Source organism: Cololabis saira, chromosome 12 (assembly GCF_033807715.1).
Source record: "Cololabis saira isolate AMF1-May2022 chromosome 12, fColSai1.1, whole genome shotgun sequence".
Classification (NCBI taxonomy): Eukaryota; Metazoa; Chordata; class Actinopteri; order Beloniformes; family Belonidae; genus Cololabis; species Cololabis saira.
Window position 1 is genome coordinate 26,454,972 of NC_084598.1, and position 132,232 is coordinate 26,587,203.

Genomic DNA, 132,232 nt, shown 5'->3' on the forward strand with positions numbered 1-132,232 from the left:
CTAATAGATGGTGTTTGGTAATATTTAAAGTCTACATATAAGATAAGATATAATATTTTTAATGTAAATTAGACCTAAATCTGAAATCAAATACAGACAACACACTGTAAGGCACATTCCTTAGCCACCTGTAGTTACTTCAAATTAACCATATAAAACATTAAAAAGGTGCTTTTGTTTTAGCGATAAGAATGTAATTAAATTAAATTCAAAAATACTTTAGTTATCCTTGAAGGGAAATTAATGGTTGCAGTGGTCATTATAATACTGTACCTAAAAATTACATTAAACTACAGTATTAATTTGAGTTTTTGCACTACTGAAATTGACTACATAGTGTCAATAGCTAATACCTTCTGTTTTTGATGTTTAGAAATGGGTCTTCCTATTTTATTTTGCTTTCATAGTTCAAAGAGTGTATTTCCATGTGAATACTGTCAGTTGTTGAAGCCAGGACCCTCCCTCTCTTCCAGTAACCCTAAATGTCCAGCAGGTGTCAGTGGCAGCAGGCTGCCTAAAGCCCTGTGTCTGCCTGGCAGCAGCAACACAGCTTTGTGCGTGTCTGCCTGTCACCCAGGGGGCCCGTGTCAACAGCAGAGGGAAGAAGAAGACAGAAGAGGAGGAAATCAGAAAATAACGTTGCTGCAGACATGGACCTACGGTCTGAGTTGCTCAAGTCGATCTGGTACGGATTCACAGCCCTGGATCTGGAGAAAAGTGGGAAAGTTTCCAAGTCTCAGTTGAAGGTGAGTGGCGATTTCTCTACCTGGAAGATGAGACTATCAGGGATTTTTTTTTTGTCTGGCCTGAAGTCAAACTTTGTTGAATTGTGCTGCCTCATTTCCTACCTCAGTTTGTCTCCTGTCACATGGGCTCACTCTGAAGAAGATGGGGTAATCAGCAAACTAATTATGACCAAAGCTTTGTAGTCAAATGTACACTGAGTGTACATTTGACTACAGGAAATAAAGGTGTACACAGTCTGAGGTTCACCCTCAGTATTTCCTGTGCCAAGCTCTGTTTTTTAACTACCTTTGCTGTGACGAGGAACAAATTTGTTCCTTATATTTGGCAAAACGCTTACACAGCTGAAAGAAAGCACAATATCCACCTCTGTCTGGCACAAGCATGAGAGTAACAGTTTGCTCTCAGTCTGTATATGAATGGGAGCCCTCATCTCCAGGCTGTGCTCATACTCGGCCTCGATGTGCCATCTTGTAGTGCAAAGGGACCTCTGGCACTGGAGAGCAGCCTGTTGAATAGAGTATACTTGCAACATGTACGTCAAAAGAACATTGTTGCAGTGAGGGCAAGGACAAAGTGGAAACATGCTGGTGATGGTTGTCTCTTGCCTCTGGACCTCAACGAAGCCACTGTACTTTTTGTTGATCTCACTGTTATGTCACTTGGTCTTGGTGTGGCTCACACTGCATTTCCAGCCACCTCCACGTTCCTACAATGTGTTGGCTGGCAGGCCTGGCTCACAGCGAGTCAGCCTCATGACTGGGCTTATCCTCCTTGAGCTTGCAGCCTGTAGTAGGCAAGCAGTTTGCATGTTGTGGCCTCAAATCTGACAGATGTTGTAGAGCACTGAAGAGAAGAGGCAGGATGTGGTTATGGCTCAACACTTAAAGACGACTACATGCAGTTTCTACAGTTTTGGAATTAAAAAAAAAAAAAAACACCAAAAGAGCACTGTGTAAAAGTTTGAACAAAGAGATTTTGGACATTCAGAACACTTTGTCCAGACCTTTATTAATTTGGTAGAAATCTTTTGAAAACGGAGGGTGTATAATTTCTTGAAGTAAATATAAAGCAAAGTAAAAAAGTTAAAAAAAAAGAAAAAGGTTAAGTTGTCTGTGACATTGTAATTATCATAAAAACATGAAACATTAACAAACTATTTCAAGAAAACTTTGTAGTTTAGCCAAAAGAAACATCGATGTACGGGGTAGAAAATCACAATGCATTCAAGACACCTCAAGAATGTCACAGACATAGAAGCCATTTGCAGGAAGAATGCATGAAAATGTCCTAAACAACTGCTGCGGCACCAACCACAAAAGAATTTACAAGCTGTGATGCTATCAGAGTGGTCGTTTGTAAGTAAATTTAACTTGTACAATCCTTGGCCTTTTAATTAGACAAAAAATTAATAAATAATTTTGAAAGATGGAAGCAAAATGTTAATCTTTAACTTCATTTTCTTTTGGAATCTTTTACTCACTTAGACAATTACAATAAATGTCAATTACAGAAATATTGTCCATGTGAGTTCAGACGTTTGACGTGTCGTGGTATAAAACCAACAATAAGTCCCAACAGCACAACCTGTCCTCTGTGGCACACAATTAGATGATGTGACACCAACTGTCCACTGTCGTGAGCTTCTTATCTGTGATTAACACCAGATATGAACATTTGTACATACATTTGAAGAAAATGTGAAATTTTACTCCCTGAGCCAGTACTACCTATTTTTAAGTAAAGAAATGTAATTGAAGTAGACTTAACAAAAGTTAAAATTACATTTTATATATTGTAAAACACTTGCAGTTTCCATGTAGACCTGCAGTTTCTTGGTGACTGTGGTGACTTCACTTCTTTTGTATTTTTTCACACCAAGTGTGTGTCCCAAAAAGTTATTTTTAGAGAAACACACATTGGAAAATCAAAATATTAGTTCCTTAAACATCTAAATGCACTTCCTTCCTTCTAATTATTTTAGCCAACGTTTTCTGAGTGAAAAGTCACAATGGATTTAAGCCCAATAGGCTAACTAAACTGCTCTCACTTTAAATATTTTTGCTCTGTTCATGATGATTTATTTTCTTTTAGGTTTTGTCCCACAACCTTTGTACCGTCCTGAGTATCCCACATGACCCAGTGGCTTTAGAGGAGCATTTCAGAGATGACGATGATGGCCCAGTTTCAAGTCAGGGTTACATGCCTTACCTCAACAAATACATCCTGGATAAGGTGGATTAAATCACACCCCTATGCTCTCATCATTTCTACAGTTCAAAAACGTAAATTAGTGGTTTTTGCATCACTGTATTTGTGCTATTGTAGGTTGTGGAGGGGTCTTTCATTAAGGAAAACGTGGATGAGCTCTGCTGGACTCTTACGGCAAAGAAAAACTACCAGCCAGACAGAAGCAGCAGCTCTGTTCTGCCAGACAAGGATTCTTTTCGACTGTGGTGCCTTTTTAATTTTCTCTCTGAGGACAAGTACCCTTTGGTCATGGTTCCTGATGAGGTGGGTGCAACCTGAATATGCCACATATGTTTAAGTATCCTCCTGTTCAAACTGCCATGATAAAATACACATATACACACATTGTTGTTTTCAGAAATATGAGCTATTTCTTTTTGCCTCTAATGATTGGAGAATTATTCTCTCTGTACTTAATTCTGTCTCTTGTCTATAACTGGTAAAATCTAAACATTTCTATGCATTGTGGTGCAATTCTAAAGTTGTACTTGGTAATCCGTGACCTTAAAATGGAGTTGGATCTCGAGCAATCACAGAGTAAACTGGCTTGAACCATGCTTCTTGCCACCATGGAACATGCTGCTCTTTTCATGTAACCGTGTGGGCTTGTTTCTAACTTGCAAAGTCTCATTATGGTTTCCTGTCGCATATTATTCACTGCTGCTGTCAAGAAAAAAGCCTCACATTTCGGTGTCAGGCTTTTAAGACAATCCTTCATCTTTTTGTTTATTTTGGTTCTTTTCCTCACGCCAACAGCTACAAAAAAAAAATAGTGTCGTAGTATTAAAGCAGGATTCATGATGAAAGACCTCAAATTTAAAAAAAGGTAGTTTCTGGTTTTGTGGGTATGTATGACTCACAAAGGAGGTCTCTTTAGAAGAAAAATTTCAACAAACAAAATAAAATTATCTAGCCTTTTCCAGCCATTATTTTGAAAACCCCTTTTTTGAAATGAAGAGTCTTTCAAAAGTTAGGAATGCTGCAATCTGGTACACAGAAAGGCGCTTGAAGTGGACGTTACTTCCTCTCTTGAGTATTCTGCAGCAAACACAGACAATTGGAAGGAAAACTACATTTTCACCCCTTCCCTCTGCAGGTGGAATACCTCCTCAAGAAGATATGCATGGGCATGAGCATAGAGTTCAACTGTGTTGAATTAGAGGACTTCTTCTCCCAGGACTCAGTCCAGCAGACCGGCATCACTGTCTGGGTTTTTCTAGGGATGATGAACTCTGGAAAGATGACCCGAGGAATGGATAAGAGCATTATAAGCATGGCCATAGAGGAAGTATACAGGGAGATAGTTGGTGATGTTCTCAAAGAGGTAGGACACCAATCAGAGAGTTTTATTTTTCAAGAGTTTTATCTGGTGGAAGAAAAAACTGCGTTTCGGTTCCCAGCATGCTTCACTTTGTGTTGGTGACAGTATGTGTGGGTGTTGTTTTGGGTGTTTATACAGGGTTATCTGTGGAAAAAAGGCCAGCTGAGGAGAAACTGGAAAGAACGCTGGTTCACCTTGAGGCCCAGCAACTTGTCCTACTACACAGGAGAGGACCGCAAGGATTGCCAAGGCAACATAGTCCTTGATGGGAACTGCTGCGTGGAGGTAAGCAGGTCACAATAATTAACATTCAGTGGTAAAAACCTAAATGCTAATAGTTTTTTCTGTCATAATGGTGGGGATTTTCCCCAAAATTTCAAAAGATGAAAGTGAGATGATGTCTTAAGTTAGAGGTGGGTGTAACAAAGCATACATTTGTGGGTGGTGGTGAGCTGCTGGATTTTAGTTGTATTTTATTATTTTAGTCTATAATCTATAGTATCTTACCGAGACATATATTCATAAATAACATTGTAATGTTCTCAGACAAAATAAGGAGGGCCCAGAAGGGTTGTTGAACATTTTGTTAGGGAATCCCTCTTGGTTTCTCAAGAGTTTGAGAGGTTAAAATGTCTGGGCTGCAGATAGATCACTTTTACACCTGTACTCTTTTACTGTTGCAGTAGGTGCAAATTCTCGCTCAGCATGACTTTGCTGAAATAAGCAAAGCCTTTCATGTCAGTGCAGACCATGCAGGCTACAGTCAGTGCAGTTACATGCACATCTAAATCAAGCTATTGGCAACAATGTAGCCAAGGATTAAACTGGAGTTTCAGACAAATCCGAGTTACATGCAGGGGACGACATTTGAATTACTGAGTGAGGTGCACTCGGCTCTGTGATGCCAGGCAGTTTCTGTTCAACTCAGTTCCTGTCACACCGTTGCCCATAAAGTTGGAATGAAACATTTCTTACATCTTCTCATGAAATTATTGTAAATAAAAAGAGGAATTAAAAAGAGGGTTGTTTTTGAAAGCGATGTTAGTGCAACTTCATGGGTAGTAGTGTAAATTAAATTAGTAGAAGAGAAGCTGGCAGCCCATTCTAGGTATTTACTATTTGTCTTTTTTATTTTTGTCTGTAGTCACTTGCATTTGTGGAAGCAGTGACGGAGTGATCTTACTGACAATAGTTCTCAGACATGTTCCTTTGTCTTTGTGTTGAATGCTGTACCATCTGAATGTTGCAGTTTTTAAGTGTTGAAATAGTTTCTCACACAAATAACATGATGTCAACTGACCCAACTAGTTACGAGATGTGCCGGCTTTTCTTTGTCTACTTTTTTGCGAGTTTCAACATTTGATCTGTTCTTCTTTGACAGTTTTTCAACTAACCACGTTTTTTAAATCATTTGCAAATCATTGCTTTCTGTTTTTAATAGCAGAAAGACTGATAATACGCACTTTGAATCACCTTCTTGTTAAATTGTTTTATACAAATAAAATGTAATATTAAAAATTAAGTATTCAATTCATACAGTGTACCAGTTATTTTCTGTATCAGGTGAGAGTCAACTTTAAACAAGAAAATACATGTCTTTTTTTCTACTCTTTTTTTTAAAACAAAAATCATCTTTCTATCTGTTAATGTTAATTAATCTTTTGCCACAACCTTTACTGTGAAGATACAAAACAGCTGAAGCAGTAGAATACAGTAAAATTATATTCCAAATATCCTTTCTGTGAAATATCCAAACTATCCTCTTCCAAGAAATATAAAAATCAAACTACTCCTGTCTTTTCCTCGCCATCACCTTCCCTCAGTTTTTCCATCCAGTCCTACAGCACAGTTCTTCTTTAGGTGTCTTTAGGATGGAGTGAGTAAAAGCACAACAGCACTTGAAACTGAATGTTGCTAAGTTTCACATTTAGGCAAAGATTTCCTCTGAAATCACACTGACCTCAAGAGAACAGAACAAATTTGTCACTCATTAATGACCCATTCTGAATGTGAAGCCAATCAAAATAAGGCTTTGGAGGCTTTTGATGTGAAGTTATGGCAAACATCTGGTCAGACAAAACAAGGGTAAAACTAGCCTAATGGTCTAATCCCACCTTGTACACACACCGCCAAACCCAGTTCTCACCTTCAGCAAACCACCCAAAATACAAACAAAACACATAGTGACTGTTAAATTATGGTTATTGGGAAGGAAGTAGATTAAATTGTGTGTGATTGCTCAAAATGGCTCAAAAACATCTGCTTTTTTTCTCAACACTGGAGTTGGAACGAACAAAAACAAGAGAAAAAAAGTTTGAATTTTTTTCCCCTTAATTAATCGAACAATGTCCTTGATTGATCAGGTGCTGCCAGATCGAGATGGGAAGAGGTGTATGTTTTGTCTGAAAACCCTCTCCAAGACTTATGAGATGAGCGCCTCAGACACCAAACAGAGACAGGAGTGGACCGCAGGTCAGACTGGACAAATGTTTTTTGAGTAATAACTCTATATGGTTTCACCTTTCTCTGACGACAGTACACAACATCTCCTTTACAGCCATTCAAACTGCCATCAGGCTGCATGTGGAAGGGAAAACATCTCTGCACAAAGATCTCAAGTATAAACGACGGGAACAGCGTGAGCAGCGGGAAAAAAGGCAACAGGCCAAAGAGGAGGAGCTGCAGAGGCTTCGAGCCTTGCAGGAAGAGCGGGAGCGCAAGTTAGCGGAGCTGGAGCTTCTGAAGGAGGCACAGAAACAGGCTCAGGTGCTCCTGGAACAGGACGAGCAGCGGAGGCGCCAGCAGCACGAACAGCTTCAGCGCGCCCTTGAAGTTCAGCTTCGTGAGGCTGAGGAAGTGAGCATTGAAACGTAGAAAGAGCAATTCGAAAAGCAGAATGAAAAGCACAGTTAATTCATTCGTTGCTTCTGTCTTTGCATCTGCAGGCCCGGGTCAGCATGCAGGCTGAGATGGCTCTCAAGGAGGAAGAAGCAGAGAAGCAGAGGAAGAGGATCCAAGAGTTGGAGGAGATGCAGAAGCGTTTGGAGGAGGCGCTGCAGCAAGAGATTAAAGCCAGATTGGATGAGGAAGCGTTCCGCTACGCTCAAGCAGGGTAAATGTTGCGTAGGATACTCAGCCACCCAAACGCGCAGCATCACAGTGTGTTAATCATTTGATCATGGGTGAAGTGCCGTGTGCAGCCAACAGATATCAACTGATATTTTACTTGATGTTGCGTTATGTTCCTGAGGAAGTTGAGCTGACCGAGGAAATTGTTAAACACTGCTGTCACAGTGTGTCGCTGTTTTCTTGCAGCTGTCAGTTTAAAATGATGCTCTGATCGTACAAGATGACTCTTGGTAGATACTCTGTGTCACCTACATGTGATCAACTTTAGAAAGTGTCATATCTGTACTATCATGTTGGTGTTAGGTTACTGGCCGAGGAGGAGGAGAAAATGAAGGCCCTGATGAGCCTGCAAGAGGAGCAAGAGGAGTATATCTTGAAAACGCAAAGGGAGAAGCAGGAGCTGAAGCAAGAAATGGAGCTCAAGTCTCGGTCTCTGGATGAGGCACAGAGGCAATTGGAGGAGGTCCGGGCCAACCGGCACAGGGTCGACCAGGATGTGGTGGTAGGTAGAAACACAGTTTCCTGATGTGACCACACACTTGGAACTTATCAGATGATTAGATGATAACCTCAATTCTGATTAACCACATCAACTGGGGAACAACATTTGTTAGATGTCACAAAGACCTTATAGAAAAGCGAGAAAAAGTGAGAGCCATCGACAGTCTGAAACCAAATCTTAACAACACATGGAGGTTATGACCAAGAAGGTTTTACATGACATTAACTTAACATCCATTAATCCAAAGTAACCTACACATGAGGAACACATTGGAGTTCTTTGTGAGGTTCAGGATTTTTCCCAGAGACATTTCAGCATGTGACTTGGGGAAGTTGGAGCTCAAACCAGCGACCGTATAACTGAAAGACAATTATTCCTACTGAGACACAGCTGTCCCATCTGGAATATGACCATGTAGTCATGTCACATAAATAATAAGCAATGATGACACATTAGGTTCTAATCAGACTCCATTGATTACCTTTATTTTTCACTGTGAAATTAGAAACATGAATTGGAACTAGTTCTTAAGACTTATTTTGATTTAAATCTTTATGTGGCAAAAGACAAAATTAGAACATTTATATAATCCTTCTGACAATAGTTTAAGTTTTTTTTTTTTTTAAACTCAAGTCTTTTTAAATTTAGCTCTTTGTGTTTTTTAAATTGTGGAGCTAACACTTAAAGTGAGGTACTGTTTTACTTCCTCAACCTGGCCTTAAGAGGAGCCACACTGTTAACCATCGTGTTTTCTTTGATATTGCTAAACTTTTTATTGGTTTTGAATTGTGCTTTTCAATCAGTTTTAGCTGCTGGTAATGCTGACTTTGTTTGTGTGTCCCAGAGACAAACTCATGAAATAAACATAGCAAATCAAACGCAGCAAAAGAAGCTCCAGCGTTTATCTTCTACGATGAGGATTTTTGTGGCTAAAAGATGTTTTAAAGTAATCTTTTCTTCAAACAGGCTGCTCAAAGGAAGCTTCGCCAGGCGAGTACCAACGTCAAACACTGGAACGTCCAGATGAACAGACTGATGCGACCAATCGGACCGGGCGGTGAGTGTCCTGACCATATACTGTAGGAATGCTGCAGTCACACATGACAAACGTGGGCTGTTGGAAATAATTGTTTTACAACTGCAACTCAGCTTGCATTACCAGCAGATACTTCAAACACTTTCACAGTAGCATTCTGACAGTAAAATAATAACATTGTTTTTGGATGGAATTGCATTCAGTTCTGTTATAAGCTACTGTCGTCATTAACTCTGAAGGCCAGCATTAAAAGAGAGAAGTAAAGACTAAAGTTATATACTTTTAATGTAGAGCAGATTTTCTTTTGCAAGCGAGACAAAATAGACAATAGTTATATTTCGTATTCCACAATCTGTATTGTTAAATTACATTACATATTTTCTTATGTGTAAATTTCTTCATTTCAACATCCTCCTGCGCAGGATTTTTTTTAAATTATAGACTTTGATGAGATTTTGTTATTTCTTTACTTATTTCTGTTAGAGAAAAGACCTTCTCTGGGAAGCTCTTTCGGAAGTTTCCAGATCCCGACACAGAGAGACCCGGGGCTCCGTCTCAGAAGGAGATCGGGATCCGAAAATCAGGATGAGGAGAGCAAAGAAAATGTGGACAACAGAGCTGGGGGCGACATGGAGAAACGGCACTCAAATGCCACTAACGGAGACATGGACATCCCTTAAAAGATTGATTTTCCCCCTGGTGAAGGTTTCTGGCAGGAAAGCCAAGAGACAGTTGTCTAATATGGGAACATTATTAAAGCAGTGGTGTGTCTGCCCTTTTAACTGAATTTACAGAACTACAGTTTCTATTAAATATTGAATTTACTGACTTTATATCGACAACGAAGACGGTTTGACATTTTATTGAACCCTTGCAGTTTTCGCTGCTCAACTAATGCTTTGACTGCATCCTTTGTGAGCCCTTTTGCTAACAGAAACGATACCTCAGTGCAACGAGAAGAACAAGAAAGTGCCATGAATACAAGGATAGCCGTGACGTTGAAAATGTAATATATAGAATCCATAAAGGAAGCTCATTGATTAGCTGTGTAATATTGAAAGATACTCATATTTTTATGCACGCTGTTTCTGGATTTGTTGCAGGTGACTTTTTGATTCAGAGAGTTTATGCAGTATTAGTTATTAGCACCAACGTCTTTTCATGTCTTTGATCAACAGGAAAGAGTGAGAGAGAGAGTGGGGAGGGGAGAGAACTTCCTGTTCCTGATGTCATATAACATGATTGTAAATAAAAAGTGAATATATGCTTTAACTATATATTTTTTGTGTGTTTTTGTTGAATTAAATTATGTGCAACATGGAATTAAGAGTTTTCACTTTCATAAAAATTTTAATGAATACTCTTAACAGTGAAATCATAAATGATTATTAAATATGCTCGAACTACAAGAGGAGAAAGAAAACGCGAAGACATAATAGTGAAAGAAGTCATGTACATGAGTCAGACGAAACTGAGTTTGCTTTAGTTTGAAATTGAGTCTGCTTCATTTGCAAGAATAGAATGTGTCATCAATGACTAATTTGATGCCACTCACTGATAAACCTGAGCAAACAGAGACATCACTTGACAAACTGTGCAAACTACATGCTGGCTGATTTTTTTTATTTTTTTTATCCATAAAACATTTTGCTGTTTCTCTCTGTTTTGTTTGGTCTATTTTTTTTATTCTTCAATCAATCATGTTAAGCACATTCTTGGATTAAAGCAAAACATTTTCAAATCAAGAATGAACACAGAAAAAGTACTTTTAAGTCAAAATAGAGGAGACCATACAATATTCTTACTCACACATGATTGACTCAACAAAAACCCAACCTCAAATGATTTAACTTTCTAGAGGGAATTACATTTATTATTAGCAATATTAAATCCAAGATAATATATTATATGGTTGCTGTCTCATAGCTGACATGTTTGTGGGGCCAAACAGAAAAATGAGGAGTTGAGTAAAGTGATATTACACAGTGCTTGGTTTTTAACATAGTTACACACAACAAAAGTTATTTCTTTTTAACGGTTTTTATACTGTAACAAGAGATAATGAAAATCCTACTTTTTTTAACTAATTTTAATTAGAAGTGTTCTTTTAATCACATATTGATGTTGAAAATGCCACCAATTTTGTCTTTAACAGTTTTAAAATAAAATGTTTTATTATGAATACATCGTCATTTTGTTTATTTTTTGTATGATAATACTGATACTAATATTAATGACAATTTCCAATTGATAATTTAAAAAAAAATTCTTCTTTTATTGAAACTGCATCAATTTACATACAATATATATATATATATATATATATATATATATATATATATATATATATATATATATATATATATATATACATACAAAAACAGAATCAGATTTATTGGCCAAGTCAGGTCAAACAAAACTTATTTTTGCTCACTGTACAAATAGATAGATAGATAGATAGATAGATAGATAGATAGATAGATAGATAGATAGATAGATAGATAGATAGATAGATAGATAGATAGATAGATAGATAGATAGATAGATAGATAGATAGATAGATAGATAGATAGATAGATAGATAGATAGATAGATAGAAATAGGTAAAGGTAAAAAAGGTTTGATAACTTTCCATGTGCATTTGAAATATGATTGGATCTGCTGAATGGCTGTGAAAATCTGATGCAGAAATGCAAAAAAAAAGTAGTGAGGGGTCCGAGGCTGTTTGCATGGTCCAGTGGTGTGTAGGGCTGTTCGATTAATCGATTTTAAATCGTAATCGCGATTATGTAATTAGAACGATGTTAAAACGTGAAACTCGTAAAATCAATTTTTCACTTTTTTTTTTTTTTTAACCTTGTCTGCACACATATTAATGATTGATACCATATTAATGATTGATGGAAATACCTCTCAATACCTGCGACAAGTGCCCCATCGGAGAGGCTCTTTAGTGTAGGAGGGGGCGTTGTAACATGCCACCGGGCATCCCTCAAGCCAGATGCGGTAGACCGGCTCGTGTTCCTTGCAAAAAACCTGCAAATGTGAATAGCAAATGTAATGACTGACATTACACACCTCTACCTCCTTCATGGGTTGCATTATTACTTAGCATGCAAAGACCCAGTTTAGTTTAATTAGAAAATGTCTTGTTTTATTTAATTGGAAATATAACTTACTGTATGTTTGCAAGTGCTGATTTGCAGAGATAAAACTTTATATTTTATTATATTTTTTAAAACTTTTTTTCAACTTATTTTACAGAGTTTTGCACTTTATTCATTCATTTTTGGTTTAATAAGAGCAAAGTTTGCACTTAGGGCCTGATTTACTAAAGGTTTGCGTGTGTTAAAACATGTGCAAACTTGACAGCACCCGCAAACCAAAGTGCCAGCTGATCTACTAACAGCGTGCAAAGAGGACTGCGCCTCTCAAATGCGCAAAATAGCACACGCAATTTATTTAGTACTTTTGCCCTGATGAATAATCAATATGGGGCGTACCCGCCAGAAATCGCTAAATACTGGGAGGGGAAGATGCAAATTGGTCCATTTACCACGCGCAATGAGATTTACCAAGCCTGAAAGTAATTGCGGGGATTGTGATTGCGCCTGTATTTAATACGTTCGAAAGGAAGGTGCTAATCTCCACATGCAAAAGGAGAAATATTTTATTTGAATGTTAAATCGAGTATTATTCAGCAAAAGGTTGCCACAGGAGGCACATTCATTTTTTTATTTGTGATAATAAATAAATCACGTGTTTTCATGGAGAAAAAAGTGTTTCTTTTTGTGCGCCTATACTTGTTCTGCAGTTGTCATATTTGGTGTTGTGCCGTATTCAGCACCCCTGCCGTGAAAAGCACCCCCTCGTCTGACAAAAATGATATTCTCATTCCGTGTCATGTTCTGTTTAGCGTCCAGTTTTGTGTTAATGATTCATGTTTAAATGCGCTCATGGATTCCACAATAGTCATACTTTCCCACAATCACAGTCACAGATAACAAAAATCGGGTAAATGGTTATTGATGTCATTAATTAATAGCCTGCTTACTGTGTTGTTTTCCATAATATTTGTAAATATATGTAATATAAACTCCTAAGTATGTGTTTGTGGGAGTGTGTATATATAAATATAATGAAGTGTCAGTGTGTTGTTTTTTTTCTTGGTCTACTTATCATTGAATATACGAGGGGGTGCTATTCACGGCAGGGGTGCTGAATACGGCACAACAATTTGCCTCTTCCACTAATATCTCTAACTCCAACTCGTCAAATTTCATTTTGCGCTTGCGACTATATCCTGCTTTCCATCCAGACTCTCCATGGCGCAAAGTTTGCGCCGCCAACCGTAAGACGCGCAACACCTCATTTAAATACTGCTGTTTGCACCTGTTATCAATTGCGCACGCAATCTTAGTTGATCACCCGCAAAACACACAACAACAGCACGCGCAAACTTTTTCAGTGCACACGCAATTTAGTACTCTTTATTTAGGATCTTAGTAAATCGGGCCCTTAAAGCCCAATGGGGCAAATGTTCAATAAAAAAACTGCATATTTGGAATCATTTCTTTGCCTTTTGTCAATTCACAAAATAATCGTAATCGAAAATCGGATTTTGAGAGAAAAAAATCGAGATTTTATTTTTTGGGCAAAATCGAACAGCCCTAGTGGTGTGTTTTAGTTGTTTTTGTTGTGAGTGTGTGTGTGTTGGGGGGTTGCTGTGTCCTGACATGTGACAACAAGGAAGGAGGAGGAGGAGGAGGAGAGGAGAGGGGGAGTCAGTGGAGCAGCAGAGGAAAAGCTGAGTGAATCAAAGCAGCAGTAGACCTGTGGGGAGAGACGGGGAGATACTAGCAGTAACTTTTACTGGTTTTAATGTGTCAACAGTGTTGTTTTCTACCTCCCCCGCCCCTGCTCTTCAGCTCAGCGGTTCATAAACCCAACATGGAGGCCTGAGTGTGTTTACAAGTTTAAAGTCTGGACGGTGGCCGCGTTAGCCGCTCCTGCTGGGACTCACAACAACTTACTGTCAGCGATCACAGCAGCCTGGACCCCGCCTGAAGCCAGCTGACCCCCCGGAGACGAGGTAAGGGAGGCTCGTCCACCGAGCCGGTTGTTAAAAGCAAAGCCACGCTCACAGCCAAGGTTAGGAAGCTAACTAGCCGAGACGGCTAAAGCCTGATTTATGGTCCCGCGTTAAATCGACGCAGAGCCTACGCCGTAGGCTCTGCGTCGATTTAACGCGGAACCATAAATCAGCCGACGCGCTTCAACTCTCGGACCAGAGAAAAGCAGCTCTTTCACTGCTATTGTACGGCTTTCAGTGCCTGTTTCACAAAGTTCAACTGTAGTCTGGTGTATAAACTTCGCCGTCGTGTCATTTTCTCAAAACGCTCGTATCCAGTTACGGTCTTAAAGTAAAGAGACTCTCACGATCCCGAGTAAGTTTAGCCTTCGACGCAGAGCCTTCGCCGTATGCTCTGCGTCGGTGTAACGCGGAACCATAAATCAGCCTTTAGTACGTAGCGTGACAGGTTGTCTGCTCGTCCAGTCACAACAATCAAACATGTGTTTTATTCATTCAGGTCTTATTTATGTTGCATCCCATCGCATAATTGCGGGATTCGTGTTGAAACCTTCATCTCATAAGCAGTGTTTGTGTTTGTGAAGGGCTCAGAGCCATATAATGAAGGATTAATCCACTAGGGGGGCCCAAGGGGTAAAAAAATATTACCCCCCCCCCCCCTAGAGGGAATTACATTTCTTATTATTAGCAGTAATAATCCAAGAGAATATGGTTGCTGTCTCATGGCTGAGAGACATATTTGTGGGGCCAAACAGAAAAATGAGCAGTTGAGTAAAGTGATATTACACAGTGCTTGGTCATTTGATTTAGCTAAATAAATGAATAATAGAATCATCCCAGGTACTGTCATTTTTAACATAGTTACACACAACAAAAGTTATTTATTTTTAATAATTGTTATACTGTAACAAGAGATAATGAAAATCCTGCTTTTTTTAGTTAGAAGTGTTCTTTCAATCACATATTGATGTTGAAAACGCCACCAATTTTGTCTTTAACAGTTTTAAAATAAAATGTTTTATTATGAATACGTTGTGTAATTTTTTGTATAATAATACTAATATTAATTATAATGTCCAAAAAGTTTGTAAAAAAAAATTGTAAAAAAAAGTTTTCTTAACTTTTTATTATGAATACATCGTAATTTTGTTTATTTTTTGTATGATAATACTGATACTAATATTAATGACAATGTCCAATTGATAATACATTTTTTTTCTTCTTTTATTGAAACTGCATCAATTTACATACAATATATATATATATATATATATATATATATATATATATATATATATATATATATATATATATATATATATATATATATATATATATATATATATATTTATCTTAAAATGGTCTTTTATTAAAACTGCATCAATTTATATACAATTCCCCACAACTTCGCCGTCGTGTCATTTTCTCAAACGCTCGCATCCAGTTACGGTCCTAATGTAAGAAACTCGTACGATCCCGAGTAAGTTAGTACGTAGTTCCCAGAACCAGCGTGACAGGTTGTCTGCTCGTCCAGTCACAACAATCATACATGTGTTTTATCCATTCAGGTCTTATTTATGTTGCATTCCATCGCATAATTGCGTTATTTGTGTTGAACTTGCATCTCATAAGCAGATATTGAGTGTTTGTGAAGGGCTCAGAGTCATTTAATGAAGGATTAATCCACGAGGGGGGCCCAAGGGGTAAAGCCCTCCACCCCACCGCCTCTACCTGCGATAAGTGCTGCACAGTGTGTACATAGTGCAGGCGCCCTTTCCCCTTTAAGTAGCCGTGGAGTACACAGGGCACCCTGCCATGTTTTTGAGGTAAACAATAATACAGATGTCTCCAAGCTGCAGCAGAAAATATGCTTTGAAACAGAGCAAAAACATAGCAAATGTTCGCGATACAGAAATGTCAGACAGAAAAGTGGTCGCCTAGAGAGTCTGTTATTATTCATATAGATTTTTAAGTGAGAGTTAACTCTCAAGCAGTTATTATGACAAGAAAGTGAAAGCAAATATAGATTGTTTTGGGCAAAACAGTAATCAGAAACGCTTCTTTGTTTTACTGCATGGTTTTTGCACGTCTTTTAACAGCTGAATATATCAATTTAGCTTGATCAGACAGACTTAGAGGGCTGTTTTTTGATATGTGTAAAATCACAACCGATTTGAAAGCATAAATCTCGCAATAGAGGATTTCATTCATTTTCAACTACCCTGTTAATAATAATAAAGGGTTGTCCTCTCTCATAATTGGGGCTTCATGGTGTGGGGCACTTGTCGGTTCCAGTTGCGCTGTGAGTAATCCAGTCATGACTGCACAGCATGTGTATATCATGTTGTAAGCCTATTACTATCAAGGACATTCACTGGCTGCTCAAACAAAACCAGTATTTATTGACTGGCTGAGGGTCACACAAACACACAGTCAGATGTTCCTGAGTGCTCTCTTTTCACTTATTAGCCAATAAGCCAATGCTAAATAAAATGCTTTCATACATATCTTTATAAACATGCTTATTTGATAAACTGGCAGCAAGGCTTTCTTTTTTTTGGCTCTGCTGTATGTTTTGACAAGCTGTTATTGAATTGTTAACCACTGATATGCTAGATGTTATTGCATTCTTGATGATATCTAGGTCTTTTGAGACATCCTAAGTCTTACCAGATGTCTAGCTCTGAATACAAACCACTTTTTAAGTGGAAATGATTTTTTTTATTATTGTTTATTTGACTAAACCCTTTTTTTTTTGTTCTTAGAAAGTGGAGCTATGATGACAACGTGACAGGAGATGAGATGCTGAGTCAGCTTCAATAGGAACCATGGAAGGGTTTGAGCAAACTGCCAAAGAGCAGCTTGACAAGGTGAATGGCTACTGCAAGCCCAAGTCCCCCCAGGACGCAGCTGAAGTTAGGTGGAAGCCACCGGAGGGAGAGTCTGGAGGCTCTGACAGCTGTGGAGGGACAAGTGTGTCAGAGTCAACGGACCTGCAAGAGTTTAAGACTCGGGAAAGTGAGGATGAAGAGGAGAAGGAGGAAATGATTATTTCAAAGGGCGTGAAAGGGGACCAGAAGAAAAGACAGAAAGCCGATCAAGATCAGGAGAACGACCACAACAAGCAAAATAATAGTGCATCATCTAGCTACACTGGTAAAATCTCTAGATTTCTAGAAACACTAAAATGGCAAATTTAGACAAATACCTTATTCGTGCACACTAACATTCTGTCTTTTTTTTTTTTTAATGCAGACCTTTCCCAAACATCATCGCCTTCGTTATCAGAACAGCTGCGTCTTGGCAAAGAAGACAGTGCAGGGTCGAGCATCAGTGTGGAGTGTAAGGTCTGCGGGGACAAGGCTTCTGGCTTCCACTATGGCGTACATGCCTGTGAAGGCTGCAAGGTTAGATGATTTGTTTGTTACAGCAGAACATCTCAGTAAGACGAGAAAGCTTGGAAGCACTAGTTGTAGTATTAAATATTAGTTGTTCAGCCAGTTCCACTGTGTCTGATCCAGGGTTTTTTCCGGCGGACCGTGCGGATGAAACTGGAATATGAGCGCTGTGAGCGTTCCTGCAAGATTCAGAAGAAGAACCGCAACAAGTGCCAATATTGTCGCTTCCAGAAGTGCCTGTCTTTGGGAATGTCCCATGATGGTGAGTTAAAATGTTTCTGCTAACGGATTAAGTCATTTTTATTTAAAGCACCAACATCAACAATTTATAAAAATCCAAGACGTAAAAAAAAGAAATATGATAAGAGTTTAGATTAGAGGAGATTCATTGAACATGAGATTATTTAAACCCCTTTCTAAACTTGTGTCTGACTTTTTAGTTTGACTTAGTTAAAAAAGTTCTTCTTAGTTAAAAAACAAGAAAAAAAAATCATGAGCATGGTGTAAGTGTGTGTGCGTGTGTATGTGTTTGTTTGCACAGCGATCCGATACGGGCGTATGCCTGAGGCCGAGAGGAAAAAACTGGTGGCAGGCTTGCTTGAAGAGGAACTGAATCTCAGCAAACCGGGCGGCTCCGACCTGAAGACATTGGCCAAACAAGTCAACACAGCCTACCTGAAGAACCTCAGTATGACCAAGAAGAGGGCCCGCAGCATTTTAACAGGCAAAACCAGCAGCACCTCAGTATGTGTCCTCGACTTAGGAGTTTTATGAAACATGAAACTCAGTAATGGCAATATTATGCTTTGATGTCTTTCTCTTAGTTTTCTTTGCTTTTAATTTAACTGAATACAAAATTATTCAGGGGTGGATGTTGCTTCATCTGTTTTCTTGGGGGCTGTGCCTCTGCTTACGTTTGACTATTAACAGTTGCTTCAAATATGGCTCTGTCTTAAATTAAATAACACACAGTAAACAGCATAAGTAAGTGCATAATGATGCAATTTAATTCAAATGTTAAGTAGTTCAAAATCACCTGCAATAATTACTTCTACAGCCAGTTACACACAAGATAATCGTTTTTTTGGTTCAAACTGTCCCCTTCTGACAATCCTGATCTTGATCTTTTTACCAATTATTTGATCATATTTTCCTGTGGTGTTTGGTGTCTTTAGTGATTGCATCAGCTCTGATGAGTGTTTAAAATGCACCGTTCTCAAATTGTAAATGTTTGAATATCCATGTTGGATATCAGAAATCCTTATGTGTGGGCTGAGCCCTGATGGTAAACGTTCACACACTCTGGATTAATGTGTGGAATAAAACGATTCACAGTTGAACAGTGGAAAAGACTTTAAATGACCTGTGACATAGTAAAAGTTGCAAAGCAAATCTAAAATTTATTACAAATTTTGTCATCTCTGACTTGCAATGTAACACATACAGTCCCTGGTCACTCCATCTCACAGACTTCATCAAAAGATTTGGTGATAAAAGCAGTCCAAACACGATTGAGGCTATGTCCTCTTTCCTGTTGTCTGCATAAGATGTTGTGTGATTTCTTGTATTAACTACAGGGACTTGTTTTTATGAATGGACTGCTTTAATGTGTCTGGGTCATATTTGGACATACCACGCAGTTTTGTAAACAAAACAGTTAATTCTTTGACTTTTTATTATTTTGCTTTCATTTTGAAAATTTGTTAGAATTCTTAAAATCTTTTAGTGTTGGCCAGCCTCAAGTTGACCAGCAGCATATTTGCTCTTGCAGTAACTAAGAAACTATTAATCAAAAAAATTATTTTTTTAATAATATAGACCAAATAGTAGGAACATATGACAATTAATTTGATTCCGTTTCACATCTTTTATTTGTCAATTTTTTTTTCTCCATCTTTTAATTTTGAAGAAGAATTCTGTCCTCCTAGTGTGAGATCGGTAGATGGATTCTCTTTCCATATGATGTCTAACAATCAAATTTTATCTTGTAGTTTTTTTTGAAGCCTTAGACAAAAATACGGATCCTGAGTTCAAAACAAAAGTAACATTTTAAATTATAATGATACTTATTGGAAATTGCAGGTGTATTCAGTTTTATTTTGGAGATCATATGTTTTTTCCTAATTTGACAGGCAGCCATCACATGTCTGTTATTCTGTTATCACTAAAGTGCACTTTGGTTCCACTCTGAAACCTGTAATTTCACATTCTTTTCAAAGTATTTGTCTGTGATGATAAGAAGAAATACTCTACTTGTCAACATAAAATTAATGCATTTGAGAGATTATATACTAAATGCCTTTGATGGTTAAAACTTTTTCCTTCCTTGTGTTGTAGATTGAATTATTGGATGATCATTATAATTAGTTGTCAAGTCAGTCAAACTTCTTGTTCAGTTAAGGTGTATCTAAAATTCAAGAAGAGAAAAAGAAAGTATATTGTTTTAATGTAATGGACATATCCGATGTGTTTGTATCCCTAAGTGTTACATCAGTGATACTCTTGTTCTAAGTATTTGCAATTACATCTAATTATTCAAAATAACTTGCTCTGCTTTTTTTCCTCAGCCATTTGTGATCTATGACGTGGATTCGCTCTGGAAAGCAGAAAGTGGTTTAGTATGGAGCCAGCTTACGACAGGTGCACCACTGACCAAGGAGATTGGTGTTCACGTGTTTTACCGCTGTCAGTGTACTACAGTGGAGACGGTGCGAGAGCTTACCGAGTTTGCCAAGTGCATTCCAGGGTTTGTGGACCTCTACCTTAATGACCAGGTGAGTCACTGTTGATGAAGATGTTGGCATGTAAGCTGCTGTTTAGAAAAGCGTGAATGGATACCAGCCTCTGTGTTCTCTGCAGGTAACGTTGCTTAAGTATGGTGTTCACGAGGCTATATTTGCCATGCTGCCATCTCTAATGAACAAAGATGGACTGTTGGTAGCCAATGGCAAAGGCTTCGTCACGAGAGAGTTCCTGCGCAGCTTAAGGAAGCCCTTCAACGAGATCATGGAGCCCAAGTTTGAGTTTGCTGTTAAGTTCAATGCTCTGGAGTTGGATGACAGTGACCTGGCCTTGTTTGTGGCTGCCATTATTCTCTGTGGAGGTGAGAGTGATGGTTTACATCTGTGTATGAGGAATTGCTTTCTGTTTTGCCTCTGGATAGTCTTTAAAGGCATTATAGCAATTTTTCTGAAAACATCAAGGGATATTTTGGCCCATGTCTGTCTTAAACCCTTCATAGATAAGTCTTGGCTCATTTAGGGAGTATATAATCATCAGAATCAGAATCATCTTTATTGGCCAAGTTTGAAAATTGTCCAACAGGGAATTTGACTCTGGTTATTTCGCTCGCTGTACCCAGATTTAAAAATAGCAAACAGTAAAGTAAATAAATGTAGTAAATAAACAAATGTAGGCACTTATTAACATATATACAATTAAAGAACTGAAAGGTGCAGCAGTATGAGGTAGAAAAATGACGGCTGTAAATAAAATAACATGTACAATTTTTTTTTTAAAGTGAAAGGTGCAGCCGAATGAGGCAGACATGATTGTTGCTGGAAGGTGCATTGTTACAGCATGTGATAGTTATTATAATTACTGCTATTATTGTTCTAAGAGACTATTAATTGTGAGAGTTCATCAGAGCAACAGCTTGGGAAGAAACTGTCCTTGTGTCTGGAGGTTTTAGCGTACTCATTTTAGCGTATGAGTGATTTATTGAAGAATTTTTAATCCAAGTGAATTTAAATGTCCAGTGAAATACCTTTTATTTCATGGGGTTAACTTACTAGAACTTTCATATTTCAAACACCATCAGCTGAGGAGCGTACTGATTCAGAGGGCTCACCATTTCCTGGTATTGATGTTGGTATTTTTATAAGTTTCAGAAAAGAAACGTAATCGTTTACTTTGTTGTCCTCTTTTGCTGTGCATCACTTTACCTCCCTTTGATGGTAAACTATCAGCCCTGTTCTCAGATTTGTGGTTATTGTATTGTAACCTGGTATTAACCATTAATATATATGCAGACAAAAAAAAGAAAGAAAAAAAATTGTTGAATGTGAAAAAATATTGTAGAATTAGATCATTTGTAAGTATTCATTTTGTTTCCTACTACACTGTAGAACCCAACCAACTTTGACCTATTTCCTCTTACGTGTTTTCACGTTGTGACTAGGATGACCTTGCTCGCTAGTGTCAGCTATTCTTCTAGCAAACAGCATTACCCAAGTTCACCAGTTCGTCAATTGGGTGGCCCATAGCTCATTGTAATGGTGCAGCAGCCTCTGCTGGATCACAAGGCGGACAGACTGTACATTTGGAAGGATAAACGAATCAATTATAGTTCCCATTGTCAAATGGATGTTAATATATATTTATAATTAGCTCTTGTCACTGTCCAGTTTGCATCCATACAATTATTTAGGGGCTGACGGGATTTTTTGAGAAACTCGATTTAACTTGAGTACAAAATTAATCTAAGTCATTTTTTTTCTTTCTATCAAACCTTGTTTAATAACTTTTTTTTTTTTTTACTGTTGCACCATGCTCTGTTATGGTGCAGTCTGCAACATTTATTTCATGAGATTACTAAGCAAAAAACAGATTGCATATACCCATCAGTGTGGTGGCTGTAGCATGATGTTTCTGAATACCCATGGGCATTTATTTTGTCGATACTTTTCTTTTTATTTAAAGTAAACACTGCGGACAGACTGCAGGGTAGGTTGACCCACATTTTGGGTTTTTCATGTTTTAGTGGTGGTTTATTATCAGATGGGGAAAAAATAGATAATGACATTATGTATTTGCGATCCTGCAGCCTAATTAGTATATATCTGTTTCGTTTGGTAACTGAAATGGTTTTAAAAGTCTTGCCTGGTTTTGAAGTTATGTTCTGTTGTCTTCTTGTTCACCCAGATCGTCCGGGGCTTATAAATGTGAAGCAGGTGGAACAGAGTCAGGACAACATCCTCCAGGCCCTGGACCTCCACTTTCAAGCAAACCATTCTGACTCTGTCTACCTCTTCCCCAAGCTGCTTCAAAAGATGGCTGACCTCCGTCAGCTGGTTACTGAAAACGTTCAACTTGTCCAAAAGATTAAAAAAACTGAGTCCGAGACCTCGCTCCACCCTCTACTGCAGGAGATCTACAAAGACATGTATTAGAAACCTCCAGCACAGACTGATTCGAGCAATACTGTTACAAACTGAATATACGGTTATAATAATACACTGCATTCAGTTTAAGCACTGTTCCACTTTTGGACATGACTTTTAACTAGGTGAGGTAAATTCATTTGGTAGGGCTAACAATCACAATGTCAGCATTACTCTCAGCACAGTAGTAAGCATGTGTGTGCGCGTGTGTGGGGAGCATCTGGAATCATTTGCTGCAAGCCTTAGTTTCCCACGAAGGTCACCTAGCAGGAAGACTGATATGTTTTCTTTCTGGGGTTGTTCCTTTTTCATCCTCATAGAAAAGCTGCCCCCAGAGCAGTCTTTATAGAGCTTCTCCTCATTCACCTTAGCTCTGTTTTGCTTTAAAGGGAAAGCGTTTTATGTTCACAAACCAATGGCATAGTTAAAATGAATGAGAGAAATTTTATTTCCATGTAAACGTGATTGTAATTTTTTTTTTTTTTTGCGGAATTTTAGTGAAGCTTATGATGCACAGCTTATCTGTTTACATCATTATCAACATCTTTACCACCATAATCATCATCATCGTCATCATCATCATCATCATCAGTGACCAGAACTTTGCCATTTGGTTGAAAGAACACAAACTGGACTGATTCCAGCACTGTAGAGCTTGTCTGTGGAATAACGTTTTCCATTTTTAAATAAATGTGAGATCCAATTTATATAGATTTTGTCTTCAAGCCATCTACGCAAATGGTAACTGTAGAATTGTGCTGCAGACTGTACCCTCTGATGCTGACATTATAAACACATGACTCGTTCAAGTACAAGGGAGAACACATTATTTTTCTGTTTCTCTTTTGACATGCAGAACACATCGAAGTTTCCATTCTCTGACTTTTTATTTTATTTGTAATTGTACTAATTATTTGTAATTGATCTTATTTGTTAGGGTAAAACATGAATGATTACATTTCATGCATGTGTGTTTTATATTACATCATGCCTTCCTGTTTAAACTAGGTCTTACCAATTATACTGTATAATCAAGCAAAAAACAACAAACAAACAAAAAAAACTTAATTAGGAATTTGGATTGAACCTGGATTGACCTTAAACCATCACACTAAACCATATATGAGAAATGTAATGATGGACAGTATCCAGTATCTACTTTCATATGACATTTTTGTAATCATGATGCACTGGTATGCAGTCCTAGTTTACTTAGTTTGTGTCTGATTTTTGTAAGCATTATTGTTGCTCAAGTTATGCATCCTCTGTTTCTGATGCACTTATCCTAACTGGACTTCACTGTACCAGGTCTAGTGCACACATTTCTCCATAGTATTTCTCCTTGGGTGCTCTTATTCCCCATCTACATCTCAAATATGTAACTGTCATATTTCTAACATATATTTTTGCCTTTTAACACTTGCACATTAGTCCACTTTGCAAAATTGATATCACTGGTTGACATGGAGTGTATCATGCTGGGTTGTGGTTGGACAAAGCAAGAAATTGCACCAAAGTGTATGTAAGCTACCTCTGCACAAGTAATGGGTTCACATATTTATATAAAAATACATGTTAAGACTTGAAATAATTTTTTGTCACATGTAAACTACCAGTTCTATTTTAGCAATTTATCGCTCATAAAGTTGTTTAGAAATATTGGCACTGATTTTTTTCCTTTAAAAAAAAATAATAAAAAAATCAGGCAGCTAATGCAGTTTGCATGACTACCGCAGTTAACCGCTACATGGAGTGATTGACAGGCGTGTGGACCAATGGGATCCGTGCTCTGTGACGTAGCAACATGTACACGTGTTCCTATTGGTTGTCCGCTGCGTTAATTAGTAAAAGGAAGCAGCTGTTTGTTATTTAGTTATCTGAAGGAGGGGATTCCAGTTGGCGGCTTACGCAAAACAAGAGGATGAACTCAGCTCGTAATAGGGCCATCTGTAGGTAAGCAAGCAAAAAAAAAACATAGCAAATGTAGGGCTGCTACTTAAAGATAAGTTATGTTTTTTTCGCGCACAGCCGTTATGGAGAAAATGCGTAATTTGCTACAGGAGCGCTCGACTTGAAACAAATGCAGTGGGTTTTGTTTTCGAATATGATTTTAGGTACAGCTGAATTTTTATGTTATTGCTAAATCCATCTGAATAGGAATCGTTGTCTATGAAACGCAAAGAGACTTGAACTGAGTATTATTTAAGCGGAAGTTGACTGGGCTCGCTAGTTTGTTCGTTGTTACCGGAACTTGATACTCGCACTTTTTTATTTTTTATTTGTGAAAACCGCCCCATGAGTGTTTCTTGCTTCTTGAGATTGTTTTTTTTTTTATTATAAATTTTTACATGACATACATTCATTATTTCCACTAGTTTCCACTATGGGTTGTGTTGCTGCGGTTTGAGTAAAGACCAGCTGTGTTTTGATTTGGATCCAACTGTTTACTTAGGAATTTAAAGTGGAAGGAGATTCGTTATTCAAATGTGCTTACACTGTGATACCTGCAGGAAGTTTTAAAGATTAAAAAGTAGCCCTACTATTCTCAACTCACTAAATGAGTTGTAGTACGGCCAGTACTCGAGTTGTAAAAAAAAAATCAGGGGGGATGGTGGATTTTATCATATGGGGACAGATAATTTGTGCTGATTACAAATAATATAATATATTACAAATAATAGCAGTGACCAAAACACCTGCAGAAATACTGCAGGAATGACATAGCAGCAGTTAAATGCAGCCTTCTGTAGCTTTAAATAGCCACTGGGCTTACATCAAAACACAACAATAAAAAAACAGTTTTCTGAACTTATCAATATGCCTCTGTCCTTCACAGGATAAGTAAAATGGATCACTGCAAAAACTCAAGATCTTAACAAGAATATTTGTCTTATTTCTAGTTAAAATGTCTAATTTTAGTAAAAAAAATCTCATTACACTTAAAACAAGACTCATCACTGGAAAAAAACTATATTTTTCACCTGATTCAAGTAGATTTTCACTTAAAATAAGTTGAAAAATCTGCATGTGGAACAAGATTTGTAATGAGGATAAATCTTGTCCCACTGGCAGATTTTTTTCTACTTATTTCAAGTGAAAATTTACTTGAAACAGGTGAAAATTGTCAAATAAGTTATTTTTCTGGTGTTATTTTTCTAGTGATGACTCTAAATGTTTAAATAGCAGTAAAACCACATTCATTGATGAAATGAAATAAGGGATGGAAAGGGGGGGATGATTTTGACCGTTTTTATTTCAGGGGGGGATGCCATCCCCCCTCAACTCGAGTACTGAGTATGACACCTATTTGAATTTTGGACTTGAAATTGGTGGTATAGAGAATCTTGGACAATGCTGCATCTGAAGTGTTGAATGTTTGTGATAACGATGAAATTGAGTTTAAAATGTCCCTTACTTAAATAATCTAAAGTAATTTCGACTTGATTTCCTTAATGATCAAAATTAAAATGGAGAAGATGAAAGGATACTGACAAAAGTGACAGGCAGTGCTTAAATAATATTTCACTTTTTTCATTACAGACATTTCACAAATGGGTATTGCAGATTTGGTCACAGGTGTCATTACCTACACGAATTGACAGTGACACCATCACCTCAAATATGCAGATATTTTCAGAAAGGTGCATGCTGGTACGGTGAACATTGCAGGTAAGCTTAAGCTCCCCCCTCTCTATGGGACAATTGAGGATTTTTCAGTTTATGCAGCGTTTTCCACCACTAGGTATCAACATGTTCTTCCACAAAGAACTGGCATGGCCTTTAGAGGTAGAAGAGGTTCAGTACCTTCCGTCTCCTCCTCAAGTGTGGCTCATACTCCATCCGGAAGAAGAGGGTCAGAGCCGTCTTTTCTGCTGGCTAATGTAAGGTCCAGGCAGGAATGCGGTGGAAGACCTTTGGCAGTTAATGCTTCAAATTCTCAACATGCCATTGGGCACCTGCCAGGCAATATTGCAGAGGAGCTGTCACAAGGTAAAAGTTGGCAAATGTTTGTGCAGTGGAAACTGTTGAGAATATACAGTGTTTTCAACACTGTACTTGATCTCATTTTCAGAAACCGACTTGGCTTCTGTTCAAAGGTCAGAAGGTGCTCAAGCAAGTGGATGCCATGGAGAATATAAGGTTTGTGTAATTTGCGCGATTACCCTTTACAGAACATTGTGAATTGAGCAGGGTTTGATCGCAGGGATATTTTGTTGACTGACGTTTTTTTGTTCAGGGAACCTCATCTGAGAAATGGGAGGGAGCGGCCGCTGCAGCCTGTAGTTGCAAAAGTGGGGCGGCTGCAGCAGCTGAAGAAACGGAGGCCTTCTTGCAAAGTAGAAATGTGACTTGCGGTATCTGCATGGAAAAAGTCTATGAAAAGGCAAATGCAAAAGACCATATGTTTGGGATCTTGCCAAACTGCAACCATCCCTTTTGTCTAGAATGCATTGCAACATGGAGGAAAACAAAAGACCTCGGGCCAGATGTCGTAAGGTGGGTGTCACTTTTAAACTCAAATTTCTTCTTTTAATTTGACAAACCACTGAGGATTTGACCCAATATTCCCTGTTTATGTTTCAGGACTTGCCCACAGTGCCGAGTGAAATCTGCCTTTTATGTCCCAAGCAAATACTGGGTTGAAGGGCAAGCAAAAGAACGTGTTATAGCTGCATTCAAGAAGAAATTTAGGTAAGAGTTGTGATGGCAGCAATACACTACACACATAAATGCTGTATTTACACCTGGATTGGCATGCTCACGCAAGTGTAACTCAAAATGTAGAAACTTAAGTCTGCTTAGTTTATACTGGCTAAGTTCTGGTAGCATCAGTTTGTTGTAGTTAGGTTGCTGGGAGCGAGACAGCGGTGCACACTTCCTACATGCTGCGGTCCAGATCAGCTGTGTGAGATCAGCTGATCATGCCCCCTTTGCTTTGGGCTTGTGTAAGTGATGTCCATAGCTTTCGTTATTGTATCCTAAGATTTGACCCACCAATTTTTCATAGTCTGTAACTTCAGGTGTGTTAAATGCATGTTGTCGCATGTGCTAAAACTCATCAGCAGTTGCATTTATAAATGTGCATTTAGATTCTGAAAAATTGTGTCCCAAAACTTAATTTCATTAGCAATACATATGTGGCTATAATTTAACAGAATGTGAAACGTTTACAAATGTAGAACTTTGTAGTTTTTAATTATGTTTAGACATTTTGATAGAACCAGTTACTGTGACCAGAGACTAATTTCTATAAGATCTCAGGTCAGCAGATCTTGTGCAAAAAATATCAACTCGTACTTGGCGACTCGCACATGCTTATCCATGGATAAGCCCTTAGGAAGAATGCCTAACAAACATTGTAAGTGCTTAGTTTTAACCTGATCACCTGGAATTTGAACATGGAGTTTGATAAATGACACTAAAGCCACTACATTATGACTAATTTAATCTATGAGCCTTTTATTTCTTAAGTTGGAATAGAGTTCGCAATTACTTTGAGGTGTACACAAGTTTTATGTTTTGTCTCTTTCCAGTAAGAAAAGATGCCTTTTCTTCGACCGATACGGATGCTGTCCCTTCAAAACGGATTGTCTTTATCAGCATGTTAAAAATTCAAATCACCTAGCTTTTTCGGTGAGTACAATATTCCTTAAGCAAGTTATTGCCATGGACATCATTTGATGATAATAGTGTTTTTACTTGCATCTTTTTGCAGTATTGGTCAGAAGATGAAGATGAGGACCTAGATCTGATTAACTTTTTCATAACCATGTCCCTCCTTGATGTTGAAGATGATACGGACGATGAGGACTTGGCCTTCTACCTAACAGAACAATAGTTATTGAGCTTTTCCAGTCGTCTGTCCCTGACGAGCCACAAAATGCTGTTCATGGGCCCAGAATGTAGAATTAACAGGATGCAGTCTGTTGTATCCTATTGAAATTTAAGCTAAACCATCCTTTCGAGTAGCCTTTTATCAAGATCAGGGAATTTGGCCGTGCCCACTGAGTTCCAAGTTTGTTTAGGTTTTTCAATTGGTCACACTAACATTCCTAAAATCTGAAACATAATTGAGAATTGTGCCTTTTTTGTGGTTATAAATGCATGTGTGTATTTGGTTCTTCACAGCAGATGGTTTGATTTGTTTGTTGTTGTTTTTTTTGATTAGGACTTCCCAGATTAGATGCAGCTTTATTTGTGTTCCTGGTCTTGACAACCAAAACACTGCAGGTCAAATTTTCACAACTTCCCTTCCCCAGTTTGAAGTTGTGTTCCATTAATTTGGGCAATTTTGATATTTTTAAAGTGGTAGATTGTTTTAATTGCCTAGAGGTGAAGGTGTATTGTGCCCCTTCTTGGTAATGTCAAAACTGATGATGCCTGCCTCAAAGAATTGTGGCTCCCTTTTTCTATCTTTTGTGGGCAAGAGTACAAAAAAGATTTTATTCATTTTTAAAAAAGAAAAAAAGATGTACACGTAAAATAAAATGGAGTTTCACTGTCTCACTTGGAAAATGTGTGTTGTCATTATTGGCACGTAAAATTAACACTGCAGAATATGTATCCATTTGTGGACATAAGATAAATGAAAGACGATAAAGTTTATTTTGTATACAATTTTGTGTAAACTCAAGGCAAACAGGAAAGTGAGCCTACGGACCAAAGCTGCCCTCACATCCACTGATATTCTCCGACACGATAGACGGCGCTGTGAAATAGTCTTAGTATGTCATCCGAGATAAAGTGCAAGGAAGTAGAGCAGAACTGGCGGACTACTGAGGATACAAGGAAAAGAGCGTACAGATAAAGTGGCAAAAACAGCATTAAGCACAAGACATATCACTGATATTCCATTTGGAAAAGGTGAAGCTAAAGCACTAATCAAAAAGAAGATATCTGAATTTTGGCAGAAGACGTGGGATGAGGACAGTAAGGGCAGAACTTATAGAATACAAAACAGTCAGAGCACAGAGTATCAAGGGAAGAAGTAGAAGAGAGGAGGTAGTGTTAACAAGACTAAAATTTGATCACACTGGACTAAAGACTATTTTTATTGGGAAAAGTAAATTCAGAGCTTTGTACTATATGTAAGAAACCCTGAACATGTAATTATGCAATATACTAAATATATCGAAGAAAGGACAAGGTTAAAAGACGGGGTGAGAGAGGCAGGGCATGAGTGGAATTTGACAGGGATAACTAAGGGTGATAAGGCTTGGGAGACAGAGAGGGGTCATAGAGTTTCTAAAACATTGGCTTGTTTTACAGGATATAGTGGGTATATAGCGGTCTTGTTTTGGTTTATTTGTTTTGTTTGTTTAGATGTTTTTCTCTTTTCATTATTATATTAATTTAATATAAAGCTATAGATCAGGGATTGTCAACCGGTGGTCCGCGGCCCTCTGGTGGTCCGTGAAATTGTAAATGGAAAACAATAATTTAAAAAATATATATTCTTTAGACTCAATTTATTTTCCATTTACTATTCATTTTTGTGAATAATATATCCATCCAAATTGTCAAATGAGTGAGTGAACTTTGTAATATAAGCCCTCTTGGCTTCCTATTAATTTTTCATTGACTTTTTTGTTGTTTTTTATAGCAAATGTGCAAATAAAGAGATACACTGATGCAAATAAATAGCCTATAGGCCCATACTCTTATTTAAAAGCAAGGTGCAAAATAAAACAAACATCCCCAAAAGCAGTGGTCCCCGAGTTGCTTCTAGGTTATAATGGTGGTCCCTGGGACAAAACTGGTTGAAAACCCCTGCTGTAAAGGATAAAACGGGTATAGAAAATGGATGGGTTATCACCAGGAGGTTTTCTATCACTGTGCCAAGCCAGTCCTTTCTATTTTGCTTTCCATTGACTGGCATGCATTTCATGGCCTTTGAAGAAAAGGCTTCTGGCCTTTTTGACATCCCCATGAAGATGAAGTAATTGGTATATACCAGAGGTGGGTAGTAACAAGTTACATTACTCCGTTACATTTACTTGAGGAAATTTTGGGACATTTTGTACTTTTAGGAGTAGTTTTGAATCACTATACTTTTTACTTTTACTTGAGTAGATTTGTGAAGAAGAAACTGCACTCTTACTCCACTACATTAGGCTATGTTGAGATCGTTACTTTTCTCTCTTTTATCCCCTCCACGTACGCGTCAATCTCATGACATCACTGGGTGATTCTTTGGGAAAAATGTTTGTTTTTGCATGTTTTGTCACATATACACCGACTCAAACACACACACACACACACACACACACACACACAGAGTTTATGAGTTCATGGGCTTGTTCTAGTTCTGCCTGTGGAGACTGGTTAAAAAAGAAAAGTACAAAGACTTGAAATTTTGTGCTACTTGTGCTTAATTTATTTTTTTACTCTGTTATTTTTTTATTTATTAAAGTACTTGAATTTACTTTAAGATTATTTTAACTTAAGCTATTTTTTATTTTTTATTCATTTTAATTTATTTGATTATTTTGTTGATTTAATTTGCCCGAAGATGATTATTTGGTACTTTTGTCTGTTTGAATGGTTGTGTTAAAAAAAATAAATCAGACGTTACTCAACAGTTACTCAGTACTTGAGAAGTTTTTTCACCAAGTACTTTTTTACTTTTACTCAAGTAATTATTTGGATGGCTACTTTTTACTTCTACTTGAGTCATATTATTCTGAAGTAACAGTACTTTTACTTGAGTACAAATTTTGGCTACTCTACCCACCTCTGGGTACAAAGCATGGATGTACAAAAGTACAAAGTCAAAAATGACTCACAACTAGATAACTAGACCCTGTCCTACATACTCCGGTTCAGTAGGTGGTGGTATGCACCATACAGTTGATATTGCAATCCGCCAAAAAACGCGAAGAAGAACAGAACTGGAGGATTTTCAGCCAAGCGTCTGATGGACAGACTGGCAGGGCAGAATAATGTAACCACGGGACACAACAGCGCTATGCTGTTGAGCCAGTTTGACGGGCCGGCGAGGCTACTGCTGCAGGCGCTGCTGGCGGGGCCGGCGGGGCTGCGCAGAGCCCTGGCCGTGTGGGGGAGGCAGCAGCGGGCACAGCCCGGGCTCTCGCTGGGAAACATCCTGCACACGCTGTGTCGGGACGAGATCAGCCCCCCACAGGCACAAACAAACACGCTTTCTGTGTAAGTCACCGCACGGGGATGGTTTAAGACCATATGTATCTGCGGAAAACATGTTTTAGTTATACGCTTAAAATATTTTTGTATTTGCTTATATAGTCAATGGGCCAGACCAGATGTCAGTACCACTCAAGGTGACAAAACTTGCTTATAATTTTTTATTTTTTTTCAAAGTTTTTTTATTAGAACCAGTTTCAGACATTACAGAAAACTTCAAGTAGGCTATACTGCTTATAGAAAAACAAGATAATAGCAATAGTAACAGTATTAATAAAAAAAACAATAATAGTACAATACAATCGTAAAAATATGTGCATAAGGTCTGAAAGTGCAACACTTGATACATTACTCCCCACCCCAGCTCACAACAAAACAACAATGAAAGTACCGCAAACAATGTATAATAGGATAACAAAAACTCACAAAAAAAATTGTATATATGTGTGTGTGTGTGTGTGTGTGTGTGTGTGTGTGTGTGTGTGTGTGTGTGTGTGTGTGTGTGTGTGTGTGTGTGTGTGTGTGTGTGTGTGTGTGTGTGTGTGTGTGTGTACACACACGTGTATGACAAGGCGCACTGTCATAGTTAGTTAGGTAGCATTTTTAACTTAGAAAAAACAGATAGAAAGCATTGTCATTTCTGATCAAACCTTTCTGTGCATCCTCTCAAAACTTGCTTATAATTTTTGAAAAGATCCATGTCTGTATATGACATTTTGCTATGATAACCTTCCTGAGTGGCAGCTGTATCATAGTTATCAGCTCATGAAGTTACCACCCCCTTCAGAAATTACATTTTAGATGCTGGTGCATATCCTGGTTTAGACTCATGTACAGGATATCTGTCAATGTTTCACAATATTGTCTTTGGTATCATTTTAAAGGGGACCTTTTAAGCATTCATTCAAGCTAAGATGTGAATCTTTCTGACCAACATAGAGGTCACTGCAGCTCTTTAAACTCTAAACAATGCACATTTTTACACAATTTTCGCCTAAATGATATACTACAGTATCTTTTAGCCCTGTGTCATCTAGGAACAACAGAGATACAAAATACAAAAACTGGAATACTCACAGGACCATAAGGATTCAGGAAATGTATCACATAGTTAACCAGGTCACTTTAAATGTATTATTTAATGTTTCAGAAATTAGTACCTACATACCTTCATAACTTTTGGCATTACATTTAATGTTGTTTCTCAGATAATGACTTTTATTCCACCAAAAATAATGAATCGCAATGTTACAATACATAGCTGTGTATGTCAACAGAATAATATTTATTTGTATTAGAGCACCCTTCTTCAGCGGCAACAGAACTGATTTGTTCAAATTTATTTTCAGACCTGATACCTGTATTCTCTAATATAGCCAGCTGCCTTGATTGTTTCATGTTTGGTTAAATAAGAGATGATTGAGCTTACGTTGCTGAATTTAGCTTCTGATTAATAAAAAGTCTAAAACCTGGTTTAAATTATCTTTCAAATAATAAAGAACATATAAAACACACTTTGTGATTTTTAGAAAACTCTGATTGTGAAAATTATTTTTTTAATATATCTGAGAGTTAAACTACCGTAGACCATCTCCCAATCAAAACTCCCAATATTTAGACTGCTCAGCCTTTGATCAAATAATCTCTTAGATAGAAAAGAATATATAAAACACAGTTTATTTGTGAATCCCTTATTCTGTTTGTGGAAATGCAAAAAAGGACCACTTCACTTCACTGCCTGCAAAGAAATGAAAGTCCAAATAAGTGTGACTATTGCTTTTTTATTTTTTTAACTCATCACATTGTCTTGTTTTTTTTCTGATGTAGGCTTGTATAACAAATAAGAGTAAATGTTTCCAAATGTCATGTCCCTTTATCTCTTTAAAAGGTTTTAATGTGTTTTGATAATGTTCGGTTCACAGATGTGACCCTTTACCGAGTTTATCCATGTACCATGAAGTGTTGTTATTTAGATATGCCCCATAAACATACCACACAGTCTATAACTGCTGATCTTAGATATACTTTTGACTTGTTCTACCAGAACATGCCTTCTTTTTTACAACTTCTTATGTCTGTTGTCTGTTTGTTTGATCTCTTCTAGTAAACCGCTCGTGTGCCTTTTCTCAGCATCATTTAAACAAAACCTGCTGTCGTTCATCTGTCTCATACACTCTGTTCTTCCTGAGACCACCGTCCTCCACCTCCTCAAATGTCTCAGCCAGGACCCTAACCCCAATCCCTGGGTTACTGCTCTGAGTAGACAGCTGGAGAGGAAGATGGCGACCCACCACGATCAACCTCTGTACACCACAGCATGCAGCCAGAGACTTCAGCAACTATCAGATCGTTTGGTTGGTTCTGGGGAGACTGAAGGTTGGGCCAAGTGCTTTGGTGATCGAACAGTGTGCTCTGGAACTCAGAAGAGGCCTGATTCATCTGAGCTTGGGACGCAAAGGAAAAGGAAAAGCAGTTTCCTCCACCTGGACGAAGACAATGAAGAAATGGGACAGCAGAGTAAACGGATAAAGACTGATATCTGTGATGACGAGTGCATTGATGTAGAAGGAGAGAGTGTAAAAAATGTGACACCTGGGGGATCTGAAAGTGCTGCTCCTGCAGAAATGCCGTCACTCGACAATCTGCATGACTCCCTGCCGGAACACATGAAGGTAAACGAACTGCAAGGATGTGCAGGCGTTGCCTTTCTCATACATCCTGAGTTATTTGAATTTTCTTCCTTTTCTTTCCACAAAAGGGCAGAATTTGTGAAATTATTTCCTTCTAAATGCAGTTATCCATCGTGATCAAATAAAGATTATTAATGAATTTACTTTTTTTGTGTGTGTCCATTTAGGCCGCCTTTCTTCAAATAAAAGAATTACTGGAAAGTCAAACAGATGTGAGACCAACCTTTTTTCCCCTCTAGCACAGACTATACTTGTGACATTTACCCCAACTCTAATGATTTACTTCTTTTTGTTACAGTTGGACCAAGACTTTACAAATCTGTTCAAAGTGCTGAATGAATGTGACCTCCACCAGGTATGTTCTACTTTATATATTTTTTGTTTTATCTTCTGTAAATATCCACTTGAGTTTACTTCTTTTGTAATGCTCAAGGTACATATCCTTCTACCTAGCAGGGTGCACTCCACATGATGATACTTGTCCTTTTTAGATGGAGGTATTTTGTCACATGCTGAGTTTGCCGGATTTACCAGAGCGCACGCTGCCTAAACTGTGCAATAGCATTTTGTCCCTCTCCCCTGACATGAGCTACAGTGCAGCCGCATCTCTCATCAAGAGCCTCCTCCTGGAGAGGGTACGTAACTGTATGTTTAAAGGATCCAAATACGGATGCAGTAAGTGCTGAAGGGGCATTATTTTACGATACCTCACAGGTGCTGTCTCTGTCAGAACCGGCCTCCAGGTGTCTGATAACGGCAGTGACGTCACTGGGTAGCCGCTACCCCAGACCAATGTGCCAAGCTGTGGTTGGACCTATAATGGAGGACAAGAATATAGGTACAGCAGGATCTATGGTTCTGCATTCACTCTTCTGGCTCAGGGAGTCACAGCTTGTGCACCATCTGCCACTGGCACCATTTTTGCTTTCACCTTCCACATTTTTTTGATTCCCTCCTTTAACTCTTGTTATTTTTCAAGCTTCTCGTGTTCCTTCGTCTTGATTGTGTGTGGGTTGTCTTTGCACGCTCTGCAGCTGAGGTCTTGTCCGGTGTGGTGGATCCTGGTCTCGACTGCTTTTGTAGTTGAGGTAGGGCTGGGAGATATGGACCAAAAGTCATATCTTGATATTTTCTAGCTGAATGGCGATACTCGATATATATCGATATTTTTTCTGTGCCATAATTGGGATTTCCCCCAAAGCATTATAGCATAGCATCTCTGTTAGCTTCATTTTTTTCTGAGGCAAACCCTTAAAAAAACAGTCAGTTTTAATACAAAGCCCCGTGCCAAATGTCACACAGGTTCCTTTATTAACAGAGGTCTGCACAATATCAAAATGTATAAAACAAATGAAATAAAAATAAACTGCCTGCATATATAGAATAAAATGCTTCTTGAATAAAATAAAACAAATATCCCTTTCCTGTATAACAATTAAATTAAAATACCCTGTGCAATTAATACAATGTAGACAGTAACACCACTTAGGTTGACATTTGTGCAAATCTCAAATAATTAATAATAATAATAATCTCAATTTGTCACAAAATAAGCTATATCAAAATCTTAATTTTTTTTTTTTTTTTAAATCGATATAAACGATATTGTCTCGTACCATATCGCGTTTGAAAATATATCGATATATATTAAAATCTCGATATATCGCCCAGCCCTAAGTTGAGGCCTAATGTGCTGCTATGATCAATGCGTCTGTGTTGTTCTTCAGAACAGCCTTTTCCAACCACTATTAGGTAAACTTCTTGATGTCAGCCGCTTCTTTACTCTACATATACAATACACACACTAATAAAAAATTGCTACAGTGTTAGATGGAACTCACAGAGAATGTGGCATTTTTGGCTTCCACGCATTTAATCAGGGGATGGCAGGAATAGTTTGAGGATCTTCTTAATCCAACAAACATGTCTTCCACGGAAGCTGAGTCTCAGGACTCTGGTGTGGGCTTGTTCGTGACTGAAGCTGATACACCAAGGTAGTTGAAAGGCACAGTCTGAGCGTGGATGAAATCTGCCCTGAGCTCCTCAAAGTTCTGGATGTTGTGGAGCTATCTTGGTTGACATGCCTCTGTAACATTGAGTGGGCATCTGGGGGAGTCTCCTCTAGACTGGGGGTTTCTCTTTTTGATAAGGAGGACGGAAGAGTTTGTCACAATTGTAAGGATATTGCACTCCTCAGCCTCCCTGCTAAGGCCGGGGCCCGAGTGCTGGGGAAGAGAATCCAGCCAATAGTCAACCTCAGGTCCAGGAGGAGCAATGTGGGAACCGTCCTGGCCGTGGAACCCTGAACCAAGACCAACATTGTCGTACCAAATGCATAAGGAAGTCAGGGCCCCCGACCTGACTTCCTCAGGGCCGTTTTACTCATTCTGAGGCCCCAGCCTGACCTGATCGTCCTGTTTGCTCTTTTGCTTTCAGGGCTCCCGCAGGCAGAGCTGCTGAACAGACTGATAGAAGGCAGTCTGGAGTCCCACTACAGACTGCTGGTGCTTCAGTAAGAATAATCATTTAAATACTGCATTTACTTAGAACTCCTGATACACAAAAACATCACTAAATCATTAATTTATTTTTCTATTTCAGAATGACATTAAAAATCGCATGGAATGAAGCTGTGCTCTCCATTATCCACAGCTTGTTAGACTCTAAGGTAACCTGTCTTTCATTGGAAAGGTGCTGGGTAACAACATATGAGTGATATAATTATTGAGTTCCCCTAACCTTTTTCTCCCCAGCCTTCTTTGAATGAAGACATTTTCACGCAGTTCACCGAACAGCTCGTCAGCCAGGGTGCTCAGTTCACCAAGTCAGTGAAGTTTGCAAAAATGATGCTAACCGTTCTCACCAAATACAGCAGCCATGTAAGTTTGTGAAGTTATTTCATGCAGAATGGCTTAACAATATATATATTTAAAGAAAAGGTTATTTCCTAATCTTTTTGCATATGATTACATATGTTTATCCAGGTGACTGATGCACATAAACACTCCCTGTCCAGCTGCCTGATGTCAAATGAGACGTTCCTGAAGAAGCCTCTTCAAGCTGCTTTGAAACGCATCGCACCAACATGATGCGTATTTCAATTTAATGCTGCTGAAAATGAAACAACTCAATTTACCAGTCAAACAGGAACTATGTTAGTTTTTGTAAGATGTAACACTAATTGTTATATTGAAAGTGTCAATAACCTGCAGGTTACAGATTCTTTTTATTTTTTTGCTGAAAATGAAGCAGATTTAATGAACCAGCAAAACCTGAGTTAGACATGAACTGCACTGTTGTATACACCTGATAAATGTTGGTGAGTCTCTGATGTGTCTTTTTCTGTTCTTAAATTTATTAACAACATATTTCTCAGTGCAGATGTTTGTTTAACATACAAACTACATTTGTGGAATGTGTACTCAAGTACTGGGGTTAAATATAACTTTGAGGAACTTTACTTGTGTGTTTTTGTTTAAAGTATTAAAGCTCTTCATAACTAAAAATAAAAAGGAAATCTTGTCATTTTTATTTAACTAATCATTTGACAGTTATTTGTCCATATACATTGTACAGCGATACCTGTTTAAAAATCAGAACGGGATAAACAATAAATCATAGGGGAAGAAAAAAAGTTTTTATTTCTTTTTTTCTGCCAGTCAGCTGGGATGGAGGGGGGTTGGTAATTGGGATCGGGCGACATTGTAGCCCGTTCGCTGCGGGGCGGGACCCGGGAGCCCTGGGACTGGGTGCCTGGGTTGTTGGGTTTGCATCCCTGCTGTTTGGGCCTGCTCCTGTGGTGGGGACGGGCTCATGGTTTATCTCAGCTGGTGCTGGTGCACAGGTTGGCCCTGGGGACCTTTGAGGTGGGGGGTGTTGACTAGTTGCTAGCTGGGGCATCCTCAGCACATAGAGGAGTGCTGTGCAGCGGCCTGCTCTGCCTTTAGGTATTAGTGCCCCGAGTGTGTGTGTATTTTACATTTAGCTATAAATATGATCATCCATACAAGTATGCTAACCATGAATTGTTATAAAGTACTCACGACACAATATATATTTTAATTAGGATGTGTATGTACTCATAAATAGGTGTTTACATTTTTGTCTTTATTGGGGACTGCACAATTTCTTACAATTCATGTATATGTCTAAACACAAATCGATGTAAGGTTATGTATGTATAGTTGACTGCATGCATGACATATTGGTGTATTTACATATGTGTGAGCACTGTAAGATATATGTATGTATATGTTTATACATAGATAGTATGTATGTTATTTTTTATGTAAACAATATGTCCCCTCAATTCAACAAGGCTTTATTCGCACCTGAAGGGAAATAATATGTCGCAGTAACTTTCATTGTTTAAGTTTCTTCAAAGAGTAGTTATAGATGGTTTATGCTGTAGGCAGAAAAGACCTTGTAGTGATCTGTATTACAGCCCGTCAAAATGAGCCTCTGACTGAAGACACTTGTTGAACCACTGTGTTATGAAGAGGATGCTCATGATTTATTTTGTGTCCGTGTGTGTGAGATATCGTTTGCACCTCTAGCTCTCAAGACTGTAAAACAGCCCTCTTAATCGGTTTTATTCAGTTTTTTTAATCTTAAATCTGCTACCCCAACAGATGGCTGCAGATGATGTTGCACTCTCCCCCACAGACTTTACAGTTTAGACGATATGCTAAATCTTGTTGCAAACAATGAAGGAGTTACGCTTCCTAAAGACATACCATCTGTTCTGACCCGTTTTGAAGTCACCATCCCTGTTGTGTTTCCAGTCCAGTCTGTTGTCCAGGTGAACATTGACATATCTATACTCCTCCACCACCTCCACTTCTCCCATAATTGAAATAGTGTTTTTCTGGTCCTGCTAAAATCTCTTTTGTCCTGTTCATGTTCATGATGGAATTGTTTCCAGAGTCTGGCACAAAGTGCTCCACCAGTTCTCTGTACTCATTCCCACCACTGATACACCCCACAACTAAAGAGTCACCCGAGTATGAATCATATTCAATGCCCTGGACGGTTGAAACACATGATCCTCACAGTGTTGCTGACAGCAGTAGGTTTATTGTATCAGGTAAATGATGGCATCTTTAACTCAAAACACACAATCAGGAAAAGGCAGTGAGTCCTGAAGGGTGCTGTTTTGAGGGATAGGGTCATCTGGGGTCTCTAATAAGGATGAGGAATTGTACTTTGTTTCACTGACAAAATAAATTAAACATTTTTAGTTTCAATGGCAAGCTCTCAGTTGTGAAGGTTTTTTTTTGAGGGAACCTGCCATGAATGATTGCCATAAACTGAAAAAATAGGTGTGTTATTATAGCAACCGTGTACTATATGTTTTAGAAAAAGTGGCTTACTTGTGTCGACTGATGAAAATATTACCCTATTTCCTACAAAATGTCTGCTTCGGATCGGCCACCAACTAGACAGACTGCAACGGACAATTAGGTCTGCAGAGAGGATAATTGGGACTAACCTCCCATCTATCCAGGACCTGTACCGGTCCAGGACCAGGAAACGGGCAGGTAACATCTCTGCAGACCCCTCACACTCAGGACACAGTCTGTCTGAACTCCTCCCCTCTGGACGGCGCTACAGAGCTCTGTACGCCAAAACCTCCAGACTCAGAGACAGTTTCTTCCCCCAAGCTGTTGCTCTGATGAACTCTCATCATTCATAGAGTAATCAATCATTGTGCAATAATAATAATAATAATAATAATAATAATGATAATAACCACAATCATATGCTGTAACAATGCACCTTTCAATAACCATGTCTGCCTCATACTGCTGCACCTTTCACTTTAACATTTTTTTAAATATATGTTAATAAGAGCCGTTTGTCTATTTACTGTTTGCAGCTATTTAAATCTGGGTTCAGTGAGCAAAACAACCAAAGTCAAATTTCCTGTATGGCAAGTATGAACTTGGCCAATTAAGCTTATTCTATTCTATTCTTTTTTTAATTTGATTTTTTTAAGATTTGTTGGGGCTCTAGTGCCCCTTCATTCAAGTTGCAGACAGGAAGGGTGTAGAGAGAGAGAATAGGGATGACATGCAGAAAAGGTGCGCAGAACCTGCGACTGTAGTCTCAGTATATGAGCCGCTTGCTTAACCCACTTATTCTATTCTATTCTATTCTATTCTATTCTATTCTATTCTATTCTATTCTACTCTATTCTACTCTATTCTACTCTATTCTATTCTTTTTTTTTTTTTTTACTTTTTATTTAATATTTTCAGCTTATACAACAAACAGACAAACAACAAAACAAAAACAGACAAAAACATGGGGGCTCCTATGTAGATGATGTTATGTCATGACATTGTCCAATCAGCTCAAGTGACCTGTTTAACTGAAAGCGTCCTCTATTCCTCCAATAAATGCTTCCCATTTCGCCCATTTCCTGTGGAAAGTCGCTCCTTTGGACCTCAAACAGAAAGTCATCCTCTCCATAGCATATATTTCTTTAACTCTGTCCATCCATTGATTAAGACCTGGGGTCTCAGGTTTATACCAGTTCTTGGTGATTGTCTTTTTACAGGCCATTAGCAATATTTTGCACAGATACCAGTCTTCCTTCCTAATCACATCATCTGCCAAATCACAGAAATACAAAACTTTAACATCATTAGGAACCTTATATCCCAAAATCTTTCCCACAGCGATACATATGTTTTCCCAGAAAATTTGGATTTTTGGACATAACCAGAAGATATGAGAGTGATCAGCGTTCAAGTTTCCACATTGCCTCCAGCACTCTTCCTGTGATTGAGAAAATTTGCTCTTAATATTTGGTGTGACAAAGTAGCGGATCAAATTTTTCCAACCAAATATTCTCCACTTCTTTAAACTTGTGGATGAATGCTGTGCACTCCACATTGAGCGCCAGTCCTCCTGCGACATTTCTATATACTCTATTCTATTCTATGTGTGTGAGATATTTCTGAAAATACTGCAATGGTACTGTCAGTTATTGTAAAACAGAGGTCGGCTCTTTCGTTTCTTTCCGTCCTCACACCAGAGGACCAACAGCCTTCTTTTTTTTGCCACTTTTCCTCTCTGTCATCTTAATGGTGAGATTTTGCCATGTATATTTATTTTGTACTGTACTATACTGTACCAAAGACTGTACCACAAAGATTGCAAGTAAGTTTTATAAATAAAGTTTAATGGGGGGGAAAAAACCCTTGGGGTCAGGATGACGTCATGACGTAAGGCACACGGAGCTTTATTATTGCGTAACTTCCGGCTGCACTTCCTTTTCAGCGTAGCTAACCGGGAGGAAGGAGCAGCGAAAATGAGGTTAGCCCAGATTTAGGCAGTACGCGTGTAAAAACATCGTTTTTTCTACGTTTAGTTACAAATGTATTATAGTAGATGAAGTTATAATATTGTGCGGATTTATAGGTATTTAGTTTAGTTTTTTGACGAGGGTTGAGGACTAAAAACGTGTTAGCGGCTTGTTAGCCGGTGTATTGGAGGACCTTTAGTCCCAATCCACGACCATCCACTGATATAAAGTATATTTAACTATAAAGCGATGCATTTTATGATAAAATCAACTCCCCTGTTTGTCATTGATTGAGTTATTATGGCGCTTTGTGGGTTTTAAAATGAATAATTTAGATGTTACACATGGACAGGTCCTTTGGGAGGGTTTTAATGACATTTCAATGGTTTCGATCAAATTTAAGTTTGTTTTAATGACATGCATGTATTTTCACTCTATTTTGCAGTAAGGTCTCGAGGGACACGTTGTATGAATGTGTGAAAGAGGTCCTGCAGGGCTCTCTCGCCAAGCCCAGGAAGTGAGTACCCGAGAGAGCAAATACACTAAATTAAAGTTAAATTTCTAATGAGTTTGATGAAATGTTAAATGTTGATAAATGTTCTGTCTGTTGCCAGGTTTACGGAGTCAGTGGAGCTGCAGATCAGCCTTAAAAACTATGATCCCCAGAAGGACAAGCGTTTTTCCGGCACCGTCAGGTTCGACCTTTTATTGTCTCACCCAACCTTTTCCCTGTTTGCTCCCAGCCCTGTCTGAATACCTGAACATCTTTTAATATATGTACCATGTAGAAAAGGGGGAAAAATACCCCAATCTTAACTGGACAGGATGGTAACAGACATGGTTAAGTTCTCTGGGTAGTCTGACTGAGCCCACACAGCTCTGGCTGTTGGAGGCGAAGCAGGCGGACCCCTACCCTGGGTCTTAAAACATGAGGGGAGGCTTTGAGTGTGTGAGCTGGTAAGTTCACGTCCTCATGCCGACCATATTTATTTATGACTCGAGAGGTCAGCCCAGCGCCGGCCACTGTGGTGGTATGGGTAAGAATTTTTTATTTTTCATTTACAAAGTAAAATCACAGAGGTGTCATTTCTACCTGAACATCACTTGTTGTTTTTTTTTTTTTATAAATTGTTTGATGCTTCATGTACTGACCATTTCTTGAAATTGTATTTTGTTACAAGTTTACTTGCTGTTTCGACTGCGAGAGTATTATTTCATATACTGAAAAGTAGGGTTGTCCCAATCAGGATTTTTTAGCTCCCGATCACCCGAGTTTGAGTATCTACCGATCCGATCACTTTTTTTGGCTCCCGATAGATTTCCGATACTTTTTTCCGATCAGATACATTTTGGCAATGAATTAAAAAAAAAGAAAGGATTAAAACTAAATTATCCCAAGTTTCCTTTATTGTCCATTGAAGAACAACATGGACATATTTCAACAAAGCCTAGTGCAGAAAAAGTGCAGAATAGTGCAATAACAAAAATAAATACATTTAATTTCAATCCATCCAGTCAAACTCACAAACACAAGAAAATTAAAAAACTTTTTGGCTTAACCTTAGTGCAACATTCTGAATAGCAGCAGCTTAATGCACAATGAACATATATAAAACTTCACAATTCAAACATGTAAACCATGTTAGTTTTCGCTTACTTCGGCCACTGGCCAGAAGTGACGTTAAATGCAACGATATATAACACGATTGAATATATATATTAACTAGGTATGTCCCGATACTTTTTTGGCCGATACAGATGTTTTGAAAATGCCGTGATCGGGGCCGATACTGATCGATCGGGACAGCACTAGTTACAAGTTTACTTGCTGTTTTGACTGTGAGAGTATTTCATAAACTGAAAAGTCATTTTATTGTCTCACATACTTTGTGCATTTGAAAGCTGATGTTTGACGAGTTGTGGTGGTCACTGTTGCTGTGCAGGCTGAAGACTCTTCCCAGGCCCAAGTTCTCCGTGTGTCTCCTGGGAGATCAGCAGCACTGCGATGAAGCCAAGGCTGCTGACATGCCCCACATGGACATTGAAGCTTTGAAGAAGCTAAACAAGAACAAGAAGCTGGTCAAGAAGCTTGGTAAGGAGTTTGTTTTTCACTAAAAGAAACTTGATGGGTAAAGATAAGTGCCATCTTAATTAAATATTTCCTTTTTCTTCCAGCCAAGAAGTATGACGCCTTCCTGGCCTCAGAGTCTCTGATTAAGCAGATCCCCCGTATCCTGGGTCCTGGACTCAACAAAGCCGGCAAGTTCCCCTCCCTGCTCACCCACAACGAGAACCTGCTCACAAAAGTGGATGAGGTCAAATCTACCATCAAATTCCAGATGAAGAAGGTTTGTATATCAGTTCAGACTTTTGAAACTGTTCCTCTTGTGGTTTTCGTCTATTTGAAATATGATGCAGGTCGTCTTACAGTAACATTGCTGTGTGTTGTAGGTGCTCTGTCTGGCTGTGGCCGTGGGACACGTGAAGATGACGGAGGATGAGCTCGTCTACAACATCCACTTGGCGACCAACTTCCTCGTGTCTCTGTTGAAGAAGAATTGGCAGAACGTACGCGCTCTCTACGTCAAGAGCACGATGGGCAAACCCCAACGCCTCTATTAAATACAGATTTTCTTAATAAATGTGGAGGTGCTCCGAAGTTGGTTGTTTGGGTCATCTTTTTTGCCTGTTAAACTGAATTATTCCTGTCAAATGTGTTAATGTAAGTAGATACAAAAGAATGCACCATAAAGCAGTGAAACGTATATTTGCTTACATTAGTGGAATTGCTGACAAATAAAAATAAAAACAGCTTTAAACTAGCTTATGGCCAGAGGTGTCAAAAGTATTCGCATTCATTACTTAGATAGAAGTATAGATAGAGTTTAAAAATACTCCTGTTGAAGTATCTACTCAAGTAAATGTATAAAAGTACTGGTTTCAAAACTACTTAAAGTGTAAAAGTAATGTAAGGGGGAAAAAAGCCATTGAAAATGAATGCATCTTAGTATAATGCAAATATATTAAAGAACCATATATGTGTACTATTGAGCATTAACATGTGTTTCAGAGAGCAGAATATATGATGACTAGTTGCCTATAAGTATTGTAATGGTGCAAGAAGTCAAACTTCAGAGGCATGTTATCATTTATCCTAACCTTAATTGGAATGTACATCCAAGTTTAGTTGCAGGAATCTGAGGGAACGGATGTAAGAAAAAAAACGACAAGATCATCTGAAACAACCACAACCAAATTCCCTCTATCCGGATGGAGCAATTTAACTGGATAGTTTTTTTTTAAAGGCCGAAATGAAATAGAGTAATGAGGCTGTTTTTAAAATGTGAGGAGTAAAAAGTACAGATAATTGTGTGAAAATGTAAGGAGTAAAAGTAAAAAGTCGTCTGAAAAATAATTACTCCAGTGAAGTAGATAACCAAAATTTCTACTTAAGTAACATAACGAAGTATTTGTACTTCGTTACTTGACACCTCTGCCTATGGCAATAATCAAGGTTTGAAGCTGAACTTAAAGGTGTAGGCATGCAGGGAGGTTTGGGAATAATTGCCCTGTATTTTAAGGAATTCTTTCTCAAAATGTTCAGAATATTCATTTATTGAAAATGTCACTGTTTATGCAGAGTAGCATTTTTAGGAATCCACAAAATTCTGGAGCTTATATGTGCAGGTGTTTCAGCTTTGACCTAAGATACAAGCCAGAGAGTCATAAATAACTTGTCTTGGTGTTTTAAACATGTAGTTTATTGAACAACTTGAAATAACACTGACATGGTGAAGATGGTAATTACATTGTGTTGAGTGGTTTTAGGAATGAAACCAAAATCTTCAGTGATCACTGCCTGGACTGGATTAAAATGTGTATTATGACAAATGCTTATTGAACTAAAAATAGGATCTCCAGGGAACCCCACTGTGGGTGTAGTCTTGGTAAAGTTTAGGATTGTTAACCTTTTTTAAATGAGTAACACGATTTAATAGTAATCTAATGTATTTCTGGGATGATACTAGTGTTTCCTTTAAACAGAGCTTCCCATGAGCCTCTGGGGTCAGTCCTGCTCTGGGTTGACTGTGGATCTCTTTATAGGATTATCTATTCTCAGGACAGGAGAAAGGCAGAGGGAGGGATGAACCAAAGTCGAACTTGTGGTATGACCTGTGTATTACAATTGCTATGAAAAACCCACTTCATGTGAAAGGGATTTGAATTTTATTCATCTAAGATAATTGAATTATCTGGTGTGCACAATGGATGAGGCATTGATGAACGCAGAGGTGAGTCAATAATCTACCAGCTACTGTACCTGCTCCTGTGTAGTCCTTGTCTTGAGGGCTTCCGTGTTGTCTCTCGAGGGTTTCCAGGCTGACGGAGAGATGAGCTGCCTCAACCTGTCCGTCAAACTGGACAGCGAGGACAGTGACGAAGGTAACAGTTAAAGAAAAGGAAAAATGATTAGCAGCTGCTGTTTTCCCTTTAAATGCAAACCTTTTTTTTTTTTAACCAATAGAAAGTAGTCTGGAGGAGCCACTGGTCACAAGCTGGACCGATCTGTCCATTGTAGAGCGTGTGGGCCTCAACAGGTGCAACACATGACCTATCCACCAGCATCACACTTATTTAAATCAACCAAGCCTATCTTATAAACTTTGATTATTTTTTTTTTGACAGTGTGGAAATGTCAGATAAGGATTTGGAGGTAAGCTCCCCTTCGTAAGACCCACTTTTTCTTTTAGATCTTTGCATTTCTAGGAACAGGAGATATTGCATTTTATGTGTATATTATCCAAGTTAAAATTGATTTGTATCATTTCAAAATAAAGTTATATACAGTCAAGGTGTTATATGCAGTCCCAAATTGTAAGCTTCTGTAAAGTTGCAATAAAAAAGTGATTGCAACGAATTGTTCTGTCTCCCAGACGGCCTTCTCTCAGATCACGCTGGCCTTCCGTTGTGATCAGTACACTCTGAAGCAGAGATTGCAGGCGGAGGAGCACGCCCGCAACCTGGCTGAGGAGAACATCCAGCTGGAGCTGAGCAGAGGCAGGGAGACGCTGGAGGTGCGGTATGAGCCTGCTGGTGTGAAGCATGCTGCTGCTGGTGCTGCTGGGGTGAAGCATGCTGCTGCTGGTGCTGCTGACCCTGTCCACATTCTCATAGCTAGATATATCACTGCATAAACTCATCATTGATCAATTCCATTTCCTCTTATAATCTGAACGCGCAATATTTCACAATAACTGCATATGTTTTTAAAAAAAGATTAGTAAAACACTCTAATATTCAATTGCAAATGTATTCTGAACTTTTGTGAAATATTTTGTGAAAGAACTTTAGGGAAATATGCAGCATCAAGTCTTCTTGGGAATGATCCTGCGAGTTTTGCACATGTTGGAAGGGGAGCGTCAGTCACATCCAGGCTCATTCTCTGCTGCTTTGTGACAGGATTCAGTTTTCCTTTAGCTGTTCCTGCTCCTGTGTCTTCTTGGAGTCCATGTATTGTCCTCACCATGACGTCATCTGACATCCTGAGCACCTTTAAGAAGGGTGTCGCCCAGGATTGCTCTATACTGAGCAATCCTGCTTGTGTAAATGGGACATCTCAGTCTTATAATCATAATACATTCCAAACAAACTCCAACAGGTTTTTTTCTTTTCTGTTATGAAGAACTGTGGATTTAACATATAAAAGTCATCTGTTGGATGCATTTGAAGCTATAAATCTTGCTGATGTAACTGATGCACACTGTTTATGATGTTTGTGTGTGTTTCCAGATGCTGAAGAGTCTGTGTTTGGACAGCAATCGCAGTCATATCCTGCAGAGGCTGGAGCTGTCTCTGGACATCCTTGGAGGAACAGTGGAGCGAGTCTCCAACACAGCGGAGGTGCTCGGTGCTGTGCACCAGGTACACCCGGGCACTCTGCTTTCATGCTGTTAGAAAGTAGAGTCTGAAAACGTCTTTTTCACTGAGCTACTCAGATTCACAGGGCACTGGAGAGTTATCTTGCTTCCTCTATTCATCTATCTTAATTCATCTATCCTAATTTCACATCTTGAAACATTCTCAGTACCTTTAAAGTGGATATAAAAACCTGGAGGACCAATTTCAAAAGTGGAGTGGAGTTGAGATGGTAACTACTTGAACAAAATTGTAAAGACATGAGTGATAATGCAGTTTTTGTACTGTACTCACATCACACTCATATTAATAATACCTCAGGAAGTTGTTTTAACTTTTGAAAAAAGAAATAAAAGGGCTGAACATGTATCCTTCAAGCAGCCTTTAGTAGAAAACAGAAGAGACACCGGAGAGTAGTTGCATATGTCATCTCAAATTATAGAGACTAACAGCTTTGATCTCTTGTTAGCATCTTTTATCATCAAACCGCTTGATTTTCTCTCCAGATACCGATAGCATAATACATTTTAATTGTCTGTTGGGACAGGAGGCTCGAGTGAGTCGGGCAGTGGAGCTCATGGTGGCTCACGTGGAGAGTCTGAAGAGGCGTTCTGACAAAAATGTAGTAGAGCTGGAAGAAACCAAGAAGATCATACAGCAGCAGAAGAACTCCAGAAACACCAATCCTAGATCTACTTCAGGTTCGCGACACTTCTGTTCGGTAGCATTTGTCCTCTTCATCTGTCATGTGCAAAATCTGACCAACACTTTGACCTCTTTCTCCAGATCCAGAGGATAGTGATAGTGGAGGGAAAAGCTCACAAAAAGTAGGGCGACTTCTGTTTCATCTAATAGCTTCTTTGTCTAAAAAGTTCCTTTTATTTGAGTTTGATCATCTATTTTTCTATCAGGCCACTTTACGCCGAAGGATCAGTGCATCTGTCATTACCAGCCAAACTCAGGTGAGGGAGCTTCTAGAGGAACTCTGCAGCTTTCTTTGCAGGGTTCATCAGCATAATGAGAATCCTGTTTTTTCCCACAGGAGAAGAAAAAACGTGAATCAAAGAAACGAGTCTCTTCCAGCAAGAAGCCGACCCCCTCGGGCCCATCTCCTCCGATGAACTCGGAGTCCAACGGCTCTGCTGCGGCTAAAGAGGGCCGCTGCCCAGTAACGGAGAGGTCTGGGAGACAAGCAGAGTTGATCTTTTAACAGCATGTGGTGGTATTAAGAATAAACATGTTTTGTTTCAGGGAGCTCAATCCAGTCCCAGCAGAAACTTCAGCCCCTGCAGCCCCAGAGCCCGCTCCTGCACCCAACCCAGAGAGCCCCCCGGCAGAGCAAGTGGCCCCCAAAATAACACAAAACAAAACGTACGAGTGTTTATGAACACAAGATGATAAACTGCAGTCATGTTAGATCTGTTAGTCAATTGTAGAAAAATGCTTTGAATACCAACACATTTATTGTCATAGCAAGAAAACCTGTAAAATGTTTATTTTTTTGTCAGTAACACCTTTATTTTTTTCTACTATGAGAAAATATCTCTAAAGCTAGAATGCCACTTAATGTGTTAAAGTTTGAAAGTTTTTCAAAAAAAAAAACAGATCTTTTCTGTAATTTTTTTGCCATAAATATGCAATTTTTTCAACAAGTGCAACGTTTCAGTAGAAGTCAGATCTAGTTCATTGTATTAATAACTCTGATTTAATTTATGCAACATTTTTATGTTTATGTCCTTTTAAATGGAAGTAAACATCCTATTAATGTAAAATAATAAATAAAACTCAACAAATACTATTAATCACATTGTTGTTTAATGTTTCTGGTACAGTGTGAATGTGCTGGCATATTTAATTGTGGGTGTTTGTGACGTCATTACAGCCCCCCGGATACTTTGCGACAAAGACACAAGGGCAAAGAGGCTTTATCAAACAAGGGGAAGGAAAAAAGAGCGGCAAACATCCAGAGACAAATATCCATGGGAATGTAAGTAAACATGTCTTTCAAGCTGCAATAATTGTGATAATTACGTATCTGCACAAAAACTGATTGACCTCTCCACTCAGGTGTGGATGCTGCACGCAGCAACCTCCGCCTCCCCGGGTGCATCGGGGGAGATGGATCCGTGTCTGCCTAAACTTGTTTGTGCTTTTCTGTGTCATCGTACTGACTTTCGTCTTGTGGAAGCTTTATGAGGGAGATCTCGAATACTAATCTGCTTTACTGGAAAATACTGTTTTGAATGCACCACCTGGATTGTGTCACTATTGTCAACGACAAGTGTGAGGAAAAAAACCAAAATGGTGATGCTTTGTATGTGCATATAAACATTTTGATCTAATACTTTTGATGCTGTGTGATTCTTTAATGTTTATCTTCAAAATAAGAATAAGACACATGTAACCTTTGGTAATAATATTTATTATAAATATCAAAAAAATCCAAAACTCATACAATCAAGTGGTTAGTAAGACAACAGCATACTGCAGTGAGAACATTCATCAAGCCACTGTTAAAGGCAGCTGGGATTAATCACTAAGAGTTATCATTACTTTACGTCAGATTTTAAAAAGACAAACTTAATTCTATAAAAATAGCACTGCTTGTTAAAAATGTGTATCAAAAATTATAGTTATATGTCTATGTTTCAAGGGGGAACTTTAAATAATAAATACAGAGAAAATTATATTAAGAACAGGGAACTTATATGACAACTACCGCACGTAACCTATTTGTGCAAAATGTGTGCCAGCCACAAAGAAACTAAGAAACAATAAGTTTATGGTCCATTTGAAATATTTAGCAGATTGCGTGAGCCTCAATCCACCTACAATCTACTACGAAACGGCCTTAAATAAATAAAACCGGTATTCCAGCTTACATTAAATTTTAAATTAGTTACCGACACCGGTACTGAAAGGTCAGCGGTTTTTTCTGCCATCATGTCAACAATCTCACAGAGAGTTCTTCAAAGTCTCAATAAATACAGAGATAAATAAAGAAAAGCCACACGGCATTACTGAAGAGGTGCAAGTTACACCTGGCTCACGATTTCAGCTTCTTCAGCCACGAACCACTGAAGTGGAGTCCCGTCGGACGCCCTCTGCAGGACCACGTTGCCTGAACCCTGTAAAAAAAATGTTATCACATCAGCCTCCATTAAGCACAGACAGAAACATGCAGCATGTGTGTTGTCGTTGGCTTTCTTTCAATTAAGTATCCAAAAAAGGGATGGATCCAGTTTCTCAGATATTACTAAGCATTTGATTTCTTAAAATGAGATTAAAGTGGATTTATGGACACAATACATGTGTTTTAGGAAACAAACTCTGGTGTAGAAGTTGCAACATTGAATACTGATGATGAGTGAGTGTTTAGTGTTTAGTGAGTGTTAAACTAATTTATTATGAAGGTAAAAGTAAATCAGTCTTCTTTGAAGGACTGAATTAACCCATTCTAACCCTAAATGGCATCCAAGTGTCACTACCAACCTGATTAAAAGTAGGCAGATGAGGTGAAGTGGGACTCATGATGCTCAGTGAGCCCTGCTTTTCCCTGCAGCCTGGCCGTGACTGATTCCTTTGATGCCAGGACTTCAGCTCCTCTGACACAATCTCTCGGGGCATGAGCCTGATGGCGTGGTTTGGGTACTCCTTCAGCGAGGGCGTCCGCACCAGCCTCGTGTAAGGTGGAGGGGGCTTAAGGATGCTCCTCATGGAGGATATTCCTCTTTGCTGGCTGTGAGCCACGGGAGAAGCGTCCTCTACCGTGGCCTTGACTTGGCCAGGACTAGCCGGAGTTTGGTTGGTGCTCTTGTGTTGACCAGATAGGCCGGAAACCACTTGCTTCTGTGCTCCAAAGTGGAATCCGTACGGCGGGGGAGACAACACGGGGATCTCAGTGGGCACATCTCTTCCAGGAGAGCTGATGTAAGAGGAGGAGGATTTCTCAGAGCTGCTATCCTCGGAGCTGGACTGGCAGGGAATCAGAGGGGAGTACTCTGTAGAGTGCACATTGAAGTCTGGCGTGCACCGTGACTGAGGCAGCTGGGCTCGTCCACGACTTTTCTCCGCAATGAAGCGCCCCACGTTGGCCGACTGCTTTTTCTTAGGAAGTCTGAGGAGATACATTCAATTAAACTTTCTGATCACACCAATGCATGCTCATCGACTGCTACATCTGAGATTATAAGGTGACTTAGCGCTGTACCTGAAGGACTGGGAGTACTGTCGGCGCACGAGCAGCTCTGGGGTGGAGGGGGCACTGGTGGAGTGGTTGTGACGCAGCGCGGAGTTCCTGACAAACTGAGTGAGGGGAATCCTGCAGTTTTCTGTAGAGACCTGTGTTCCCGCTGGACTACTGCACAGAACAAAACAAATGTAAGGATGTGAGAGAAGCAACGCATGCTGCAGGAGGAACCTTAAACATGTAGGAACCATGGTAACATGACTAGCTGTTATCTGTTAAACGCTAAACACAACAAAATGAACACAAACCAGGATGCTGACTTTAACTTTATTCTTGCCAACTATGTTTCACATTAATGTCTTTTGAAAGTAAGTACAATATTTTTTATCCAGCAGTTTTGTAGCTTCTAATGAAGCTTCAGTCTCGTACCTGGACCTGCTCCTGCTAGAAGACGGAGGTTTTGTGGCCTTATGGTAAGGCTGGTCCAAGCTGGACTCCCTCCAGGGAGAGTTCTGGATCGGGGAGCGCTCGTACTTCACACTGAACTGACTTGAGGACTGATGGGGCGACTGCAGCGTCTTCTCTGACAGCTGGATGGGCTCTGAAAAGGAAGTGCCCGACATCGGAGGTGACAGAGGGCTGAGCGAGTCTACATCTATGGAGGATGGGAGAGACAGTTGGAAAATAAGAATAAGAACCAGAAAGAAATGTACAAATAACTTACTTTGGTATTCATTTAAATTAAGCACTTTGGAATGATGTGGATGTCTTCATTGACTTAAATGATGCATTTATAGATGTCAGTCAAACTCACCATCATCCAGAGCCACCACATCAGAGAGAGAGCTGTCATCAGACATGCACAGATCTACGAAAAGACATAAAACTTTTTAAAGCTCTGAGTCAAACCCACTCTGCGTTACACAGTTTGGCCAGGAGGGGGCAGCAGTGCCACTCACCTTTGTTTTGGCTGCTTGACATGGTGACACAGGGCGAGTTGCACTCACTCTTGATCCTGTGCTGGAAAACAGCCTCTTGCAAATCCTTCACTTTCTTCTCCTCCCTCTTGCACTGCTGCTGCCTGCTCTTCTTCTGTGGTTTACTGAGGTTTTCCTCAAGAGACATCTTACGGACTGCCTCATAAATCTGCCGCTGGAGAGCCAAATCAGTTTCTAGTCCTTGCAACTCTGAATCCTATGATAAACACAAATTCTGTCTCTTAGTTGTAGTTGATGAATGGTAGTTTCTCCTGTTTATTCATGCACGGTAAAAAAAACATACCTGTTGATCCTTACGCATCAGACTTTCGTCCAGCTTGAATGAAGCTCCAATCCTCCTTCGCACTCGGGGGGGTTTTTCATCGGGCATCAGAGGGTAATCTGAGGGCAGTGTTCCTGTCAGCTCCTGTGAAGAAAATGCACCAAAAATAATGACACAGTGAGCAAAACTGTAACCGTTACAAAAACAATGCAATCTCAAATATTTGAATCAGAGCAGCTGTACTGTCCGTTGAGATCAGTTGAGAGAGAAAACAGTTCATCGGTGGTCCGTGAGCAACTTACTGCCTCCCTGATGCAGAGCTTTCGCAGCTCCAGCAGGCAGAGTTCCAGACGCTCCTCCAGACTCTGGTGCTTCATCTTCAGGGCTCTGGTGTGGGTGGTCAGGTCCTTCACCGGGGAGGTGGGGCTGTCTGGACCTGCATTAAAGACACACACCATTAAGCTTTCCTCAAAAGCATCTGAGCCAGCCAGTAGGAAAAAAAGAAGTATTTTCTACAATAAATCACACCCTTTAGACTGATACGTCTAACATTATTTTTTACACTGCTGTTAGAACACTATTTATGTTTTTATTGGAATCAGTTTTGAAAGATAAAATTCTTATTCAACCATGATCATCATTAAGCCAGGCAGAACATTTCAGAAATATTTTTGAAAGATAAAATAGTGTTATTTGTAGTAGAGCTGCTTAGGATTTATCAGTGAAGATCGTTATTGGGGTGTTTTAAATGTTGATCAATAAATAAATACAATTCAAACTCAGAAAAGTCAAATATATGCTTTCAGAGACTTCAGAAACAATATCTCTGATGTTTCCAGGAAGGAATAAAAAATTAAGATTTAACTACAGAACAACATTTCAGTAAGGAAAAATAATAAACAATACTAAAGTATTTGTAATGAAAATGTTTTGTACAAAATGACTGTTGAATTCATATATTGATGTTCAAATTTAACTTCAGACAGGAACGCGGTGCATGGAGTGCTGCTTGGATATTTGCAAAAATAGTATCCCTCAGGTGCTCTTCAGTCGGGGAGATCCATAAATTGTTGTAGACAGAGAACTGAGGCACTCATGAGGGTGAGATTAATAAAATGCCTTTATTATTGCATGGCTAATCCATTAAAAGCGTGTCTACGCGTTTCAGCCAAACTGGCCTTCGTCAGGACAAAAGTGAAAAAGAGTTCTAGTTCAACTAGTTCAAATTTAACTGTTGAATATTAATATAAGTATCTACCTCAAAATCCTTTGTATTTTTCACTATAATTATGTTGGGTTGTGTTTTTCTTCAGTGCTGTCCTTACCGGAGTGCAGGATAATCCCACTGTCGGAGTCGCTGATCTCCTCTTTACTCTCGATGGCCGTCATCTTGACTACCTGCTCTCAGGTTTTTGTAGTTACCTGTTTTGATAAGCAAAGTAAATTCAGATTAGCTGAATGTAATGGATCACTGCAAAGAATACGCACGTTCTCCCTCTGTTTCCCTACCACATGGCTTCATTTGCTCTCCCTCTGCTGCTTTACTTAACAAAAGTGAATGACTGGCGGGTGTTCTTTTTACACCCTCATCCATGCAGCTCCTGGTCTCCCTCCTCCTCCTCCTCTCTTTTCTCTCTCCCATGCTCAGTCACAAAAGAGGCAGACCCCCGCAGTTGACTCGGCACATGTGCGGGGGGTTAATCTGAATTGTGGTGCCATGGTGACGGGGCATGGGGCGGCTGGCTAGGGAAGCGTGTCACTGTGGGGCGTGTCAGAGGGCATTTAAAGAGCCCAAACTCTGAAAAAGAAAGCAGATGGCAGCGGGAATTACCCCGCTCATGGACTGCACCTGTTCTCCCATGGCTCCTATTCAACCAGTGTCCAGAAAACTCTCTGGGGGCTTTGAAGTAGAAGAATGTCTCAATGCTGCATCACATCACAAGGAGCCTGCAGGCAGGCTCTGACACACTGCTGCCCAGTTCACGTACACACCAAGCACAATTACTGCTCTGCTTTGCAGAGAAGAAAGGGCGACAGCAGGAGGAGGAAAACCATGATGACAACAAGTTAGATATCTTTTAGAGTTGAGATAAGGGAAGGAGCTTCTAGTTACTAGAAAATGCACTCTTTACCTTCCTGGTTTATTTATTTGTTTGGATCCCATTCACCAAAGTACTACCACCCTATTATTCTACTAAGGAGGTCCCAAGATCACACAAGGAAAAGTTACAAGAAATAACATGTTTAAACCAAGCTATAAGCTTGTTTTGCTTTCATGTAGGGCTGGGCGATATATCGAGATTTTAATATATATCGATATATTTTCAAACGCGATATGGTACGAGACAATATCGTTTATATCGATTTAAATTTTTTTTTTTTTTTTTAATTTTGATATAGATTATTTTGTGACAAATTGACTTGAATGTTTTATTTGAGATTTGCACAAATGTTTTGTTATTTGCACAACTGTCAACCTCAGTGGAAAAGTCTGCCTGTTACTGTCTACATTGTATTAATTGCACAGTGTATTTTAATTTAATTGTTATGCAGGAAAGGGATATTTGTTTTATTTTATTCAAGAAGCATTTTTATTCTATATATGCAGGCAGTTTATTTTTATTTCATTTGTTTTATACATTTTGATATTGTGCAGACCTCTGTTAATAAAGGAACCTGTGTGACATTTGGCACGAGGCTTTGTATTAAAACTGACTGTTTTTTTAACGGTTTGCCTCAGAAAAAATGAAGCTAACAGAGATGCTATGCTATAATGCTTTGGGGGAAACCCCAATTATGGCACAGAAAAAATATCGAGATATATATCGAGTATCGCCATTCAGCTAGAAAATATCGAGATATGACTTTTGGTCCATATCGCCCAGCCCTACTTTCATGCCATAAAAAAACAACAACATTTATTTGTGATCAATGCTTTGGAATAATGGGGAGGTCAAATGACATGAAGACACTGGATGAAGTAATGTGTTGCTACAGTTTCAGCTCCTAATCCCCAGCTCCTGTCTCAAATGCTGTGTTTGGAGATTGATATCAGTCCTTTCCTGCAGATACGAGGAACACTCGGAGCCCGTGCGAATGAGAACCTTCTAACAGGATATCGTTGTGTATCCCAAAGGTCCGACCCATTCATCACAGCAACTCATGTGAACTGGCAGAGCGACGGGCAGCCAGCGGCACAATGAAGCCCAGCTAGGCAGCTTGAGTCAGTAAAACAACACTGCAACAAAGGGCCCTGCATCCACCAACTGGCCCCTGTAATCTGCTGTGGGCTCAATATTTGCTGACAACTCAGGCTTGAGCAGCATTGTTAGGCCAGGTCACGCTGCAAAAAGCTGCAGGAAGAGGTGATGAAAGCAGTGATGTTGAGTTTTAAGTGTGCAATGTCGAGGCTGGCTGTGTTTTCAGACACATGGCACCATGTTGCAGCGATCTAAAACTTAAAGGCATGAACAGGAATCCAGCCCAGTAATAAGACACAGGCATAGTAGTGTGGGACTTACCCACTTGCACCCCATAACTTTCTGAAGACTTTCACAAGAGCCTGTGGTCGGAGGTCTAGGCTGAGTGAGTGGGTGGGTTTGGGTTAAACTCTCAGAGTTGCAGCTTTTTGCCAAAACACTGATGCTATTTGTCAGGGCTTTCGTAACAACCTGGAGTCGTGGGTGTGCTGAAATGCTTGTGTTATGACGAGCCAAAAAAACAGTGTTTGAGTGGGAAGGAGGAGTGGTCCATGTCCTGGGGGAACGACTGCTGATAGTGTTGTCTCCACTCGGCAGACCTGGCACGATGTAGTCACAAACATTTGGAATGAGGGGAGAGCATGATCACTGCTGATGATGTGTACCTAGAAATACGTCAAGGATGAAAGCTGACTGTACCACCCATCCTCACAAATCACCGGACCGTGACTGTGTAACATCAACGGAAGTCTGTGTTTATGGCAAGACATCACGATGAGGATTTACTGTCTCCCAGACTTCCCCCCCCACCCTTTCCCATGAGCCCGTGAAGCTGCGTTCTTCTGGATTGCGGCCACCACCGCTGTGCTCATTACCACTGTGGTCGGCGCTGGAATTACCAACGGGGACCAGCCTCTACGAGGAAACAGTGAGGGTTGCCTGAAACCAGACCGGGGCCTGTTTGAACCCTGTAATTAAGATTCTCCTGTGAATGCTGATACTATGGAAGAAACCAAACGACTTTACAGCATGCCTTATTTCAGAGTCTGGTGACAAGCCAAAATCCATTCAGCAAAAACGATCCACTCTGTATGCAGTACGGGCTGCAGGGGGAAAAGTGCATCAATGTGGAGGAGAAGCAGAAGAAGAAAAAAAAAGTGTTATATTACATTAACGTCACTGGTGGGAGATCTATGGAGGATTTATGAAGGAGTGCTGAGTTTAGAAAGTCCCACAGATAGAAGGAAAATGAAGGCAAGAGGGTGTAAAAACATAAATCACAAGGCTGTAAATGTGGGCAGCATCTCAGACACATCCAGCCTCTTCCCCCAATCAACACCTCACCTAGCTGTTCCACAGAGTAGAACTAAAAGATTTGGTGATGCTGCTTTTAGCCACTATGCTCCAAAACTGTGGAACAGCCTGCCGGAGGATCTGAGAGGAGCTGGAAATGTGGACATTTTTAAACGTAGACTAAAAACTCATCTCTTTGGTCTGGCTTTTATGTAGCATCACATTTTATAGTTTTATTCTGTTTAACATTTTTTTTAAAGGTATCTGTTTTATTTATTTATCTATCTCTTATAATGTTTTTTATTATTTTTTATTGTTGTGGACTGATTATTTTTTAGCCTTAATCCTTGAACTTTTATCTCCTTATACATTTCATATATTTTATATTGTATGTCAGGGTGCATTGGTCTCCCAGTTTTTATTTTTTGCTCTCCCAGTTTTTATTTATTTGTTTATTATGCTTATTTTTCAATCAAAATGTCAAAGCACCTTGTATTTCATGTACCTGAATGAAAGGTGCTATATAAATAAAATTTGCTTGATTGATTGATGAACACCAATCCAGGTGAAAACTAATAAAGTGTGATGGTCTTAGACTTGCAACAAAGACAATGGGGCAGTAACACCCAAAGATCACGTTGACCTGCTCCATGTCACTGGAGGCCATATGCTGACCACACACACCAGCTCTGTTGCAGTCCAATGACAAGAACCAAAAAGAGATGCTTCATTGCTCTCAAGAGGCTGAAGTAGGGCTGGGAGATTTTGGACAAAAATAAAATCCCGATTTTTTTTCCTGTAAACCCGATTTTCGATTTCGATTTTTTTGGTAAAACTACAAAAGACAATGGAATAAATTGTTTCAAATATTTTATCTTTATTTTGAAAGAAAAATAAACAAATTTCCCTATTGGGAATGAAGTGCAACTGAAAGATACTGTAAATCCTTCTTGAGTTTAGTAAAGTGACAACATTTACAATCTTCTTGACCAAACAAAGTAAAAAATCGATTTTCCGATTTTCCTTTTTTTAACATCGTCTTGATTAATAAATCCGATTTAGATTTAAAATCGATTAATCGCACAGCCCTAGGCTGAAGGGGTGATTGAGGATCTAGTCGCTTTTTCCCTCTAAATCTCCAGACTTAGCAGACAAACCCCAAAGGATGTGGATACAGCTTTGCACCCTGACGTGCTCGCAACAGGATGAGGGGACTGACTGCAGAGGTAATCGAGGCGTTGTCTTTGGCACCTCAGTGATGCTTCGTGTCTACCCACACGTGCACTGACGAGGATAATGTTTATTCTGGTGCAGACACTTCCAACTGCCACCAACCACCCTGCTGCTCCTCAAAAGGCCAACAACAGACGCAGCCTCAGAGAAAATGGTTAAACTAGTCAAAGGCAGGGTGTTACTGTTTTGTTTTCATTCCTTATAGACCTTTTATGTGACGGATGGAATTCAGGTGTACTAAAAATAAAAAGAAAAGTAAAAAGTCTCTAGTTCACAGCTCATTTGTCAAATGTTTCCCCTGTGCAGAATGGTCTCATTCAAACTAATGCACTCTCATAGTTATATCACTTTCAATATGTTCCTGCTTTAGGGCAAAATTTAATTACTTACTCTGCTGGCTCAAACTACACTCCTGCAACATTGTATTTATGTTTAATGTAATGGGATAGTATCAAGCAATAAAGTAAAAAAACTGTGGTGAATAAAAAGTAGAAAGGAGTACAGGTCAGGATGAGAAGGTAACATAGACCCTTCTAGATTTAGTTACTTTCCAGGAGAAAACACTCATATACCTGATCTGATCTCTGAGTTTATTTATATCCCATATAAGGATTTTCATCCACGTTTTCTTAGTTATTTTCTTTTTAAATCAATCATTACACGATGGTTCACTGGTTATTCTGGACACTTCCTTGAAGTTTATTGATATATAAAAGCAACCTACTTTGCAGATACCATTTCTGCTACTTTTTTCTCCGTTTTCTTCTAAATATTTTGTTCTGAAACTACGAAAAACACACACTTAACTCTGTTACCACATACCTCTCGGATGAAGGTGTCCTCTTTTACAGCATCCTTCCTGGAGTTGATTAAACTTTCTCCGCTCAGATGTGAGGGAAGAGCTTGGGACATCTGCTTCAGACTCCTCCACTTTGTCTTTGAAGGGGAGGAAGGTTATTAATTTCGTAAAGCTACCTAATAGAAATAAATAAATCATCATGTATTTACGCTAAAATATTTCAACTTCTAACCTTTTTGTATATTCAATCGAAACTTTATTTTGTTTTACATTAGTGAAAGGATAAAAATATTCACTGTTGGATGGCCCCCCTGGACTTTCTTAAGATGGTTCGGTCCGACGCGGATGACTTTTCAGACACGCTCTGCTTATTGACACAGCACGCGTTTCACTCAGAGGAGGGGCTTCATTTCATGAATTTAACAAAAGGAAAACTAGTGGATCTGAGACGGAGGCTCTTTTACTGACATTTTTTGAAAAAATATTACTAAATATTAAATACTGTTAAACATAGTTATTATATAGACAACCGGACAAAATTCACATGGGGTTTTTTTTTATCATAAAATTTAGTATTTTTGCATAAAGATATGTATGTTCTGTGTTATTACCTTTATTATTTTGAATTATCTCACTCACCTGGTCAGAAATAAAAATTAGATAAACTTATTCAAGTTTTTACATACCAATCCACTCCCCTTCATTAATTGGCCAGCTATACAGTAATAGTATACCATGCAAAAATATAAAATTTCAGCCCGTCTTGTAGTATATAAACTATCATACTTTCTGAAAAATATAGCAACAGCTTTCATTTTAGTCTTATCTTTATTAATACTCTAATGATGACATGAAACCACCATGCACAACACTATTTCTTTAAATTGTAATCTTGAAAGTTAAAAATAATGGCATCACACTGCGTTGTTCTTGCATTTCTGTTAAAGATACTACTAAAATAATATCAATGTAACACTAAAACAGTGGCTTTTGTGATTATTCCAAATGTCTGCACTGCCTTAACATTACCCCTGGGTATTCCTAGACTAGAGATCCTGAAAGGACTCCAGCAGATGGCCTGTCCTTTCTCCTCGCGACCCGTGATGGAATGAAAAGATTAGCTAATTAAAAAGAGTCCCATATCCCGGCCGTGTGACAAAAAAGCCATGAGAGTCCTGAGGGAGAGGATCTGCCTGCAAATCAGTCCCCTGGTGGTTTAAGTTGCATTCAGCACAACAGCACATCACTGCAAACCATAAAGCCTTTTATTTCCACACAGCACACACAAACACACTAAAAATCAAGTCATGAAGAAATAGGTAAACAAACTTGATTTTTTTAAATGTTAGGGGTGATTCTTACTGATGCAAAACAGTTCTGCCAAAAATGTTTCACACTGTGTTGAAGAGTCGAGTTTAGATGATACGGCCTTTTAATAAAATGAACATTCTTACACTCCTTTAACCCAGGAAGAAACATGGGAAAATGATCATTACTGGAAGAAAAAATAGATCAATGACCATAGAAAACATTAAAAAAAACTATTTACTGTCATGGCTGTCTTCATTAAGCCCTCATTAATCCATATGTTATTCTTAATAAAAAATGAGCACTTCACTCCTTCACCAGAAACAGGACTGTAGATGAGTTTTAAGGTATTTCTAAATAGGGATTAGATGTTTGCATACATACATAATTCCATTCACAATTTAAAATCCATCAGGACACTTGAGCATGCTTGTTTCTCTAGAGTTTTTTTTTCTTCTTTCTTCTTCTTCTTTTATGTGAAGCTCAGTAGGCAGTGAGCATAAAGATTTATGGCCACTGTGGTGAGAGGCCGCACTGGCTGATGGCAGCCCATCAGGGCTGCTCAAATGTCTGCGTGCGCCTCAGGTTGTCCCTGACACGGACAAACTCGGGGATCTTCTCCTGGTTCTCCCGCTGTCTTATCTCCTCCTGCTCATACTGGAAAAACACAGATCACACCAGTGTATCAGCTCACATACAAGGTCCTCCACAGAGCATCAGAACTTCTATGTCACCGAAATGTGTGAGTTTTAGTGCTACAATCTAAATTAAGTTTGGATTTCGTAATAGATCAAATATTGGGAGTGATCCGCTATTAAAAAACATAAAATGTTTCTGCCCCTAAAAGCTTTGATCTGTTTTATCCTTGTTGTGTGAAGTGGGTTTTAGTCGTCTATATGCCGCTGACCTCTTGCAGCTTCTGCTGCCTCTTGCGGAGCTCCATCTCCAGATCTGAGGGCCCCTGTCGTGCCATCTCCTCCTCCTTGTGCAGCTCCAATCTACGCTGCTCCAACACTCGTTTCAGCTCAGGTTTCTCCTCAAGCAGCAGGCCGCTGTGCAGTCAGAGCCACAGTTAGGTGATACATGTCAACATGGCTCAGGTTTTAGTACCTGTCAAACATTCGGGTATTGTCCCTTTTTGGCCTCCTGTACCGTTTATGGCTGAGCAACAGCTCCCGGTGCAGGTTCTGGTAGCTCGGTGCCTCAGCTGAGGAACCGTTGAGCTTTCTCGGTTGAGTGACGTCAGCACCGCTGCAATCTGCTGCAGAGTTACGATACACGGGCAGATGGCCAGCAGGAATCTCTGAAGATCATAATAAAGCTTTTGATCATCAGAGAATGACATCTTTGACTTGATCAATTAGAAAGAAAGACAAAATGAAGCATTTTATCGCAGAAGAAAATATTGATCATTTTAATGCCTGTGGAAATGTCTACTGAATGATAAATAGAGTTCCATCCACTCACTATCTATACCTACTTCTTCCAATTCAGGGTCATGGGGGTCTGCTGGAGCCTATCTCAGTTCTCTTCTGCCAAAAGACAGGGGTTCTATCAATCTAATGTCGCTCAAACATTCATCAAGTATTTGATTAATAGATCAATCCATCATTCAGACTCTTAAAGTAACTCAAACGCTCAAATAAATTACATAAATTACATTTGATCAATCAAACATTACAATTTATCATCAGCTGTGATATGCTTGTTTTCACAGTTGGACTCATTTTAAAGACATACATTATTTGTGCTTTAGTTTACCTTTTTTTTGATGTCCAAATCCTGATTTCTGGGAAATGGGATTAAGAGAGGAAAAGGCGGGTTAGCAAGTACTTTCACCAATTATTACACAGCCAATGACGAAGTCAGAAAACTTATCATGACTGGTTTCTCGAAACGTTTCTGTTTCCCCAATCAGACAAAAGTTATAATTAGACAAAGGCTAAAACTGACGTTGCATGCCGCTCTGCTTAAGCAGGTAAACTGTGTTTACAAAGGTGACATAACAGCTGTGTCGGTCATTGAGAGACATATAAGTTTAGCTTTCCTTACTGTCTTTGGCAAAAAAGAGAGGAAAAAAAAGAATTAAGTTCTGTTTGTAATGAAAAAGTAATTACACAAAAAAACTGACATTCATGTGTAACATAACCAGACAGAGATCACTGCCACACCCTCTGTAACCGGATAACCTGAAGAAAATGATCACACGAAGCAGGGAGCAGATGGTGCATGCGGTCTGAACAGGCCATCTCAAAGCTGAGGCAGCCCATAAGACCAGGATTCTTACAAAAACTGTCCGATAACAGATCACTGTGATCCTTGGATCTCTGGGGATTGCGCCTTTTACCATTCCTGTCACGAACACGGAGTAAGCCTGCACATCCTGCCCTCCCCGGACCCCTGCGGGGAGCTTGAGCTGGGAGATAACCTGTCAGGTGTCTGATCTGGTGGAAGTCACTGTCCCAGTTAAGACCAGCAGCACCGAGACACATGACTGCAAAACCACTCCCTCTGGTTTCATAACTTCTCTTTTCGGTCCATGTAATTGCTCTATAACAGTGTCACAATATTGGGTTAATTTGATTAAAAGGCTTCAGCCAAGTGTGATAAATGATAACTGTGGCTACTTTTTTATGGTAATTAATTTCAACAAGTTGTGTTTGTCAAGGAGAGCTCAACAACCTCCTGTGACATTTCAAATAGTCCATCCGGGTGTACTATTAACTAAGCCCTCATTTTACCTTATTTAACTTCTTATATGTTAGAATTGTACAGCTGATATTGTTGTGGCAATGTCTTCACATTACACTAATGTCAGAATGTGTGCAACACATACGGCTCCAATATTTCTCTTAATATACTTGGGTAGTTTTAAAGATCAAGAGATCACTTAAATCCTCTTTAAGATGAATAATAATAATGATGATGAAAAACATAATACAAAGTATTGTTGAATGTTTTCCTAACCAATGTGCTTCATTTAGTTTAGAGACGCTGCGCCATACTCTCTGGACATCATATTCAATAATCTGGATTATTCTATCTACAACATTATACCGGCACCACTTCTGCTTAAGAAGGCGCTGACATAATGTGAGGAGGTACATAAAGTGTCCATAGAGACATAAAAATACAATAACCATACACTCCCTGACCTGACTAAATGCCAATTAAATCTTTGACAGATCACCAGCATACAGTACCAGAGTCTGATCTCTCACTTGTCAGACAGCAGCAACATTCAAAGAAGACAACAAGCAAAGACTCACTTTTTTGACACCTGAACCCTCCATGGCAGGGTGGTGGAGGTCCACTGCTTTTGTCAAGTGAGTATTGTTGTTTCAGTCCATTGTGAAGGGAATCACACGTCCTCACTCAGCCGGCCTGCTGTCTGTCCCTGTGCTTCATCCAAGGGCAGCATATTGTTGTTAAAGAGGGATCTGCAGACTCGATGTGCAACCTTGCAGTGGCCAGCAGTGGTAGTAGACTCTGAAATCTTATTAAGCCATTCAAGATTACCTCACAACCCCCACAGGGCATTGGATACTAGATTAGTTAATTACCGCCGACACAAATGCAGCTTAAGAGACAACTAGCGAGGTACATATACAAACTGACTCCTCTCCCCAGAAACCTATGCAATTACTTTCAGGATGTAGTTGTTGTTACACTTGAGCCGTATCAGGGACTCTAGATATCAAAATAAAGTTGATCTGTTAGTATCAGCAGTACAAAATGACTTATTATAAGACAAACAAATGATTTTGTTAATGTAAAAACACAATGCAGGTAAGCAGTAAAGAGGTTCAGCAGTGGCTATCTATGAAAAATGAGCTTCCAGGTTATTTTTTATTGTGCATGACTGTGCAACTCACAACATGTCTATATATGTTATTCATTTACGTGTATTACAACAAAACATGTCTTTTAATTGATTGGAAATAGGGGTTTTTATGCATGCAAAACCTCATCCTTTGCAATCCTACTTTCTATATCTTTTATCATCCATTTTTATTTATTGTTTTACCTTAAAAAACACTATTTTACTGTTTTAATACACTACATAAAAAATACTTGACTTTATTTCCTGAGATCTGATTAAATAATGTTTCTGTTTATTTAGATTTATGAAAAAAAGTGGAAGAAAAGTGTAGTCATGATCTTCAAACACAATTAATCTTTTCATTTATCTGAAAATCTCTGTTTTTGCTTTCTTCAACTTTTAGGTCATTACTCATAATTGATTTCTTGTTTATTTTTGATCTAGATAAATTTGATTGTTTTAATTGCCATAAGCTTTACACAAAGATGTTCCATGTCTCGTGTCTTCACATAAACGTTAATAAAGACTTTCTTTACTGTGGAAATGTAGCTCTGTCTAAGCATTAGTACAAATAAATAATATCTTTTAATATGCTTGACTTCTGATCAAATCAAATAGCAAAGCTGATATGAAGCATTCACAAAGGTACACACAATAAATTATATTGCTGTTTGTCATCGCAGATGAATAATTAAATCCCAAACCTTCACAGAATGGATGAGAACTAAAACAAAAAAAGGAAATAAGTGTGAAGTCATAAAGATCAATGTTGAACATCAGGGCCCAGGGACCAGAGTCCTTACAAACACCAGGAAACTGGACCATATTACACTGGTCATGAAATCACTACACTGGCTTCCAGTGAGTCAAAGGATAGAGTTTAAAATCTTACTGCTGGTCTACAAAGACCTGAATGGTCTTGGACCAAAATACATGCTTGATCTGTTAGTTCCTATGAAGCTCCCAGACCCCTGAGGTTCATCTGGATCTGGTTTGTTGTGTCTCCCAAGAACCAGAACCAAGCAAGGTGAGGCAGCGTTTAGTTATTCTGCTCCTCACCGGTGGAACAAACTTCCTGTAGACCTGAGGTCTGCTCCAACTGTCAGCTCCTTTAAATCAGGACTAAAAACATTAGTTTACTGAAGCGTACTCTTAAATTACCGTAAATTTCATTTATTTATTTATTCAAACGGGTTAAAACAAAAACAAAATAATCCGAATACATAAAATGTATATACCGAAAAAAACAAAAACAAAGAACAACAAAGAAAACCATAAGCAAAACAAAGCAAATTAAAGAGACAAATCTATATGTAAATAAATATTTCCTGTTTGAAAGGGTGTAGGATGAAGATTCAAAAAACTTTTCTAGTCCTACCCCTTCTAATGCTCTGTTTTTACCATTTCTTCATTTCACACAACTTCAAAAAGAAAAGCATAAAAGAAAAGAAAAATACTTACCTGCTGTACTTTACTGCCGTTACTTTTTAACAACTTGTGCTTTTTATTATTTTACCTCTTTTCTTATCATTGTATTTCATTGTATTTAGTATTTACTGTTAAATTGTGTCTTACCGCTTTTAATGTTGATGTAAAGCACTTTGAATTACCTTGTGTTGAATTGTGCTATACAAATAAACTTGCCTTGCCATGCCTTGTCACCAACAGTGGAAGAATTTATGTAAATGTTGTTTTTTTCCCCCTTCCGTTATTGGCCACAAGAGGGCGAGCTAGTGCTGCTCTCTTGTATTTAAACCGGATCCGGAAGCTGCAGCTTCTTCACAGTTTGAATGCTGAATGCATGGCTGAATGGCGTGTGTTTGTGCGTGCGAGAGAGTGAGTGACTGAGGAGTGGTTGTTTGTGTGTGTGTATAGTTGCTTATTAGTATTTTAAAACCTACACAGTGATCTTATTTGATCCGGTCTCAGCCCGGCTCTGCTTTGACCGGAGATGATAGTAAAAACGCTCACTAGCCACATGGCGATGATGTGGAGCTGAACCGTGAAGGGCCTATCTGCGCTTCGTGCTGCGGTCAGAGCTGATGAATGTGATCAGATATACTAGTCACGAGTGGCCTTGGGGTTCGCTCCAAGCTCCACGGTGGACAATGAGTATATAAGCGATTCTGATCTGACCACAGCCGGGGAGCAGACCGCGGTCCCGGGGGATTCATGGTTGCCGTGTCCGTGTAAAGGCTGGTTTATGGTTCCGCGTTAAGTCGACGCAGGGCCTACGGCGTAGCTTACGCGTAGCCCACGGCGTAAGCGTAGGGTACTGCGTTGGTGTAACGCGGAACCATAAACCAGCCTTTAACGTTTAAAAAGGTTGACCAGCATCGTTGAGAGTATCAGGGCCATGCAGGAGAAAAATTATTTGAGAGGGGAAGATTTTTTTTTTTTTATTGTGCACTTCGAGGAAAAAAGTCGAGATGTCGAGAATAATGTTGAAATACAATTTCAAGAATAAAGTCGAATTTTCTCTAATGCCGCGTTCCATTTTTCCTCGGAAGTGGGGATTTCCCAGTTCTCAGTGGGAATTTTCAACTGGAACGCCCCTCGAAGTGGGATTTCCCACTGGGAAAGTGGGAGAGTCTTCACCACCCACGAGTTCACATTCCAAGATGGCTGCCCCGGTTGTAAACAGTAGAAGAGAGCTCTAAAAATTCGTAGCACTTCATTCTAGTTTTGGTCACACTAAATCAGTCGTATACAAGTATTGTTCGGCATATATATGCTGCTATGGTGTAATTTACATTTTTCATGTGGTATATGCGAACTACAAACTTGTTTTCCTACTTTGTAACTGGAACGCTGATAACTCGGCTGTGACGTCATTCCGAGTTCCGTGGTAAATGGAACGCAGCATAAGTGCATAATGAAAAAAAATAAATAAATCTTCCTCCAATATTTTTATTTTTCTCCTGCCTGGCCCTAATACTCTTCCGTAGAAACCCACCAATGTGGACATTTAACCAAAGTACTGGTGGTAAAATGTATTCTGAGGTTTCATGAAGTAGAAAACGCCTTTAAATGAAAGCCGTCATTGAAATGAGTTTCTTCTTTTTGTTGTAACTGGTGTCTAAGCTTAAATTTTAAGTATCCACTGGTCCCGTGATTACTATAAAGAGTTGGACGAAATACATGACTATGGTCCTCGAAAACGGTTAAAGATGACCCAAAACTAAAGTGAATCCAGCACAGATGTATTTGTTGCCTGAAGAGATTTCACCGAAACAAAAGCTTTACACGTGGTCTTGTGAAGTGTTTCCACTGTTCCTTTACGAGCTCGTGTTGCTTCAAATAAGTCATTTTGTAAATTTTATCGCGTAATATTGAAATTTCAAATGATGCGCCATTTTTATTGGCTTAAATGTTGTTGCTGGATATTGAAACAAGACCTATTTACCCTTTTCCTGTGTGGAAAAGGGTAAACATTACGATAGTTTTCCAGTGTTTCAGCCAGTGGTAATATCTTACAGAATGTATTATATTTCACAGACAGAAGCATAAATTTATGTCCGAGAACTAATAAAAAATTTAAGTCTGTGACAAAAGCAAAACATTTGATTAAAAATGATTTGGCTTTGCACAAACTGTATAATTGAAATAATTAAAGTCCAAGTTTCTGAGTTTGGCTGTAGTTACAGAAGGTCTTTCTTGGAGTGTCCTTGTCCTTGTCTTTTGAACAAACTGAAAAAGCCTGAGGAGAAAAACATATTTGTATCGAGAACACTGCTCAGTCCATACAAATCTAAATCCTCCCAGACTAAATAGAATTAGGTTGGGGTCAGACTGCAACAGATTTGACTCTTTTTTTATATTTCTTACAATTTCTACAATATATTTTCTGATCTGATGATAATTCTGGTAGTTTAATCAAACTTCACATCTACATTTCTTCAGGCTGACACTGGAGGGAATCTTAAGTTAAAGCACATTTTGATATTTTTATCCCACTTTCTTCAGCATTCTTGGTCCATTTCCTCCACAAGAACAAATATCAGACAATCTTAATCCAGATTAAATCCGCGAGGTGATCGAAGACCTGTTGCATTGAGTTTGTCTCACATGGATGGGAACCTTTTTTTTTTTCTAAAAAAAAATTTGCTCTCACACTCAGCATAAACATATCTGAAAGAACCATTTTATTTCCAGGACCATGGAGCTAAAAGTGAAAGGTTGTTTTTAACTGCTCGTGCCGGGCTGAAGACATAATTGAGCAAAATGTTTCTGGAGTGGCTCCGGTTTGAAATGGCCTGTGAAGGAAAACACATAGGTATTTGTATTGAAGATACACATTACCCCAAATAATGTCAGAAGTGCCAGAATCAATACATTTAGGTTGGTGTTGGATCACAAAAGGCTAATTTTAATTTGTTGTACTACATTTTTATACTCACTTTCTAGACACACATTACTTACTATGATAATAAACTTGAAAGTGAAAATGTTATCTAACTTCACCTGTCCTTCACTTAATGCTGTAAATGTAGGACCTCTGATGTCGTTCTTACACTTCCCTTTTTCTGTAAATTAGTAAACAACAAATTAACACAATTACACAAACTGAAAAACTATAGGCAGCCCATCAATTTCCAAACCTGTATCCTAAGACGGTCTCCTTCTGGTATACAATCTGGTTGCTGTCCCAGAAAAGGTTTCTTTGGTGGTCGTAGATGGAGTTAAGGTGGAAGTCGAGACTGCTGTTTTGAGCCTGAGGTTGACAAAAGAGAAATCAGACAACTGAAAGTGGACTGGTGTTTCTGTGTATAACTGCATACTACTCTGTAGTTTACTTGAGGCCTGTAATGGATGGCTCTCCGTTGGGTGCTGGCCAGTGTGGCGGTGTTGTGGAGGCGACTCCAGGGCTCCTCTGTTTGGGTAATGTGACATGGTTCTTTATAAGTAATCTGCACAGTAAAGAAGTACAAAACATTTCAAATCTCCGGAGAAATTACAATACTTCCACTGGTGTGAAGGTATAGGAGCAATTGAAATAATAAAGCATGGATTTCCAATCATTTTGAACATGTGGGTTTGTTCTGACTTTTGACTGGTACTGTAGATCACAGTCTTTTATTGCTACTGACTGAAATTGTATGTGTGGAGCCCTACAGTAGTAAGTAATCTTTTAATTGTGTGAATTTTATGCACCAGCTATTTGTTTTATTTAAAATCTGCGTATTCAGCTGAGCCAATGATAACTGAGCTTGTGTTTACCCAAAGAGCAAAGTCATGCAAAGAGTTTAAATAGTTTGAAATGTGTTAAAAATCTAAGTACGATGGCTTACATTCTTCTTAAATCTATTGTTTGGGCTTTTAATTTAATTTAAGGTGACATAACTAAAGAGAAAGACCTCCAAAAGCCCAAGGCCCACTACGTCCTGTTTGTGGTATTTGCAGGAGGATAAGGTACACTAATAAAACACGGTATCAAGTTGCAGGATGAGGTCCTGAAGGCAACATAATAGCTCATATTGTTAGATTTAGCTTCTTTTTCAAGTTTTCCCTTTTATTTTGTTTTTCTTTATAAATACAGATTATATGCGGACCATTTAATTCAATTAACATACTTTTTTGTTGGATCTTACTTGCAGGCGTCACTTAACAGGTCCAGTGTTGCTTTTCTACTTATCTGAGCAGAAATTCACAGACTTATTTGGCATTTATATCAGTATGTGTTATACTATAATTAGTAGATATATATATAATTAGTAGAGTAATATAATTGCAATATCTGAAACTTGGTTTAACAGTGACAAGGGTACCGACTTTGAAATGGAGGGCTATGAAATGACATATAAAAACAGAGAAAATAAGATTGGAGGGGGTGTGGCTTTATATGTGGACAAAAACTTAAATTATAAGGTGGTGGAAAAACTGACAACAATGGTGGATAATGTGCTAGAATGTGTCACAATAGAAATCCTAATGGAAAAAACTAAAAATATCAGAGTGAGTTGCATATATAGATCACCAAGCTCCAATATAGACACATTCAAGGATTGGATAGAAGAAAACTTCACAAATGCAAATCATAAAAGTACGTATATCTGTGGAGACATCAACATTGATCTACTAAATCCAAATAAACACAAAAATATTGAAGAATTTATCAATACCCTGTATAGTCTCTGCCTATATCCCAAAATCACCAGACCCACCCGAATTACTGCTCAAGGCGCAACACTAATTGACAACATTTTTACAAATGTAATAACTAACAATTCTGAGAGCGGGGTATTGATAAATGATATTAGTGACCACTTGCCAATTTTCACAATTCACCACTGTATCATTAAAAAAAAAAACCATCAGGACAATAAACCACACTACAGACGGATCAAAACTGAAGAGTCTATGGAGGCATTTAAAAATGACCTAATATCATATAACTGGGAAATAGTCTATAAAGAAAAGGATGTGGATAAAGCATATGATGAATTTATACGAATATTTAAATTATTATATGATAAAAATTGCCCAACTAAACTAATTAATATGAATCACAAATATAATAATAATCAATGGATCACAGTAGGCTTACTGAATGCCTGCAAGAAGAAAAATACATTATATAGAGAATTTATTAAACGGAGAACGAGAGAAGCTGAAGATAAATACAAGAAATATAAAAATAAATTAACTAATATTATGAGAACATGTAAAAAAGAATACTATGATAAAATACTAGAGAATAACAAAAATAACATTAAAGGGATATGGAAGATATTAAATACTGTAGTTAGGAACAACCCTAGACATAAAGAGTATCCACAGGACTTTATTGAAAATGAAAAAAAGATAAATAATATGGACAAAGTAGTAAATAAATTTAATAATTACTTTGCAAAGGTTGGACCAAAACTTGCAGCAGAAATACCCGAAACATTATCAGCAAACACAGCCGAGAGTTATGTAAACAGCAATTCCACTTCAATGTTTTTAAATCCCATAGATGAAGATGAAATTATTGACACTGTCAATAAATGTAAAAACAAAACATCGACGGACTCAGAAGGAATTGACATGAAGATAGTGAAAAGGGTAATAAGGGGGATATCTAAACCACTCACATACATCTGCAATCTGTCATTTGAAAACGGTCAAGTCCCACACAGAATGAAAATAGCAAAAATCATACCTATGTTCAAAGATGGTGACAAATCCCACTTCACAAACTACAGACCTGTCTCTCTTCTACCACAATTCTCAAAAATCCTAGAAAAAGTATTCAATAATAGATTATGCAACTTCATAGACAAGCACAAATTATTATCCGATAGTCAGTATGGTTTCCGTTCAAGCAGATCAACTTCATTAGCTCTAATAGACCTCATTGAAAAAATAACTAATTCCATGGATAAAAAGAAATTCGCTGTCGGTGTATTCATAGATTTAAAAAAAGCCTTTGACACAATTAATCACGAAATTCTAATAAAAAAACTGGAACGATATGGGATACGGGGGTTAGTGTTGAATTGGGTGGAAAGTTATTTGAAGAGCAGGAAACAATTTGTGCAGATGGGTGAATATAAATCAAAATGTGCTGACACTGTGTGTGGGGTCCCCCAAGGGTCAGTATTAGGGCCAATATTATTTAATTTATACATAAATGACATAAGCAAGGTATCTGATGTATTGAAAAGTGTATTATTTGCGGACGATACTAATCTCTTGGGAACAGGTGAGAACTTGCAGCTACTTTTAGACGTGATCACCTCAGAAATGTACAAAATGAAAAAATGGTTTGACCAAAATAAATTATCATTAAACATAGGTAAGACCAAATTCATGGTCTTTGGAAATTATAAATCAAATAGCCAAATTCAAATTCACATAGATGGAATACAAATAGAAAGAGTTAAAAAGATAAAATTTCTGGGTGTGATCATAGAAGAAAAAATTAGCTGGAAGCCTCACATCCAACATGTTCAAAACAAACTGTCAAAAAGTATTTCATTATTAGCAAAGGCAAAACATTTCTTGAACTATAAATCACTACTCATCCTCTATAACTCATTGATCCTACCCTATTTAAATTACTGTTCCGAGGTTTGGGGGAACACATACAGAAGCTCACTTCACTCCTTGTGCATATTACAGAAAAGAGCTGTGAGAATAATATACAATGCAGGTTACCGGGACCACACAAATGAATTATTTTTACAATCTAAATTACTAAAATTTATAGATCTAGTTAATTGCAATACAGCAAAACTAATGTTTAGAGCCAAGAATAACTTATTACCAGGACATATACAGGGGATATTCTTTGAAAGGGAGGGAGGTTATAACCTCAGGGGCCAACTTAATTTCAAAATTATCAATAGACGCACAACACTGAAGAGCTTCTGTCTGTCTACCTATGGTGTAAAACTTTGGAACAGCCTGAGCATAGATCTAAAACAAAGTAAAAACACATCACAATTTAAAAAAAGATATAAAGAAACTTTTTTCTCAAAATACAGGGGCGAATAAAAATGTAGATATATATATATATATAGATTTATTTAATATGTGTAGATATATAGATTAATATTATGGAAACATGTTATATATATGTATATGTATGTATATGGATATATAGTGATATATTATACATACAGTATTTATGTATGGATATATCTCTGTTAATATATATGGATATATAGTTATATGTAGATATGTTGGTAAATGGATGTATAGTTATGTTGATATATAGACTTATATTATGTTTTTTTTTGTGTTCTATAAGTAAGCTCATTGATTCTCTTGCTATTTTGGAAAAATGAATATAAGATTTGGGGGTAGGACCTGATAAGTATATACCGTATTTTCTGGACTATAAGCCGCTACTTTTTTCATAGGTTTTGAACCATGCGGCTTATACAAAGGTGCGGCTATTCTGTGGATTTTTCTTCCACCGCAGATAAATAGATCAATAAATACTGGTTATTTTCTCTTGGTTCTGTCCCGTTTTAATCAGCAAAGTTGCTGCCGTGTTCAAAGACACTGTTAGGAAAGGATCTACTTAGGTACAAACATGTACATCATTTACAGTTCAAAATCATTCTGTACGTGTAGTAAATATCTAATCTGACAACATAAATATCTGCGGCTTGCAGATCTTTTTTTTTAAATAGAGCGGATACGGCTTATATGCAGGTGCGGCTTGTATATCTTTTTTTAATTAGTTTTTTAAAAATAGAGCAGATGCGGCTTATATACAGATGCGGCTTATAGTCCAGAAAATACGGTACTTCAATCCTACTCCCTTTCGAATATGCTGGTGGATCTGCGAGGTCTGCCTTGTCTTTTTTTGTTTTTTTTTACTTTTTAGTATTGTTCTTTCTAATTTGCATATTCGAAATAAAGCTCAAATATATATGAAATAAAGCTCAAATATAGACAAGACTTTAAAACAAAGTTTCCAGGCTGCACCTCTTCATGACGACACATGATTCAAACCACTAGGTTGTATCCAAGTTACAGTTTCAAACGGCAGAAAAACTCATGCAAAAATATGCAAGAACTCATGGAAATATACAACAGTAAAGTTGCAGTAATTTTACTAAAAAATATATAAAATGAAGGACGAGCTCAAACATCTGCACTTAGACGCCATAACAGAAAACTCAAGGTAACATGATGAGACATGATGATTAGTTTTAATGGGATGAATAAATGTACCTGCTGCGGCTTGAATCCGCCCAGAGTCAAGTCGTTTTCATATTTTGTTGAAGGGTACGGATTCCGGCTCGACATTTTTATCGGTAGTAAGAAGCTCCGGTCCGGCAGAGGGTTGTTTTTCCGTCTCTCTAACGATTCTGCAGCGAGTCTAAACGGCTCCAACGAACTCCGTGGCGTTTATAACGCTGTTGCCGGGCAACGCCAGCTTCCAGGTAAACCTGGTAAGAAAAGTTCTTAATGGAGACACATTGAAGAAGAAAGAAAACAGGCTTAATTTATGAGTCTAAAAATTCAAATGGATATGGCAAAATTAAACCTAAATTATGAATTTATTCAAATTTAAGAGGACATTATTTTATCACAAACAAAAAAAGGGTATATTTGGGGCTTGATTTAGGTGATTTGCAGTCTTAGGCCCAATCCCAATTCTCCTTCACTCGCCCTTCTTTTCTCCACTCGCACTTCTTTTCTTCCCTAAACCCTAAAAAAGAAGGGGGAGATTTTAGGGCACTTGAGATCTAGGGCACTTGGCCCAGGTGCCTGTCCCAATTCTCCCCCTACCCTTCGTTTCCCTCCCTACCCTGATCAGGAAGCTGAGAGCCAAAAGCTGTTTTAATTTCAGCTGTAGCGCTGTTAATATGGCACTTTATTAAGTTTTAATATTTTTTCAGGTATAATGGTAACCTTAAGATCCCCAACCGGGGCTCAGTTTATCCAAATAACGCCTGTTAAGAAATTTGACCCGATGTTTTCGGAGATGAGAAGAGCCGCCGCCCCCGGGGAGCAGCCTCAGCTCACAGCCCGAGAAGAGACGTGATCGCTGGGTCAGGCTGCTCCGTCAGCCCCGGGAGAGACACTCTCTCCCGGGACGCAGCTCTGTTGAGAATCACGCCGGCTGAAATAAATCATTTAGGAATATGTTGGTTTAATAGATTAAATCTAACAGTTGTAGCTACGCCTGTTAAGAAATTTGCTCCGAAATTTAGAGATTTCTGTCTGCCGGGTCCGGAGCTTGGGTCCGCGTTAAATCGACGCAGAGCCTACGGCGAAGGTTGCGTAACCTTCGCCGTAGGATCTGCGTTGGTGTAACGCGGAACCATAAATCCCTTTATTCTGGCGTGATCTTCCGCAACTTTATCTGAAAGTGTGTAAATTACCCAGATAACAGCTGGATTACTTTGTGGTTTCTGAAGACTATTATATCAGAAACATCCAAAACAAATCTGACGAGTCACAGGATTATTTCTCTCTATTTCTCTGAGACCAGTCTGCCTGTTTGCCTTCGGTCGGCGAGTCAAATCGACGCAGAGCCTCTTTTTTTCATACCCCCTCGCTCGCCAAGTCAGCATCTGAAATCCCTCGATTTGAAGGGGCTATTCTCAGCCCCTAGCCCTCGTTATGCCCCCTCCCCCTAGGTGAAAAGAGGAATTGGGACACCACTACCTTCACGGGAACGCGCAAAAGTTAGGGTTAGGGAAGAAAAGGAGGGCGAGGGGGAGTATTGGGACGCACCCTTATTCTTCTCCTTTCGGCTTTTCTATACAGCAAATCCTTATTTTCATTCAGACCTGTCTCTTCCACTGTTCTCTGGTTTTCCTCTTTGCCGCCTGTCTGGTAGCCCCATCACCAATATCCTTCTACCAATATCTCCTCCGTCCTTCCTCTGCAGAGGTGTCAAAAGTATTCACATTCATTACTCAGGTAGACACTAGAGTTTAAATATACTCCTGTAAAAGTTGAAGTATCAACTCAAGTTTTTTACTCAAGTAAAAGTATAAAAGTACTGGTTTCAAAACTACTTAAAGTATAAAAGTAAAAGTAATGTAAGGGAGAAAAAAGCCATTAAGGACAAAAGCCATTGAAAATGAATGCAAATATATTAAAGAACCATATATGTGTACTATTAAGCATTAACATGTGTTTCAGAGAGCAGAAGATATGATGACTTTGCCTATAAGTATTGTAATGGTGCAAAAAGTCAAACTTCAGAGGCATGTTATCATTTATCCTAACCTTTATTGGAATGTACATCCAAGTTTAGTTGCAGGAATCTGAGGGAACGGATGTAAGAACAAAACTGGACAAGAACATCCTTCATTGTGCCAAAACCACAACCAAATTCACAATTTAACTGGATATTTTTTTTTTTAAAGGCTGAAATGAAATAGAGTAACGAGGCTGTTTTTAAAATGTAAGGAGTAAAAAGTACATATAATTGCGTGAAAATGTAAGGAGTAAAAGTAAAAAGTCGTCTGAAAAATAATTACTCCAGTGAAGTATAGATAACCAAAATTTCTACTTAAGTAAGGTAACAAAGTATTTGTACTTCGTTACTTGACACCTCTGCTCCTTTGCACATGTCCAAGCCATCTTAATCTGATCACTCGATCTTTGTCTCTGACAGACCCAACCTGAGCTCCCCCGATTATGTGCTCATTCCTAATTTGAGCAATTCACAGTGAAGTTCTTAAATATGCTCATGTGGCTGTCTACAGATGTAGGCAGATCATTTCATTAATCCCAAAAATTCAGGCTGATGCCCCCGTGCTACTGCATGGCCCCATGCACCTGCAAAGCCCAAGAAAGAGAGAGAGAGAAAAGCTTGTAGCCATTTTATTAAAAAAAACTAAAAATACAGAATCTACACTGTAACCATAGTAATGAGTCTATTTACATGCGTTCTAATTTATACAGGTAGCAGTAATTAGAAAACCCCCATGTGTGATATTAAGTAAGCAAAACTATAGAACCAATCAGATTCCGGCATTTGCTCTGACTTGAGAAAGAAGCCACACCCCCAGCAGCAAGGGCAGCACCTGAGGGTTCAGGTCAACACTTTTCTGTCTCCATCACTTCGGCTCTGACAGCACGCGACGATGCAGCGAGGACCTACACACCTGAGCCACTGTGCACACTGCGCTGTTGTGCTGTGGCTGCTTTTTGCAGAAATTTCTGCGGATTTGCCCATGTGCAAAGAGGTGAGATTGTAAGACACTGACACACAAAATAACATTTTATTTAACCCAGAAAGAGGTGGAAAATAATTTAAATAAAAGTAATTTAAATACAACAATTCATCTAACTTGTTTTAATGGTAGAGAGATATAGAAATTGGGAGCAAGTTTCTATCTTGTGTACATAGTGGCTTTGTAAAGATACATGTATTGTTAGGCATATTTACAAGGAAACAAGCTGTGTATTTAAAAATGTTATCATTAAAGTACTGAATCTCTGTACGCTCAAATTGAGCTTTATTTCTAGGTTTAATGTACCGCAGTAAAAAAAGCTAAGACACTTTTTTTCCTCATATTGTGTGTAAGGAACACATTTCTCTAGCAGGACAATATGCTTCCATCTGTGCTGTTACGGGGATTGTGCTCTTGTTTTACTATGAACTCCATATACTGCATTATCTTTTGTGCTCCCCCCCCCACGACGTCTGTGTTCAGTTTGCATAACAGCAGCAGTCGTAACTTTTGATAATAAGCAAAACCTCTCAACCCCCCTTTTTATTGCTTTATCTGCTTAGGTTACACCTCACTTCAGTAAGAGCAGTGTGAGGACCTGCAACGTTTCATTGTAACTTTATTGAGCTAACAAAGTTTGTGTTTAGGAGGTAGTCCAGGCAGGTGAGGTTGTTTTCATGTTAGGTTCTCTGACCCTGAGCCACAGCTGTCATGATGTCCTGTTGCCTTGGTTTCCTCATGTTTGTTTAAAGGAGGCTAAGGGACATCTCGGGTTTGATGCATTTTTACATCAGACCCTCCCACTCAAACCCGTATTCATTTCTCAGCAGAACTAATGTGGGGGCCCTAATAGAACAACAGAGACAGAGAAGTGCTGTCGCCGCTGTTGTGTGTCTGTTAACTATTAATCCCACTGGGCTGTGTGTGTGGGCTTAAAATGGTCTGCTAAGTGACCTTCTGGTGAATCTTACACCCTATAGTTGAAGAGAGATCAAATCTTGAGATTACTCAGTATTCATGAAGTCCTTAGAGATAGTGTCAGGCCAACAAGGTAACTATTATTTTCATTTCCCAAATTACACCGTAGAGACACTGACCAATTGTAAAAGCCTGCTTCTGTGATGATACCGAAATTGAATGCTTACAAAAGGATGAAATGAGTAAGCTTTTCTCTTCCCAGCTTAGTAAATAAACCCTGAAGGATGCAGAGAAGCCACAGCACATCCTTGACAAGCAAGAACAGTTGAGACTGCCACCAGGGCAAATATTTGCTTCAACTACTATTTGCAAAAGAGGCTGGCCCGATTTAGTGCCAGAAGCATGTAATGACCTACTAATCTAATTTTAACATATGTTTTTAAAATACACTCTAAATGTCTGTGATGTAGTTCTTTTTTATCATAGTAAAATGTATGGGTTTTAGTGATTTTTTTTTTTTAACCAAATCAAGGTTTGTTTTTCCTGAACAAAAATGACATTCGAAGGTGCTGCCAGGAGCCGTGAGAACGCTAGATGAGCAAGTTCATACAAACTGCAATTAATTTAAATGTCCATCCTAATTAAATGTGTATCAATATCATTTTTTTTTTCTGAATTTGCATTCCTCCAACTTGTTTCAGAATTTGCATCCTGTGCTGCAAGTGCTTTATTATCCAGCGGTGTGAAACTCACAGCTGTGCTTTTCCCCTGCAGTCAGATTATCACTTTGAGTACACAGAATGTGATGTACTCGGGTCGAGATGGAGGGTGGCGGTTCCCAACAAAGCTGACACCTGCACAGGACTCCCTGATCCTGTTAAAGGCACTCATTGTAGTAAGTTTCTTACTCTTACCGTACATGTCAGTTTAGACATTTTCTCCAACATTTCAACCTTCAATAATTCCCACCATCACACTGCAGAGTGGATATCTCCATGGAGATTTCTCATTTTCTCTCCTATATTTTTGCTTGACCTGTGTTTAGCCTTCTCCTGTAGTCAGGGAGAGTTCCTAGACATGCAGTCGCAGCAGTGCCAGAAGTGTTCAGCAGGCACCTACTCTCTGGGCACCGGCGTGGCCTTCGAAGAGTGGGACAGCCTGCCAACAGGTTTCGTCACTCATGGGGTGATGACAAATGAGTGGAAAGCATCTACAGACTGCTCTAAGTCAGAATAAAGTGTATTTTACTAATCTTGTCATAAAAGCCCCTCTTTTGTTTTAAGAACCTCATTAAAATGTTTCTGGTGACCATGTTCATGCAGCTCCACCTGGACACCAAAGGGTGACTATGTAGCCTCAAACACGGATGAGTGCACTGCAACGCTGTCTTACGCTGTGAGCCTGAAAAAAACTGGAACTCTGTCGTTTGAATATTTCTACCCCGACAACGGCATCTACTTTGAGTTCTTCGTAAGTGTTTCTGTTGCATGAAAGTTGCTGATCTACAGTCTGAATATTTAAATAACTTTTTTTAAAATTTTTATTTCCCTCTCATAGGTCCAGAATGATCAGTGTCAGTCAACAGAATCTGAGAGTCGATGGATGAAGATCTCAGAGAGCAACTGGAGCCAATACAAGGTTTCTCTGAGTGAAGCACCTCCCCGGCTTCCAGTTGTCATGTGTAATGGAGATTTGATGCAAACTGTTCTCACTTTTTTCAACTCTGTGCAGATAGAGCTGAGCAACGGCAACAACGTGCTGTACTGGAGAACCACAACATATGCTCTGCAGGGTAGCCCTGTCAAACCTGTGCTGTTGAGAAACATTCAGGTCTCAGGTACAGTAACGCTTTGGTGCCTGTGTGTAACAGCGTGTGTTTGTGCAACAGTTGCATGTGTTTTCTCCTCAACTCCATGTCTGTTAATGATTGAATACGGAATAACGGTTGTATTCCAGGGGTGGCCTACACATCTGAATGTTTCCACTGTAAACCTGGCACCCACAGTGCAACAGCAGGGTCTGCCCGCTGCACCCCTTGCCCTGCTGATACCTTCTCCAACAAGGGTGCCACTGTTTGCCATGAGTGTGACGAAGACAAATACTCTGGTATGCTTGGCTGCATCTCTAATGCTGCATACAACATCAGTCATGTTACACGAGGGACTTTCTCACAGCCATGATGTGTTTGACTGTAGTAACACGTGCAGAGCACTCGGCATGCAAATTTACTGCTTAAATAGTCACAGAGTTCTTATCATTGAATTTTAATGTAAGGTGTTCACTCTCCCTCACATGTGAAGGCTTTTTGTTACACTTTTTTTTCCTCCCCAGAACCTGGTTCAGGGAGTTGCAAACCCAGACCGGCATGTACCAACAGTGACTACTTCTACACCCACACCCCATGTGACTCTGAGGGAAAGGTGAGACCAGTTTAGTACAGACAAGCACAGAGGTGGAGTTTTCTTGGCTAATAATCCTTTGTTTTAACTATCTTTATTGTTTTTTTTAATACTCTCTCTGGCTGATTGTGCTGCAGAGCCATTGACTACAGTAATTTCTGGTTTGGTTTGTGTGTTAGACTCAGCTCATGTACAAATGGATTGAGCCAAAGATCTGCAGTGAGACATCTGAAGGAGCAGTGAAGCTCCCAGCGTCAGGAGAAAGGCAAACCTGCCCGCCATGTAACCCAGGCTTCTTTGTCACCAATTCATCCACATGTGAACCCTGCAGGAATGACTCCTACTCAAATGGAACAGGTGCAGAATCAGTAATCACCTTTTATTCTTCTCTCCTTTTATTTAAAATCATTCTGATAGATTTGTTCTGCTGTGACACAGAAGTGAAGATGTTGGTCATGTGTTACTACACTAAAAACAATATGATTTCATTAAACGTTTATTAAAGTCCCTTTATTTACCCATAATAAATAAAACACCACAGTATGACCTCATGACACTTCACGTTTTATCCTATCATTTATTCAGTTTGTTAATATACGTCCATTCTTGCATTTCGGGCATGCAATACATTTAAAACGTATTTTTGATGGGGAAAGTTCATGGTTAGTCATGATATTTTAAAAAGAAATTTCAAATAGGTGATGCCTAAAGCTGAATCCGCTGAAGTAATCAATCTTTGAGGTACAAAGATGGCTGGATAGAGGATGTTCACTTTATCAATAAATGCATGAAGAAATATTTGAGTGTTCAAAAATCATATTGGACAAAAAAGAATGGAAGGGGTTTCCATTTTTCTCCATCTTCAGTCGAGAATATCATTAAGTTATTCAAGAAACCCAGAGGTATTTCAGTGCATGAAGGGCCTCAGTGGGACACCTGTCTCATCCCTCAGACAGCATTGCATTATCAATCATCAGCAGCTGATATGACAACTTTGACAAACGATTACCGCAGGAAAGCTTTGTTAATGTTGCTATCTTAATAAATGTCATTTTACACTTTATTCAGCATAAAAGAAGCTTCATATTAACCTTGTATAAAGGTGTCATCAACTTTTCTGGGCCAGGCATCTGGAGGCATTTGGCATGGTCCATCACATAGTGAAAATTTGCATTATGATGAGGTGAATCAGTATTGCAAATTCTATTTGGATGATATGATCGCTGTGTGCCTAAAGAAAAGCATTATCCAGATGATCGACAGCAAATTTAAATGCCTGTGATGGTATGAGGTTAGTGGCCTTGGTAAAGGTAAATTACACTTCTGTGGCAGCTTCAAAATAGAAAATGATTCTTCTGAGATGTTAGAGCAGCATTTGCTGCATTCAGGACATCTTTTCTAGGGATGTCTATGCCTTTTTCAGCATGGCAGTGCGTAACCAGATTCTCTGCACAAGACATATCAAAAGTGGGACATGAACTGGACTGGCCTACCTCCACTGAAGACCTTTGCTTTACATCATATTACATTACACTTACAAACCTGACCTCCAATAGAGGTCAGCACAGTCTACAATAGAGAATGTGCTGATCATTTTGAAATGAAAAATGCCACGGCACGAAAACCGGTACTATTGCACACTTTGTCCCTTAATGGGGTTTTTCTGAGTTTTACATGGCTCGATAAAAGCGTTACTGCCCCAACTCGTGTTGCAGGCCTAAAATACCAAAATAGATTAATTTTAACAAATTAAATTAATATCATAATGTTTGCAGTGAAACAAAAGTGAAAGGAAAGAATTACTGCATGTATTTTCTGATTGGGGGTTTATATTTTGATTCAATAAAGCATATGGCTGTGACATGATAAAACATTCTGATATATCCTGAAAAAACGGCATATTTACATGATATGCTGATGGTTTCACATTTCTCACTCACAGTTTGTATCCAGTGTCCAGCTGGCACAGAGCCGATGATTGGCTTTGAGTACAAATGGTGGAACACAATGCCGAAAAACATGAAGAGCTCCGTTTTCCGTCAAGAGTTTAGTGACATGGATCGGAGCACAGGTGAGACTTGATATCAGATAACGCTGCGTTAGACAGGGAACTATGGATGTATCTTGGAGTTTTAACCAATAATTAATCCTCATTAAAAGAGCTATTTGAGTTATGGTAAGATACTTCTCAAAAGTGTAAGGCAATGTCAAGACTAAAAAGAAATAAAAGAAAAACATTCCCTGCCGAGGAATAATGTATTATCTTACTTTACTTTAAATACATAAATTAGAAAAATCCTGTTATTCTGTGAGTGTGATTGGGTTGCTGGTTGGATATAATAGAAGTGTGTTACTGTTGTTTTTTCGTAACAGCGTGGGAGGTGGCTGGGGAGTATGTCTACACCACCCCAGGAAATGAGGACTCCATCTACCCGATGCTCACGCTCACTGTTCCCGGGTACAGGTAAAGATTTTCCTTTATGGAACCACAAATAAAAATCTCTGTTACATGCTGTTCGTAATGACCCAAACTTGAGCTTATATCCTAGTAGCTGTATAACCACTGTAAGAGGAAAATAAACTATACGATAATGTTTAAGAAAATAATCTCCTCTCATCACAGGGTACCTCAGTTTATGGCAAAAGACAGTGAAAGGAGGGAACTCTCTCACATCACCTTCGTTTTTGAGACTGTGTGTACAGCTGACTGCAAGTTTTACTTCCTAGCGGTACGTGAAAATATTTTGTGTCTTATTTTTGTTAAGATGTACAGGTTGCATATAAACATTAAACTTGACTCCGTGTGAATTTGTGAGGTATGGAATGTCCCTGCAGGGTTATAGTGAGTGGAACAACAATGTGATCGAGCAGTGGAAAGGCCGAAGCAGGAAACAGTCGTACTCTTACCTGATCCAGAGCAACGACACCGTCAGCTTCACCTGGACATTTCAACGGACAGAAGAATTTGACACAGTGAGACACTGACACATATCATACTTCATAACCATGACTGGTTTTTTATCAACTTGAAATAATTTCAGTCGCAACAGTTAAGAGGAAAATGTCTCAACAGTTTCCACTGTCCAATTCGCTGGTTAGACAGCACATTGTTTTTTGTTTCATTTATTTTTTTATTTTTTGAATTCAAAGCTTTTATTTATGTAACTAAGAGACAAGAGATATGCAGAGAGAAGGGAACCTGGATGAGGCGTGACAAGCACATATACAGCCTGTGTATATGGGCTGCCTGCTGAGCCATCCCATAGCACATTGCTGTTTCATTTTCAGTCATTCATCATTCTTAGAGGGCTTTCAAATGTAGAGTTTGCTTGTGGATTGGTACTGTGTAGTGCAGCGTTTCTTGGTCCTGGTCCATACGACGTACTGGCGTGCATGGTTTAGATATTTCCCTGCTCCCAAAACACCTGATTTAAATAAATGAGACACCCCTTCATCAAAGTGCACAAGTGTGTCAACCACATTCATTTGAGCAGGGAAACATGTCGTCAGTATGTAGAAAGAGTGGGTCCTGAGGGCCAGGATTGAGAAACTTGGTGAAGTAAATGCTGTTTCATTATGTAACTCAAGAAATGAGCACCTGTCAGTTGCATGTTCTACATAAAAATTTAAAGAAAAAGGAGGCTAGAGCATATTCCAGCTGTCACTGGGGGGTAAAGAAAAACTTGAGAATTTCATTTTCTGGCATTGCATTTGTTTTTGTCAGTCTAATTATGGTATAATTAAGACTTAAGAAACTTTTTTTCCCTAATTTTCTTTCTGTGCAATTCTACCATATAAATATAGAATTATCTTATATAAATCTTTTTATATATGTTTTTTTTAAATATTTGTTATTTATTTCCTTTCCTATTTATTTTCCTTTATTTGACTGTTTACTATATTCTATACATATCTATCCATACATTTTCACTGACAGACAAGCCTGTAAGTCTGAATAAAGTAGGTCAAAATGTACAGTTACATATTCTAGGAAGGCAATAAAATATATTAAAAAATTAATTAAAAAAAAAGTTTACTGCTGAAATGAAAGTATTTACACTATTTGGTTTTACGAAAAGCTTTATATTAACATGTATATGATGTTGTTGCCTATCTTTATGTAGTTATAAATGCTATACGTTTAATGTATATGTACTGTAACTGTTAAGCTGTTGTGGTGCTGAGTTTTTGTGAGCTGAGTTGATTGTTGTTGTAATGCCAAATAGAAACTCTAGATGGCAGTCTTGAGCTGTAGGACCACTTAGTTCTCTGTTTGTAGTTTTTGTTTCATCTTTTGTTTCGTACACAATTACACTATAGATTGGGACATTTCTTCGGCTGAGCAGGAAGCTTAAATATGTCCATGAAACTTTACAGTTGAGTAATGACTCACAGTGTTTCTTTGGTTGCAGAACAATAGCTACAGCAGTGACTTTGCAAAGATCTACTCCATCCAAATCACCAATGTGGATGGAGGTGTGGCCTCACATTGTCACCTCTGCGCCCTGACCTCCGTCAAGGCTGACTCCAGCTGTGTTCTCTGCCCACCGGGTCACTTCATGGTCAGGGAGACAGGAGTGTGTAAGAGCTGCCCACCAAACTCCTTCATCAGGGCCAGTCAGCCTGTTGGAGAGGCTGCTTGTGTTCAGTGTGGACCGAACACAAAGAGAAACCAGGTGGGAGACCAATAGTCCAAATTGAAACTCTGCAAAGAAAAGCTTTGGATACGTTTTCAAGGACATACAGGTGTACAAGTCTGCTGAAATAAACTCCTCATTACTTTTGGTCATTGCAGTGCATTAAAACGTTACATTTTCCTTACTCTATTGGTACATTTAAGTGTAATGGATAAAGTTACAAGCAACTGGATTAAAGTGATTCCATCTTTACAATGTCCTTGGAATATGAAAAGTGCTTTAAAATATGTAATCGAGGAAAGAAATACCTATCTAACTGGACACTTAAAGGAATGCACTGCAAATGAGAAGTTATAAAATAGCATCTTGAGTACATCTGGTTTCCAGTGTTGATGTTATTCTTTTACATATTTGATTTTTAATTATTGCCCTAATTTTCTCAATTTAATTAGATATATACCTCTCACTTGTTTTTAAAACCAAATGTATTTTTTCATATACTGTTATTGGGAAGTTTCATCATATAACTTGCATGCAGAACATTCTGCACAAACTTAATCAAAGCCCTATGGCTTGTCTTACAAAAGACAAACCAAGTTAGCTTAGACAAACTTGAATTTTGCCAATAATTTGTGAAATAACAAAACACAGTAAATTAGTAGTTTGACTGACGTTGGCATCTGCCCTTACTGATAACAGGGTTATTCCCACTGCTGTAAATAAATGTATCTGCTGACTCTCTGATATCGTCCTGCAGGCTCACACAGCTTGTCTAAGTGACTGTACGTTGGATGTCAAGACAAAAGAAGGGACCTTGCTGCGATATGATTTCTTTCCCCTGTCCAATATCACCAGCTTCCTCAGCAGCCCTCGCTTCACTAACAAAGGCCTGCAGTATTTCCATCTGTTTAATTTAGGATTATGTAGGACAGAGGTGAGAAAGCTGAAAAAATATATTTCATACTTCACTCAAAATATTTTTTCATGAAATTCAACTTTGACATGCATTTTACTTCAATGTGTGCATCTTACAGAGCCAAGCACTAGCCTCCTGTGTGGACAATGTAACAGAGAATGGGAGAGTGGTCAGAGGATACATCTGTCAGTCCACTGTGGTCCCCTCTGACATCAGGAGTCAGAAAACGGTGTCCTCCCAACCTTACATCATCGGTGACTCACTCATTGGTATGAACAAAATCTGTGCTTGTCTATTTTTGTAACTTTTTGTCAGAGTTTAGTAATCATTTGTTATCTAAAAATCCACACCTATGGACAAGACTTTGGAGCTTTAAAGTGTTAGTGACCTACAATTGAAGTTTAACATCTATTTAATTAAAAGGAATTGTTTCCAGGAAAACCACCAGCCTGCTTATAACAAGGAATTAATGCAGTTGAGGAGTGGTCAAAGTGTGCAGATTTTTTTTTTTTTCCTCGTTTTGATACGTACAGTATTGGAGCCAGCCCCTGGTGGTTGTTAGTGCTATTGCATCTTAAGTTACTGCCAAAGAGTAGCAGGTAGGTAGGCCTATGTGTCTGCATTGATCTTACTTTTGGCTTTTCCATAAGTTTGCACACAGTCCTCAAACATTATGCATAAGCTCTTGCAGATCATTTAAAACTGCATTGTGATCATTTGAAAGCTACCCTGACTTGTGTCGTAGCTTATAGTTACTGATTTTTTTTTTTTTTTATGACCATGACTCAGTGGGCAACCAGAGAGGCTGGTGGTTCAAATCCTGAACTCAAAAGTGAAAAATCATGATTTTGATTATCTTGTTTTACAAGTGAATAAAGTCTTTAATATAACACAGTGTTTTTAAACCCTGGTCTTCAGGGGCCACTGACCTGAATGTTCTAGATGTTTTCCGTATGTCAGCATACCCTGATACGAATGACTGTCATTAACAGACTTCTGCAGACCTTGATGAGAAGCTAATAATAACCAGTAATTAGAATCAGGTGTGTTGATGCAAGGACACATCACAAACATGCAGCACAGTGGGCTCAAAGGACCAGGGTCGGAGACTTCTGATATAGCATCAAACAGACATTCCTTTCTTTGTTTGCTTGGTGTTGATAGTTATGCTTACATTGTGTGTCTCAGGACTATCAGATAACAATGCTCCATTTCTTTAATTTCTGAAGGTGTGACCACTGAGACTACCCTGGGTGGCATCTCTTCACCGGCAAAGTTGTTCCCCTCATCGTCCAGTCTGCCAGATGTCATATTATATTACAAGTAAATAAGATAACAGCTGTTAATTTATTTAACAAATCCCTTAAAATCCACGCTATCTTTTTCTGTGTGAAAATTACTAAAAGCAAAGTCTGTGAAAATTTAGTTTTTGAATTTTGAAATAGTGTTTTTGAATTTAATTAAATTGAATTTGAATTTTATAACTTTGAAAGAAACAGTGAGCAATACTCTTGGACACATTGTACTTTTAAATAGTGCACTTTGTCACATTTATGCCCGGCCTAATCTCAGGCTTATGTTCTTAAATGACATTCGCCCCCTGTGCCAGGGGCTCCCGGGTATAACGAGTGAAACCATGACCTTAAGTGGATGAATGGTAATGGTTAATCCGTGGTGATACTTACAAATGCATACTGGTAGACCTTTGATGCTGGGAGCTGCATAATTTCTGAAATAATGAAATGTAACTGAAAACCAAAAACACTTAAGATTCATTAAGTCATATTATTCATCCCCGTCCTGCAGCAGCTACACGGGCTTCCAGTCAAGTTTCACATTGAATTAAAAATCCTCCTGTTAACGTTCAAGGCCATCCAAAACCTTGCCCCCCCCCCATATCCATTTGACCTGCTTCATGTTGCTGCTCCCTCCTGTACCCTCCATTCTTCCTCCTCCATCCACTTGACTGTCCCCACCACCCGTCTCACCACCATGGGGTGCAGCGCTTTCAGCCGCTCTGCTCCTCGGCTCTGGACCTCATTACCATATGAGCTCAGAAATATAAATTCCCTTCCACTCTTTAAATCCACACTCAAGACCCATCTGTTTGAAACTGATTAAAGTAGCATCGTCTAATTTTAACTTGTTTTTATCTTGTGCACTATAGTTTTGTTTATGGTATTTGGTTTTATTGTGGGTTTTTTTATCTTCTGAACAGTGTCTTTGAGTGCTAAAAAGGCACTTGTAAATAAAAATATATTATTGCACAGTGGAAGACTTTTATCTGCAACATTGTCTTGACATTTACAGGTCTAGTGATACAACGCAGGCCTGTAAACAAGGAAGATCAGCCACAGTAAGACTTAGATGCAACCCCACAGTTACTGCTAAGGACCACATCACATTTCCAAGGTATTGCACGCATGAACCGAGCTCAACCTTTTAACAGTTTAAATGTATAGTCATATCATGCCAAATAGACACACTGTGCACCAGCATGTGACACATTCAACTCTCAGAGCCTGGATTGTAGACAAACTAACTACTTGGAGAATCACTTAAACCTTGTGTTCATGTTTCTCTGAACTTGTTTTTCTTCACAGTAACTGTTCAGAGGGGACATGTGATGGTTGTACCTTTCACTTCATGTGGCAGAGCCAGCATGCATGTCCACTGTGCACCAAAAACCACTACCGAGAAATCGTCAGCGCTTGCATCCAAGGAATACAGGTAGTCCTGCAAAACCATGCATGCATTGACATATCGTTTCACCTTTAAAGCCCAAGAAATCCACCACCGATACAATGCACACACGTCTTATATGGAAAGATCCTTTGTGTATAAATGTTCTTATAATAAAAGAAATCAAGGATTCAAGTAGGTTTTTGAAATGTCTTCTTGTCTAAAATGAGTCTTCTTTTGTGCCTCAGAGAACCACGTATGTTTGGCAGCAGCCTCTGCAGTGTTACGGAGGAGAATCACTACCGGCACAAAAAGTCAGTGCTTGTGTGACTCTGGATTTTTGGCTCAAGTTTGGTGTTTCTGTTGGAGTGATTGTTGCGGCGCTGCTCATCAGTATCAGCTGTTATTTTTGGAAGAAGACGCACAAGTGAGAAAATTAAACTTTGTTTTATTTATCATTTTCATGACCATACGCTATTTTATGTTTGCTATTCCTGTCATGTTATACCTGTAGGTTGCAATATAAGTATTCCAAGTTGATGATGAGCTCCGGGGGCAAAGAGTGTGAGTTGCCCACAGCGGACAGCTGTGCAATAATGGAGGGAGAGGATGTAGAAGATGATCTTATGTACCTCACCAAGAAATCCCTCTTTACCAAAATTCGGTCCTTCTCACGTGAGGTGAGTAGCTCCCTCATTTCAAGTTCACACTGAACTGGTTAACATGCTTCATGACGTTATCAATGTGTTGGCAGAGAACATCAGATGGATTTGACTCAGTTCCTCTGAAGTCATCATCCTCCTACCATCAGCAAGAGTGGGAGGACTCAGATGATGCTGAAATCAAAGGATGAGCAGATCATTCAGGAATGACGTCTTCAGGCTTAGAGTGTTAAACATCAGTGCAGCTCTGGTAGTCCTTGTGGAGTTTGAAAACACACATGGACAATATTTCATTTATTACTATGTCTTACTCCCACTCTCTTACTGAGAGAGTTCTTACAAATTCATTAGAACTTTGTTTTGTATTATTTGACACATACTAGATTGCCGAGCTTAATATTGAAACAGAAAGGCTCCACATGCAGAATTACTGTATTTTTACTATCAAACTTCGTAAAACAATTGCTTAGTAGAAGTATTAACTTTTTTGTGGATGTGTAAATCTATGTACATTTTTCACTCTTCTGAATGCATACAACGTTATATCTTATGTTTAAAAAAATATATAAAAAAATCAGGCTACTATGTTTTTTAAGCCAGCACCAGCACTGCATTGTTTATCTTAGAATTGTATTTGACAATATATGATTTATATTTGCAGAGGCTAATTTGTTGTGCTGTGTATTACATTATGATGTACTTATGTTTTAGAGTGAAGTAAAGCCTTTTTCTTTAGAGAAAATCATCAAAGGTGCAACTTACAGTGCTGCCTTCAGGTCCTCTCTGTAAGATAATGTGTATGCGGAAATGATACAACAACAGTAGTTTAATTAATGCCTTAATAAAAAGTGAATTTTAGTATTCATATGTGGCTACATAGTTATTCTACATAGTTAGCCTATTCTATGAAATTGTTTAAGTTGATACCTACATTTTTATGCATTATAAAAGTTGCATATATATATATATATATATATATATATATATATATATATATATATATATATATATATATATATATACACTTACAGTGCGACCTTTAATGCTGCCTTCAGGTCCTCTTTGTGAGATAATATGAATGCGGAAAAGCCTTGATAATGCCTTGATAAAGACTGAGTTTAATATGTGTGTGTGTATATATATATATATATATTAATATAATATATATATATAATTTGTATTCATATTTGGCTACATAGTTATTCTATAAAATTGTTTAAGTTGATACCTACATGTTTATGCATTATAAAAGTTGAATATATATATATGCGCATTGCAAATGAAGAAATAAGCTAACTTGTTGCTTCTGACTGATGCAACTATATTTTTACAATGCATCTTATTTGCTCTTCTCCGCTTAATGACGCTTCATGTAACCTGATAATTAATTTTCCCGGTGGTACCTGAATGCGGCACTTTCAGTTCTCTTCTCGTCGCTCAGCTGTCCGGGCTCGTTCTTCTCGCGATATTGTACGACGGGGTTGCTACAGTTGGGTAGCAGTCGGTCCTTGGTCTGGAAAGGAGCAAAAAAAAAAAAAAAAAAACGTGAATTAAAACCGTGCACAGGTCGGGCGGCGCTTCTCCTGCAACTTTTTAGGGGGACAGCAACTCTCAAGACCGGTACTGGGCGAAGTTCCGGGGCAACGAGGAGCATTTTACTCTTTGCTCTCCTTTCGATCGCTCCGGTGAAGTTGCAGCAGCGTGCGAGACTTCACTCGGACTACCAACTTTCTGGGCAGAAAAGTCGGTCGGTGGTCGACAGTTTTGTTCTGCAGGAATGTCGCAGAAAGAGAGACCCACTTTTTACCTGCAGGAGGTCAACAAGACGATATGGGAAGTGCCGGAGAGGTACCAGAGCCTGTCCCCGGTGGGCTCCGGCGCGTACGGATCCGTGTGGTGAGTGCTATTCACGGGGAGTTGGGTGGAGTGAAGGCTGATTTGTGGTTCCGCGTTACACCAACGCAGAGCATACGGCGTAGGGGGGCGCGTCGCTGCGTAACCTACGCCGTAGGATCTGCGTCGATTTCCCCCAGTCTCGTCCCCCAAACTTGGCCACCTTTCATTGAGACGAGGCCTGCTAAAGTTTAGCTCGAGGTGGAGCCACGATGTTCAACAAGGAGACATGTCGACCTGTTATCGATCAACATCCACTTATGAAACATGCAATTAACTTATCTTCTAACTCTGAGCATCCGGCAGTAAACTGCGCACGTACTTAAAACACTTTTAAGTGTTTAGGCACAAATCTGATGTCCAGAGTTCAAATCGGCGTGATTTACTATGCGTAAAGACATTTAATGATTATTTTCAAAGCGAAGATAGGAAATTAATGCTTTTTGAATGCATTGTGAAAAAAATAATTATTATGGTAAACTTGGATTTATTGAGCAACTTTAAAATCCCCTCAAAAAATGCATGAATAATGCCCTTTAAAAAGTTACACTGCAAAAACTCAAAATCTTACCAGGAATATTTGTCTTATTTCTTGTTAAAATGTCTCATTTTTAGTCAAAAAATCTTATTTACACTTAAAACAACAGTCATTACCATAAAAATAACTTATTTGACAATTTTCACCCGTTTCAAGTTAATTTTCACTTGAAATAAGTAGAAAAACCTGCCAGTGGGACAAGATTTATCTTCTCATTACAAGCAAAAAATCTTGTTCCACTGGCAGATTTTTCTACTTATTTTAAATGAAAATCTACTTGAAACAGGTGACAATTGTAGTTTTTTTCCAGTGATGAGTCTTGTTTTAAGTGTAATGAGATTTTTTTTGACTAAAAATGAGACATTTTAACTAGAAATAAGACAAATATTCTTGTTAAGATTTTGAGTTTTTGCAGTGTATAATGGCCAGAAAGATTTAAATAGAGCGATTCTACTAATTGGTCGTTGTGACTGGTGTATCTTTGGGATATTCCGTAGGCCTGTGAGTATCTTTAAATAATGAATAAATAGATACATTGACGACCTAAGCATTTGCTAATTACAAAGAGTAATGTGCATATGAACTGTAATGTCCCTAATAATAGCAGTTAAGCCCCCCCAATGCAAACTCCACATGATGGCAAGATTCATGAAAACAATGTTTCATTGTCTCTCAATAATAACAAATCGAAAACTTTTCATTTCTCATGGCGCCTCCACCAGGGATTTTCTGAGTTATTACCAAGCAAATCTGCAGCATGGGTGTATTTGCACTTACAAAGAAAGGGAGAAGGTTACCCCTCTTTGATTTGCGCCTCTCGCTGGAGAATCTCTACGTTAAGGTGGATTTTCTGTTTTACATCAAAAAAGGTTAATTTTTGAATGATTGGTCTGGAGATTAAATAGGCTGCCCTGATACTATCTAGGGCACAACGTTGACAGTGAAACACTTGGTAGAGTGAGCAGATGTTTGTTTTGCAAATGGGAGCAAACAGCTGTGCTGTTGCTGGGCAATGGGATAATCTGTTGCTGGTCAGATTACTGTAATGACTGTGATTGTTATTTTTTTTTTCCCCCTCTATAAAAGGCATGCATAAACAAGACATAAAAAAAACTATTAATAGCATTTCATTTTTTAATCATACATTTACATTGTTTTTAAATTAACTCCCTTTTATTTATCAGTATGTCTGTTTCGATGATGACTATAGCCAGGTTCAATAGTTTTTTTAGGTAATTTCAAGAATTAAAACTGATATGGACGGAGAATATTCAAGTGGTTATGGCATCTTATGTGAAAAGTTAGAAGGACTAATTCTTACCTTAGACATCATCGTGAACTTGAAAGAATAGATGTAAGGGGGATTGTTATATTGCTATGCAAATTGAGCGCTGTGTGTGTATCGTACGAGCAAAGAGGTGTCGGCACACAGTTGTTACGGTTCCTCTGCTTGACAACTTTCAATCTTAAGCATAACCTCTTTTGTTACTTGTTGTTGAAAAAATAAGCAATCTCTCGAATAAAAAGCTTACAAAAAATCTGAAAGAACTTAAGGTAACATCTAATTTTTCAGGAGGTTTTATTGCTTGTAAAGGAGAGAGGCACACGAGAGCAAACTAATTAATGATGTGTTTCAGTAGATGGAAGGTAACTTGTGTTCATGTTTTTTTTTTTTTTTTTTCAATTGTTATAAAATAACTACAAACTGTATGGAGGTATAATGGGTGTAGGCCCAATGTAGAGGACCGAAGAAGAAGACAGCCATCCAATGCCTATTGAATGTAACATTTCTGACTCGGTCAAATAAGATGGAAGTTTATAAGTTAGTTTCCATCTCAAAAGCTTATTGCATTTTCTAAATTCTGGGAAAATGTGCTCTGGTGCCGCTTCTATACCTTCTACGTGATAGGATACACTGGAACCAGAGCTTTAAGTTTTTAATTACTTTAGTAATATAATAATAGTTTAGTTTTAATTTTTATTTCATTTTTTTAGTTTGTTTGATTATATCAGTTTAGTTTTATTTAGTTTAACAAGCACATCAGTAGTTTTAGTTTTAAAAAATTGGTTAGTTTTAGTTTATTTTTAGTTTTTGAGGTATTGACTTGCAGATAAACAAAGCAATGTAGGTTGAAAGAATCCTATCAACAGTGCCATACAGAACAAAAATCCTTTGTTCTTTCTTTTGAGCAATTGGAGTTAGAAAAAAAGAATTAGTAAATAGGAATGCCAAGCCACAAACATGAAAAAACAAGGTATGAAATGAAAGTGAAAACAACATGAATTTGACCTTCTGTTTCATTTGTTCTGTTAGTTTTACATTATTTTTATTTCAGTTTACATGATTATTTTTTCACTGTTGGTTTCAGTTTTTAGTTTTGTTAACTATAATTACGGTACTGTGATTGAAACAAAGCAGGAAATGCTATTGTATACCGCAAACAGTTTTTTTCATACATCACTGAACATTAATATGTCATTGATCATGAAACTGACTAGGATTTTTGCTTGTTTTTAATGTAATGTTTATACATATTTTTGTTGCTGGTAACCTCCCCTCCTTGCGACACACGCATACACACACACCACTTTGGCTGTGAATTTTTTAAATTTTCAAATCTATATAGACTCTATCAAACAACACAGTAGGACCACAAGCGTATGACAACCGCTTTTATTAGCCATTTGTCGTCACATTGTCGTTTCACCATGGCAGACTAATTTCAGCAGCATCCATCCCATAATTACTTAACCTACCCTAAGTGTGGTTGCATTCTCTCAGCACTATGGTTGTTTTTTTTCCAAGTCTCTGTGAATTCTTCCGAACATCTGTGCTTGACTTCATGATATTTTCTATTTCAGTAGGGGAAAAATATTTCAGAAAGGGATATAGGATATAATTCTCATAGACTAATCGACTACAACCCTGGTGATGTTTGTGCGTCCCAGGAAATCCTGGATTGTGGCCAGAGAAACAGTGTCAAGAAGCTTCTCACCAATCATGATGAGCAGCACAGAGGGAAGTGCTGGTTTTTGGTCAGACAGTCAACCCTTTTGATTGCAGCCAGGGTTGTTTCCAATCTGCTGAGAGATGACATTTTGTGCTGATGCCACCCCTTTTCTAGCCTTAAGCAATTCTTACTGCACGTAAAATGAAGCCCATTCTAGGATGTATGAAATGCTTCATTTCAACATAAATGGGGCAGTCCTGCTTATCCAAAGTTGATTTTGTATTCAAAATATTCTGCTGATGTTTAGTATTTGTCTTTAATCAGGAAATAATTGAATTACATCCATATGTGTATTATTACTGATTAGATCTAAGTTCATGTTTGCCCTCTTTCTTTAACAGTTCTGCGTTTGACATGAAGATGCCTTTGAAGGTGGCTGTGAAGAAGCTGTCGCGGCCGTTTCAGTCCATTATCCATGCCAAAAGAACATACAGAGAGCTGCGTTTGCTTAAACATATGAAGCATGAAAACGTGAGTTTTTGTCTCCTCCTTTTGTTTTGCCTGGTAGTAAATGGGTTTAAAGAACAAAATTTCCTCCCGGACTGCATATTTTCCTCCAAAATCTGCATCTGTGTTTTATTCTGACTGTGGTCTCCTTGTTTTCGTAGGTTATTGGCCTCTTGGATGTTTTCACCCCTGCTACTAGTCTGAAGGAATTCACTGACGTGTAAGTTTAATTTTTGTGTTTAGAATAATTAACTAAATCTCGTCTTTTTGTCTCTGTTCTCTTTTCTTCACTATAGCAACTCTTGTGCGTATTTTAACAGTGATGCTAATGCAGCGTTTGGTTTCTCAGCAGCAGACAGTCTTAACTGTGGCTGGAAAACACCTGGAGGGAGGCCATCAGACTAAACACACTGAAACATTTTTTAGATCGTCCAGTTTGTTACTGATTCACTCTCTGGCTGCAGCCAGAGTTACTTCATCTCGGGCTTCCTTACTTATATTTCCTGAATTCAGGCTTTGTGTAATACAATAGAGCTGTATTGCAACTTGCAAACAGGTAGTTCATGTTTGTTGATGTTGAAAGTAGTTAGAAATGGGAAGTGAACAGATAGACAGCGATGAAGTCCGCAGATGTAATATCCTCTTTTTATGGCGTGTCAAGCTGTCTCAGGATTGATCAGTAACATTGGAATAGTGGCGCAAAAAGTGGGTTTGCACTTCATGCAATGCAAATAGTTGCTAGAGGGGGTGCCAAAGAAATGGGGGGGAAATATTTTGAGTTGGCATTTTCTGTATTTAACAGCTGTTTGTGCATGTGTAAATGAAATGATCAATAACAGAGAGCCATGTCAACAGTTAGGCACCCCTCCGCTCCCTACCTCCCCTCCTCTCGCCCCCTCACATACACACACACACACACACACACACACACACACACACACACACACACACACACACACACACACACACACACACACACACACACACACACACACACACACACACACACACACACTATAGACGTTCCAGTGCGCGCCCCCTGGAGTACGTGCTTGAGTGTGTTTTGTTTTGAATTTTATTTTGAATTGTGTTATTACATTTGTAAAAGGTCTGCATACCCCTCAGAAAGTAGGTAGTTGTGCTCCTGCATTGGAAGCATGTTTTCTTATGATTAACGTATATTAAAATGAGTGTGAGATTAAATTCACAAAGATTGGAAGAACATGTAAAATTCCTATACCAAAATAATATCTTTTTGTTTTGAGGAAGCACAAGAGTGCTTGCTGACTTGTAAATGAGGAAACTGCATCATAATGGCGTTGTAGAGATTTTTGAACTGAGTCATTCAGCCACAGAGCAGGATTTATTGTAAGAAAGAATTTCAGAAATTTTCCAAGTAGTTTGGCAGATGATTTTGTTACATAATATTAAACTTGTTTGGCAGTCTGTGAAGGCAAGGCCCAAAATTAACTTTTTGACTCACTCGCCAAGTGGACCAGCCAAGCTTTTCTTTTTCTTTTTTTTACCAGCCAAAATAATTATTTGCCTTTTTGTGTTTAATACCCATTCGTTTTCATTGAGATAAAGTACTATGTTGAATACAAACTTAAAAAAAAAAGTTTAGAAAAAAGTTGAAGCAGAATTATTTATAATATATTGATGAATGACTGAGTGTGCGTGCGTGTCTTAGGGACACAAGCGATCCATTGTGCAGTTTTATGTACTACTACCCCTTTTTAAGGCCCTTTTATATTGGCAGGTACCCTGCGTTTAAGGCAAGGCAAGTTTATTTATGTAGCACAATTTAACACAAGGTAATTCAAAGTGCTTTACATCAACATTAAAAGCGGAATGACATAATTAGACAGTAAATAACAAATAAAATGAAATGAAATTATGAGAAAAGAAGGTAAAATAATAAAAAGCACAAGTTGCTGAAAACCAAGGGCAGTAGAGTACCGCAGGTACACATCTCATTCATGGTTTTCAGAAAGTATTTAATTTAAGAGTATGCTTAAATACCAAATAAATGAAAAAGAGGTAAAATAATAAAAAGCACAAGTTGTTAAAAAGAAAGGGCTGTAGAGTACAGCAGGTAAGTATTTAATTTAGGAGTCCGCTTCAGTAAACAGTAATGTTTTTAGCCCTGATTTAAAGGAGCTGACAGTTGGAGCAGACCTCAGGTCTACAGGAAGTTTGTTCCACCGGTGAGGAGCAGAATAACTGAACGCTGCCTCACCTTGCTTGGTTCTGGTTCTTGGGACACACAACAAACCAGATCCAGATGAACCTCAGGGGTCTGGGAGCTTCATAGGAACTAACAGATCAAGCATGTATTTTGGTCCAAGACCATTCAGGTCTTTGTAGACCAGCAGTAAGATTTTAAACTCTATCCTTTGACTCAAGCCAGTGTAGTGATTTCATGACCGGTGTAATATGGTGCAGTTTCCTGGTGTTTGTAAGGACTCTGGCGGCAGCGTTCTGGATCAGCTGTAGTTGCCTAATAGATTTCTTGTTAAGGCCTGTAAAGAGGCCATTGCAATAATTTAATAGGGGTTTGTATCGGCAAGAACCTCAACATACGATACGTATCCCAATATATATGGGTCCCGATACATGTATCACAATACAATACTTACTGTTACATTTTGATATATATTAATGTATTTTACTTTGTTAACTTAGTCAAAAACATGATTTCCTGTAAACGTACACTGGAGGATACTGATCATAGAACTGATTCTAATTAATGGTCCTAATTAGCTTGTCATCAAGTTCTGCACATCTATGTTGATGACACAGCCACTTGTATCACGGTGTGCTGAAGCACGGTAACGTCTAAAACGTGCAGGACAGTGTGTCTGGAGGACCAGGGTCGGGAAACACTGGACTAATCCAATGAGTAATTGGACGATTATTCTAACTATTATTTTTCTGTTGTTGGAATAATATAAATGTTTCAAATAGATATAAAAAATCCTTAATATAATGTATTAAACGTAGTGTGTTGGCTGTTCATTTTACATTGAGTGAAATGGGGTGTTGAGATGGCCCTGCGAATAATTTGCCTGTGAGGGTACACTTAATCGCGGGTCAGGACTAATGTAACCAGAACTAATGCGGGTTGGTGGGTTATGGGAGGGATTTGTTGGTGACAAGACAAGGATGTCCTCAGAGCCGTGGATGTCATAAATCAGCATATTACAACTGGATACTAAAATGAAAGGCCGCAGCTTTGCAAGAAACTAAACTTGGGTCATTAAACTGAATTGTCTCAGAAATAAGTTAATTGTGGTCAACAAAAACAACAGCAGGAGTGGCAGGGAGAGACTGCTGGTCATATTTGTGCAACATGATTTGGGGAGAAGTCGCTACACAAGTCCCGTTGTTATTTATCATGGATCCACCACCCGCTCAATCTCCTGCATCATCCAGCTATTCTGATGTTGGTGAAGTCAGCAAGACGGTGGATCTTCATGTTACTACCCCTTGTTAACGCCTCCCGACTTGTTTTCCCTCCCCTCAAATCAGCTTCAGACACCGGGGAGGCAATAACACACCTCGGGTTTACATTGCACAGCACACATTAAACATGCATTCTTCATCCAGGAATAAATAGGAGGCTATGATCTAGAAACACCCAATGGTAGAAATTTTTACCCGCCAGGGTGGCAGATAACTTCTGGGATTTACTCACCAAACTGGCGCTTGGGTGGGTGTTAGTTTCAGTTTCTGTGTACAAGTGTTGAAAGTCTGCACATAAATAGTGAGGTGAGTAGTTATGTAAAATATCTCAACTTAGTGCATTTTTATCTTAAAATCTAATTTTTAGGGCTGGACCCTCAGCTACTGTAGATATTTGTTTGTTACATGCAGATTTACTAGAATTACTTCTATTAGTACATACATACATAGTAGCACAACTAAAGGCTGGGCGTTCGTTTTGTTTTCTTTTGTTTGCCTGGATTTGCTTTGATTTTGACTATTTATATATACATATAATTGAGTATTATATCACTGTATTGAACAGTTATCAAAGTAGGTATGGGTGTTTTATAAGTAAGCTTATTGAAACTCGTCTTGTTATATGTAAGAATGTATGTAAGATTCAGGGGTAGGACTCGATAAGTGGTTACTTCATTCCTGCTCCGTGCCGAGCATGTTGGTGGATCCGTGAGGTCTGCCCAAGTACTGTATGTATGTGTATATATATATATATGTATGTATATATATATATATATATATATATATATATATATATATATATATATATATATATATATATATATATATATATATATATGTGTATATAATTAGTGCTGTCCAACTTAACGCGTTAACGATGCGTTAACTTCACGTCCTCTTAACGCCGTCAATTTTTTTTAATGCATGAGATTTAAAAAAAAAAAAGGGCGCAACATTTCTGGCGCTCGTCGGCACCCGTAGCCTGAGGAAACGTATGGTGGATTGAAAGATGGAGAATTAAAAGGGACTTTTGAACAGTTAGTTCACTTTCAAAAAGATGCAGATGGTTCGCTGGACAAGACTAAAGTTATTTGCATGTACTGTCAATTTGAAATGAATTACCATCGAAGTACGTCGAGTCTCAAATACCTGCAGCCAAACACACACCGTACCCTACGCCGTAGGCTCTGCGTTGGTGTAACGCGGAACCATAAATCAGCCTAAAGAGCGCAGTGCTCCGCGCCGCTCCTCTGTTCGAAATAAAATCTTCAAATCAAAATTCTGATTAGAGAACCCCCACCCCCTTTTTTTTTTTCAAAAGAAGGTTTCTCCGCCACGCTGTTGTTCTTCACTCACCGGTGGTTGTGAACGTCATTCATGTAGCTGTTACACAACTTGGTATGCTGGAGACCTTAGCTGTGTGATGCACTTTAAATTGAGTTATGACAAATTGGTATCTCTGGGTAGGAAGGACAGCCCCTCTCCCCCAGCATACAAGCTGTGTTCCATGTATTGTGTTTCTGTTGCATACTCCTCATACTCATTTGATCTCGCATTTGTTAATATCACGCTTGCCGCCGTGCTACTCACAGCATCAGGTGTGTGCGCTACATTCATATGTGCACCCCTCTCGCTCAGTCAGCCATGTCCTGCAGGGGTTAGATGTCTCAACTGCCATGTGAAAAACAAAATACTGAACCCATAACATGGTAGTCAGGCCATGTTGGCAGCCCTGGTAAACTTTTGTATCAGTTAGGTCCAGCACTCGCACTACTCCAGTGAGTTTCATCCTCGCTAATGGAAAATTCCTGAGCGGCTGCACACCCCATTTCCGCATGTAAACACAATTGTTGCTGTCTACTGTGGATCAACTAAACTAAAACCATTTGGAGTGGCACATGATTTAGTCTTCTGGGTTGGGTTAAGAATATCAATATATCCATATTTTATCGATATACATGTGTAGGCAGTGCTCCTACCTAAGTCAGTCCTGGGCATTGCTCGACTCTACCAGCGCCAGGAGGCCCTACACTGAGCTCAAGTCTCCTCCTTACTTGAGGAGTGAGCAGGCCGCTTCTTTTCACCAGAAAGGGTCGGTCTTCTCCAGCCGGACGTAGCGCGTGGTTGTTTTTTGTCTGTGAGGGTAGATCACATTAGCTACACGGGGAGAACATGCAAACTCCACACAGAAAGGCCTTTCGCCAACCCCACCCAGGGTGTGGGCGCTGAAGTCATGGGGGAACTTTAGCATGCACTCGGCACCCACAGCGTTCTCAGCAGGAATTGAACCCAGGACCTTCTTGCTGTGAGACGGCTGCACTACTAGCTGCCACCGTGCCCCTCAATTTAAACATTTTTTTTTTGAAAATCCCTTCCATTGCCAAAGCAAAATTGGTATTGTAACTAGAATATCGAATCATATCGAAAATCGTATCGACTTGGGACCTAGTGTATCGGAATCGTATCGGGAGGTCAGTGATAATACCCATCTCTATTGCTATGTATCCTTCCATGATTTGCTGAGCTTGCATCACATGACTATCACCAAATGACCGTCGCCATCATCAAATAACACACAGATGCACCTTCAAGATGGTGCTAACACCAAGATGAGGCAGAAAGCACAGCTGTCTTTGCTGTCACTTAGAGTAAGGTTTTAATCAGCCAAAATCTGTGTTTAATAAAACGACACCTCGTTATATATGCAAAAACATTAGAGCACTCTTACAAAGTTTATTTCTACTGGGGTATTTCGGCTGCTTTTATCTTGTTTAAGTTCATGTCTACATGCCCAGTGACCATGAGTGACATGCGTTTTCAAAAAAAAAGTGTCTTTTCTGACATGGAGTTGAGACAGTCATGTGGAGGAGATCAGTTTCGGTTTAAAATGAAAATGTACTAATGTGGATGTAGCCTCAGATCCTGGCATATGTTGTCTCAGTTTTTGGATTGATTACAGTCTAAACAATAATTTAAACCCAGTTGCAGATGGAATTTTCTCAGGCCAATCAGGGTTTGAAATTTTGTGTGAGATTATGGATAATACACATCATTTTACAGAATTAGAATATTCCTGGACACTTTTATTGTGAGAGTAATATTTAGGGCTGCAAAGATTCCTCGAGTACCTCGATTATAAAAAATGCCTCGAAGCCTTGTTTAATTAAGAAATACATTTAAAGCTCAAGTTTAGCATGTTTCTATTGTATTCTAGAGGTCAGAGGAGAATGGCCAGACTGGTTCGAGCTGATGGAAAGGCAACAGTAACTCAAATAACCACTCATTACAACTGAGGTATGCAGAAGAGCATCTCTGAACGCACAACACGTCGAACAGCAGCGAAGACCACACCGGGTGCCACTCCTGTCAGATTAGAACAGGAACAGAGGCTACAATTCAACAGGCTCACCAAAATTGGACAACTGAAAAGTGGAAAAACGTTGCCTGGTCTGATGAGTCTCTATTTCTGCTGTGACATTCGGATGGTAGGATCAGAATTTGGCGTCAACATCATGAAAGTATGGATCCATCCTGCCTGGTATCAACGGTTCAGGCTGGTGGTGGTGGTGGTGGTGGTGTATTATGTCGGGGATAATTTCCTGGCACACTTTGGACCCATTAGTACCAACTGAGCATCGTGTCAACGCCACAGCCCACCTGAGTATTGTTGCTGACCATGTCCATCCCTTTATGACCACAGTGTACCATCTTCTGATGCTACTTCCAGCAGGATAACCCGCCATGTCATAAAGTGTGAATCATGTCTATCATGTCAATATGGACCAACCTCTGACGATTGTTTCCAGTATCTTGTTGAATCTGTCATGAAGGATTCAGGCGGTTCTGAAGGTAAAAGGGGGTCCAACCCAGTACTAGCAAGTTGTTCCTTATAAAGTGGCTGGTGAGTGTATAGTTGGGCTTTAATAAAGCAAAAGTAGGTTTTATCCGATTACTCAATTAATTGATGTAATATTTGATAGAATAATAGATTACCTAAATAGGTAGCTGCAGTCCTAGTAGTAATGTTCATCTAGGCTGTGGATTTCATATTTATGGCCTCATAAGTATGTGGTATGTGAAATGTGGCATGTCTGCTGTCTCTCTCTCAGTACAAAACTAGTAACCCCCGCATTTGGTGCAAAATAGGTTTCCTGGTTTTTGGTTCACATGTTTGATGCAAGCTGCATACCTCTCACCTCTTGGCACCACAGCCCGTTTTTGTCTGGCATGCATGTATTTTGAATGTTTGCATCAGGGCTTAACTCAAGTGGATACAAAAGCAACAAGGTTCAGGTGAAGGTTGATATGATGGACAAGGATTTGTTTTTATTCTATTTTTTTTATTGCTGTAGTAAGAGATCAAACCCAAGCCTCACCACAGAAAGAGAGACAGAGGCCTTGTTTAGACCCTACATTAAGTGTTATTAATAGTGACCAAAAGCAGCAGCTAGAAATACCTAGGCATGACGCACAGAAAAGTGGAAAAAAAGAAGCCAGAAATAAGTTGAGGAAGATGTGCCATAAGCCCATAAATCAATTTACACTCCCCAGTGGACTAAAATTAAGACCCGACGTCTGTAGTCTGCGAATTCACGCTGCATATGGACTTCTGTGACTTGCCATTATTTACAGACATTCATCCAGGAAGTGATGTCGAGACCTCTCAATTTATTAAACAATTACCTTTTTATTTAGCATGATTCTTGAATATTGAGATAAAAGCATCTGATCAAACATTCAAGAGTTATTTTTCAGTGACTGAACCCCACATTTTCACAAAATCAGAAAATGACGTGTCGGGCTATGTTCTAAGTTCTCATTGTAACGGTAAACTTAACCGAAGCCTTCTTTGAAGCCCAAAGGATTTGTGCTGTCAGAGAGGCTTTGAGGGTGATCAAAGATTTAAAAAAAAAAAAGTTTTTTACTGTGTGACACAGCCACAACAATCACCATCTCATTGTCGTACTTCTGCTGATCTTGCCTTCTTGTTTCATAAGTTTCCATGTGAAGCTTAATGTTGATTAATTTCTGTATATTTATCATATAAAAATATCAGATCATTACACTATATAGGCTGGATATAGGTTAAAGTTGTTATACATTATCACACTATGTGCTGCAATTGCCGCAGTTATGCCGGGAACGATTTAGAAAAGGTGGCGAGAGCAATTTTGTTTATAGAGATTCCAACCCGCACATCAGAGTTACTGACATCTGCGTTCGGACGGGATTAAAATCATCTTGTGACCCCTGTGTTTGCTGAAATGGGGTACTTAGTTTACTGTGGAATTTTTACTTTACAAATCACAGACATGATGCATTCAGATGGGATTAAAAACACAGGCCTTCTCTGTGATTATTACAAATTACCGCAGGTCCCCAGATAATTTTAATCCACGTGAATTTGGGAGAGTGGTAAAATGCTGACTCAGACTAACAAACTAATATGACCCAAAGAGAGGACCGCTAGAATTTCTGCTTCGCTTTTTATTGCTTTCCATTCGTTTTCCATCTATGCAAATACAGACAAATACATTTATGTTTTGAATGTTGACCCACAGTCAAACTGTATAAGGTAATAACCTTATCCATCATGTAAAAGTTCTATAACAGCTTTGCAATGTCCACAGCCTTTAACCTGTGCACTTAACCCAGGAACAACTCTCGAATATTTGCATTTGTGGGAATGCATCTCACACGTAGCGTTTTTTGGATTAGACCCCGCTATTTACCCTGGATGAAGAACGTGTGTTTAAGGTGTGCTAGCCAATGTAAATGCAAGGCGTGTTGTTGCTTCCCAGGTGCCTGAAGCCAAGTTGATGAGAGAGAAGATGAGCTGGAAAGCTTTATCTGCATAACATAACACAGCACCCATGGGGGTGTAGAATGGTGTTTGCTGTCAGAGGAGGGTTTTCATCTGAGTGGAAGTTGGGGAACGGTGGCAGTGGAGAATGGTTGTGTGGTGGAGGCAGACGGTGATATGGACTGGAGTGCTTTGCTGCAGGAGAACGTACATATCCAGTCAAGTTCTGCAAGAGAGCAGATTAGGACTGCAAACCCTGTTACATGTCATGGAACATATTGCGGACACCGACATTAGCGTCGTCCGCTCCCGTCGGGCGGCCTCCCATGCCTGTTGTTACTGGGATCAGCTGTTTCTTTTCTTTTTTTTATAATCCTTCTGGTGGGTTGCACTCAGGTTCCATCATCAACAAATCCCGCCCAGGACCTGCCACCTTACGTCATTCCGTTGACATTAGGCCTGACTCGCAGTTACGTGTTCCCTCAGAGGCGAGTTAGTGGTGGGGCCAGCCCGACATGCGACCCCTGTGTCAGTTCATGTGAAAAGGACAACCCACATGCTAGATTTGCATTTTAAACACAGCCTATTCACTGATATAAAAGGGACTCCCGTCTCCTGTTGACCAGTACGTTAAAAAAGAAAACTGCTGGCCTTTGTATTGCATATCATATAATATTAATATATTAAAGAAATAAATGTCATAAACGCTGTTGTCCATCATTTGCTTTACATTTCCTGCTCCGGCTGTGTTCTGTCCACAGAACTGAGTAAGCTTGTGCAGCAGTTTTGCAGAACTGAAATGTAACACTCATTGCAACATTTGCTATGCATGAAAATACTCAAACGTTTTGTCACTCTTTCAGTAGTAGTAGCTGTGCTTGTTCTTGGAGTGGAGAATTATGAGTTCAAGGGGTTCCACCCTCCTCTAAGATTAGCATGATATCATGTACTGTAGGAGCAAAGGCAAACACAAGGTCACACGTGTAGACTCAACTCTTGTTGTAAAAAGGAGAGACTGCAAGATTGAATAGGTGGGACTTGTAGCGTAGTATCAAGGAGTAATCTCGGACATGCAGGTTCTCCAACTTTGGATTCTTGAATCTCTCAGAAATAAAAAGGAGTTGCAATACAGTGGTTGAGCCTCCTCAGTCCTCCAGCCATGCTCCTGTTTCTATAGGAGACAGGAGAACAGAGGCAACTATTTATATACTTTATTTTTTTTCCTTTCCAAGGCGGGTGAACTTTTGAGTGTGTGTGTGCAGTCGAGAACAAGTTCAAGCAAAGCCAGGTGCTATTTTAAACTCTTGTTCCCTGCACTGTGTGAGAATAGAAGAGTATTCATGAAATGGGTGTTTGTTGAGCGGCCCATTGACCAAGCAGTGCTGTGCGTTTGGCTTTCGTACTGCTGTACTAGTATCCTGCTCTTACCATTTTCTGTAAGTGCCATTTGGGCATTTGAAACAGCCTTGGGATTAGATTTGTATCATCCACTGCTGCAGCCCCATCAAGCCATTTTTTTTTGTTGTGGGTTTGTTGAATTGCATTCCATTCATGAAGGGCTTAGCCTTTCAGTGCAGAGAGTGAGGTGTGAATATCAAGGAGAAGCTGCAAAACAGGTTTAAGCTTCCATAGTCGTATGGGAATTTAGTTGGAGCCTTCAAACAACACCTGCAAAATGATTTTGTAACTTCAAATGTATGTTTTAAACCCATCTGACTTTTTATATATTGAGAAAACATTGACATTTCTTGTCTATTTCTTGTCTATTTAAATTCTGATGATAATCCTTTATCATTGATAGGTATCTTGTGACTCACCTAATGGGGGCGGATCTCAACAACATTGTGAAATGTCAGAAGCTCACAGATGACCACGTCCAGTTCCTCATATACCAGATCCTCCGAGGATTAAAGGTAATCTTGCTTAGCAAACGAACATTTTTGCCAGATAAGCTTTTTTACTTTCTCGTAGAGAAAATGGATGAGAAAATCAGTATTGTTGTTTTGGCTTGTGTTTGCCTAGACGGTTGAATTCTGAAGAGATTTGGCTGGCTTGTAACCTCTCGGGGATAAAACCAGCCAAGTTGACTTTATCTGAGCAGAAAATACACGGTTTTTCCATCTGCCTGTATTGGTCTGCTTCAGCTGCACAATCCCATGATGACATGTTTCCACCAAGCAGAAATCTCAGGGGCTGAAAACCAAGTCAGTAAAGGGATGTCAAAAAAGACAGTTCCTCAGATGGCTGCAAGAAGATTTTGCCCCCTATGGTTGTTTACATACAAGCATCCATTTTTACTAGACATTATTTAAAACAACTGTGATGAAATGGCCAATAGACGTATCTGTATCTTTTGGTGTAGAAATTGATTTAATTGACTTATTTTGTGTTTACATTCCTGTAACTAATTGGCTCTTTGTTTTGCTTTTCAATATGCTATTACTTCCCTCTCCTTTAATTAATTAATTCATTTACTTTTTAAAACAATAAAGTACCATTCAGATAAATAACTTATTTTTAGTAATGGGAAGGGGGTTTCCGTTGAGATGGCAGGGATCAACAGTTCACATCTCTCAATGCCACAGCTTGGTTCTAGTAAAACCTCTCAACTGTGGAAGGTAAAGTAAAAATGTAGTAGCTTTGATACCGATTGTAGATATAACATGTTAATTATTGACATTTATTAATTATATAAAGCACGCATTTGTTACCTTCTGAGATCATGACGATTGTATCATCATCATCATCTTATCTAGGTTTTAGAAATAAACTGAACCAGACTTCCTGTCTTCTTCCTATTAATGCTCGATACTCTGCCACACTGATGATGACACATTTTATTGCTACAATTCAGTCTAAACTGATTTAAAATTCTCTGTTTCTCTGCAGTATATCCACTCAGCTGACATCATTCATAGAGTAAGTGTTGTTTTTGTGACAAACATCATTGTCCTCTGCAAATACCCCTGATCTTAATGAATGCAACTTTTTGAATTTTAGCAAAGGGACATATTTTTTTGTTTTGAATAATAAGATGTTGGTTTAAGATGGCAGGTTTCCTTTTTTACCCAACCAGTGTTCATCCACCTCACTTTAAAACCTCCCTGATTCACATTTATGACTTTCCTTCCCCACAGGATCTGAAACCCAGTAACCTGGCAGTAAATGAAGACTGTGAGCTGAAGGTCAGTGAACTGTTGCTCTTATTCTGAAAGCCACTTTATCTTACTTTTAACTATTCTAGGAGATGGGAATGTTTTAGGAAAAGTGCTGCCTTTTTACACTTGCATTGCTTTCAGATTTTGGACTTTGGTTTGGCAAGGCACACTGATGATGAGATGACTGGCTACGTGGCCACCCGTTGGTACCGCGCTCCAGAGATCATGTTGAACTGGATGCATTACAACATGACAGGTGACATTGAAAGACTCCTTTGATGTCTAAGCATCTAACCTTAATGTTGGAAGAGGTTTTTGGCTATTGATTGAAATATTTATGTCCTGCTCCTTTTGTGTTTCAGTGGATATTTGGTCAGTTGGGTGTATAATGGCAGAACTTCTCACTGGAAGAACTCTGTTTCCTGGCACAGACCGTATCCTTCTCATTAGAGTTTAAAATGTACAAAGCTTCTCACAGCCTGTCTGTCTCCTGACATGCAGCTTGGACTACAAATCTGATGACTGTGTCACCGAGTTCCTGCTCTTTCCCTAGTCTTTTTGCCAGCATAATAGGAGATGATCAGCAGTGTTTATTTTTTTAGCTTTTCATGACAACCTACTTTTTCCTCTGAAAAGATGCTACCTGAGGTGTTTTCATTTAAAAGTGAAACAAAAATGGTACATCTGTAATTCATTTCTCCCACTAAACTCCTTTTCAGCAATAGTTCCACTTTTGTTATGTCAGTATGTATCATTGATGTCAGGTCCACCCTCTTCATGCACTAATGTCACTCTGCTTTGTCTATACTTGTTCATGTCTTTTTCTTCCCCTGGCAGTGTTTTCTGACTAACTTGGGTCTCAACATCTTTTATTTGGAAAGCTGTCATTATAAATTCATTCTTATTTCCCACAGGTTACAGTTCAGTTTTTTTTTTTTTTTAAATGTGAAGTCTCAATTAGATGTAAATGAATATCAGACATGGTTTTTTGCTGTGATGCCAGTTTAACAGAGGTCCAAGTGCAAATTTGTCGTCATCCAACATCTGGTCTTCCTTTACCGTATGCTGGTAGACATTGATCAGTTGAAGTTAATCATGATGCTCGTCGGAACTCCAGGGCCAGAGCTCTTGATGAAAATATCTTCAGATTCTGTGAGTTCACAAAACTATGCAAGGACTTTCTCTTTTGCTCTAAACCTGTCAATTTGATGTGCGACAGCGTGATTGGTCTGCTTTCTAACTGATGGCATGTTTTGCACCTTTTTTGAAATTTGCTCTCTTTGCCTGTTTAAATTAGATAATAAAGCGTTTGCTGTCAGATCAGTGTGGCACAAGTATTGTGTTAGTAGTTCTGTCTTCCCTCTACTTTGTTTTACTTTGCTTCAAAGCCTGAAGCTTGCTTTTCAACACAACATTGTAGTGCAGAAAGATTGGGCACACAATGTTAGATTGAGAAAACGCTTCTTAACCAACTCTGCTCTGTCGCTATGCTCCCCTTGACACAAGCTTCATAGATATAAACCAGCTTCAGCAGATAATGCGTCTGACAGGAACTCCCCCAGCAGCACTAATAAGCAGGATGCCCAGCCATGAGGTGAGCAGGACCCACAGGTGCTTTCTTTAGAAGAAACAGCAGGTGGGGGGTGGGGCGGGGTCCACAGCTCTTACCTCACTATCTGGTATAGATTATTTTTCTTTTTAAGTGTTTACCAATGACAGTATTTCAACAATAAAACGCCTTTCAGACATGAGATTTGTGACATTAATTTGTTTACTCTTTGCTCTCATCTACATGATGCCCAGAGAGTAGTTGAGGCCCCACAACAAGAGCAAGGCTGTATTTATGTCCATAGTAACAATAGCAGTACTATGCAATGCAAGACTGAACTAAACTCCATGTTATCTTGTTGTCAGTGATCAGACTGTTTAAAACGTGCATTACAAAGTGCAGGGCACTAATAATTACTGCTTCAGCTCAAGTACTGTGAAGGAAGATGAGAATCTTTATGGCCACAAGAAAGAACTGAAGAATCGTGCTTATTTTTTCCTGCTTAATTGTGTCAATCATATGGTGTCTTGCATGCTTGCTGCATGTTATTGTAACAGCAATTTCCAAAGAGCAGCTTTGTACTTCTGGCAACACTCCAAAAGCTGGACTGGCTTTTGCACTCTTTATGTTCAGTAGTTACTAATGGCATTTTGTTTTTCAAATTCTTTCCTCTGCGTGTTCTTTTTCTTTTTTTTTTTCTCACCAATCTCAGCATGTTTTCTGGAATATGATCATTACCGCAGATTACATCTAGTAACTTTTCTTTTTATGTGGTGCTTAAGTGTCATTATATTAACATTTCTAATAGCTATACAAAAGTGCATCAGAATATATACTCACCGGCCACTTTATTAGGTACACCTGTCCAACTGCTTGTTAATGCAAATTTTCACGCGAAACCCTCTCTGGGGTTTGAAGGGAATGGTCCGAAAAAGAGAAAATATCCAGTGAGTGGCAGTTCTGTGGGCCAGAGGAGAATGGCCAGACTGGTTCCAGCTGATAGAAAGGCAAAAGTAACTCAAATAACCACTTGTTACAACCAAGGTATGGAGAAGAGCATCTCTAAACGCACAACACATCGAACCTTGAGGCAGATGGGCTACAGCAGCAGAAGACCACACTGGGTGCCACTCCTGTCAGAATAGAACAGGAAACTGAGGCTACAATTCAACAGGCTCACCAAAACTGGACAACAGAAGATTGGAAAAACGTTGCCCCGTCTGAGTCTCGATTTCTGCTCCATTATTCAGATGGTACGGTCAGATTTTGGCGTCAACAACATGAAAGTATGGATCCATCCTGCCTTGTATCAACGGTTCAGGCTGCTGGTGGTCTAATGATGTTGGGGATATTTTCCTGGCACACTTTGGGCCCATTAGTACCAACTGAGCATCGTGTCAAAGCTACAGCCCACCTGAGTACTGTTGCTGACCATGTCCATCCCTTTATGACCACAGTGTACCATATTCTGATGGATACTTCCAGCAGGATAACACGCCATGTCATAAAGCGTGAATCATCTCAGACTGGTTTCTTGAAGACAATTAGTTCACTGTACTCAAATGGCCTCCACAGTCACCAGATCTCAATCCAATAGAACAGCTTTGGGATGTACAGTAGTGGAACGGGAGATTTGCATCATGGATACTGACAAATCTCCAGCAACTGCGTGATGCTATCATGTCAATATGGACCAAACTGAGGAATGTTTCCAGTATGTTGTTGAATCTAAGCCATGAAGGATTCAGGCAGTTCTAAAAGCAAAAGTACTAGCAAGGTGTACCTAATAAAGTGGCCAGGGAGTGTAAGTTTATTATAAACTAAGCTCTCTAGTATTGTCATGGGCAATCTTTAAATGCATGAAGTCGTGAAAGGGCATTACATTGTGCTTGAGGTTTGAGACTAATCTGCCCTCTTTGTGTGGCAATAACATAGTGCATATAACTTGGTTTTGCAAGATTCTTATCAGTCGCTACTGCTGGGTGGAAAGGTAGAAACCAAGCAGTGATGGTTTGATGTAGGCGATGATACTGAGCTTGATCAGTAATATGAAACATGGGATGGTGCTGCTAGTGATACCTGACATTTGATGTTCTGTCTTGGTGTATTTTCCCAGGCCAGGAATTACATCAGCTCCTTGCCACAAATGCCCAAGAGGAATTTTGCTGACGTATTCATTGGTGCCAATCCTCTAGGTAATACAAAAAAAAACAGATTTTCCATGTAACCTATTGGTGGTTCAGTTCTGTTGATCCGTTGAATTATGGTGGTTTTTCTTTTTTCCTTTTTTTTTAAGCTGTTGACCTTTTGGAGAAAATGCTGGTTCTGGATACAGATAAGCGGATAACAGCTGCTGAGGCTCTTGCCCATCCCTACTTTGCTCAGTACCACGACCCAGATGACGAGCCAGAGGCTGAGCCGTACGACCAGAGCTTTGAGAGTCGAGAGCTGGAAATTGATGAGTGGAAACGTATGTCATCTTACTTTTAAGATTAAAAATATTCACAAATAAATTAGATATTCTTTTATAGGCAGAGGATGAAATGTTATACATTTTTTTGTCATTTCTTGTAGGACTAACCTACGAGGAGGTGTGTAGTTTTGAGCCGCCCATCTTTGATGAGGATGACATGGAGTAATGACATGAGCCACCTGCCTCCACCCAAGACCTTTCAACATGTACATTAGTGTTAAACTTTCAGGCAAGCATTGCACTGCCTGTCAAACTTTGTCAGTCTTTATTTCAGAAAACATCATCAGTGATTAACTGTAATGAGATTACCAGTGCAAGGAGAGCAAGAATCGGACCAGCTATCGTTCTTATTTATAAACCACTTCTGTTTATTGGTCAGTTGCCAACACCTGAAATCATTTTTACTTCAGACTTTGACTCATCACTGTGATACTCTGATGCTGAAACACTTGGACCTATAGCTGTGCTACTTTGTGTTTTACATTTTTTTTTCAGTAATATATCAATAAGCCTTTGTCATAAGGAATCTGTCTGAAAACCACCTTGCCAAGCTGTCACAGACAGCAGTGGTCACTTTTCCCCCTTTCTTTTCAATCATGATTCTACATATATTAAAAGAAATTACTTTGAATGCATTCATATGAGAGAGATTTTATATTTTAAAATATTTGACGAATTCAGGATATGTTTTGTGTGTAGTTACTCGCCTTTACAGCTTACCAACTGAATTTAATAAAAAAGAAAAAAGAAAAAAAAAGTATTTTCAAAGGTTTTATGCTTTGTGAAGCTTTCACAGAAAAATCGTAGCCTCTACTGGTTAAAGATGATCCTCTTTACCAAGGCATCGAGAGGGGGAAAAAAAGGAAACATATTTAACGGGCTATGGCTCTGCGCAAACATATGTAAATATTTGCCTTAATTTTTAAATTTGACTCTTTGTGATTATAAAGCAGTCACTGTTAGCTTGTATATGAAGACATTGTGTGTGTCTTCAAGTTTGTTGTTGGTTTACAAAGACATTAAGTGTAATGCTACAACCTCTTATAGAAATACTGCATAAGTGTGTGAAAGAGGGATTTGTATTTATAGATTGTCGAGCTGGTATTTATAAGCAACAATCGTAAGACCCCTTAAACTATTTTTCAGTCCTGCAGAGGTAACTGCAAACTCCTGTCCTTTTAACAAAATAAAGACTTATTTTTAAGACAATGTTATGCTTTGTGTGGTAATTTTTAATATAATCATTTGTACCATTCTTAAGTTTTGAGTCCAACATTGTGGATGGTTCTGAAGCCTTTTGATAATTTTTGAATGTGACCAGATGTTTTTATGTTTTCTTTCAAATCATGCATGTTGTAATGCATGTCTCACTTCCCCCTGTACACAAACAATAGAAGTCTGTTTTAATGGGAATTATTTGTCACCAGGAAGAGCAAATATGCTTGAATTTACCATGCTTTTGATGCTGCAAAAAACTAAGCTAGTATTTTATCCTGCACTGCATCGTGGTCAATAGCCCTGATATAATGGGTTATATGATCACATGTCCATAATATTCTAATGTGATAAAATCTTAATTAGAAATCAGTTGATAATGGGCAGTGTTTTGCCTTTTAGTGCAGTTTGTGTCAAGCTAGTTTTAAATTTCCCACTGAGCCTGACACAAAGTGATCAATTTACTGCAGTTTGACATACATTTTGGAGGAAAATTCAAATTAAAGTCAATTTCTATTGTCTTGTAAGGTTTTCCTGTACAATAAAGGGAATACGAAATACACTTAAAATATTGAATGAATAAGTAAAGGTAAGGTAAATCTATACATAAATGTGCAATGTACTCTAAGAGTCAGTATGACGCATGTGCTATTATTAAATGCAAACGTGCATAACAGTAAGCAATGTCAGTGGGCCACTGGAAAAAAAATGTTAACAGTTGGTGTGTAGTGGAGCAGTAGTGCAGTCTATTGTTACAGACTCCTGTCAGCTGTTAAGGAGTTTGCAGCTCTCCTGTGGACTCTGTGCTGCTAGATCGTCTGCGGAGAGGGCAGGCAAGTCCTGGTGATCTTAGACACAAACTTCACCACTCTGCATGCGTTTGTGGCCTCCTCTCCTTCCTCATGTCCACTATTATCTCCTTAGTCTTAGCCTTAGTCTGTGAATTTCCCCACTGTGGGACTAATAAAGGAATATCTTATCTTATCTTGTTGAGGATGAGGTTCTTGTTCTCACACGTTATCACCAGATTGGCCACCTCCCTCCCGTGGGAAGAAAATTATAAATTGTTTAAATAAATGAATGATGAATTATTTTGGAAATTTAAATTATTGGCATCTGCTATGTAAAAACTTTTTTATATTTTTTCAATAACAGACATGGCCAAATGTATAAATGCAATCTATTTTAGGCCTAGTTTATGTATCAGATAATACTTCACATTTTCACCCTGGTGATAAGCCTCGAATTTAAAAAAGCTTCAATGCTCCAAACACACCAAAACTCACAAGACCACATTTGTATTCTTAAGTACTGTGCCATCTGAATTGTTCTTTGTAAAATCTTGGAGTTTGAGAACCGTTATTGGTTTTGTCTGGTTTACTCCTTAGGGTCAGCATGCTTAACCATTTACATGACATGAAATAATACATAGAAGGTCCTTTAAAAAAAAAAAATACAATGAAAAACTTTATATAGGTTAAATATATATTGAAGGGAAAACTGCCTCAATTTGGTATTTAATAATCTCCAAATATTCTATTTTGTGTCATTTTGTATATTATATTTATTACATTATGTATATACTCAATACATTGAGTAATTTTATTTCTTACCGCGTACAACTTTTTTTTTCTTTTTTATATGGAGTGGTGCAGAGGTCTCAGAATTTCTTGTATCAAATATGATCGCGTTAATTGTGAAAATGAGAAGACTGATTAGCTTTTTATAGTTGTGTACTTTAAAGCAAAAAAAACAAAAGAAACAATTATGATATTAACCATGGTCCTCCTCGTAGCATTGTCACTATATTTATTTTTATTGTTTGTCTCACCACATGGCTCTCTGGAATTGATGGTATGTACATCATCATGTTCATACAAGTGGTTTAAAGCTTTAAGGGGCTTATGCATTGATGAAAGTTTCTGTCACTCTGGTTGTTGAGCAATAAGACTTTAATTGTATGTTATTATCGAACTGTAAAATGAACAAATATTTATTACCCTTCATTGTTCGTCAGGCTCCATCAAAAACCCTATAAGTGCTGCCACCATTACTGCCACACACTGTATACTAAGCTCTTGATGTATAATATGTGGGGGCACAAATTAATAATTAACTTCACCAGTTAAGCTTATTTGACTCTGTAAAACAATTTACCAGCGACACATAAAAAACTACTTGCTGAGCACTAGGCCGGATTATCCATATACTGAACCGGGCGAGGGCCCAGCCAATGAGGGGGCACCAAATCAAATGATTAACTGGACCATATATGTCATATTTTGTTATTTTCTCTATATATTTGCTGGAAGAGGAGTAGCAGGTACATCAGTAACCAATTATATAATAATAATACATGAAAATAATAATAATAAAAAAAAGAATCGTGTTTGAGTGAGTGCCTTAACAACTTAACAACCTTAAATCTAACAGCCTACATGTTGCTATTGTATTAATGTGCTGTTCCCTACCTTCACATCAGCTCATTCAGTAGGCCTGTTTGATTGTTTAGTCATGTGCTGTAATAGTTTTGCCTGTAGTCCTCAGACAGGCCATATTTGATGGAAATGATGATAGTTAACATGTGGTGTTACATTGGCATGTGAGTTGCATTCTGATTGGAGCATCAGTGTAGTTTGGCTTTTGTAGTATCGTGTTTGAAGTATTTTGTTGTTGAAAATCATCGTTAATTATATCCATTGCAGCTGATACTATTTCATCAGGATAGAGGCAGAGAGCCACAAAATGCATCCAGACCAAAAGACAAAATAAAATACTTACTCAGCAACCAGGATGAGCATTCACACGGGATCAGAATTATCCCACAACTTCTGTGTTTACTGAAATATGGTAGATCATTTTCAGTGGAAGGTTCACTCTATAAATTAGATGCATGGTGCATTCACAATAAATTCATATCACAGACATCCTCTCGAGTTATTAATAATTACCACAGGTCCCCAGGTAATACTAGCCCTATTTGAATAAGGAATGTGAGAAGCAATGACTAATAAAAGCCAGTGAGTGCAATATAATGACTGACCATCCTACATTAAAATTCAGATCTGCTTTCTTTAATATTTCTGACAGTTGCCATATTGAGACCTATCGTTTCATTTATCTTTGTACACATTTCTCATCATGAACATTGACTAATATTGATTAAATATCACAGAAGTCATAGTTGTTTGTTAAAACAGTCATAATTAGCCTGAAGCTTTCAAAATTAGAAGATGGGGAGAATAATTGTGATTAGTTACAGTTTGTTACATAGAACATTTTTGTTTAATTGGGAAGCTACAATAGAACAAAGCAGTTTAGTAGTTGGCCTTATTCACTTGCGTGATTTCTTGGACTTCACACGAGTAACTCCAGTCAGAGAGCTGCTAAACGCCTATTCAGTATCTAAGATCAACTTCAGACATTTAATCTGCTTCATTTTTTTTTTTTAAGTAACAACTAATTAGGCTGTACCTGACAACCAGACCCTTTTTTTCTTTTCAGTCTGTTGTCCAGATACATTTTAACTTCCTGAAACAAGTACTTCACTAAAAATGGCTTTAATTCCTCAGTGCCATGTTTTAGTGAAACTACTTAAATTAAAGGTGAAAGACAGCATGGTCATCAGATTTGAGTTCAAATCAATTTAGGTGGTGTATAGAGGGAAAATGATAAATTATGTCAGACTGAATCTAGCCTGAAGCTTTCAAAATTAGAAGACGGGGAGACAATAAATTCATATCACAGACATCCTCTAGAGTTATTACTAATTACCACAGCTCCCCAGGTAATGACTTTGTTAGTACACATGTCATGTCTATCTGTGGTGTTACTCTTAGTTGGTTGCTTGTCTTACATTTATTTGTAGTATGAGCAGTACTCGAGTTGAGGGGGGATGAGGGGGGATGGCATCCCCCCTGAAATAAAAACGGTAAAAATCATCCCCCCTGAAAAACTGCCATCCCCCCTTTCCATCCATTATGTCATTTCATCAATGATTTTGGTATTACTGCTATTTCAACATTTAGAGTCATCACCAGAAAAATAACACCAGAAAAATTATTTATTTGACAATTTTCACCGGTTTCAAGTCAATTTTCACTTGAAATAAGTAGGAAAAATCTGCCAATGGGACAAGATTTATCTTCTCATTACAAGCAATAAAATCTTGTTCCACATGCAGATTTTTCTACTTATATTAAGTGAAAATCGACTTGAAACAGGTGAAAATTGTTGTTTTTTCCAGTGATGAGTCTTGTTTTAAGTGTAATGAGAGTTTTTTTTACTAAAATGAGACATTTTAACTAGAAATAAGACAAATATTCTTGTTAAGATTTTGAGTTTTTGCAGTGATCCATTTTACTTATCCTGTGAAGGACAGAGGCATATTGATAAGTTCAGAAAACTGTTCTTTATCTTTGTGTTTTGATGTATTAGATGTAAGCCCAGTGGATATTTAAAGCTTACAGAAGGCTGCATTTAACTGCTGCTATGTCATTCCTGCAGTATTTCTGCAGGTGTTTTGGTCAGTGCTATTATTTGTAATATATTATATTATTTGTAATCAGCACAAATTATCTGTCTCCATATGATAAAATCCACCATCCCCCTGATTTTTTTTTACAACTCGAGTACTGAGTATGAGTGTTGAGCATGTACTTCAGCAATACGTTCATGTAAATCTAATGTTCTGGCTGAGCATTTCACGGTCTCTGCTGCCTGCAGTTGCAAAGGAGTACTATGTTTAAAAAAAAACGAACACGCTCAGGGCTGATTTATGGTTCCGCGTTACATCAACGCAGAGCCTACGCCATAGAGTACGCGGCGACGCGTAGGTTCTGCGTCGATTTAACGCGGGACCATAAATCAGGCTTTAAGGTGTTCGTCACCAGGGAAACTCCTCTTGAGCGAAACGATTAAGTGCGCATGCGTGGAACATTCGATCACTGGTGGGGTAAGCTAGCGTCTCCGGCTACGAATCCAGCCGACATGGAGAGGAAAGGTAAATACCTACGCGACACTGTACCAACAAAGTCAGCACGTATGTGTCTCATTTTTGCAATTTATGCACCTGTGATGCAACAAATGTGATTTATTTTAAAAACCAGACTACACCTGGGGAGATATATGAGTGAACTGTCACTAGTGAGCGGCGTTAGCCCCGTTAGCCGTAGCTGCACTGGGACATGTCAGGATTAGCGCAATACGTCCTGCTTTGTCGCTGCTTCTATTTTAAACTCTAACTAAATCACTGACTCTGTGCCGTGTGTAGCGTGTTAAACATTAGCTTGTCATTACTTCACGCCAAACAGGCGTGCAGGGGTTGCCCTGGCTGGGCTTATTGGTGTTACTTAATTGGGTTCTTATGACTGAGATACCCACACAGGAGATGGAGATAAGATTTATATGCACAATGAAGGGGTTTACGTGCAATGCGTAAAATTGCGTGTATTCTGAGCCCGAGACAGTATTATGCTTTTTTAATATATTTTTTTTTCTTCATGTGAGCTGCAGATCAAAAGGCAACAAAACAATGGCAACATAATATGTCTCTGAACTGTGCTGGCACATTTAATGAGGTTTAATGAATTCAACACCCATAAAACTTGTGATACATAACACCGATTGTTTTTATTAAACCTCATTAAATCAGCCCATAATATGATTTTATAATAATTACTCTCTTGTGATATATAGTCTAGATCTAGACCATGAACACATCACAAGCAATATGACCAAAATCAGTGGTATGTATCACAAGTTTTATGGGTGTTGAATTCATTAAACCACATTAAATCAGCCCATATATACGATTTTTAAATCAGCCCATATATATGCCCATATATATATATATATATGATTTTTTTTTAATAATTACTGTTTTGTGATATATAGTCTAGATGACCATGAACACATCACAAGGGGTTTGACCAAAATCAGTGGTATGTATCACAAGTTTTATGGGTGTTGAATTCATAATATCCAATATCCAATATCAAACCAATTCAACCGCGGTTGCTGGCATGGCTGTGGTGAGCTGGGCACATTTATGTATCTACTATGGTTCTTCCCAGTGGTCCAACAATTCTGGTGTAAAGTAATTGACATTTCAAAAGCTATTTTGAATATTCATATTCCTCAATGTCCTGTTGTATTTTTTAAAATTTTATTTAACCTTTTATTTAACCAGGAAAATCCCATTGAGATTAAAAACCTCTTTTCCAAGGGAGACCTGGCCAAGATAGGCAGCAGCAATTACAACACATAGTTATAAACGACGGAAAACACCAACAGATAAAATACAGTTAAAATACAATTGAAAAAGCAAGCAAATCACAAAAAACAGGTACATGTAATGGAGTCGGTTTCAAGTATTTTCAATTTAGATTTAAAATTTCTTAGAGAAATTAACCCTGTTAGCCCCCAGTCATATTGTAATATGTTCCAGGCTGAAGGAGCAGAATAAACAAAGGCTCTTTTGCCCAGTTCAGTACGGGCAAAAGGAACAGAGAGCAACAGGTAGTCTTGTGAACGTAGCAAGTAAGAACCAGGACTTCTCTGTACAATCAAGGAGCAGATGTAAGAAGGCAGCAGACCAAGCATTGCCTTATATATAAAAGTATACCAATGACTGAGCCTTCGGGTGGCCAGAGAAGACCATCCAACCCGAGAGTATAACTCACAGTGATGTGTCAATGGTTTACAATTTGTAATGAACCTCAGGGAAGCAGAATATGCAGTATGCTATTGTATGTTTATTGGGGAGTGCAGTGAAAAATATACATGTAAAAATTATGCAACGTATCATTGCTCTAGCTTTTCTGTCTGTGAAGACGACAATACTTGTGAATTGGAAGATTCGCAAGCCAAACTGTTTTCATAAATACAATTGGCTGAAGGACTTTTTGGATTTATTGTCAATTGAAAAGGCAACCTCAATCCTTAAAGACAATGAAAATGGCCAATTTGCCCATGGACTGTCATTAGAGAACACCTGAGAATAATGGAACAATAACATGACCGGTTGTGTTGGTCACATGCTTTTTATTTTATTTATTTTTCTTTTAGAGCTGGACCTGAACTGACGCTAGAGGGACCATCATCTCTAAAGTTTATCTGTACCAACCCATCCCCCCACCCCCTTGTCTTTTTTTTATTATATATTTATTTTTTGGCATTGTAATGTTTTTCTATTTGTTATGTGAAATGTGGTGTTGTTAACCTCTTTTTTTTGTCTTCATTTTAAATAAAAAATATAAATAATAATTTGTGTCTGGTTTCTTTTCAGTTCTAGCACTCCAGGCAAGGAAGAAAAGGGGGAAAGCAAAGAAAACCAGCAAGAAGTGAGTTTGTTTTTCCTCAATTCCAGCTGTTGAAAGAGGAGTTCTTTCATAATGTTCTCCAGGATAACCTCATGTATTATGTCAGCTGTACCCAGCTCTGTTGGTGCTGCTTCTCACATTTGCTGACACTACATGGTCCAGATGTTTGGATTTGAAACTGTCAATGAGCCTTGAATGCATTTTTGCATCCCTGTGCAATTATGGTCTGTGTGTGATTCAAGGATGGAGAGGAGTCTTATAATCTAAAAAAAAAAATAATTGTTTCATTATTTTATAAAATGTATGCAAGCCGTCTGCACAGTGGAATATACATTACCCAGTAAAATCCACTAAACCTACTACGAAAATGATTATGATTGAAGGCTGTATGATCATTTAACATTTGTTTCTTAAAATAGATGAAAGAAGAATTGATTGTTGGGTCTGATTGTTTTGGTGTAACAATTTACTAATAATGAGTTCACCAGAGGCATCCTCCAGAGCGTTATATAACAGCCTGCGCTATATTTAAAACAAGAGAATGAAGAAGCCCACATCAGCCCACTGAAGCATGGTGTTTCCACTGAATACAGTACTCTTAAAAATACTCACCTCCTGATGGCTGAAACTGGCATGTATATCAAGTATAAATCAGAATAATTTGACGGTGCAAAACTAAATACGCCTCCACAAGTAACCGTTGCCAAAGTTATCCTTATAAACTGAGTTGTGCATCAGGACTCGCATTACACATTACATTTAGAACATAGTTGAGCGAGCTGGAGAAACTTTTGAATCTGTTTAATACATTAAATCTCAATCCAAGTTTTACTAAAGGTTTCTTACTAATGGTAAACGTGCTGGGGAGGAAAAATATGTATGAATTTGTGTGCATACGCACAATCTGGTCTTTCCTGCTAGGAGGTGAATGTTCATGATTGCAATGCACCACAGGAATCACCAGGGGCAGTGTATGTTGTGTTGTTTGCTATGATGACTGCATATAGTCCATTAAAGTAAAAGAAAATATGAGTGGTGGCAAGAGAAACAGACTGGAAGGTAAGTGGTAAAATAATGAAAGGCATCAGACGGTGGATATCTTGCAGCTTTTCAGTGGTCTTTGCACCGGGGTTGCCAACGGTTTACAGTCCTTGCAGTGTCAGCCAACTTTTGTCTGAATCTTCTACAGTCCATGTGTTAGTTGTGAGTTGCCCGTGTGAGTTTTGATTAACAGCTGTCACTGCATTTCTGCAGTGAAATTAGTTTTTGTTAGTGAATTATTTAAAATTATCGGTTGAATTTGACGTGTGCTTAAATTGCCTTGGTAACAGTAAATAGAAGATGGTAGTAGTCAGAGCTTTTGTTGTATTATAGACTTTGGGCCATCAGGCTATCTTTTGTATCGTGTTTGAACTATTTTCTCGTTGAATATCATCGTTAGTTATATCCATTGCAGCTGATACTACTTCATCAGGATAGAGGCAGAGAGCCACAAAATGCAGCCAGACCAAAAGACAAAATAAAATACTTACTCAGCAACCGAGATGTGCATTCACACGATCAGAATTATCCCACAACTTCTGTGTTTACTGAAATATGGTAGATCCTTTTCACTGGAAGGTTTACTCTATAAATTAGATGCATGGTGCATTCACAATAACTTAATATCTCGGACATCCTCTAGAGTTATTACTAATTACCACAGGTCCCCAGGTAATACTAGCCCTATTTGAATAAGGAATGTGAGAAGCAATGGCTAATAAAAGCCAGTGAGTGCAATATAATGACTGACCATCCTACATTAAAATTCAGATCTACTTTCTTTAATATTTCTGACAGTTGCCATATTGAGACCTCTCGTTTCATTTATCTTTGTACACACTTCTCATCATGAACATTGACTAATATTGATTAAATCTCACAGAAGTCATAGTTGTTTGTTAAAACAGTCATCATTAGCCTGAAGCTTTCAAAATTAGAAGATAGATAGAAGATAATTTGATTAGTTACAGTTTGTTACTTAACATTTTTGTTTAATTGGGAAGCTACCATAGAACAAAGCAGTTTAGTAGTTGGCCTTATTCACTTGTGATGTCTTGGACTTCACAAGAGTAACTCCAGTCAGAGAGCTGCTAAACGCCTATTCAGTATCTAAGATCAACTTCAGACATTTAATCTGCTTCATTTTCTTTTTTAAAGTAACAACTAATTAGGCTGTACCTGACAACCAGACCCTTTTTTTTTCAGTCTGTTGTCCAGATACATTTTAACTTCCTGAAACAAGTACTTCACTAAAAATGGCTTTTATTCCTCAGTGCCATGTTTTAGTGAAACTACTTAAATTAAAGCTGAAAGACAGCATGGTCATCAGATTTGAGTTCAAATCAATTTAGGGGGTGTATGGAGGGAAAATGATAAATTCTGTCAGACTGAGTCTATCTGGACTTAACCGTACATATCCAGAAAGGTGTGCATTGAGCAGCAGGGAAACTAACGTAGGCTACAACAGTGCTTCCCTTTCAGGGACATACAGGCTTCGATTATTAAAAACTGAATCATAAAATCTATTCAGTCAAAGTGACAATTTCCTCCTCACAACATAGTTTAATGAAATGTTGTCAGTAGAAGGCGGAGCTCTTTGAAACATTCTTTGCCTTGCGTTCAGATTACATGACTTTCAAAGTCTGTACATTGCTGAGCTGTTCAAACTACAAACGTCTCTCTCTTGTAACTGGAAGTCTTAAACCGATTTCGATCTTCACATTCAGTGACTGATTGGCAACGGAGGGTCACATGCTACATGATCGCCCACTTGCGCAAAGAGGCGCAGGATATTTGAAAATGGACTGAGATAAGAGACAAACGGCACACGGGAGTTTGTGCTTTGATTTAAAGAAATAAAAAATAAATACAGATTGAGAACAAAAAGGCTGTGCTTAAAACAATTTATTAAAACTTGTAGGTATTCATTTTGTTGTGAAACAGTTAAGCTGAAATTGAGTAAAAAAATATTTTGTAATGGAAAAAAACAGCGGCCCTCTCCTATTGTTGTGTGCATCTCCCATTGCTTTGTGTGCTGCTTCTTTCGGTTTCACTTCTTCATGGTGACCACACCTGCTGTCTTGCTTTGCCGTGCTAGATTTTTCCCCACCCTTCCCACCTCATCTTTTTTTATTAAAAAGACAACTGGCTTTATAATGTTGGGTTCATCACATCCAAATTAAAAAGGCGCATTAGAAGTCATGTTTAACTTAAGTCGACAAGTTAATGTTTTCTAATATTCAAAAACTAAGGGATTGAAAGTCTTGTAAATACTATGTAGCCAGTGTTAATCCGCTAATATGCTTATCTACAGGAGTTTTGGTTGTCTTTTATTTCTTCATACAAATATTAAAAAACTAAATGTATCTGGTTGCTACAGACTTGTGAATGTATCTTTTGCTACTGTTAAATTCAAACTAAGTCACTTACAGGCTGTTGCACCGAAAATTGTAAAGAACTGGACTCTGTTCTTAATCAAGTTTGTCATGTTTGATGTTCAGGCAGCCAGTCAATCCCAGAGCTCGACAACTATCCCAGCAGGAAGCCTCGCCTCAGGAACCAGAGGAACCTGAGGAGATTCTTGGCTCAGATGACGAGGAGCAAGAGGACCCCAATGACTACTGCAAAGGTGAGTCTCACCTTACTTCATGTGTTCACACGCACTGTAGAATCCAGTCATTATGAGTAATCGCAAGGAAAAAAAGTCAGTATTTATTTAATTATCATTTGCAGTAAATGCAATTCTGCAAAGCAGTTCATTCAATTGATTACCTAAATGTTATAAGTCGACCTTTTAACGTGTTCACATGATGTTATAGAGTAGCTGGAGAACTGCTTTAGTTAATTTGTAATCCAATTATTTTGACTGTCTGAACTGTGATTGTTAAACTGTTGAATCATTTCATTTCCTTGTCTTCTAGGTGGCTACCATCATGTGAAAGTAGGAGATCTTTACAATGGGAAATACCACGTAATCCGTAAACTGGGCTGGGGACATTTCTCAACTGTGTGGCTCGCCTGGGACGTCCAGTACGTGGAAAACTTTACATTATAGGCTTACGTCATTGCTCTAGTGTTTTTTTTTTTTTTTTAGGACCTGATGTATAAAAGTGTCGATGGCAGGTGGTGATAAGATCTTGTTTTTTTTTCTCTGTGGTTACAGGGTGAAGAGGTTTGTTGCAATGAAAGTAGTGAAAAGTGCAGAGCACTACACAGAGACGGCAGTGGATGAGATCAAACTCCTTAGATCTGTAAGTTCCTCATTTAATGACACAGAGAACAGTTTAAGCTGAAATCATTGAAGGAAATACAGTACATTTAAACTAACGTGTACTGGCGCACATTGATTTGTATCGTGCAAAGTCTCATACATTCACAAATGTAAATAAAAGAAAAAAAATTAAACAACTAGATCATACGGTAATCACTTCTAAGCTGGGCATTTGCCTGCCCCTGTTTTATTTTATATATATATATATATATATATATATATATATATATATATTTAAAAAAAAAAAACACGCTTTCATAACCTATGTACCAAAGGTGAAACAAGGTTTTGGTTTTCTGTTGTGCAGCAAACCCGTTGCATACTTCACACAGTGCACGACTACGTATACTTTGTTGCACCATGACTAGATTCAGACACGTGTGCCAGCCTTTTCCCTGGTCTAGTCTGCGTTAGTAAGTCTAAATCCCAAATTATTTGATTGGGTTTTGACTTTTCTTTGTCTCTAGGTAAGAAACTCTGACCCGGATGATCCCAAACGAGAAATGGTGGTCCAGATGCTGGATGACTTCAAAATCTCTGGCGTCAATGGAACGCGTATCCTTCACAGCCAGATATCACTAGTGTTCCCTGGTATTTTAATGATTCAGATTTAATTAGGTAAATTACTTTCTAATGTCGAAGCTCAGGTCGGTTGCTTCTTAAAAATGTTGATGTGTAGGAAAGGGTCATTTGGTCCCACTTTACTAAGTTGAGCTCAAAATCAGTATTCGGGTAACACAGTAAAGAACGGGTGATGGGTAGAAAAAAATGAAACAAAACTGACATCTAACTGTCACGATGTACTGAGTAAGATCACCTGAATGCTGTAGGGATAGCTCTAGCTGTAACACAACACTCCCTCTCTTCAGTATAAATAATGCTCGCTCTCATGTCGGCGGATGACCACATGCTCCCTAATTTTCTCATTCTGGGCATTCCAATTGATTTTACTTCTTCACATTATCGTCTTAACTACTAATTTCCAGATGTATGCATGGTGTTCGAGGTACTGGGGCATCACTTATTAAAATGGATAATTAAGTCCAATTACCAAGGGCTACCTCTGTCTTGTGTGAAGAGCATCATAAGACAGGTAACTTGACACCCTCAGTCTCACCCTTTCAGTGCAGATGACTCATGGTAGAAGTTCAGTTGTCACTGACGATAGTGGAAGCTGTGGAGCCTTCGGGCTGTATGAAGAGTGGAAACTAGTTTCAGCAGAGCATGTTGTGGTAACTGATCACAAACAGTAAGGCAGTCTTTCATGAAACATGACAGTGTAACAAGAACAAAGAAGTGTTTGGAAAGAAGAAATCTTTGCATTGATGGAGTGAATAGATTATTCAAACATTATACTAAATATTATGATAAAAGTTTAAGTTTAGTTCTGCTTGAGATATTTACTTTTGATTTGATGTCTTGGAAATGTAGCACTCAATATTTGAAGTTAGTTTCTCTTAAGATTTAAGATATACTATATTGTCCCACGTGTGCGAAATCCGGGTTGGGCTTTAACCCATGCTGCGCCCATAGAAACACAGACAACAAGACAAGTTTTAGCTATTTAATCTCATACTCAACTGTGCCCTTTAAGTATTTTACTAGCCTTGTAAAGTTAAAAAAATGTGTTTTAATTTGTCTACTTCTGTAGAACTTATGTGACCTATGTCAAGAGGTTAGAAAACTTGCAGAAACATTATCCATGCATATTGTTGACCTTTGTTTTTATGGTCGCTTTTTGTTTTTCTTTTAAGACTGTAACCTCTGCTCTGTGTGGCAAGCCTCTTTATGTGTCTGGACCTTTAGAGAAGTGTTAGGTTTCTCCACCATGAGGTTAATTCTTCTGATGGCGGGTGCTCTCTGTCACTGCAGCTGAACGTTAGCACAGACATGATATTTAAGACTTTGGCACACGCCACGATGCACAGAGATTCACTTGGTGCTGACAGGCTTAAATAGCTTTGTGTCAACATGTTTGAAAAGCCTTGAATATTACAAGCAATCCTACACTGCAGGTACACCTCTTGGAATCGGATACTAATTTTCCTTGGATTTATTTTTGAGGTTCTCCAAGGCCTGGACTACCTGCACACAAAGTGTCAGATCATCCATACAGATATCAAGCCGGAGAATATCCTGATGAGCGTTGATGAGCCTTATATCCGGAAGCTTGCAGCTGAAGCAACAGAGTGGCAGCGGGCTGGGGCACCTCCTCCCTCCGGTTCAGCGAGTATGACACGTACAATATCACATAGATATAAATGCACAGCTTGCTGAATGTTTGTACTTATGTAGTGTTCTCTTCACAGTAAGCACAGCACCAGCTCCGAAACAGGTAGAGCTCTATTGTCATTTGTCTCTTGGGCGTTAGCCTCTGACATTTTTCCATCTAAGAATTACTGTATAGGCACCTATAAGCTCATTATACTTCCTGTTTCCTGTTAGACTGTGAAAATGTCCAAGAACAAGAAGAAGAAGTTAAAAAAGAAGCAAAGGCGTCAGGCAGAGTTGCTGGAAAAATGCATCATGGATTTGGAGGAGATGGAAAAGACCACAGAAACGCGAGAAGACGATGACGAAGAGGAGGACCCACAGTCTCCGAAGGGCCGAGCCTGTGCTCCTCTCAGACAGCTGTCTCTTCAGGGGCTAGGAGATGAAGAAATAGTGGGTAAGAAACCAACTTCACAAGAAATATTTAGTTATCTTTTCACATAAAAATTAATAATGCACTCTCATGACATGACCAGGCCATTTGCACTGTGATGTGTGTGAACTGAGGTGGTATACCTCAGTACATCTGTTGATTTTGGTTCCCAACCGAGTTGCTGCAAAGAAATTGCCCTTTCAAGGGACCAAAAAAGTATTCTGACCCTGATTCTAATTATAAATGGCATTGGCCAGTCCAAAACATGTACTAATTTAGCAGTGCTGCCTCTGCTTTTTGTCTTTCTTGAATTTCTGTTGACTTTTGAGTAATAAAAGATCTGTTATGAGTCTTAACTAACTTTTAAAACATGTATCTACTCTTTAAACTTTCAGACTGCATCACAAATGCAGATTACATGAGAGTGGGATCAGCGGAGCTCTCAGAGGCCAACTGTAATGGGCACGTAGACATGGATGACAAGAAATACCTGTGGAGGAGTGAAGACCAACACAATGGCAACACAGAGTCTCCAGAGGAGCAACATAAGGAGACCCCCGTATACCTCATGTGCAATGGTGTTGATTCTACAGATGACATTGAGCTGCACACTGAGACTGGAGGCAAGGGTGCTCACAGTGGTGAAATAACTGTGAGACAGCTTTCTGCCGGATTGGAGGAGGGAGAGCTGGAACAAAGCTTTTTGCTGGAGGAGGGAAAGGACGAGACACTGTGTCCTTACAGAACCCAGGAAAGCCTAAGAAATGGTCAGTCAGCCAAATCGGTATACAGTAATCCCTCGCTATAACGCGGTTCACCTTTCACGGTCTCGCTGCTTCACGGATTTGCATCGTGTTCTGCATTCTGATTGGCTAAACAGTCTCCCCGCTTCTTCACGTCCTGTGTCAATAACGTTGGTCGCTTAGCAACAATGCTGAGAACGGCCAATGAACTTCAGCGAGCAGCTCAAGAATGGGACCCATTGATGAATCGTTTATTACAGTTCTCAAACATAATCGATGGTGGCATGTCGGTTTATAACAATCTTTCTGCCTAGAAGAAAAAAGAGCGACAACAAAAAAAATACGCTACAGAGCGAAGTTAAGATGTAGCGGCAGTCAGAAGAGCAGCAAAATACGCACCAGTCACAATTTGTCCTACTGCACTTATTGTAGTTTTTCTTTCATAATTATTTTTCATCTTCTCCTGTTCCAATCCTCGGGTAGCGGCGGGGCTGCAAATAATAATAATTGTAAAAGAAAAAGGTTGCTACTTTGCTACTTCGCGGATTTCACCTATCACGGGTTCTTTTGGAACGTAACCCCTGCGAAAATTGAGGGATAACTTTACTTAAAACATGTGCAGGTCTTTTGTGGAGGCTGTTAGCATTGGTGGGTCCTCTTTGGAAGTTTAATGAAGACTTGTCAGCCATGTGTCATTTAAGGTTCCATATTATGCAGTTTTGATCGAGCACCACATTAGTACAGACATTTTACTTTGCTTATGGCTCGCAAGCTGGTGGGTCTGGTATTCACGGGAGCACACAGCCCCTGACATGCCTGCTCTTTCAAAACTTTTATTAAGGGTCTAATCAGTCCTGCACTGCTTGAAAACTGGTTACATGACAGCTAAAGTCAATTTTGAACCTTTTTGTAAGTCAAAAAGTCAAAAGCATAATGAACCTTTTTTAAAATATTGTCAGGCTTGTACAGTATTTGATATTAAATCCACTTTTTTCTGCCTCCCTTTCTGCTCTTGTATAGACAAGATGACAGCAGGAGCCCTGCTAGTCAACCCTCTTGAGCCACTCAATGCAGACAAGATCAAGGTCAAGATTGCAGACTTGGGAAACGCCTGCTGGGTGGTGAGTAGTCTGATAATGACCTGAAGGATTTCCTGATTAGAGGAGAAGCCTTGCAATTAGATACACATGCACGGTGTCAGCACTCTCAGTGACACTCTTAGACCTCTACAGAACAGAGCCATCACATCTGCTTGTTGAAGTTTTTCTTTTAATTCGTTTTTTAAATGTCTTCTTTTTTTTCCCCCCACTCTACCAGCACAAGCACTTTACAGAAGACATCCAAACACGCCAGTACCGGTCTTTAGAGGTACTCATTGGTTCTGGATACAGCACGCCAGCTGACATATGGAGCACAGCCTGCATGGTGAGACGCTGTTCAGTTATGTATATATATATAGGTGTAACGCTGCCATAGCACATGGTAAAAATCCTACACTGCCCCCCCCCCCCCCCCCCCCCCCCCAAGTGTAGAAATCAATCATATACATTTTTGTCATAGTATGAAGAAGCAAATCATTCTCTTTTTGGATTTTCTCTTGAAGTGTCTACTTAAAATTGAAAATGCTGCAGTATTTTTTAAACGGCTAGTGAGATTTAGAAAAAACAAAACGTATTTATTTAATTGAGCAGTTAAACCTTACTTGACATAAGTGTTAGTTCTCACACATTTGTTATTTGACCACCCATTTTCCATGCGTTCATCATTTTACAACATCTTTAGTCAGTTTTTGATACACTTTGGCTTTTTCACCAACAATATGAGCATTATATTTGAGTCATGAAGTCCAGTTGTTCAGTATTAAGGAAGGTAACACACTACTAGTAAATTAGAATATCTTCAAACTTTTATTTATTTTTTTGTAAATGAATGGATTACAGAATAACTATAAGCAAATTACAAAATCAGTCTTTTTTTTGATGCTGTGTGATCAATATTGTTTGTTTTTGAATCATCAGATATCCACCCATGAATGTGTTCATGAGAAATTGACTTTGTCTAAATTTAAACAGACTTTATTCAAATTGTGAGCGGCTGGATGGTTTTATATACCGTGCATGAAGTGACCTTTGTGTGTTGTCTCTCCAGGCCTTCGAGCTTGCTACAGGGGACTACTTATTTGAACCACATTCAGGCGAAGATTATTCCAGGGATGAAGGTATTAGTGGACATCTATCTTTCTGTTTTATTCTACTTTATCAATGCAACATTAAGCTTAAAATGTTCAATCTGTTGCATTTCTGAAATGTATCCTCCACCGGTGAGACATTGATAGTAATGGAATTTAAGCTATGGATACTGTGAAACCTTAATGGGGATGTTTATTTTTCTCTGATTCTGTGTTCTATTGTCATCATTAAATACTTTAAACATCCACATATTTTAATCAGAGTTTCACAGTTTGCTAGTTGTGACCTTCACTGCTCATGGTGAAGTTTACAGTTATCTGCAGTGCACTTTGCTTAGATGACCACACTGTTAACACTTCAATGAGATACTCCATCACAGTGATTTCAAATGTAAAAATACGATCAAAAAGTAATCCTGTGATGAGTATCGACATTCCTGGGTTTATTTCCTAACACCTCAAACCACTTTTTCGCTGCACTGGAGAGGGGGCCATTTCTTTATTTCCTCAATTCTTCTCCATCTCTCATCACTTGCTTTCATGTTTCCTTGCTCACCTCCTCACACTGTCTCTATGCAAATGCCTGCTTGCTGCTTTGCTGGGAGTTTCTGTACAGACTTGATTCTGCTCTGGCATGTCAGGCATGTGCTGACAGTTAAGCTGTAGGCAGCTGTGACTTTTCTTTTCCTTTTTAAACTAAAAGCACATTCACTTATTAATCAAGTGCTTAACCTCTATCGCAGCTGTATCAGTTCTTTGACTAGTTTTTTTTTCCCCTCTTCATCGCTTTTAAAGCCTGTGCTTAGAGGCTTATTTTCAGTTTGGCTTAAGTGTATTACTTTTTGATGTATTCATTTAATCATGTGGAAGTGTATGAACCACATTTTTTGAAAATGCTTGACAATGCAATGACATTTAAAAATATTGTAGGCTTTCCATGCATTTCCCATCATCATCATCATCATCCATTGTTCCTAATACATTGTTCGACCAACGCCATCTCCTCTGCTCTCCAAACTATCTCCCTGTACCTTCCCATCTTCTCTCTCCCCCTCTAATGTGCCTCATTTCCAGACCATCTTGCTCTAATGATTGAGTTGCTTGGTAAAATTCCTCGTCACTATGCTCTGAGTGGGAAATACTCTCAGGAATACTTCACCAAGAGAGGTATGCTACCCTTTTGTGTGTGGCTCACTTTGGGAAAGGTGGAGAGGAGACTGAAGGGAGAAGGGAAGCTGTCAGCACATTCAGACCGACCGGAGTGGCTCAGTGAACAGGCCAGTTGGCATTATAATGAACACAGAGACCAACAAACGTTAGTTCCAACAAAGCCATCAGAAATTGATTTAAGTGTCAGTAGTCCTGCCAAAGACTGTCAGTGAGGGGTTTATATAATAGCTTTAAAGATTTAGCTTGAAGACCTGACTGGATTGTTAAAACTGTATTGATCCTTGTTCAAGAGATTCTCATGACCTTTTCCACTACAGTGATCTGATTTAAATAAAAGGATGAGATCATAGACAGCAGTGACCAGAGCAAAAAAAGGACCTTGTAGAAGTGCTTCTGTTGTTTTACACACCTGATTTCAACAAGTTAACCTTCGTCTGTTGTTAGGGTCGCCACCGACCCGTTCTTAGGTTTTAAATTCGTAAAACTACCACAAAAATGCGTTTATTGCATCAAGGCTTTTTGACTTTGTCAGGAACCTTTATTTCAACAAAATAATATCCAACTTTTTTTTTTCACTAAATTATAAAATGCTCTGGTTGAAATTGTTATCTTTTACTTTTTTTCCATTTC

The 132,232-nt window shown here is 38.7% G+C and overlaps 12 protein-coding genes, 1 long non-coding RNA gene and 1 other non-coding gene across 24 annotated transcripts in view; 10 read left to right on the forward strand and 4 right to left on the reverse strand.

The window, feature by feature from the left end:
* Positions 1 to 565: 565 nt before the first annotated feature.
* On the forward strand, positions 566 to 10,254 carry LOC133457233 (differentially expressed in FDCP 6 homolog). Its single transcript, XM_061736248.1, has 11 exons — positions 566 to 746; positions 2,839 to 2,979; positions 3,073 to 3,258; positions 4,091 to 4,318; positions 4,454 to 4,600; positions 6,679 to 6,787; positions 6,873 to 7,171; positions 7,261 to 7,427; positions 7,748 to 7,946; positions 8,913 to 9,003; positions 9,466 to 10,254. Exons 1-11 carry the CDS (start codon positions 651 to 653, stop codon positions 9,660 to 9,662), a joined length of 1,860 nt encoding a protein of 619 aa, XP_061592232.1. The 5' UTR covers positions 566 to 650; the 3' UTR covers positions 9,663 to 10,254.
* A 3,499-nt stretch (positions 10,255 to 13,753) lies between these two features.
* ppardb (peroxisome proliferator-activated receptor delta b) lies at positions 13,754 to 24,293 on the forward strand. Its single transcript, XM_061736249.1, has 8 exons — positions 13,754 to 14,074; positions 16,840 to 17,230; positions 17,330 to 17,481; positions 17,596 to 17,734; positions 18,014 to 18,216; positions 20,040 to 20,246; positions 20,332 to 20,575; positions 22,396 to 24,293. The coding sequence occupies exons 2-8, from the start codon at positions 16,903 to 16,905 to the stop codon at positions 22,641 to 22,643; spliced, it is 1,521 nt and encodes a 506-aa protein (XP_061592233.1). The 5' UTR covers positions 13,754 to 14,074; positions 16,840 to 16,902; the 3' UTR covers positions 22,644 to 24,293.
* Positions 24,294 to 24,470: 177 nt separating this feature from the next.
* Positions 24,471 to 29,141, forward strand: mkrn4 (makorin, ring finger protein, 4). Of its 2 annotated transcripts, none has more exons than XM_061734976.1 (8): positions 24,471 to 24,587; positions 26,175 to 26,303; positions 26,377 to 26,624; positions 26,707 to 26,774; positions 26,872 to 27,131; positions 27,219 to 27,326; positions 28,169 to 28,268; positions 28,351 to 29,141. In XM_061734976.1, the coding sequence occupies exons 1-8, from the start codon at positions 24,556 to 24,558 to the stop codon at positions 28,471 to 28,473; spliced, it is 1,068 nt and encodes a 355-aa protein (XP_061590960.1). In that variant the 5' UTR covers positions 24,471 to 24,555; the 3' UTR covers positions 28,474 to 29,141. The 2 variants fall into 2 exon arrangements, with proteins under 2 accessions (XP_061590960.1, XP_061590961.1); XM_061734977.1 differs by having other exon boundaries at positions 26,175 to 26,285.
* A 2,383-nt stretch (positions 29,142 to 31,524) lies between these two features.
* fance (FA complementation group E) lies at positions 31,525 to 37,593 on the forward strand. Its single transcript, XM_061734979.1, has 10 exons — positions 31,525 to 31,802; positions 33,901 to 34,468; positions 34,654 to 34,698; positions 34,785 to 34,841; positions 34,978 to 35,121; positions 35,201 to 35,324; positions 36,923 to 36,998; positions 37,088 to 37,154; positions 37,240 to 37,365; positions 37,471 to 37,593. The coding sequence occupies exons 1-10, from the start codon at positions 31,552 to 31,554 to the stop codon at positions 37,573 to 37,575; spliced, it is 1,563 nt and encodes a 520-aa protein (XP_061590963.1). The 5' UTR covers positions 31,525 to 31,551; the 3' UTR covers positions 37,576 to 37,593.
* A 4,157-nt stretch (positions 37,594 to 41,750) lies between these two features.
* On the forward strand, positions 41,751 to 44,457 carry rpl10a (ribosomal protein L10a). The gene is made up of 6 exons (XM_061736250.1): positions 41,751 to 41,809; positions 42,244 to 42,315; positions 42,413 to 42,493; positions 43,742 to 43,890; positions 43,974 to 44,146; positions 44,250 to 44,457. The coding sequence occupies exons 1-6, from the start codon at positions 41,805 to 41,807 to the stop codon at positions 44,418 to 44,420; spliced, it is 651 nt and encodes a 216-aa protein (XP_061592234.1). The 5' UTR covers positions 41,751 to 41,804; the 3' UTR covers positions 44,421 to 44,457.
* Positions 44,458 to 45,849: 1,392 nt separating this feature from the next.
* On the forward strand, positions 45,850 to 50,000 carry si:ch211-163l21.11 (inositol 1,4,5-triphosphate receptor associated 2). 2 transcript variants are annotated; one of them, XM_061734980.1, is made up of 13 exons: positions 45,850 to 46,090; positions 46,169 to 46,241; positions 46,324 to 46,396; positions 46,485 to 46,512; positions 46,733 to 46,873; positions 47,589 to 47,720; positions 48,262 to 48,415; positions 48,501 to 48,541; positions 48,626 to 48,676; positions 48,757 to 48,893; positions 48,966 to 49,085; positions 49,597 to 49,701; positions 49,782 to 50,000. In XM_061734980.1, exons 1-13 carry the CDS (start codon positions 46,064 to 46,066, stop codon positions 49,927 to 49,929), a joined length of 1,230 nt encoding a protein of 409 aa, XP_061590964.1. In that variant the 5' UTR covers positions 45,850 to 46,063; the 3' UTR covers positions 49,930 to 50,000. The 2 variants fall into 2 exon arrangements, with proteins under 2 accessions (XP_061590964.1, XP_061590965.1); XM_061734981.1 differs by having other exon boundaries at positions 46,178 to 46,241.
* Positions 50,001 to 50,117: 117 nt separating this feature from the next.
* inavaa (innate immunity activator a) lies at positions 50,118 to 59,765 on the reverse strand. 2 transcript variants are annotated; one of them, XM_061734982.1, is made up of 10 exons: positions 59,712 to 59,765; positions 54,489 to 54,585; positions 53,466 to 53,599; positions 53,185 to 53,307; positions 52,863 to 53,097; positions 52,718 to 52,771; positions 52,333 to 52,558; positions 51,925 to 52,074; positions 51,207 to 51,831; positions 50,118 to 50,842 (listed from the first exon to the last, which is right to left on the reverse strand). In XM_061734982.1, the coding sequence occupies exons 2-10, from the start codon at positions 54,550 to 54,552 to the stop codon at positions 50,750 to 50,752; spliced, it is 1,704 nt and encodes a 567-aa protein (XP_061590966.1). In that variant the 5' UTR covers positions 54,553 to 54,585; positions 59,712 to 59,765; the 3' UTR covers positions 50,118 to 50,749. The 2 variants fall into 2 exon arrangements, with proteins under 2 accessions (XP_061590966.1, XP_061590967.1); XM_061734983.1 differs by lacking the exon at positions 59,712 to 59,765 and adding an exon at positions 54,673 to 55,429.
* A 786-nt stretch (positions 59,766 to 60,551) lies between these two features.
* Positions 60,552 to 64,481, reverse strand: zgc:195245 (uncharacterized protein LOC565483 homolog). Its single transcript, XM_061734984.1, has 5 exons — positions 64,266 to 64,481; positions 62,758 to 62,785; positions 62,149 to 62,299; positions 61,904 to 62,048; positions 60,552 to 61,653 (listed from the first exon to the last, which is right to left on the reverse strand). Exons 1-5 carry the CDS (start codon positions 64,287 to 64,289, stop codon positions 61,549 to 61,551), a joined length of 453 nt encoding a protein of 150 aa, XP_061590968.1. The 5' UTR covers positions 64,290 to 64,481; the 3' UTR covers positions 60,552 to 61,548.
* A 2,162-nt stretch (positions 64,482 to 66,643) lies between these two features.
* On the forward strand, positions 66,644 to 66,954 carry LOC133457604 (small Cajal body-specific RNA 2). Its single transcript, XR_009783890.1, has one exon. It is a non-coding gene; the product is annotated as a small Cajal body-specific RNA 2 (non-coding RNA).
* Positions 66,955 to 69,292: 2,338 nt separating this feature from the next.
* Positions 69,293 to 74,716, reverse strand: cfap276 (cilia and flagella associated protein 276). The gene is made up of 4 exons (XM_061734985.1): positions 74,492 to 74,716; positions 69,616 to 69,729; positions 69,421 to 69,533; positions 69,293 to 69,345 (listed from the first exon to the last, which is right to left on the reverse strand). Exons 1-4 carry the CDS (start codon positions 74,564 to 74,566, stop codon positions 69,330 to 69,332), a joined length of 318 nt encoding a protein of 105 aa, XP_061590969.1. The 5' UTR covers positions 74,567 to 74,716; the 3' UTR covers positions 69,293 to 69,329.
* A 2,622-nt stretch (positions 74,717 to 77,338) lies between these two features.
* Positions 77,339 to 90,605, forward strand: elapor1 (endosome-lysosome associated apoptosis and autophagy regulator 1). Of its 2 annotated transcripts, none has more exons than XM_061736251.1 (22): positions 77,339 to 77,469; positions 79,150 to 79,270; positions 79,421 to 79,601; positions 79,698 to 79,845; positions 79,933 to 80,013; positions 80,107 to 80,212; positions 80,332 to 80,481; positions 80,707 to 80,795; positions 80,954 to 81,131; positions 82,717 to 82,845; positions 83,148 to 83,238; positions 83,398 to 83,503; positions 83,610 to 83,747; positions 85,187 to 85,450; positions 86,169 to 86,345; positions 86,446 to 86,596; positions 87,557 to 87,650; positions 88,638 to 88,739; positions 88,931 to 89,057; positions 89,258 to 89,436; positions 89,524 to 89,689; positions 89,764 to 90,605. In XM_061736251.1, the coding sequence occupies exons 1-22, from the start codon at positions 77,368 to 77,370 to the stop codon at positions 89,860 to 89,862; spliced, it is 2,979 nt and encodes a 992-aa protein (XP_061592235.1). In that variant the 5' UTR covers positions 77,339 to 77,367; the 3' UTR covers positions 89,863 to 90,605. The 2 variants fall into 2 exon arrangements, with proteins under 2 accessions (XP_061592235.1, XP_061592237.1); XM_061736253.1 differs by having other exon boundaries at positions 77,436 to 77,469; positions 79,175 to 79,270.
* LOC133457238 (uncharacterized) lies at positions 89,457 to 91,588 on the reverse strand. The gene is made up of 3 exons (XR_009783850.1): positions 91,479 to 91,588; positions 91,075 to 91,184; positions 89,457 to 89,845 (listed from the first exon to the last, which is right to left on the reverse strand). It is a non-coding gene; the product is annotated as an uncharacterized LOC133457238 (long non-coding RNA).
* Positions 91,146 to 113,217, forward strand: mapk14a (mitogen-activated protein kinase 14a). 2 transcript variants are annotated; one of them, XM_061736254.1, is made up of 12 exons: positions 91,146 to 91,567; positions 95,455 to 95,584; positions 95,722 to 95,780; positions 106,630 to 106,741; positions 107,718 to 107,747; positions 107,966 to 108,013; positions 108,128 to 108,242; positions 108,349 to 108,420; positions 109,059 to 109,138; positions 111,652 to 111,730; positions 111,832 to 112,005; positions 112,110 to 113,217. In XM_061736254.1, exons 1-12 carry the CDS (start codon positions 91,449 to 91,451, stop codon positions 112,172 to 112,174), a joined length of 1,083 nt encoding a protein of 360 aa, XP_061592238.1. In that variant the 5' UTR covers positions 91,146 to 91,448; the 3' UTR covers positions 112,175 to 113,217. The 2 variants fall into 2 exon arrangements, with proteins under 2 accessions (XP_061592238.1, XP_061592239.1); XM_061736255.1 differs by lacking the exon at positions 109,059 to 109,138 and adding an exon at positions 109,501 to 109,580.
* A 4,939-nt stretch (positions 113,218 to 118,156) lies between these two features.
* The window catches only part of srpk1a (SRSF protein kinase 1a), a 16,570-nt gene continuing 2,494 nt past the window's right edge, over positions 118,157 to 132,232 (forward strand). For 3 of the 6 annotated variants that reach the window (XM_061736258.1, XM_061736259.1, XM_061736261.1), the window contains exons 1-14: positions 118,157 to 118,225; positions 120,512 to 120,566; positions 124,088 to 124,215; positions 124,508 to 124,616; positions 124,750 to 124,837; positions 125,325 to 125,412; positions 125,844 to 125,950; positions 126,922 to 127,087; positions 127,167 to 127,192; positions 127,303 to 127,525; positions 127,897 to 128,268; positions 129,265 to 129,365; positions 129,562 to 129,669; positions 130,393 to 130,462. In XM_061736258.1, the coding sequence (XP_061592242.1) occupies positions 118,213 to 118,225; positions 120,512 to 120,566; positions 124,088 to 124,215; positions 124,508 to 124,616; positions 124,750 to 124,837; positions 125,325 to 125,412; positions 125,844 to 125,950; positions 126,922 to 127,087; positions 127,167 to 127,192; positions 127,303 to 127,525; positions 127,897 to 128,268; positions 129,265 to 129,365; positions 129,562 to 129,669; positions 130,393 to 130,462 (1,654 nt within the window). In that variant the 5' untranslated portion in view covers positions 118,157 to 118,212. Of the gene's footprint in view, positions 118,226 to 120,511; positions 120,567 to 124,087; positions 124,216 to 124,507; positions 124,617 to 124,749; positions 124,838 to 125,324; positions 125,413 to 125,843; positions 125,951 to 126,921; positions 127,088 to 127,166; positions 127,193 to 127,302; positions 127,526 to 127,896; positions 128,269 to 129,264; positions 129,366 to 129,561; positions 129,670 to 130,392; positions 130,463 to 131,506 lie in introns of all 6 variants that reach the window. The other 3 variants (XR_009783851.1, XM_061736256.1, XM_061736257.1) reach the window with 2 other exon arrangements.

Coding starts and splice junctions, on each gene's coding strand:
- LOC133457233 (XM_061736248.1), top strand. CDS start 651: ATGGACCTACGGTCTGAGTTGCTCAAGTCGATCTGGTACGGATTCACA. Junction 4,601..6,678: donor ATGGGAACTGCTGCGTGGAG/GTAAGCAGGTCA, acceptor TTGATTGATCAG/GTGCTGCCAGATCGAGATGG. Junction 7,172..7,260: donor AGCTTCGTGAGGCTGAGGAA/GTGAGCATTGAA, acceptor TTGCATCTGCAG/GCCCGGGTCAGCATGCAGGC.
- ppardb (XM_061736249.1), top strand. CDS start 16,903: ATGGAAGGGTTTGAGCAAACTGCCAAAGAGCAGCTTGACAAGGTGAAT. Junction 17,231..17,329: donor TGCATCATCTAGCTACACTG/GTAAAATCTCTA, acceptor TTTTTAATGCAG/ACCTTTCCCAAACATCATCG. Junction 20,576..22,395: donor TGCCATTATTCTCTGTGGAG/GTGAGAGTGATG, acceptor TTGTTCACCCAG/ATCGTCCGGGGCTTATAAAT.
- mkrn4 (XM_061734976.1), top strand. CDS start 24,556: ATGAACTCAGCTCGTAATAGGGCCATCTGTAG. Junction 27,327..28,168: donor GCATTCAAGAAGAAATTTAG/GTAAGAGTTGTG, acceptor GTCTCTTTCCAG/TAAGAAAAGATGCCTTTTCT. Junction 28,269..28,350: donor CAAATCACCTAGCTTTTTCG/GTGAGTACAATA, acceptor ATCTTTTTGCAG/TATTGGTCAGAAGATGAAGA.
- fance (XM_061734979.1), top strand. CDS start 31,552: ATGGACAGACTGGCAGGGCAGAATAATGTAACCACGGGACACAACAGC. Junction 36,999..37,087: donor TACAGACTGCTGGTGCTTCA/GTAAGAATAATC, acceptor TTTCTATTTCAG/AATGACATTAAAAATCGCAT. Junction 37,155..37,239: donor ACAGCTTGTTAGACTCTAAG/GTAACCTGTCTT, acceptor TTTTCTCCCCAG/CCTTCTTTGAATGAAGACAT.
- rpl10a (XM_061736250.1), top strand. Junction 43,891..43,973: donor GAAGCTGGTCAAGAAGCTTG/GTAAGGAGTTTG, acceptor TTTTTCTTCCAG/CCAAGAAGTATGACGCCTTC. Junction 44,147..44,249: donor TCAAATTCCAGATGAAGAAG/GTTTGTATATCA, acceptor TGTGTGTTGTAG/GTGCTCTGTCTGGCTGTGGC.
- si:ch211-163l21.11 (XM_061734980.1), top strand. CDS start 46,064: ATGGATGAGGCATTGATGAACGCAGAG. Junction 46,091..46,168: donor AGGCATTGATGAACGCAGAG/GTGAGTCAATAA, acceptor TTGTCTCTCGAG/GGTTTCCAGGCTGACGGAGA. Junction 49,086..49,596: donor AAAATAACACAAAACAAAAC/GTACGAGTGTTT, acceptor ACGTCATTACAG/CCCCCCGGATACTTTGCGAC.
- inavaa (XM_061734982.1), bottom strand. CDS start 54,552: ATGACGGCCATCGAGAGTAAAGAGGAGATCAGCGACTCCGACAGTGGG. Junction 52,559..52,717: donor TGTGGTGGCTCTGGATGATG/GTGAGTTTGACT, acceptor CATCCTCCATAG/ATGTAGACTCGCTCAGCCCT. Junction 52,075..52,332: donor TCTAGCAGGAGCAGGTCCAG/GTACGAGACTGA, acceptor TGTTCTGTGCAG/TAGTCCAGCGGGAACACAGG.
- zgc:195245 (XM_061734984.1), bottom strand. CDS start 64,289: ATGGAGGGTTCAGGTGTCAAAAAA. Junction 62,786..64,265: donor AGGGTTCAGGTGTCAAAAAA/GTGAGTCTTTGC, acceptor CCCATTTCCCAG/AAATCAGGATTTGGACATCA. Junction 62,300..62,757: donor ATTTGGACATCAAAAAAAAG/GTAAACTAAAGC, acceptor TATGATCTTCAG/AGATTCCTGCTGGCCATCTG.
- cfap276 (XM_061734985.1), bottom strand. CDS start 74,566: ATGTCGAGCCGGAATCCGTACCCTTCAACAAAATATGAAAACGACTTG. Junction 69,730..74,491: donor GCGGATTCAAGCCGCAGCAG/GTACATTTATTC, acceptor TTTACTGTGCAG/ATTACTTATAAAGAACCATG. Junction 69,534..69,615: donor CCATCCATTACAGGCCTCAA/GTAAACTACAGA, acceptor TGTCAACCTCAG/GCTCAAAACAGCAGTCTCGA.
- elapor1 (XM_061736251.1), top strand. CDS start 77,368: ATGCAGCGAGGACCTACACACCTGAGCCACTGTGCACACTGCGCTGTT. Junction 80,482..80,706: donor TGACGAAGACAAATACTCTG/GTATGCTTGGCT, acceptor TTTCCTCCCCAG/AACCTGGTTCAGGGAGTTGC. Junction 85,451..86,168: donor CGAACACAAAGAGAAACCAG/GTGGGAGACCAA, acceptor ATCGTCCTGCAG/GCTCACACAGCTTGTCTAAG.
- mapk14a (XM_061736254.1), top strand. CDS start 91,449: ATGTCGCAGAAAGAGAGACCCACTTTTTACCTGCAGGAGGTCAACAAG. Junction 106,742..107,717: donor AGATCCTCCGAGGATTAAAG/GTAATCTTGCTT, acceptor GTTTCTCTGCAG/TATATCCACTCAGCTGACAT. Junction 108,421..109,058: donor TCTGTTTCCTGGCACAGACC/GTATCCTTCTCA, acceptor GTATGCTGGTAG/ACATTGATCAGTTGAAGTTA.